Here is a 126,275-nt window from a genome sequence, read left to right on the forward strand (position 1 = left end):
ATTTGGCAAAGCAATTAACTGTTTGTCCTGAATACAAAGTGTTATATTTATAAATCAAAGACAACAAATTATTGAGTACCACTCTTCATGTTTTCAAGCACAGTGGTGGCAGCATCATGTTATGGGTATGCTTCTAATCGTTAAGGACTGGGGAGTTTTTCAGGATAAAAAATAAACAAAATGGAGCTAAGCACAGGGAAAATCCTAGAGGAAAATCTTGTTCAGTCTGCTTTACACCAGACACTGGGAGATAAATTCATCTTTCAGCAGGACAATAACCTAAAACACAAGGACAAATCTACACTGGGGTTGCTTACCAAGAAGACAGTTACAGTTTAGACTTAAATCGTCTTGAAAATATATGGCAAGACCTGAAAATGGTTGTCTAGCAATGATCAACAAACAATTTGAAGGAAAAGATTAATGGGCAAATATTGCACAATCCAGGTGTGGAAAGCTTTTAGAAACTTAACCAGAAAGACTCACAGCTGCAATTGCTGTCAAAGGTGCTTCTACGAAGTATTAACTCAGGGGTGTGAATAGTTATCTAAATGAGATATTTCTGTATTTAATTTTCAAGAAGTTAGAAAAAAATTCTTAAATTTTGTTTTTCACTGTAACACAACTAAATGTGGAATAGGTCAAGGGATATGAAGACCTTCTGAAGGCAGGTGTCTGCATCTGTCTGTCAGTGATATAAGAAGCAGTGTGATGCTTATCTGACATCAATCTATAGAAGAGAAAGGACGGCATTCTTGAGTGTCTGCAAACAGAGGCTGTGCACAAGTCCATACCATCACCATCACAGCCCACACACTATGAAGGCACTGCAGGAATAAAGTTTCTCTTATTACAAGAATGTGGTGACCCATAACAGAAATTGTACTTTTTGGATGTGGCTTTAGTGAATGCAACAGGTTAAAGACATGCTTTGGGTTGGATGTGTCAGTCTGTAGTTCATATACGCATAATTTATGAGCAGAATTACTGCATTACCTCAATTAGCCATGAAATTCCTAGCTTGAAAGCAACTGTTTTTCTGGAAGCTGTGCTGCACCATTTTCACAAAATGTTTCCCCCACGTGGGCCAGCCCCCCAGCAATTTGAGTTCAATTTGAGTTCAACCGCCCCTCTCCATATGAGTAACAGCTAGTAAGACGCATAGCATGCACACACAGCAGAGCGAGAGTGAGAGCAATGACGTGGTGCACATATCTGCTCATATGTTAAGTAGTACTTCATTCTTGGGGATGATTTTTGGCTCGTGAGCACTTCTTTAGGAAGTACTGGCTAAAATGTAAACAAAAGGACTAGAGAATCTCTTTAAGGTGCTTATTACAAACCCAGTGCTTAATTTGATCCGGATCCTACCGGAACAGGATCCATCAACTCTCAGTTTCGAACTGTTTCGTTCCGGAACCTATTTGCCAGGATCCGGTACTTCTTGTGGCATGAAAAATAATTTTCACTGTTTGCAACATGAAAATTGTAATAAAAGTGATCAGAGAGAATTAAAGTTGGCTCCTCTGTACTTATCCTATCCCCCAAAAATAATATAGCCTAATGTGAAAACGTAGATTAAACTTGATTTGGTTTGATTTATTAGGATCTCCATTAGCCAACACCAATGTGGACAACTAGTCTTACTGTGGTCCTACACATAACGAAAAATACATTACAGACAAAAGACTTTACAATTAGTAGTGGCCAGATGGATGCCACCCCTCAGCCCGCTTGGAATTTGCGAAGGCACCTTAAGACTCTCAGACCATGAGAAATAATATTATTTGGTCTGATGAAACAAAGATTGAAATCGTTGGCCTGAATGCCAAGCATCACATCTGGAGGAAACCTGGAAAAATTCCTACGGTGAGGCATGGTAGTGGCAGCATCATGCTGTGGGGATGTTTTCAACGGCAGGAACTGGGAGACTAGTCAGGATCAAGGGAAAGATGAACGGAGCAAACTACAGAGAGATTATTGATGGAAACCTGCTCTTGAGCACTCAGAACCTCAGACTGGGGGCGTAGGTTCACCTTCCAACAGGACAACGACCGACCGTAAGCCACAGCCAAGACAACGCAGGAGTGGCTTCGGGACTAATCGGACTTGAACGCAATTGAACATCTCTGGAGAGACGTGAAATTGCTGTGCAGCGACACTCCCCATCCAACCTGATAGCGCTTGAGAGGATCTGCAGAGAAGAATGGTGCTTCAACAAAGTACTGGGTAAAGGGTCTGCATACTTATGTGAAATATGATATTTCCATTTTTTTTATATACATTTGCAAACATTTCCAAAACCTGTTTTTGCTTTGTCATTATGTGGTATTGTGTGTAGATTGATGAAGGTAAAAAACGATATAATACATTTTAGAATAAGGCTGGGGTCTGAATATTTTCCGAATGCACTGTATGTGTGTCAGCATATACAGCATGTACACAGCATACGTATACATACACACACAGTCACACATTGTTGGAGGAATCATACACAGTAATACATACAAACAAACAAAGTCATAGGCACTTAACCCCCCTGGGGCGGCAGGGTAGCCTAGTGGTTAGAGCGTTGGACTAGTAACTGGAAAGTTGCGAGTTCAAACCCCCGAGCTGACAAGGTACAAATCTGTCGTTCTGCCCCTGAACAGGCAGTTAACCCACTGTTGCGTCATTGAAAATAAGAATTTGTTCTTAACTGACTTGCCTGGTTAAATAAAGGTAAAATAAATAATTGCTCCTGTAAGTTGCTCTGGAGAAGAGCATCTGCTAAATGACTAAAATATAAATGTCAGTGCTGTTTGTAAGTTGACTATGCAAACAATTTGGAATTTCCAACACATTTCTTATAAAAACAAGAAGTTACGCAGTCAGTCTTTCCTCAACGTTTAGCCAAGAGAGACTGGCAGGCATAGTATTTAATTGTAACCCTCTGATTACAATGAAGAGCAAGACCTGCGGCTCTGTTCTGGGCCAGCTGCAGGTCTTTCTTTGCAGCACTTGACCATATGACTGGACAATAATCAAGACAAGACTAAACTAGAGCCTGCAGAACTTGCTTTGTGGAGTGTGGTGTCAAAAAAGCAGAGCATCTCTTTATTACGGACCTCACCCCATCTATACATCCATTTAATCTACAGTATATGTTTTGACTATGACAATACAAGGTAACACCAAGTAATTTAGTCTCTTCAACTTGGTCAACAGCCATACCATTCATTACCAGATTCAGCTGAGGTTTAGAAATTAGGCACTGGTTTGTACCAAATACAAAGTTCTCAGTTTTACAGATGTTCACGACCCATTTATTACTGGCCACCCATTCCAAAACAGCCTACAACTCTTTGTTAACGGTTTCAGTTACTTCATTAGCTGTGGTTTCTGATGCGTATATGGTTGAATCCTCAGCATACATGGACACACATGCTTTGTTTAATACCAGTGGCAGGTCTTCAGTAAAGATGGAAAAGGGTAGAGGGCCTAGAGAGCTTCCCTGGTACACCGTACTTCACATGTTTGACATTAGAGACGCTTCCATTAAAGAAAACCCTCTGAGTTATATTAGATATATAGCTTTGAATCCAATATACATTTTCTCAACAACAGGTTATGGTAAATAATATCAAAAGGCTGCATTGAAATAATCTAACAGTACAGCTCCCATAATTTTATTATTATCAATTTCTTTCAACCAATCATCAGTCATTTGTGTCAGTGCAGTATATGTTGAGTGCATTTTTTTTATATCATTTATCTTGGCTTCATAATACAGTTTCTTCTTTTTTTAGGTTGAGTTTAGTCACATAATTCTCAATTTGCTGTAAGTCAGATGTGCAGCCAGACTTATTAGCCACTCCTTTTGCCCCATCTCTTTCAACCATACAGTTTTTCAATTACTCATCAATCCATGGAGCCTTAACAGTTCTAACAGTTAGTTTCTTAACAGGTGCATGTTTATCAATAATTGGAAGAAGCAATTTCATAAATTCAGCATCTGGATGCTCCTTATTAATCACATCAGAACAACAAATATTTGTAACATCATCCACATAAGAGTCACAGCAAAATCTTGTGTATGAGCTCTTCTACACAATTTTAGGCTCAGCTTATGGAACTTTGGCTTTCCTGGATATTGTCACTATATTGTGATCACTGCATCCAATAAGTACAGATACAGCTTTAGAACAAGGTTTTACAGTATTAGTAAAAATGTGATCAAAACATGTGGATGATCTTGTTCCTGTAGTGTTTGTAAACACCCTGGTAAGTTATCACAGGTTTTCCTAATTGTTAACACACATTTGTTGAAACTACATCTCAGGTACTCAAAACTCTGAACACAAAACAATTTCCTCAAACCCCACAGACATCTTGCAAAACAAAACGCAGCAATCAAAATATTGTACTCCCTGCTGTCTCCCTATTGTACTCCCAAAATTAAACTTTGCATACAAATGAGACAGTCAAATTAATCTAACTTAGTGACAACCGAGATTACAATAATGTGGCATATTCAAAACCTATTTCAGTGTCAGTCACGGTCAGTTCCGTTTAAGATGAGGGAGGACAATTTCTATTACAGTATATTGGATGACTGTCATTCATATTCCATTCACTCAGTTCAATGTAACAGCGGCAGTTTTAGGCTACTAAATGATACAAACATTTTCCCTATACCTATAATGAGGTTGCTACAACCTAGCCTATGAATGAAAGTTCAGGTGCACACAGATCGAGAGAAACATTTGAGGTGACAGAAAGTGACACATGGACAGACAGTGACAAATTCAGTACCGTCTTGCACACTCTTGCCTGCATCTAGCTGATCTCGGATGTATCATTAGTCGAACAGTTGTAAACTATAGTTTCTATTGGACAAATTCAGGTATGTTTATCCCTTTTTCGTTGTGTTTGTTTCTGTTTAAGAAAAGTTTTTCAACAGGCGGAATGAATACACCTCTGACCACGCGTAAACACAGTTCACTTTCATTGCAGCCACATTGTATTATTTCTCGCATCTATGTGCTTTCCTCCTCTCACCTTTATCTTAGTTTGTGGCCTTCAATGCACAACACATGACAAGGTGAAAAAACCTTCCCAAGCCAAACCATATTATAACCGCTGCACACAGCCTACATATTTGTCTCCATATTAGCTAAAGTAACGTCATAATCAACATAGCTAATAGAACTACCGCCTTAGTAAACCCGCTACAATCATGGAGTAATGTTACAGTGTATAGTCAGTAAGCAGTTTAGTAGTTACACCGGCGGGCCCCAGTGGCAATAAATTAGTAAATTAGTAAAACCAAAAGCTTGGAAGAGTTCTAGTGTTGTGTTGGATAGTCATAGCCAGCTAGCTAATATAGCATCCCTCTGTTTGAGCAAAGTGTTTGAGTAGTTTAAACTAGCTAGCTGCATTTACTAGTTAAGTAAGTGAAACTGAAACTGAAAAATTACAATCTCTCCATCTCTCTCTTGCTTCTCCTTAATTTTCTCCTTAGCTGTCCTCCGGGCTACACCATGGTGCTACCGTGGTGCTACCGTGCAGTGTGCTGTTGATGCTACTGTAGACCTTCATTGCAAAACAATTATTTGGTGACGTGAATATATGTAGTTTAGTTTGTTTTTTTTAATGCATTTTTAAAGGGTTTACAATAAACATTTATATGAAATTCACTGAGGATGGGTCTTCCCTTCCTCCTCTGAGGAGCCTCCACTGTTCAGTGGAAAGACTGACAACTTCCAGGGGGCTGGCGACTTCCAGGGGGCTCCCTCCTTGCGGGGGCTGCAGGGGTGTGTGCTAATCGGCAGTAAATATCTATATAGGCTAGCTGCTGTTTGTGCACATTCAACCTTTTAGATTAATGTTAATCATATCCTTATTGTATCCATCAGTCAATAATTGTACACTGGATTAGGTCTACCTAAACTAAGGCGGCCCTGAGTCTTTGGTTAACCGCCATATGTTTCTAAAAGTAACATGGAATATTAACTGCATATCTGAGGGTATATCACAGATATGCTGGGATTATATTAGTATTCCTATGGCGTAATTGTGGGCAAGAGTGCAGTGATTTGAGAGAGCAAAGGTCCTGGTTTTGGGGGCCAGGGGTTCCTCTGTGGTGATTGGTGTGTCTGTGCCAGATTGAGGGCCCCAGACTGGACCTTTGATGTGGCCGGCCCTGAGCATCAGATGACTGGGTAACATCTCCTCTCTGACCCTGACCATAATGGACATTTCTTTTACCCACCGGAAGAAAATTATAGCTCTTAGGAATGTTGTTGTTGTTATATTTCCCTCTCTTCGTCTCTCTCTCTCTTGCTCTCTCTCTCTCTCTCTCTTTCTCTCTCTCTCTGTCTGTCTGTCTCTCTCTCTTTCTCCTCTCTCTTTCCCTTTCTTTCTGTCTCTCACTCTGCATAGAAAATAAAGGAGCACCGGAAGAGATTTTTGCAACATTTGGAAAAAATAGGTCTTACTGAAACCATAATTAGGTGGATGTCGGAGGAGAAGGGTGTGTTAGTTTTCCATGGGGAGATGATGGAGGGAGAAGGATAATCTGGGGGTAGTGTGGATGGATAGGGAAAATACAGACCAGGGGCTAAAATAGCTTTCAGCGCTCGTTCAAGAGAACCCAGGAAAGTCTGGAAATGTCTTTGACAGTTGAACATTCCCCGATACAACAGTATCGTTCCTATGATCGCTATGGCCCATAGCCAACGTCAACTCCTTTTTAACACATCATTCTGAACATCCGCTCTTTCCATGACATAGACTGACTAGGTGAATCCAGGTGAAGGCTATGATCCCTTATTGATGTCACTTGTTAAATCCACTTCAATCAGTGTTGATGAAGGGAAGGAGACAGGTTAAAGAATGATTTTTAAGCCTTGAGACAATTGAGACATGGATTGTGTATGAGTTCCATTCACATGGGGAATGGGCAGGAAAAAATATTTAAGTGCCTTTGAACGGGGTATGATAGTAGGTGCCAGGCTCACCGGTTTGTGCAAAGAATGGCAATGCTGCTGGGTTTTTCACGCTCAACAGTTTCCCGTGTGTATCAAGAATGGTCCACCACATCCAGCCAACTTGACACAACTGTGAGAAGTATTGGAGTCAACATGGACCAGAATCCCTGTGGAACGCTTTCGACACCTTGTAGAGTAAATGCCATGACGAATTGAGGCTGTTCTGAGGGCAAAAGGGGGTGCAACTAAATATTAGGAAGGTATTCCTAATATTTTGTACACTCAGTGGACATTTGACTACAACAATAATCCCTGAGGTAATATTTATGAATGCATAGATGGATCCTAGGAGCGCTTTAACATGTTTGATAATCGGGTTTGATGTGTGTGTTTTATGAGTCATGTCTCAGCCGAGTCAGACGTAGAGTGGGCTACACCTAATACTATAGGCAGGCAGGCAGGCAGGCAGGCAGGCAGGCAGGCAGGCAGGCAGGCAGACAGACAGACAGACAGACAGACAGACAGACAGACAGACAGACAGACAGAAAGAAAGAAAGAAAGAAGGAAAGAAAGAAAGAAAGAAAGAAAGAACTCAGACGGAATGAGTCAACGCACAGCACCTCTTTCTCAGTAGCAATGACCAAGCAAAATGCTTCATATTCCTAGCTGTTCAAAGTGAAAACTAACAGTTGGTACAGAGTGGTGATGTGGCAAAAAAATGTATACAGTTACATATCGGGATATTATTTTGGACCATATATCATATTGTATCGTTTTGACCATATATCATTTTTGCGCTAGTTGGTTGTACCTGTACCATCTTCTTTTTAAACAGAGAGCCATTTTGTTTTCAGCATTTTTATTTGTGTTTTCTCATGGCTCTCTCTTATCTCCCTCTGCAGCAGACATATGGTGAGAAATATATTTAGAAAATTGAATCACAATAAAATTACAGTATCGAATTGCAATACAGATAGAATCAAGAAAATCGCAATAAATATAATATCGGCACCAAAGTATCATGATAATATTATATTTAGAGGTCCCTGGCAATTCCCAGCCCTAGTAAATAGTACGTACATGAAGCAAACTCCAGTTCCATAATAACACCAACCGTAAACCCGTCCACACAGCGGGCAGTGTTTGTGCTCGATGACATCCTCACACATTCCTACACACTGGCACTCACCTCAGACCTGATCTGTGCAATAGGGGGTGAGGTAAAGTACTTCTGGTTGCCTGTGTTCCACTCAAGTATACTCAAGTATACAACATGCAGCAGGCATGCCCTTGTAACTATTATGCCCTGTTTACATTGTGACGTATTTCATTACGTTGTACGTCATCTTCATGCAGAGAGCCTAGTCTCTCGTCAGAGATCACATTTGTTTTGGGAGATTGATAATTATGACCTTTTCATTCAAGACAAGAGAAACATATTATTTCAGTTGATGTAGTTACTTTTTCCTCAACTTGTTTCTATAACTTTTTAGCAAGTCAAGCTAACATACAGAGCAGCTAGCAATACTGTAGCTAGCGACCTTCACCTAATAATTATAATTTAAAGAAAACATACCACAATAAACTAAAATGGGAGGGAACAGTCATGGAGGCTTATTATTTAACATAATTTTAAAATAGTACTCACTTATAGGAATGGGTAATTGTTTGCAAGTTGCTAGCTATACCATAAACCCATCGTCAAAACCTATATATTTTAATCTAGTCCTGTTCTTCAACAGACTCAGCACCTGTCTTGCAATGAAGCCTCCAACCGCAAGGGGAGCGTTGTGATTCCACTACATTGTAGACGGTCCCCATTTAAATGAATGACATGCGACACAATGTAACGGCGTGCTTATGTTTAATGTGAATTAAGCATTTGACTTCCTGGAAGGCAATGGATAGGAGTGCTTATCAAACAACTTTAGGCACTCAAAACAACTCTGAACATTCTGGTTCTTCGACAATGAGTCTGAAAGGTTCCTTGTGAGAGGGTTCGTTGTGAGAGTACATATCTCCATTGCCTTCTAGGAAGTATAATGGTTACTAGGGTATGCCTGCTGCATACTGTCGCACATGAGTGACACACAGGCATCCAGACGTTGATAAATGCAGCTTTCGGGTCTTGGCATCTCCTCTCCTCTACTTATCTGCTGGTGAGGCATGGAGAGGAGAGGAGGACTTCTGGTATCAAAGAAGCAATTAGTGCTCCTCTTACTGTCCCTGCCTGACTGGCCACAGCCTCTCCACCTGCCTCTCCTCTCCTGTGAGGATATGTGTTTGGTTTTTCTCCTCTGGAACAAATGTGCAAATATGTTTGCAACGATTAGCCAATAGCTAGCTACAGTAGCCATGTGGAGGTATGGCGGAAGGAAAGAAATCAAAACTCCCTGAAGGACGTCTATTCCCAAGGATTGCGCCAGGGGGATGACCTCATTGACTTTATTTATGCATTCACATCAAGCCCTGAGCATCATTGCATAAGTGTTTTCCATCTGCCCGGTCCGCCTGCTGCCCAGCTGGGATGGTAAACATGTGGTAGATTTCTAACTACAGTACATGGAAATGCTGCAGAAATAGACAGTGCAACAAAGACAAGAAAAACAAAAACAGCCAAGACAACAACAAAAAACACTTCAAGTCAACATGTTGCTGAAAATGTATCTGTGCATTTTGTTTTGTGAAATATCAACCAATATGAGCATAGGGGCTTTTTACAGATAATAGCTATCTGATATTAGCTTCCCTTATAAGAGAAAGCTTTAAATAGATGTTTATGCATCGCGCCACATAGTGTTTTGGCTTGTTTTACAGAGAAAGGTTTAGTAGAGGCTGTGCAAGCAAAACATGCGAACCTCAAGGGCAGAGTTAAAAGGGAGTCTGGTTTGGCTGTCGTTAGCGTAGCATCTGGTGAATAGCTGAGAGGTTACATTAGCAATGAGGCTAAAGCTCTGTACCCACTAGGGACAGTTTGAAATTTACTGGGGTGGAGGAGGGTTGCCTAACTTTTTTTTTGCTTTGAGGAGGGTTGTGCGTTTTTCCCTGGTTTACATTAGCCCTTTTGCAGGTTTTAATATATAATTTCCTCCAGTCTTGCCAAATTTCCTTATCAGCTTGCATGTGCCTCCCTATATCAAGCTGTTTACTAACTACTACTATACCACAGGTCAATATAGGTTACCAGTCTAACTGTCTATCCTGCCCTCTATCCACCATTCATAGTGACAATAGTGGTACAGTAGGTGGATCGTTTGTCCAGATCTGCAATAGGCTAACTAGCAATCATACCACACATACAATCATTCAAATCTTCTATTTGAATCCACAAGAACATAGAGGAATAGCTGATGTTCATAATGAACATGAAAGAACAGTGAAGACATGAGACACTCAGCTCAGAAAGCTTCCCTATTGATCTCGTTAAGGGACAATGCAATTATCCTACCTAGACTAGCCTACAACACCACAATGCAATGAATAATTACAAGATTGTTTTCATGTGAGTACAAAATTCTACTCTGGGCTGCAGTGAAAATGTCACTTGAATAACGGCGCAAAAGCGGTGTGATTTGAATGTTTCATTCCATTTGGATCAGTTGTTGTGTCTACTCTCGACTGTTTGTAAGGTCTAGAAAGCAGGGGTTGGAACCGATTCAGGAAACAGAACCAAAAAACGGAAAATAACAAAACACTTTGAGGAACAGAATCAGAGCCAGGAACGAAAGTGATCTATACTGTTGCAGAACAGAACCGTTATTTTAAAAGCATGGGAAATGGTTAATAACGTAATTTTATGTTCTGGGAATTTTTTTCAGGCCCACAAAAACGCAACAAGGCGCCTATGCAAAGCCCTCACTCTGTCACTCAGAAATGTATTAAACTCTCTGCCTGCCAGCTGAAAATATTTGCCTGTGTGTGTGTGTGTGTGTGTGTGTGTGTGTGTGTGTGTGTGTGTGTGTGTGTGTGTGTGTGTGTGTGTGTGTGTGTGTGTGTGTGTGTGTGTGTGTGTGTGTGTGTGTGTGTGTGTGTGTGTGTGTGTGATTACGCACCTCAGATTAATGAGTCGGACAGGAGGGATATAATACAGACACCTGACCACTCCCAGATCCCCGTCATTTGCTGGAGAAGGAAACAACAACAAAAAAGATAAGAGTGCTTTCTGAGGATCAAGCGATGAGTGGCTAATCTGCCTTTGACTTCCGTCCTGCTAGCTAACATTCAATCACTGGAAAATAAGTAGGATGAACTGAAAGCACGTATATCCTGCCAACGGGACATAAAAACTGTAATATCTTATGTTTCACCGAGTCGTGGCTGAACGACGACATTAAGAGCATAGAGCTGGCAGGTTATACACTCTATCGGCAGGATAGAACAGCAGCCTCTGGTAAGACACGGGGCGGGGGCCTATGCATATATGTAAACAACAGCTGGTGCACGATATCTAAGGAAGTCTCAAGGTTTTGCTTGACTGAGGTAGAGTATCTCATGATAACCTGTAGACCACACTATCTACCTAGAGAGTTTTCATCTGTATTTTTCGTAGCTGTCTACATACCACCACAGACCGATGCTGGTACTAAAACCGCACTCAATGAGCAGTATATCGCCATAAGCAAACAGGAAAACACTCATCCAGAGGCAGCACTCCTAGAACTTTAATGCAGGGAAACAAAACAGTTTTACCTCATTTCTATCAGCATGTTAAATGTGCAACCAGAGCGAAATAAAATTCTAGACCACCTTTACTCCACACACAATGAGACACGTACAAAGCTCTCCCTCGGCCTCCATTTGGCAAATTTTACCATAATTCTATCCCCCTGATTCCTGATTACAAGCTAAAATTAAAGCAGGAAGCACAAGTGACTCGGTCAATAAAAAAATGTTCAAATGAAGCAGATGCTAAACTATAGGACCGTTTTGATAGCACAGACTGGAATATGTCCCGGGATTCTTCCGATGGCACTGAGGAGTACACCACATCAGTCACTGGCTTTATCAATAAGTGCATCGAGGACGTTGCCTACAGTGGATGTAGTCCCACAGTGACCGTACGTACAGTGGGGCAAAAAAGTATTTAGTCAGCCACCAATTGTGCAAGTTCTCCCACTTAAAAAGATGAGAGAGGCCAGTAATTTTCATCGTAGGTACACTTCAACTATGACAGACAAAATTAGAAAAAAAATCCAGAAAATCACATTGTAGGATTTTTAATGAATTTATTTGCAAATTATGGTGGAAAATAAGTATTTGGTCAATAACAAAAGTTTATCTCAATACTTTGTTATATACCCATTGTTGGCAATGACAGAGGTCAAACGTTTTCTGTAAGTCTTCACAAGGTTTTCACACACTGTTGCTGGTATTTTGGCCCATTCCTCCATGCAGATCTCCTCTAGAGCAGTGCTGTTTTGGGGCTGTTGCTGAGCAACACAGACTTTCAACTCCCTCCAAAGATTTTCTATGGGGTTGAGATCTGGAGACTGGCTAGGCCACTCCAGGACCTTGAAATGCTTCTTACGAAGCCACTCCTTCGTTGCCTGGGCGGTGTGTTTGGGATCATTGTCATGCTGAAAGACCCAGCCACGTTTCAGCTTCAATGCCCTTGCTGATGGAAGGAGGTTTTCACTCAAAATCTCACGATACATGGTCCCATTCATTCTTTCCTTTACACGGATCAGTCGTACTGGTCCCTTTGCAGAAAAACAGTGTTTTGGGGGTGAAAACAGTGATGTTTCCACCCCCATGCTTCACAGTAGGTATGGTGTTCTTTGGATGTAACTCAGCATTCTGTGTCCTCCAAACACGACGAGTTGAGTTTTTACCAAAAAGTTATATTTTGGTTTCATCTGACCATATGACATTCTCCCAATCTTCTTCTGGATCATCCAAATGCTCTCTAGCAAACTTCAGACGGGCCTGGACATGTACTGGCTTAAGCAGGGGGACACGTCTGGCACTGCAGGATTTGAGTCCCTGGCGGCGTAGTGTGTTACTGATGGTAGGCTTTGTTACTTTGGTCCCAGCTCTCTGCATGTCATTCACTAGGTCCCCCCGTGTGGTTCTGTGATTTTTGCTCACTGTTCTTGTGATCATTTTGACCCCACGGGTGAGATCTTGCGTGGAGCCCCAGATCGAGGGAGATTATCAGTGGTCTTGTATGTCTTCCATTTCCTAATAATTGCTCCCACAGTTGATTTCTTCAAACCAAGCTGCTTACCTATTGCAGATTCAGTCTTCCCAGCCTGGTGCAGGTCTACTGGTGTTTCTGGTGTCCTTTGACAGCTCTTTGGTCTTGGCCATAGCGGAGTTTGGAGTGTGACTGTTTGAGGTTGTGGACAGGTGTCTTTTATACTGATAACAGGTTCAAACAGGTGCCATTAATACAGGTAACGAGTGGAGGACAGAGGAGCCTCTTGAAGAAGAAGTTACAGGTCTGTGAGAGCCAGAAATCTTGCTTGTTTGTAGGTGACCAAATACTTATTTTCCGCCATAATTTGCAAATAAATTCATTAAAAAATCATACAAAGTGATTTTCTGGATTTCATTTCCTCATTCTGTCTGTCATAGTTGAAGTGTATCTATGATGAAAATTACAGGCCTCTCTCATCTTTTTAAGTGGGAGAACTTGCACAATCGGTGGCTGACTAAATACTTTTTTGCCCCACTGTAGCTCCATTCTCGTGTATTTTATTTTATTCCATTTGTGTTGCTATTTCATAAAAATTACATATATATATATGTTATTATCGTTTAGAAACTCTGCATCTTTGGGAAGGGCTTGTAAGCAAGCATTTCATGGTAAAGTTTACACCAGTTGTATATTTGGCGCATGTGACAAATACGATTTGATTTGATTTGATATCTTCCTCACTCCTCTCCCTCTTTCCGTGTGGAAGAAGACGCAAGTTAATTACAACCGGAGGGCATGATCCTTCTGTCCTCAGCAGTATGGATTTATCTGTTGTACTCACACCATATCAGGTAGGAAGCAAGCGGAACACAGCAGAGACACATTATACGGAGTACAGGGGAGATAGGCAGAAGGTGGAGGCAGAGTAAAATATCCACTTTAAAGGGGCCATTCAGAGGCAGAACATTCCTAAAAAGGATATATACATGGAACTACTGTTGCAGTTCCCACATTCAACTAATTTGTCTGCCTCCTCATTTTCTCTCCTGCCCTGCGGCCATACTGTATCTCCGTGTTCCTGCCAAACAGTTCACCTGGCACAGGTCCAAGTGCAAGGCTGAATAAAGACCTGGGAGCTAGTGCAATGTGGTGCAAGTGAGAGCTGGTTAAGCAAAGAAGGGGTTTCTCTCTCACAGCCCTGAGGCGCCATCAGCTTGTGGACAGGAACATGGAACTGACTGCAAAGACATTCAAACCCAGCGAAAACAGAACGTCTCAGAATGCAGGTGGACCTGCTGCAAATGGGACACAATAAACCTACAGTACATCTGAGGTCCAAAATCATCAGTCTCTCTCTCGCTCTCGCCTCTCTTCTTCTCTCTCATCCCTTTATTCGATTTGTGATTTTTGAATGTTATTGTGCCAAAATTATGTTTACAGTATATGTATCGTCCCTTGCTATGTTTAGTCAGTTCTCAAGGAAGATTTTGTTTCATAAAACATAAAACAAAGTTTCACAAACGACAATGATAAGATAAAGCTACTTGGCTATTAAAAAGCATAGTCTGTCATGTTCGATACATCTTCTTTGTCGCTGTAGGACCATTTTCAGCCACCTGGTCTAAACAATAGTAATTCGTCATTCCCTATAGAAGGAAGTCATAGATTAACTAATGCACCTTTTGTGAACCACGCTGTAATGTTGACCCAAGGAAATACAGTACTTCTGGATTATATATTACTGACTGGTTGTCAAGCAAATTTTTACTGTGGGATCAAGTGTTTACAGTCAGAACAGGAACTGAATTCCAGCATTCCACAATATTCAATCTTAAATGCAAATACTTCTACCCTTTAGCTTCTTTGTCTCCTTGTAGCTTCCTCAGTGAAGTAGGCTAGTTGTTAGATGTTTGTTTGATGTTTGTTTGTTTCCCCTCACAAAAACATGCATGCACCTCCTGCGGTGGTCCTTACTAGAGGTTATTGATTTTGCGTTTAGCGCCACTCTTTGCATAGTGACTCACAATAAGGCATTGACTAATGAATCAAGGGTTGTAAACCAACACAGTGTCACTTCACAGCTCAGCGCTCAACTTAAATCGTAGATACAATTGCCAGAGGCCATTTAAACTAAATCCATCCCTAATCCTTGACTTTTATTACGTTATACATTTACATCTGAGGCATTTAGTAGACGCTCTTATCCAGAGCGCATTACAGACGCAATGAGGGTTAAGTGCCTTGCTCAAGGGCACATTGGCAGAATTTTCATCTGGGCTTGAGAATTTGAACCAGCAACTTTTCAGTTACTTGCTCAAACCTCTTAACTGCTAGAGTGCCTGCTGTCAAATGGTCATCTAGCACTTCAGGGGCTGTTCACCCTGTGTATATAATGTGTTCGTGATGATGAGAGCCTCCAACTGTGTGTGTGTGTGTGTGCGTGTGTGTGTGTGTGTGTGTGTGTGTGTGTGTGTGTGTGTGTGTGTGTGTGTGTGTGTGTGTGTGTGTGTGTTAGAGAGTTTCAAAATATGTGTCAGAGGAGGAAGCTCAGTAGGTCTATGTGACTACTGAAACGGCCTCCCTCCTTCTGTGTCCTTACAGTGAAAGTTCTCCGTCATTCTTCATGGACATTTCCCATTAAGAGCTCTGGTGGTTCAGTGAAAGTCAAGACACTTAGTCATATCCTTTAACAATAACTTTATATATAGAAGCACTTATAAATGAAAAGGACTTAACAAGAAAAACTTCCAAAAGGACTAATTAGAGGCAGAAAGGAGATGAAGTGCTCCACAAAAAAGCCAGAGATTCATTTATTTTAGCTCACTTTAATCCAATGTTCAGTATAAGTATACAGGTGACTGACGCTTCGACGTCAAGCTGATGTCTTCCTCAGAGTGGGCACTCAGACATGTTTATTACAAATAAATCTGAGTGCCTTCACTCATTCTATATCGTTACATTTCGCATTTATCAGATAGCCCAGTTTCTGGAAAGTGCAGTGTTTCTCACATAGAACTGTTCCAATTTATAGAGATAGGCAATGGCACCACCAGGATGACCCCACCAGGAAGTGAGTGAGTGACTGCTGGGGGTCACTTTTGGTCACCACTGATTTTTAGCCTGACTGTGTGTCATGGTCAAGCTCAGCCAATGGTGTAGGTGGTGACCTGCAGTTCGAAGGTGGGATGTTTTGCATAATTCAAGCTACACCATTTTCTTTCCACAGTGATCAGCCCACTTGTACTATTCATTCATGTACAGCACCAGTCAAAAGTTTGGACACACCTACTCATTCAGGGTTTTCTTTATTTTTTCAATTTTCTACATTGTAGAATAATAGTGAAGACATCAAAACTATGAAATAACACATCTGGAATCATGTAGCAAACAAAAAAAGTGTTAAACAAATCAAAATATATTTGATATTTGAGATTCTTCAAAGTAGCCAACCTTTGTCTTGATGACAGCTTTGCACACTCTTGGCATTCTCTCAACCAGCTTCATTCACCTGGAATGTATTTCGTTTAACAGGTGTGCCTTGTTAAAAGTTCATTTGTGGCATTTATTTTCTTCTTAATGCGTTTGAGCCAATCAGTTGTGTTCTGACAAGGTAGGGGTGGTATACAGAAGATAGTCCTATTTGGTAAAAGACCAGGTCCATATTATGGCAAGAACAGCTCAAATAAGCAAAGAGAAACGACAGTCCATCATTACTTTAAGACATGAAGGTCAGTCAATGCAAAAAGTTCAAGAACTTTGAAAGTTTCTTCAAGTGCAGTTGCAAACACCATCAAGCGCTATGATGAAACTGGCTCTAATGAGGACCGCCACAGGAAAGGAAGACCCAGAGTTACCTCTGCTGCAAAGGATAAGTTCATTAGAGTTAACGGCGCCTCAGATTGCAGCCCAAATTAATGCTTCACAGAGTTCAAGTAACAGACAGATCTCAACATCAACTGTTCAGAGGAGACTGTGTGAATCAGGCCTCCAGGGTCGAATTGCTGCAAAGAAACCACTACTAAACGACCACTACCAATAATAAGATGGCTTGGGCCAAGAAACACGAGCAATTGACATTAAATCGGTGGAAATCTGTCCTTTGTTCTGATGAGTCCAATTTTTAGATTTTTGGTTACAACCGTCGTGTCTTTGTGAGACGCAGAGTAGGTGAACGGATGATCTCTGCATGTGTAGTTCCCACAGTGAAGAATGGAGGAGGAGGTGTGATTGTGTGGGGGTGCTTTGCTGGTGACACTGTGATTTATTTAGAATTCAAGGCACTTAATCAGCATGGCTACCACAGCATTTTGCAGCGATACACCATCCCATCTGATGCGCTTAGTGGGGCTTTCATTTGTTTTCAGCAGGACAATGACCCAAAACACACCTCCTGGCTGTGTAAGGGCTATTTGACTAAGGAGAGTGATGGAGTGCTGCATCAGATGACCTGGCCTCCACAATCAGATGACCTGAACCCAATTGATATGGTTTGGGATGAGTTGGACCGCAGAGTGAAGGAAAAGCAGCCAACAAGTGCTCAGCATATGTGAAAACTCCTTCAAGACTGTTGGAAAAACATTCCTCATGAAGCATGTTGACAGAATGCCAAGAGTGTGCAAAGCTGTCAACAAGAATCTAAAATCTAAAATATATTTTGATTTGTTTAACACTTTTTGGGTTACTACATGATGTGTTATTTCTTAGTTTTGATGTCTTCACTATTATTCTACAATGTAGAAAATAGGAAAAATAAAGAAAAACCCTTGATTGAATAGGTGTGTCCAAACTTTTGACTGGTACTGTACATTCAGAAGTCCACTGATAAGCACATGGCTTGGTCACAGATTCCACATTGTGTGCAGAACACCAGTTTGGATCATTGTTTTACATCAGCAACTAAATAAAAGCATCTGGTGTCCAACAAAAGAAGGGGAAACGTAAAAAAAAAGATTGATCTGTATAATTATCTTCATCGTTAACTGTAATAGGTGTGTAAGATGTGTATAACATCAGTGACACACCTATAGACAGAGGTAGTGTATGAGAGTGGGAGGGCCAAGCTTTCATGGATACGTTGGCCTATGCATGTCAGGTCATCCTCTGTTGCAACGTGTGACTGAAGTTCACCTAGGAGGAGAAGTGTTGTGAAATGGAACGCCAAAGCCATTTTTATGACTTGTAATTACTTTGAACTATTTCACCATTCATTGTATAGACAAATAGATTGCATTGCATGTTTTCTGGCTTGACTTTTGTGCTTAGACTTAGTGTGACCTTTTTATGAGATTTAATAGCTTTGAACTACTTCACCTTTCATTGTATGGAACTGTTCTGTAATGAATAGGGTAATAGAGTGCTCTGCACATTTTCGTCTGGCTAAACATCAAAATACACGACTTTGTGCTTTTTTTCAGTTTAGTGCAGAATTTCCATAGGGGTCACGACTCCAAGTGGGGTTGCCCTGATATGAAAATGTGGTTGTGAGAGAAACTCAGAAAAAATTAATTGAATAGTGAATGGTTCATAGAACCGGGGTTTCATCAGTAACCTCCGGTAGCCGCTAGATGCTGTTGTATTAGACAGAACGGTTTCTGTTTTCTTCCTACAAATGTGGCTCTCTTTTGAACTGTTTAAGCTACACAATATTTTCACTGAAAGATAAGCCTCTCAGGAACACGTATGTGTTTTCTGTTTCCCTCTACAACGCCCACAAGCAACACAGGACTCCTGTGAACAGAGTGGACAAGACCAGGCACTAAGTCAGACTGGGGGAAATAGAACATCATCAATGACAATGTTCTTTTTTTACACAGAAGAGGATACAAAATGATTGCCGGATGATGTTCTGAGCTTCCCAATACCTTTCTGATGCATTTCTGTCACTTCAAACCATACTTCCTTAAGATTGAAATACTGTCAAAGTACTGTCAGACTGATTTGTAATAGACTGTCATAGCCCCAATTAAAAAATGTAACATTGGTCGTTGATTACATACCTTTTTTTACATGGTGGGGTCGCATAAATGTTTTCATATCAAAATGGGGTCACTGGCCAAAAACTTTTGAGAACTCCTAGTTTAGAAACACATGCAGAAGAGTGACGTAGAGATGTCACTCACTGTGTTCAACATTCTTGGATTTCTTCATAAAGAACTATATTTTTCTGTGTGCTATGCTATTTGTAGATGTCATTATGTGGGATATGTAGTCTATTTTTACTCCCCCATTCTTTTTTACCAAAAAACTTTTTCCCCCTCCTCTCAGTGCTTATGAACTTTCATCTCTTGCACACACAACCCTACCCTCTGATTTGAAGAAAATGATCTGTAAATTGCATGCTGGTTTGTGCCTAATCATAACAACTCAAAGTAAAATGGTTACAATGAGAGCCGCTCTTCTTTCCCCCCCTGAGTCAAATGAGAAGCACATGTGTCTATGGAGTTTATTTTGACTTCCCTTAAAGCCGTTACGGCACTAAACCACCATGGCTATTATGGAGAGTGGTCTCGGTGGAGAGGGGACCAAATTATGGAGGCAGGCAGCACATATGTCACACTGGTGGTTAGCCTGCAGCCTCAGAGGGAAACAGATGGAGGGGGGGAGTGATATGGGGAATACTTGAACTACTGAACAGCATTGAAAGTAGCCAAAGTCACTTTTGAGTGTAGATTTGCATATACTGTATTTGATTGGGTGTATTTTTGTGGTGCGTGCACGTGTGTCAGCACAAAATCCCTGATTATGGGTGTTTGAGAAAATGGCTGTGTTTAAGGCTGACATTTCTGCTTAGTTGCCATGTCTCAACGTTTTACCTCAAGCTTAAATGAAAATTCCCCTCAGAGCCATTGCTGACATTACCAATATAAAGTCACAGATCAACTTGCATTACACTTCTACACTTTGACTGAAGTCCCCTCTGAACACTGTCAGGACAGCTCCAGTCCTGAGTGTGCTTGGGGTGAGACAATGACAATGCGGACTCTGATTTCAAACACATGTCTTGCCTTTACAAACCCCTAAACCCCTAAACCTAACCAATATATCATTTTTAGGGGGCTGACGCTGGCTTGCATGATCTTTCCAAGCACTGGTGTTTGCAATCTAGAACCCAGTAAGGGGTTTTAACATGATCAGTAATTCACAAAAGAGGTACAGATGTAGGATCACTCTTTTGCTGCTGAGAATTTTCCTGAAACATGTTGTTTATTCAAGGTTTTAAAAGACTTCTAAAGTTTGCAATATCCACTTTAAAATTTCACTTTAAAACTTGATTTGCCCTAAGGAAAGATGTATCAACCCCTACAGAAAAATTAAATTAATTATAATGTGAATATAATCATTCACATTTCCTGTTGCTACATAATTAGTTTCCTGCTGTAGCAAACTGGCTAAAATTAATATCCTACTTCTACAGTGCCTTCAGAAAGTATTCAGAACCCTTGACTTTTTCCACATTTTTGTACTTTACAGCCTTATTCTAAAATTGATTAAATCGTTTATTGTAAATTACAAAGCAAATAGCTTTTTAGAAATGTTTGCTAATTTCTAGAATAAAAAAAAACTGAAATATTACATTTACGTAAGTATTCAGACTGTTCATCAGACCGTGCTTCGTTCATCTTTGCCTTGATCCTGACTAGTCTCCCAGTCCCTGCCGATGGAAAACATCCCCACAGTATGATGCTGCCACCACCATTCTTCACCGTAGGGATGGTTCCAGGTTTCCTCCAGATGTGACGCTTGGCATTCAGGCCAAAGAGTCCAATCTTGGTTTCATCAGACCAGAGAATCTTGTTTCTCATGGTCTGAGAGTCTTAAGGTGCCTTTTGGCAAACTCCAAGCGGGATGTCATGTGCATTTTACTGAGGAGTGGCTTCCGTCTGGTCACGACCATAAAGGCCTGATTGGTGTAGTGTTGCAGAGATGGTTGTCTTTCTGAAAGGTTCTACCATCTCCACAGAGGAACTCTAGAGCTCTGTCAGAGTGACCATCGGGTTCTTGGTCACCTCCCTGACCAAGGCCCTTCTCCCCCGATTGCTCAGTTTGGCCAGGCGGCCAGCTCTAGGAAGAGTCTTGGTAGTTCCAAACTTCTTCCATTTAAGAATGATGGAGGCCACTGTGTTCTTGGGGACTTTCAATGCTGCAGAATTTTTTTTGTACCGTTCCCCAGATCTGTGCCTCGACACAATGCTGTATCGGAGCTCTACGGACAATTCCTTCCACCTCGTGGCTTGGTTTTTGCTCTGACATGCACTGTAAACTGTGGGACCTTATATAGATAGATGTGGGCCTTTCCATGTCCAATCAACTGAATTTACCACAGGTGGACTCCAATCAAGTTGCAGAAAAATCTCAAGGATGATCAGTGGAAACAGGATGCACTTGAGCTCAATTTTGAATCTCATAGCAAAGGGTCTGAATACTTATGAAAATAAGGTATTTCTGTTTTTTTTTATAAATTTGCAAAAACGTCTAAAAACTTGTTTTTGCTTTGTCATTATAGGGTATTGTGTGGAGATTAGTGAGGTATTTAAAAATATATATATATATTATAGAATAAGAAAAAACAAAATGTGGAAAAAGTCAAGGGGTCTGAATACTTTCCAAAGGCACTGTAGATATAAAATAATCGAACTGATTCATGTTTCTTTCACTGCTACCATGAACATACTTGTAACAAATTAAACTAAATGTTTGTTTTTTTGTCATTGCAAATGGATTTGGAATATTCATCCAAGTCCTGTCCCAAAATGTTTTTTGCTATAGTTAAAAGTAAACTCTAGAGTCACTACAACTTTGTTGGACATGTGATTGCCAACGCAACATTTGTGTAAGTTTGTATTGACTTTCTATTTCATATCTAAATTAATTATAGTAGTTGAATCAGTCACAGACGTTTAAAGCTTATGTATATTAGTTAATTGTTATGGGCAACTGTCACATTGTGGTATTTGTTTTGGCTCCCAATACAAATTAATGATCATCCTGTGCCTGTATAAAAAAGTCCATAGTGAGTGCCAAAACAATCAGCTAACAATGACAGAGATAGAACTGTATGTCCTTGTACTGTTATTCTTTATTTGTTAAATGCATCAATGCTATTTACTTGGTACATACAGAACTTTTACTGCCTTCAAAACACTGTGTGAAACTGTGAGAAAGTTTGACATACTGACACTAATATGGAGAGGCACATAGCTTGCATGTCAAGTTCAAAGAGGGAATTCGTGCCATCAGATGTTATGGCACCACTAGAACTTGGACGCCGTTCAAGGTGGATCTCAGCCAAACCTACTCTATGTGTGTGTGTATTCGGTTTTACTATCCTTGTGGGGACCAGAAGTCCTCTCAAGGATAGTAAAACAAGGATATTTCGGCAGTCCCCACAAGGAAAAAGCTATTTCAGGCTTAGGCATTAGGTTTAGAGTTACAATTAGAGTCAGGGGGAAAATGAGGGTTAGGTTTAGGGTTAGGTTTAGGGATTTGGGGTTGAGGTTGAGGTTAGGGTTAGGAAAAATTGGATTTTGAATGGGAATCAATTGTTTGGTCCCCACAAGGATAGTAAAATTGATGTGTGTGTGTGAGTGTGTATCTGTGTAAGCAGTATAGCCTTGATCAGGGACAAGTGAGTTCACAAGACAGAGAACTTCTAGAACTCTGAGCGGATGACTCATTCCCTATTATTCCCATTACCATGGCAGCGGGCAAACCAGTGTGTTTATCTTGTACATCGTGTAATCACCTGAGCGTCAGTGTATCTGGGAGAGACGTATTACTCAAGCGTCAGATTTTCCAAAATAGTGTGATCGCAGCACAAAACATCCTCCGCAGACATGTCAAAGCATTGTATGTCCGCCTTGGGCCATCACATAACAAACAGCAATAGGGAAATCCGGAACTACACACTGTACACATTTCAAAGTGCAGGTTGACATTTATTGTCATGAATCTTGCCCTGAAGGCAGAACTGAGCGATTTCCGCTAGATTGGCAAGTTGCAAAGTGGCTATATTGTAAAACTTAATGAAAACACTTTTTGGTCTTAATTTAAGATTATTGTTAGGCATTAAGGGTAGCAGTGTGGGTTAAGGTTAGGGTTAAAATCTGATTTTATGACTTTGTGGCTGTGCCCACTAGTGACCAATCTGCAGAGCTGCCTCCAGAACAAGATTCATGACAAAAAAACGTTAACCTGCAATCAAAGGACCCTAGCCGGCTCAGTGTCTGCTTTATAGTAGATAAAATTCGGAGTAATATCCAAGTTGTCAGTACCCGTTGAGTCCATTGGAATGCTTAAAGAATATTACAAATCTCTCCTGATGGATTATATCTATCATTGTACACTTTTGCTCTCATCATGCACACGTGATGAAGTCATAAACCAGGGGGTCTGAAGAGACATCCTTTACTAGGGGGATATTTGATACTCCTGATATTTCCAGGTATACTTTTGATTATATACTCTGTGATTCTTCAGAGACATATCTACACTACACTGTAATCAAAGAAACAATAAGAGTGAAGCTATTTCACTCAAGTACATTTGAGTCTTCCCACTCCTTTCTCAGTAAAGCAAATGCCCCCCAGCCCCCACTTTAGTCTGTGTTTAACCTCAATGTCCTCTCTCCCTCCCTCCCTCCCTCCCTCCCTCCCTCCCTCCCTCCCTCCCTCCCTCCCTCCCTCCCTCCTTCCTTCCTTCCTTCCTTCCTTCCTTCCTTCCTTCCTTCCTTCCTTCCTTCCTTCCCTCCCTCCCTCCCTCCATCCATCCCTCTCTCCCTCCTTCCTTCCCTCCCTCCCTCCCTCCCTCCCTCCCTCCCTCCCTCCCTCTCTCTCTCCCTCCCTCCCTCCCTCCCTCCCTCCCTCCCTCCCTCCCTCCTTCCTTCCTTCCTTCCTTCCTTCCTTCCTTCCTTCCTTCCTTCCTTCCTTCCTTCCTTCCTTCCCTCCCTCCCTCCCTCCCTCCCTCCCTCCCTCCCTCCCTCCCTCCTTCCTTCCTTCCTTCCTTCCTTCCTTCCTTCCTTCCTTCTTTCCTTCCTTCCTTCCTTCCTTCCTTCCCTCCCTCCCTCCCTCCCTCCCTCCCTCCCTCTCTCTCTCTCTCTCTCTCTCTCTCCCTCCCTCCCTCCCTCCCTCCCTCCCTCCCTCCCCAATCTCTCAGGTATCATGCCTATGTGTGTGATAGTGATTTTCTGTCAGACAGTCAGACGCAGCCAGTGTGGGGGCGATACAATTCTCCAGGTAGACTTTGGTGCACCCTCTCTACCTACCCCCCTTGTCCTTCTACCTTCCCCTAATCCTCATCCTTTTGTACCTTTCCCCCATCCTTCCCCCTACTCCTCCCCTTTCCATACCTTCCCCCCTTCCCTCTACCCCTTCCGTACCTTCCCCCTCCCTTTCCTTCCCCACGTCCCTTCTTCCCCCTCCCATTCCCCCTTCTTCTACCTCATACCTCCTCCCCCCTTCCCCTTCCATCCTTCAAACTACCCCCCCCCTCCCCCTCCCACTTCCGCTCCCCCTTGCCCTACTACACCCTCAATGTGAGGAAATATTGTCTGCTGACGACGTCACGCACCCAGCTCATTCACTCACACGCAAGGGCTTCCCTGCAAGAATGAGGGTTGCTAGGCGATGGAGCGCCAGACCATAACAAACACTGGGCTTCTGTGGCGTGTAGCATACCTGTCACTGTGGGAGCTTAGGTCGGATCGCTCGCAATCCGATACTGGCTTACCTGCCTGCTCCTAATTGGCTCATATTAAAGCCCAGCACTTTGGAATGCCAACAGACTTTTTTACAACTCAAGTGCACTCATCCTGGACCCATTACAATGGCATCTATTTTATGATATGTGCTGTTGTCAGGTTGTTGTGGGGTTATATAAATGTAAATATCACTGTATAATTGAGTAAGGTAAATAGGTGTTTGAAGAGAACACTTAGCAAGTTCCATTACAGTAACAATCATTCTGTAATCCGAAGCATTGTGAAATGATTGCGAACGTTTTTCAAATTTATTCAATGTGAGACTTTTGACCAACTTGATTTTCTCTCAGTTTTAACAGGACACAATCCAGAGGAAGGAATATAAGCCACCTGTTCCTGGAAATGGTTGGAAATCTGTAGAAGGGATTCAGCCTGTGTGTGTGTGTGTGTGTGTGCGTGCTGTGTGTGAGTGCGACATGCACGTGTGCGTACTGTTGAGTAGGTTACTTTGTAAATGTAATCTGTTACAGTTACTAGTTAGCTGTCCAAAATTGTTAACAGTAGATAAACTTTTGGATTACCCAAATTCAGTAATGTAATCTGATTACTTTGATTACGTACTGTTACTTTTGGATTACTTTCCCTTAAGAGGCATTAGAAGAAGACAAAAAGGATCCATCAAATGCATTTGGTGTGTCATCATAGAGGTCTCTGACTTGTGGTCAGACTCGCTCAGGTGGACACAAACTTGTGTCTTTTTTCAATTATTAATTGAATGTCATTAAGGTGTCATAATGTATTTTTTCCCCAGTAAACATATTTTATGAATTTAAAAGTAATCCAAGAAGTAATCATCTAGTTTTTCAAAAGCATGTGTAATCTGACTACAATATTTTTGCTGGTAACGAAACCGATTACCGTTTTATGTAATCAGAATACATGTAATTGATTACATGTAATCAGTTACTCCCCAACCCTGCGTGTGCATGTGTGTGTGGGCTCAACCTGTTCTTTGTCGCTCTGTCATACACTTAGGGACTGATAGCGTATGTGTGTGTGATTGAGTACACCTATGCACATGTACATGTCTGTGTGTTTCCAAGTCATAAAACCAATATGACCATCATCTAATTGTTGCTTTATCTCCTGAGCCTGTCCAGTAGATGGTTATTTTCAGAAAGTCACGTGTTATTTCACCAACAATATGCTGTAGGTCATATCCCCCCATAATCCAACAGACTTTGCATTGATTGGGCTAAAGCTGCAGTAATTTCCTCATTAGCACATGAGTTAGGTAGCAGGGCTTAGCACCAGTTTGCTCTGCAGTGATTGATTGGTCCTAAATGAAATGGCCTCTTGAGTCTATTGGACAGCTGAGGAGAGATTAATTGTTAATGACTGAACAAGCAGAAAGGACCATTGTCCTATTTCACATGCCAGTGACAGGAGAAGTATGATGGAATCATAATATGAGAACAATTGTAAGTAAACATACCATAGGCCAAGTCCTAGAGGGGACTGGTTAGCCTATGTGTGAGCATTTAATGCTGTGTTGTAATCAAGAGCTCTTGCTTAAAAAGTTGCTCTATCTCTTGTAATACACTTTCTGTGGAAGTGGAAAGTGCATTACCTAAAGTTTTCAGAGGACCAGGTGGATATGTTGTTTTTAACCACATCACACGTTGTAACCAGCTGATGAAACAGGTCATGTGTAGTTTATGCAGCATTTATGGTGTTGTTCATTTATAGTGTTGTCACAACCTTTCACTGAAACTATAGATCTCATCTAAGGAATGCTCCCTGTTTCAAGTGGTTGCTCTCAATTTTAGAGCGAAACCACAAACATTCTGTTTGTCACTGAATGCATTTTGTGTATTCCAACAAAGAGCCTTGTACATTTGTGAGAATTCAGGACTCGGTCATAGCAATCCATAAAGAATTGACTCAATTAACTAAACAGTTTATATGTGAATATGTATGTATTTTTTCGTTGCTTTGTGACAGGAGATCTGAGAAAGGGAGAGGTGTGATGGAGTGAGTGGATGACAGCACCCCCAATCTCTCCTTCAGCAGTACTGCAGCTCTACTAAGGTAAATCTGTACTGAACAAAAATATAAACACAACATGCAACAATTTCAAAGATTTTGCTGAGTTACAGTTCATGTAAATAAATCAGTCAATTTAAATAATAAATTAGGCCCAAATCTATGGATTCCCCTGGGATCTTGTATTTCAGCTCATGAAACATGGGACCACCACTTTACATTTTGTATTATTATTATTACTATTTTTTACGTTTATTTAACCAGGTAGGAAAGTTGAGAACAAGTTCTCATTTACAACTGCGACCTGGCCAAGATAAAGCAAAGCAGTTTGACACATACAACAACACAGAGTTACACATGGAGTAAAACAAACATACAGTCAATAATACAGTAGAAACAAGTCTATATACGATGTGAGCAAATGAGGTGAGATAAAGGAGGTAAAGGCAAAAAAAAAAGGCCATGGTGGCAAAGTAAATACAATATAGCAAGTAAAACACTGGAATGGTAGATTTGCAGTGGAAGAATGTGCAAAGTAGAAATAAAAATAATGGGGTGCAAAGGAGCAAAATAAATAAATACATAAAATAAAATAAATACAGTAGGGAAAGAGGTAGTAGTTTAGGCTAAATTATAAGTTGGCTATGTACAGGTGCAGTAATCTGTGAGCTGCTCTGACAGCTGGTGCTTAAAGCTGGTGAGGGAGATAAGTGTTTCCAGTTTCAGAGATTTTTGTAGTTCGTTCCAGTCATTGGCATCAGAGAACTGGAAGGGGAGGCGGCCAAAGAAATAATTGGTTTTGGGGGTGACCAGAGAGATATACCTGCTGGAGCGCGTGCTACAGGTGGGTGATGCTATGGTGACCAGCGAGATGAGATAAGGGGGGACTTTACCTAGCAGGGTCTTTAGATGACATGGAGCCAGTGGGTTTGGCGACAAGTATGAAGTGAGGGCCAGCCAACGAGAGCGTACAGGTCGCAATGGTGGGTAGTATATGGGGCTTTGGTGACAAAACGGATGGCACTGTGATAGACTGTATCCAATTTATTGAGTAGGGTATTGGAGGCTATTTTGTAAATGACATCGCCAAAGTCAAGGATTGGTAGGATGGTCAGTTTTACAAGGGTATGTTTGGCAGCATGAGTGAAGGATGCTTTGTTGCGAAATAGGAAGCCAATTCTAGATTTAACTTTGGATTGGAGATGTTTGATGTGGGTCTGGAAGGAGAGTTTACAGTCTAATCAGACACCTAAGTATTTGTAGTTGTCCACGTATTCTAAGTCAGAGCCGTCCAGAGTAGTGATGTTGGACAGGCGGGCAGGTGCAGGCAGCGATCGGTTGAAGAGCATGCATTTAGTTTTACTTGTATTTAAGAGCAATTGGAGGCCACGGAAGGAGAGTTGTATGGCATTGAAGCTTGCCTGGAGGGTTGTTAACACAGTGTCCAAAGAAGGGCCAGAAGTATACAGAATGGTGTTGTCTGCATAGAGGTGGATCAGAGACTCACCAGCAGCAAGAGCGACATCATTGATGTATACAGAGAAGAGAGTCGGTCCAAGAATTGAACCCTGTGGCACCCCCATAGAGACTACCAGAGGTCCGGACAACAGACCCTCCGATTTGACACACTGAACTCTATCAGAGAAGTAGTTGGTGAACCAGGCTAGGCAATAATTTGAGAAACCAAGGCTGTCGAGTCTGCCAATGAGGATGTGGTGATTGACAGAGTCAAAAGCCTTGGCCAGATCTATGAATACGGCTGCACAGTAATGTTTCTTATCGATGGCGGGTAAGATATCATTTAGGACGTTGAGCGTGGCTGAGGTGCACCCATGACCAGCTCTGAAACCAGATTGCATAGCAGAGAGGGTATGGTGAGATTCAAAATGGTTGGTAATCTGTTTGTTGACTTGGCTTTCGAAGACCTTAGAAAGGCAGGTCTGTAGCAGTTTGGGTCAAGAGTGTCCCCCCTTTTGAAGAGGGGGATGACCGCAGCTGCTTTCCAATCTTTGGGAATCTCAGACGACACGAAAGAGAGGTTGAACAAGCTAGTAATAGGGGTGGCAACAATTTCGGCAGATAATTTTAGAAAGAAAGGGTCCAGATTGTCTAGCCCGGCTGATTTGTAGGGGTCCAGATTTTGCAGCTCTTTCAGAACATCAGCTGACTGGATTTGGGAGAAGGAGAAATGGGGAAGGCTTGGGCGAGTAGCTGTGGGGGATGCAGTGCTGTTGACCGGGGTAGGGGTAGCCAGGTGGAAAGCATGGCCAGCCGTAGAAAAATGCTTATTGAAATTCTCAATTATAGTGGATTTATCAGTGGTGACAGTGTTTCCTATCTTCAGTGCAGTGGGCAGCTGGGAGGAGGTGTTCTTATTCTCCATGGACTTTACAGTGTCCCAGAACTTTTTTGAGTTGGTGTTGCAGGAAGCAAATTTCTGCTTGAAAAAGCTAGCCTTGGCTTTTCTAACTGCCTGTGTATAATGGTTTCTAGCTTCCCTGAAAAGCTGCATATCACGGGGGCTGTTCGATGCTAATGCAGAACGTCATAGGATGTTTTTGTGTTGGTTAAGGGCAGTCAGGTCTGGGGAGAACCAAGGGCTATATCTGTTCCTGGTTCTAAATTTCTTGAATGGGGCATGCTTATTTAAGATGGTTAGGAAGGCATTTAAAAAAAATAACCAGGCATCCTCTACTGACGGGATGAGATCAATATCCTTCCAGGATACCCCGGCCTGGTCGATTAGAAAGGCCTGCTCACTGAAGTGTTTCAGGGAGCGTTTGACAGTGATGAGTGGAGGTCGTTTGACCGCTGACCCATTACGGATGCAGGCAATGAGGCAGTGATCGCTGAGATCTTGGTTGAAGACAGCAGAGGTGTATTTAGAGGGCAAGTTGGTTAGGATGATATCTATGAGGGTGCCCGTGTTTACGGCTTTGGGGAGGTACCTGGTAGGTTAATTGATAATTTGTGTGAGATTGAGGGCATCAAGCTTAGATTGTGGGATGGCTGGGGTGTTAAGCATGTTTCAGTTTAGGTCGCCTAGCAACACGTGCTCTGAAGATAGATGGGGGGCAATCAGTTCACATATGGTGTCCAGAGCACAGCTGGGGGCAGAGGGTGGTCTATAGCAGGCGGCAACGGTGAGAGACTTGTTTTTAGAGAGGTGGATTTTTAAAAGTAGAAGTTCAAATTGTTTGGGTACAGACCTGGATAGTAGGACAGAACTCTTGCAGGCTATCTTTGCAGTAGATTGCAACACCGCCCCCTTTGGCAGTTCTATCTTGTCTGAAAATGTTGTAGTTAGGGATGAACATTTCAGAATTTTTGGTGGTCTTCCTAAGCCAGGATTCAGACACAGCTAGAACATCCGGGTTGGCAGAGTGTGCTAAAGCAGTGAATAAAACAAACTGAGGGAGGAGGATTCTAATGTTAACATGCATGAAACCAAGGCTATTACAGTTACAGAAGTCATCAAAAGAGAGCGCCTGGGGAATAGGAGTGGAGTTAGGCACTGCAGGGCCTGGATTCACCTCTACATCACCAGAGGAAAAGAGGAGGAGTAGGATAAGGGTACGGCTAAAAGCAATGAGAATTAGTCGTCTAGAACAGAGAGTAAAAGGAGGTTTCTGGGGGCGATGAAATAGCTTCAAGGTATAATGTACAGACAAAGGTATGGTAGGATGTAAACCTAGGTAAACCTAGGTATTGAGTGATGATGAGAGAGATATTGTCTCTAGAAACATCATTGAAATCAGGAGATGTCATCGCATGTGTGGGTGGTGGAACTAATAGGTTGGATAAGGTATAGTGAGCAGGACTAGAGGCTCTACAGTGAAATAAGCCAATAAACACTAACCAGAACAGCAATGGACAAGGCATATTGACATTAAGGAGAGACATGCTTAGTTGAGTGATCAAAAGGGTCCAGTGAGTAGTGAGGTTGGTTGGGGTCACGGCGATTCAGACAGCTAGCCGGGCCATCGGTAGCAAGCTAGCATAGGATGGAGGTCTGTTTTTAGCCACCTCGTGTGTTTCCGTCGGTAGGATTAGTGGGGTTCCGTGTGGTAGAGGGGATCAATCCAATTCGCAAAAAAAATAGTTATAGTTATAGAGGCCCAAGAAAAAATAAAAAAATTGTCAGATTGCTGTCTTATCGACTGCTATCTGAATAGATCTAACGATTAGCGGACCACAGATGGGCGTTCAGGTAACGTCGCGACGGAGGAGCCAGCTGGATAACTCCCTCGGGCAGATAACATCGGTAGTCCAGTTGTGAAGGCCCGATGGGGCTCCACGTTGGCAGTAAAACGGGTCCGGATAGGTGATTGTAGCCCAGGAGTGGCTGATGGAACTCTTCAGCTGGCTAGCTCCGGAATAATTGATGTTTGCTCCGGGATCGACGTAAGCCGATAGTCACAAGGATAGCAGCTAGCTAGGCGCGAGATCCAGGTATAAATGTCCAGAGCTTGCGGTTGAAATCCGGGGACATGGAGAGAAAAATAGGTCCGGTATGTTCCGGTCCGAGCTGCGCCGTACAAAACTGGCGATAGATTTTCGAGCTAAAGGATAGCTGATGACCACAAACCGTGGTTAGCTGAATACTAACAATTAGCCAGTAAAGAAGCTAAATAGCTTCTGGTTAGCTTCTGGTTAGCTTCAGGTTAGCTTCTGGTTAGCTTCTGGCTAGCTTCTGGTTAGCTTCTGGCTAGCTTCTATGGAGGATTACAGATTTGAGGTAAATAATACTTTTTTATATATATAAATTGGTGAGGCGGGTTGCAGGAGAGTGTTTTGAAGTTGAGTTTATGGAAAAGGTATGCGAAGAAAGTTGTAAATATACAGTGCCTTGCGAAAGTATTCGGCCCCCTTGAACTTTGCGACCTTTTGCCACATTTCAGGCTTCAAACATAAAGATATAAAAATGTATTTTTTTTGTGAAGAATCAACAACAAGTGGGACACAATCATGAAGTGAAACGACATTTATTGGATATTTCTAACTTTTTTAACAAATCAAAAACTGAAAAATTGGGCGTGCAAAATTATTCAGCCCCCTTAAGTTAATACTTTGTAGCGCCACCTTTTGCTGCGATTACAGCTGTAAGTCGCTTGGGGTAGGTCTCTATCAGTTTTGCACATCGAGAGACTGACATTTTTTCCCATTCCTCCTTGCAAAACAGCTCGAGCTCAGTGAGGTTGGATGGAGAGCATTTGTGAACAGCAGTTTTCAGTTCTTTCCACAGATTCTCGATTGGATTCAGGTCTGGACTTTGACTTGGCCATTCTAACACCTGGATATGTTTATTTTTGAACCATTCCATTGTAGATTTTGCTTTACGTTTTGGATCATTGTCTTGTTGGAAGACAAATCTCCGTCCCAGTCTCAGGTCTTTTGCAGACTACATCAGGTTTTCTTTCAGAATGGTCCTGTATTTGACTCCATCCATCTTCCCATCAATTTTAACCATCTTCCCTGTCCCTGCTGAAGAAAAGCAGGCCCAAACCATGATGCTGCCACCACCATGTTTGACAGTGGGGATGGTGTGAGCTGTGTTGCTTTTACGCCTGTCATAGTTGAAGTGTACCTATGATGACAATTACAGGCATCTCTCATCTTTTTAAGTGGGAGAACTTGCACAATTGGTGGCTGACTAAATACTTTTCCCCCCACTGTATGTGCAGATGTGTGCACATTATTTATTTATTTAGTTTAACCTTTATTTAACTAGGCAAGTCAGTTAAGAACAAATTCTTATTTACAAACACGGCCTACAAAAAGGCAAAAGGCCTCCTGCGGGGACAGGACTTTGGATTAAAAAATACAAAATAAATATAGGACAAAACACATATCACAACAAGAGAGACAACACAACACTACATAAAGAGAGACCAGAGACAACAAAATAGCAAGTCAGCAACACATGACAACACAGCATGGTAGCAACACAACATAACAACAACATGGTAGCAACACAACATGGTAGCAGCATAAAACATGGTACAAACATCATTGGGCACAGACAGCAGCACAAAGGGCAAGAAGGTAGAGAGACAACAATACATCACACAAAGCAGCCACAACTGCCAGTAAGAGTGTCCATGATTGAGTCTTTGAATGAAAAGATTTTGAGTGTTTGTTGCAGCTCGTTCCTGTCGCTAGCTGCAGCAAACTGAAAAGACAAGTGACCCAGGGATGTGTGTGCTTTGGGGACCTTCAGCAGATTGTGACTGGCAGAACGGGTGTTGTATGTGGAGGATGAGGGCTGCAGTAGATATCTCAGATAGGGGGGAGTGAGGCCTAAGAGGGTTTTATAAATAAGCATCAACCAGTGGGTCTTGCGATGGGTATGCAGAGACGACCAGTTTACAGAGGAGTAGTGCAGTGATGTGTCCTATAAGGTGCATTGGTGACAAATCTGATGGCCGAATGGTAAAGAACATCTAGCCGCTCAAGAGCACCCTTACCTGCCTATCTATAAATGATGTCTCCGTAATCTAGCATGGGTAGAATGGTCATCTGAATCAGGGTGAGTTTGGCAGCTGGGGTGAAAGAGGAGCGATTACGATAGAGGAAACCAAGTCCAGATTTAACTTTAGCCTGCAGCTTTGATATATTTGACAGTGCACCGTCTAGCCATACTCCCAAGTTCTTGTATGAGGTGACTACCTCAATCTCTAAACACTCAGAGGTAATAATAACACCTGTAGGAGAAGGGACATTATTCTTACCAAACCAACAGGTGTTCAGAACAAGGTTAAGGGCAGAGAAAGCCTGTTGGACACTAAGAAAGCTTTGTTGTAGAGCATTTAACACAAAATCCAGGGAGGGGCCAGCTGAGTATAAGACTGTATTATATGCATATAGATGGATGAGAGAGCTTCCTACTGCCTGAGCTATGTTGTTGATGTAAATTGAGAAGAGCGTAGGGCCTAGGATCGAGCTTTTGGGTACTCCCTTGGTGACAGACAGCAGATTTTCTGACTTTATACACTGCACTCTTTGAGAGAGGTAGTTAGCAAACCAGCCCAAAGACCCCTCAGAGACCCCAATATTCGTTAGCCAGCCCACAAGAATGGAATGGTCTACCGTATCAAAAGCTTTGGCCAAGTCAATAAAAATAGCAGCACAATATTGCTTAGAATCAAGGGCAATGGTGACATCGTTGAGGACCTTTAAGGTTGCAGTGAAACATCCATAACTTGAGCGGAAACCAGATTGCATATATACTATAGACATCAAGAAAGACAGTCAGTTGAATATTGACAAGTTTTCCCAACACTTTTGATAAACAGGGCAAAATAGAAATAGGCCTATAACAGTTAGAATCAGCTTGATCTCCCCCTTTAAATAAAGGATGAACTGTGGCTGCCTTACAAGCAATGGGAACCTCCCCAGAAAGGAGAGACAGGTTACAAAGGTTGGAGATAGGCTTGGCGGTGATAGGGGCAGTAACCTTAAAGAAGAAAGGATCTAAACCATCTGACCCAGATGTTTTTTTGGGGTCACGTTTAAGGAGCTCCTTTAGCACCTTGGACTCAGTGACTGCCTGCAGGGAGAAACTTTGTAGCGGGGCAGAGAAAAAAGAGGGAGAAGAATCAGGGATAGTCGCATTAGAAGGGGTGGGAGATTAGAAAATGTTGGATGGGCAAGGTGGCATGGCTGTCAAATAGGAATCCTGACTTAATGAAGTGGTGATTAAAGAGATTTTTACTTATGAAGTACTTTACACCACTGTTAGGTTGTTCCTTTACTACTAAATGCTACATATTACAAGTATGTACCACAATCAGCATCCCAAAGCTTACGTAAATATTGTTTTGGTCACACTTTTTATTTGAATTGTCTGGATTTTTCATTTGTAGATGCTCTACAGATGGCCATTCTATCAACAATCTGTGGATAAGCAACTGCTTGCTAATGTTCTGGTCAAGGTTAGGTTTAGAATAAGGGTTAGGGCAAGGGTTAAGTTTACGGTTACAGCTAGCTTTAGGGTAAGGGCTAAGTTTAGATCAGCCATATGCTTCTTATCAGTAACAACCACATCATGGACATGGGCAGCTTTAACCATTTTCCAGAACTTCTTGGGGTTAGATGCACAGAGAGAGAACTGCTCCTTAAAGTAATTAACTTTGGCCTTCCGGATAGCCTGAGTGCACTTATTTCTCATTTGCCTGAACAATAGCCAGTCAGCCTGCGTATGCGTGTGCCAAGCCTTTGGCCAAATGCAATTCTTGAGGTGGAGTAACTCTGCAAGATCACGGTCGAACCAGGTGCTGAACCTGTTTTAATGCTCATTTTCTTTATGGGGCCGTGTTTGTTAACAATACCACTGAAAATATCAAAAAAGAAGGTCCAAGCGTCTCCGACAGAGGGGATGAAGCTGATTCTATACCATTTTACAGAGGCCAGTTCATGAAGGAAGGCTTGCTCATTAAAGTTTTTTAGCAAGTGTCTATGACAAATCAGGACAGGTCGTTTCACTGAGCAGCCATTACGAACACAGGCTGTAAAACAGTGATCACTAAGGTCATTACAGAAAACACCAGACTGATACCTATCAGGATTATTTGTGAGGATAACATTGAGGAGAGTAGCCTTTTCAGGGTGTTTGGAGTCATACCTTGTGGGATTGGTAATAATCTGAGAAAGATTTAGGTAGTCCCATTGCTTTAGGACTTGGTCAGGTGGGTTAAGTATGTCCCAGTTTAGCTCACCAAGCAGGACAAATTCAGACTTGGTGTAAGGGGCCAGGAGAGAGCTTTGGGCAGATAGGGTACAGGCCGGTGCTGATGGAGGACGATAGCACCCAGCAACAGTCAACAAAGAGCTATTTGAAAGTGTAATGCTTAAAACCAGCAAATCAAATTGTTTCGGGATAGACTTGGTGGAGACAACCGAGCACTGAAGGTGATGCTTGGTAAAGATTGCCAGTCCCCCACCTTTGGAAGATCTGTCTTGCCAAAAAAGGTTCTAACTCGAAAGGTTAACATCAGTATTCAAAACACTCTTCCTTCACCACGTCTCAGTAATGACCAACACATCTGGATTGGAGCTGTGAACCCACACTTTAAATTCGTCCATTTTAGGTAATAAGCTTCTAGTGTTAACGTGCAGATATCCCAGGCTTTTACAAGAGCAGAAAACAATGAAGCAGAAATCATAGCATTAAGTCAGAATTGGGGCTAGCAACGGTAGATGGGCCAGGGTGTACATGCACATTTCCAGATATCATCGACAGTAATACGATCAAGGCACGGCATAGTACAGGGAGAGACCACATAGTGCTGATTTATGACATCTGATTTTTAAATTGGACCTTTATTTAACTAGGCAAGTCAGTTAAGAAGAAATTCTTATTTCCAATGACTGCCTAGGAACAGTGGGTTAACTGGTCTAGGAACAGTGGGTTAACTGGTCTAGGAACAGTGGGTTAACTGGCCTAGGAACAGTGGGTTAACTGGTCTAGGAACAGTGGGTTAACTGGTCTAGGAACAGTGGGTTAACTGGTCTAGGAACAGTGGGTTAACTGGCCTAGGAACAGTGGGTTAACTGGTCTAGGAACAGTGGGTTAACTGGTCTAGGAACAGTGGGTTAACTGGCCTAGGAACAGTGGGTTAACTGGTCTAGGAACAGTGGGTTAACTGGCCTTGGAACAGTGGGTTAACTGGCCTAGGAACAGTGGGTTAACTGGCCTAGGAACAGTGGGTTAACTGGTCTAGGAACAGTGGGTTAACTGGTCTAGGAACAGTGGGTTAACTGGCCTAGGAACAGTGGGTTAACTGGCCTAGGAACAGTGGGTTAACTGGTATAGGAACAGTGGGTTAACTGGCCTAGGAACAGTGGGTTAACTGGTCTAGGAACAGTGGGTTAACTGGTCTAGGAACAGTGGGTTAACTGGCCTAGGAACAGTGGGTTAACTGGTCTAGGAACAGTGGGTTAACTGGCCTAGGAACAGTGGGTTAACTGGCCTAGGAACAGTGGGTTAACTGGTCTAGGAACAGTGGGTTAACTGGCCTAGGAACAGTGGGTTAACTGGCCTAGGAACAGTGGGTTAACTGGCCTAGGAACAGTGGGTTAACTGGCCTAGGAACAGTGGGTTAACTGGTCTAGGAACAGTGGGTTAACTGGCCTAGGAACAGTGGGTTAACTGGCCTAGGAACAGTGGGTTAACTGGCCTAGGAACAGTGGGTTAACTGGCCTAGGAACAGTGGGTTAACTGGCCTAGGAACAGTGGGTTAACTGGCCTAGGAACAGTGGGTTAACTGGTCTAGGAACAGTGGGTTAACTGGCCTAGGAACAGTGGGTTAACTGGCGTAGGAACAGTGGGTTAACTGCCTTGTTCAGGGGCAGAACGACAGATTTCTACCTTGTCAGCTCGGGGATTCGATCTTGCAACCTTTCGGTTACTAGTTCAACGCTCTAACCACTAGGCTACCTGCCGCCCCGAATGTGCATCAAATGGCAACAAGATCATATTGTATGGCAATTTCATCAGGTAACATGAATACAAAAGCCGGTGAGAGGTGGTTAGAAGAGGATGGGAGGCCAAAAGTCTGTGTAACCTATGGAGAGTCATAGTCCCGAGTGTGGGAACAAACATAGTCTGTCCTACGTTTGGGTAAAGAAAGTTTGTAGTCATCAAAGTATGCAGAAGTCATGAGGCAAATAGCATAATAGGAAAATGCACAAGAAAAACATATATATATAACGACTTGGGGCTAGCCATTGTAAGTTCAGAGTCACTCGCCCCAACAGTGCGTGAGCGCTGGAGGTGAGCGAAAGCTCTGGAGAGAGGGGTGAGTGTGGTGGGGGTACCTGTACCAGACAGGGGGAGGCAGGCCAGGGCAGACGGTGAACTTATCGCCAAGTGGAAGCCAAGCAGCAGCGCAGCAGGCAAAGAGAGTAGGTATCACACCCACTTGGGAGAAGCTTTAATTTCTGAAGGCAGACTTCTTGTAGAAAATGCCAGTGAATGGTCTTTAAACAGCACGAGGGGGCTTCAGAGGACGCTTCAAAGACTCTTCACACTTGTTGGGCCCAAAGTCCTCGACACCTTTTACCTCACACCTTAGTGCTAATTGAATTTGTATCTGGTCTGTTCTTGCAAGCCTGGGAGCCTTAACTCAGCATTCAGTCCCCATAAAATAAAATAATAATAATTGTGATGTACTTTATTTTCTTTTTTTCTTCTTGGCTTTCAAAACAGCGTCAGACCAAACACTACTCACTCAGTTCCAGGTTGGATGGTGTCTTCAGGTCTCTGCTGTTTGTTTGCTAGAGTACCCTCCGTATAGTTTCATCTATCTGTCTTACTTGGCCTCAAATTTCTCTCAGAGAGATGTAATCTCAGACAATTGTATTATTATGAATATAACAAAATCCACAACAGCCTTTTTCAGGCTCACCAACAGATATTTCCTATAAACTTGACATGTTATTCCAGTTTATAGACGGCTGCTTAGTTAGTGGGCAATGATATTGTCAAATACATTTTATTGTCTATAGCCAACAATAAAGTTAAATTACAAAATGGAGATCAATCTTATCACTGTCTAGAAATAGATCTCACACTGCTGTCTCTTACCAAGCATAGTATGTGATAAAAATATATAATTCATCAGATATTTGTTTTGCATCCTCTAATACATCTCTCACAACAACACCAAGAGAGAACAAAGAGATGTGATGTCAGACTCTGTGTCATCACCAGTAGTCCCCTACCCTCTCATCTCTAACCTCGGCATGGGTACATACCCACTTCCTTATTTCACACATTTAATGTGATCTATAGTTCCCCTTGTTGGTATAGATTAGGGGTGTGGTGGTACACAGAAGACCTGCAACGCCCGAATATCACTCAAACAGATACTAACTCTGCAGTTTCAGTCCCCCTCTCCACCCCTCATATCTCAAAAACAGCTTCAACAACGAAAACGATCAACTAGCAGATTATCTTTCAGGCTAAACCAGTTGTCTGATTGAACCACCGCCGTGACACGAGCAGTTCAGATGTCATGTCAGTAGTTGTATGCCAGGCAGCTATTCTACATAGATAAGGACATAAAGACATTATGACAACATGTCACAGTCATATTTTATCAAGATACACTGTGACCTGATTGTAGTCAGAGGTCCAGTGAGTTAGTCACAGTGACTGGCTGTGTTTGGTAAACTGGTGAGGTTACGTCTCTCTCCTATTCCATGGACATGTCTGTCTGTCTGTTACGGTCTGGTCTGGCACAGTAAGCCAGATCTCAGCTACTGATTGGAGCCATGACAGTTGCACAAGAGCAGCCAGAATGTCAACAGAACCATAATAATGGGTAAAATATTAAATTCACTATTTCACTATGGCTGCTGCACCCTGCTCACTGTGACCTAAGCCAAAGCCACCCACACAGAGACTGAACGCCAAGGGAAGGGCCACAGGCCAAAGAAAACAAAGACACTTACTCCCCAGGGACCTTTCCCTTCAGATAAGACTGTTCAAGATGGTGATGTATTTCAAATGAGACCCAAAACAATCTGCAACATTTGTTTTTAAGCTCGATAACCACCTGGCGCTATCTGGGGACATAAAGATAAGGGCAAATCCATAACTACATTGAACGGCATTTAATAAATCATTTATTATATGAATCATATGGTTGCATATGGATAGGGTAAAAAACCTGTCCAGGAAGACTAGGCAAGACACTCCTTAAAGTGGTGGAGTTAGAAGGAAGTAATTTGTCATTGCAAACCCCATTTACATTTGCTCTTACATTGCTGTTGTAGGACAGACTAGTGTGTCCACATTATAGCTGTTGTAGGACAGACTAGTGTGTCCACATTATAGCTGTTGTAGGACAGACTAGTGTCTCCACATTATAGCTGTTGTAGGACAGACTAGTGTCCACATTATAGCTGTTGTAGGACAGACTAGTGTCTCCACATTATAGCTGTTGTAGGACAGACTAGTGTGTCCACATTATAGCTGTTGTAGGACAGACTAGTGTCTCCACATTATAGCTGTTGTAGGACAGACTAGTGTCCACATTATAGCTGTTGTAGGACAGACTAGTGTCTCCACATTATAGCTGTTGTAGGACAGACTAGTGTCTCCACATTATAGCTGTTGTAGGACAGACTAGTGTCTCCACATTATAGCTGTTGTAGGACAGACTAGTGTCTCCACATTATAGCTGTTGTAGGACAGACTAGTGTCCACATTATAGCTGTTGTAGGACAGACTAGTGTGTCTACATTATAGCTGTTGTAGGACAGACTAGTGTGTCTACATTATAGCTGTTGTAGGACAGACTAGTGTCTCCACATTATAGCTGTTGTAGGACAGACTAGTGTCCACATTATAGCTGTTGTAGGACAGACTAGTGTGTCCACATTATAGCTGTTGTAGGACAGACTAGTGTGTCCACATTATAGCTGTTGTAGGACAGACTAGTGTCTCCACATTATAGCTGTTGTAGGACAGACTAGTGTGTCCACATTATAGCTGTTGTAGGACAGACTAGTGTGTCCACATTATAGCTGTTGTAGGACAGACTAGTCTCCACATTATAGCTGTTGTAGGACAGACTAGTGTCTCCACATTATAGCTGTTGTAGGACAGACTAGTGTCTACATTATAGCTGTTGTAGGACAGACTAGTGTCTCCACATTATAGCTGTTGTATGACAGACTAGTGTCTCCACATTATAGCTGTTGTAGGACAGACTAGTGTCCACATTATAGCTGTTGTAGGACAGACTAGTGTCTCCACATTATAGCTGTTGTAGGACAGACTAGTGTCCACATTATAGCTGTTGTAGGACAGACTAGTGTGTCCACATTATAGCTGTTGTAGGACAGACTAGTGTCTCCACATTATAGCTGTTGTAGGACAGACTAGTGTGTCCACATTATAGCTGTTGTAGGACAGACTAGTGTCCACATTATAGCTGTTGTAGGACAGACTAGTGTCCACATTATAGCTGTTGTAGGACAGACTAGTGTCCACATTATAGCTGTTGTAGGACAGACTAGTGTCTCCACATTATAGCTGTTGTAGGACAGACTAGTGTCCACATTATAACTAGTGTAGGACAGACTAGTGTCCACATTATAGCTGTTGTAGGACAGACTAGTGTCCACATTATAGCTGTTGTAGGACAGACTAGTGTCCACATTATAGCTGTTGTAGGACAGACTAGTGTCCACATTATAGCTGTTGTAGGACAGACTAGTGTCTCCACATTATACTGTTGTAGGACAGACTAGTGTCCACATTATAGCTGTTGTAGGACAGACTAGTGTCCACATTATAGCTGTTGTAGGACAGACTAGTGTCCACATTATAGCTGTTGTAGGACAGACTAGTGTGTCCACATTATAGCTGTTGTAGGACAGACTAGTGTGTCCACATTATAGCTGTTGTAGGACAGACTAGTGTGTCCACATTATAGCTGTTGTAGGACAGACTAGTGTGTCCACATTATAGCTGTTGTAGGACAGACTAGTGTGTCCACATTATAGCTGTTGTAGAACAGACTAGTGTCCACATTATAGCTGTTGTAGGACAGACTAGAGTCTCACATTATAGCTGTTGTAGGACAGACTAGTGTCTCCACATTATAGCTGTTGTAGGACAGACTAGTGTGTCCACATTATAGCTGTTGTAGGACAGACTAGTGTGTCCACATTATAGCTGTTGTAGGACGGACTAGTGTCTCCACATTATAGCTGTTGTAGGACAGACTAGTGTGTCCACATTATAGCTGTTGTAGGACAGACTCGTGTGTCTACATTATAGCTGTGGACAGACTATCAGGATCAAAATGGCCACAAAGAGGTTTAATGCAACATGTTGCTATTAATTTATGCCGAAGAGAGTGTTTTTTAAAGAGTCCAGTAAGTGAGGACCTCACTTGTGCCTGTGCATGCTTATACACTCCTCCTTGCTCCTATATAATTCCACATGAACATGCCACATAACAGTGGAATGGAATCCAGATGGACTATTTATTGAATGTTATTACTGGCATTTCAGTATATTACAGTTTCTGTAACTCTTACACCCACTCTCTCCTATAAAGAGTAAATGCCTCAGTCTTAAGTCCTAGTAAATGGAGCATCAGCCTTATTTGGTGATCTGAGCATCAACACACTCCTACATCCATCACTCCATTTGAGAGACAAATCACTGAAATTAGATTCCCAATTCCCCCCCCCCCCCGCTCACTCGCTCCCCCTTTATTTCTGTGTACTGTATGGATCTCCCTTTTTCGCCCCCGTTTTCCATTCTGTTGTACTGTAAAGTATTTACATTTACATAGGGCTGGGCAGTACACTCCCACATTATTCAAGAGTCTCATAAAGAGAAATACGAAGCCAACTGGTGAAGGATTTAATGCAGCACCATGTGCATTACCATTTAACAATAAAGAAACACCTTGAATTGAACATCCACTTTGAAGCTTCCTTTGCAGATCCAGTAGTAGTAGCCTAATTACCACAGGCATACTGGGGAGAGCCACTGAAATAAGGTGATAGTACAGCAGTCTGGAGATGTGTCTGTCTGAGAGCCACCGCCATTCACTCGAAACAAGTGCTCTGCCTTCCTTCTGCTCTGTCTGATAGGTAAACACTGAAGGATTCAGTATTATCAAGCCCGAAACCCAGTCTAATACGAGGTTAAAAATATTTGTTATATGTGAATACATGTTTGATCCCAATGTTTTTGCATGCATTAACAGGATGTATTGTATGGTGATGTTTTTTTATAAGCTTCTTTCATGCATTTATACAATGCAACAATTCAGTGCATTCAATGCACTCAGTCATGAAGTTGTATTTGTTTACTAAAAAACAAAAGCAGCTGGAAGTCATTCTTAACTTCAATATAGAGGCCTTGAGACCAGTAGAGTCCATTGTTTGAAATGCTGCTTACTGTACTTGGATGTGCTGCTTACTGTATATGGAGGTGCACTTGATTACCTCACAAACGAACACACATGGCCTACTACAGGTCTGGGAACACCTGAACACAATGTATGTCCTATTTGTGTGTGTGTTTGTGTGTGTTGGGGAATGAACCTAGCCCCATGAGTCAGGCCCCATGCTTCCCAGTATAATCCCCTCTTTGAATCACTTCCTTCTCAACATTCCAGGGCTTTTCCCCCCAAAATGCTGCTTGTGACTCAGGACGTAACCTCACAGTTGCCCAAGCTGGAGCTGCAGCATTCACACAGTCACAAACCCCCCTCAGACCATGTGTAACATTGGTTTCAATGGCAGACTGGCTGGCCCTGTCCAGCTTTCAACACATAGAGACAGCATCAGACTCTCTATCTCTCTGTGGGTGTGTTGACAGGTAAAACAGCCTGCCACTTCCTGGTCCATGAGAATGCAAGTCAGACCCCTTGTTTGTTTTATCCTTCATACACAGCCAACCATACATACACTGGCAGCCTTTGGTTTATAGGCAATGTTGTTGTGTTTTGTTGTTACATTGTATCAGTGGAAAGGGGGAGGAGACACAAAAATAGATTTATATGTATTTTTTACACACAAACAATTACATCTACTGTGGCCAGAAGCGCATGCTCACGCCTCTGTCCCTGGTGCTTGTATTATTGTTTGCCACATGGCCTTAAACTGAAACAATTAGTTTTTTCTCAGTCACCCAGGCTATTTCATTAACAAGTCATTCGATTTCTCCACTGTGTTAATGATGGCGGATGAAGTGATTTCCAAGTTTTTAATATACATTTTTTCTAGATGAGAAGTGAATCGTCCAGCCCATTGGGTATCTCACTACACCCCCATATGCCACGTCTTGAAATATGCAGACAGACAGATTAAAAGTACATTTCCATTGGAATACTTCTGACAGCCAACTTTCAAGCTCTGCCCATAATTTTTGGACTTCACAGTATTCACAGAAAGCATGGATAATTGGATCATTAAGTTTTACAATTGAGACATGACTCTGCCATTGTGCTTTGGAATTTGTGAATTGTATCTCTTGTATAATAAATACTATAAATTAATTTAAAGTGGATTAAGAATACATTTAACCGTTAACTGTATTTAACAATAGTTATGGTCCAACTTTCCTTCCATCTTGTGCCAACATCAGTTCTTTTTAAGTCTGAGTTCCAATAATAATTAAAACAATTATAAGATATTGTCAGTTGGATATGCTCTCTCCAAGCTTTTGCATATCTTACCTATCACATGAACATCCTTTTCTGACTCCAATAAAATTTTGTGAAATGCAACTTGAGGTGCATGTATTTGAAACTATCTACATTGGTCAGTCCAAAATTACTTTTTAACTCTGACCAATTTAGCTGTGAATTCTACAAAGCTATCCAATGATTGTTCCATAAGGTTGTGTTTTTAGGAAGAGATATTGGTTCTTTAAAATATGTTTCAATTTCTTCCACATTGCTATAGTGCTCTTAACTATGAAGTTAATGTTCTTAGCTTTAACCTTTGAAAATAGACACGTAAATATATTCTAGGGATGAGCGTGCACATCTTCAATATGAATCCATTGTTCCTCTTTAGTGCATTTAATTACAGTGCATTCAGAAAGAATTCAGACCCCTTCCCCTTTTCCACATTTTGTCACGTTACAGCCTTACTGAAATATTTATTAAATTATTTTCTCATCAATCTACACACAATACCCCATAATGACAAAGCAAAAACAGGCTTACACATTTTTGCAAATATATTTAAAAAAAAAACATAAATACCTTATTTGCATAACTATTCAGACCCTTTGCTATGAATACTCAATACTTGAAATTGAGCTCAGGTGCATCCTGTTTCCATTGAGCATCCTTGAGATTTTTCTACAACTTGATTGAGTTGAGTCCACCTGTGGTAAATTCAATTGATTGGACATGATTTGGACAGGCACACACCTGTTTACATAAGAGCCCACTTTGACAGTGAATGTCAGAGCAAAAACCAAGCCATGAGGTCGAGGAATTGTCTGTAGAGCGCCGAGACAGGATTTTGTCGATGCACAGATCTGGGGAAGGGTACCAAAAAATGTCCGCAGCATTGAAGGTCTCCAAGAACACAGTGGCCTCCATCATTCTTAAATGGAAGAAGTTTGGAACCACCAAGACTCTTCCTTTAACTGGCCGCCTAGCCAAACTGAGCAATCGGGGGAGAGGAGCTGGTCAGGGAGGTGACAAAGGACCCGATGGTCACTTTGAGCTCCTCTGTGGAGATGGGAGAACCTTCCAGAGGACAACCATCTCTGCAGCACTCCACCAATCAGGCCTTTATGGTAGTGTCCAGACGGAAGCTACTCCTCAGTAAAATGGACTTGACAGCCAGCTTGGAATTTGCCAAGAGGCACCTAAAGAAAGACTCTCAAACCATGAGAAACAAGATTCTCTGGCCAGATGAAAACAAGATTCAAGTCTTTGGCCTGAATGCCAAGTAACATGTCTGGAGGAAACCTGGCACCATCCCTACGGTGAAGCCTGGTGGTGGCAGCATAATGCTGTGGAGGTGTTTTCAGCAGAAGGGAATGGGAGACGAGTCACGATCGAGGCATAGATGAAGGGAGCAAAGTACAGAGAGATCCTTGATGAATACCTGCTCCAGAGTGCTCAGGACCTCAGACTGGGGCGAAGGTTCACCTTCCAACAAGACAATGACCATAAGCACAAAGCCAAGACAATGCTGGAGTGGCTTCGGGACAAGTCTCTGAATGTCCTTGAGTGGCACAGCCAGAGCCCGGACTTGAACCCGATCTAACATCTCTGGAGAGACCTGAAAATAGCTGTGCAGCAACGCTCCCCATCCAATCTGACAAAGGTTGAGAGGATCTGCAGAGAATGGGAGAAACTCCCCAAATACAGTTGTGCCAAGCTTGTAGCTTCATACCCAAGAAAACTCAAGGCTGTAATTACTGCCAAAGGTGTTTCAACACAGTACTGAGTAAAGGGATTGAACATCTCTGGAGAGATGTTGATATGATGGCGCCGGTGGGTAGGGCCGTCTTATCGGCCCTCAACCAATCATGCCATTATGTTTGTTTGCGTTGTTCGTAACTTGTTTTGTACATAATGTTGCTGCTACCGTCTCCTATTACTAAAAATAGCTTCTAAACATCAGAACTGGGAATTCTCACATCAAACTGGATGAAGAGTTTTTCTTCAATGAGTCGGAACGTGAGGGATATACTGTTGACATCTGACCAGGTCCCGATCCCCGTGATTCGCTGGAGAAGGAAACGTAGATTGAGGCAAAAGATCAGGGTGCCTTGTGAAGACCAGGCGACGAGTGACGAATCTGCCCTTGCCCTCCGTTCTGCTAGCTAACATTCAATAGCTAGAAAATAAATGGGACAAACTAAAAGCATGTATATCCTACAAACGGGACATTAAAAACTGTAATATTTTATGCTTCACCAAGTCGTGGATGAACGACGACATTAAGACCATAGAGTTGGTGGGTTATACACTCTACCGGCAAGACAGAACAGCAGCCTCTGGTAAGACACGGGGTGGGTCCTATGCATTTACGTAAACAACAGTTGGGGCATGATATCTAAGGAAGTCTCAAAGTTTTGCTCGCCTGAGGTGGAGTATCTTCAGAGAAGCTGCAGACCTCACTATTTACCCAGAGTTTATCAGTTTTTTTCGTAGCTGTCTTTATACCACCACAGAGCGAGGTTAGAACTAAAACCGCACTAAATGCGCTGTATTCCGCCATAAGCAAACAGGAAAACGCTCATCCATAGGCGGCGTTTCTAGTGGTCGGTGACTTTAATGCAGGGAACCTTAAAACCTGTTGCGACTCTAGGGGCAGTATTTTCATTTTTGGGAAAAAAACGTTCCCGTTTTAAAACAGGACATTTTGTCAGGACAAGATGCTAGAATAAGCAGATAATTGACAGCTTTGGATAGAAAACACTAACGTTTCCAAAACTGTAAAGATATTGTCTGTGAGTATAACAGAACTGATGTTGCAGGCGAAAGCCTGAGAAAAATCCAATCCGGAAGTACCCCATATTTTGAAAGCGCTGCGTGCCAATGAGTCCCCATTGAGCTGTGAATGTGCTATGAACCAGCTTACGCTTTCTACGTATTCCCCAAGGTGTCTACAGCATTGTGACGTAGTGTTACGCATTTATGTTGAAGAATACCCGTAGGGGGCTACATTGCGCAAGTGGTCACATGATGCTCCCGGAGAAAATTTTGAGTAAAGTACAGAGGTAGCCATTATTCCAATCGCTTCTACTGAGAAACCAATGGATCCACCAATATTATCGAATAGATATTTGAAAAACACCTTGAGGCTGATTCTAAACAAAGTTTGCCATGTTTCTGTCGATATTATGGAGCTAATTTTAAATATTTCTCAGCCAAACGTGAAGAACAAACAGAGCTATGTCGCCTACAAAAATAATCTTTTGGGAAAAAATGAACTACCTGGGAGTCTCGTGAGTGAAAACATCCGAAGTTCATCAAAGGTAAACAATTTAATTTGATTGCTTTTCTGATTTTCGTGACAAGGTTGCCTGCTGCTAGCAGGGCATAATGCTATGCTAGACTATCGATAAACTTACACAAATGCTTGTCTAGCTTTGGCTGTAAAGCATATTTTGAAAATCTGAGATGACAGCGTGATTAACAAAAGGCTAAGCTGTGTTCCAATATTGTGATTTTCATGAATAGGAAGATTTTCTAGGAAGATTTATGTCCGTTGCGTTATGCTAATTAGTGTCAGATGATGACAACGGTCCCGTTCACGGGATGGGGTGTCACTAGAGGTTAAATCAGTTTTACCAAATTTCTATCAACATTTGAAATGTGCAACCAGAGGTAAAAACAACATCACTAACATTGAGTGGCTGCTGCAAACATACTGACTCAACTCCAGCCACTTTAATAACGGAACAATTTATATAAGAAATGTATCACTAGCCACTTTAAACAATGCCACTTTATATAATGTTTACATACCCTACATTACTCATCTAATATGTATATACTGTACTCTACCCTCTACTGTATTTTGCCTATGCCGTTTGGCCATCCCTCATTCAATATTTTTATGTACATATTCTTATTCATTCCTTTACACTTGTGTGTATACTTGTTAAATATTACTGCATGGTCAGAACTAGAAGCACAAGCATTTCGCTACACTCACATTAACATCTGCTAACCATGTGTATGTGACAAATAAAACTTGATTTGAAACTCTAGACCACCTCTGCTCCACACGCAGAGACCCACACGTACTAAGCTCTCCCTCACCCTGCATTTGGCAATTCTGACCATAACTCTATCCTCCTGATTCCTGCTTACGAGCAAAAATTAAAGCAGGAAGCTTTAAAAAAAGTAGTCAGATGAAGTAGATGCTAAACTACAGGACTGTTTTGCTAGCACAGAATGGAATATGTTCGGGGATTCTTCTGATGGCATTGAGGAGTACACAACATCAGTCACTGGCTTTATCAATAAGTGTATTGAGGACGTCGTCCCCACAGTGACTGTACATACATACCCCAACCAGAAGCCATGGGTTACAGGCAACATTCGCACTAAGCTAAAGGGTTGAGCTGCCGCTTTCAAGGTGCGGGACTCTAACCCGTAAGGTTATATGAAAAACTGCTATGCCCTCCGATGAACCATCAAACAGGCAAAGCGTCAATACAGGACTAAGATCGAATCACGCTACATCGGCTCCGGCGCTCGTTGGATGTTGCAGGGCTTGCAAACTATTATAGATTACAAAGGGAAGCACATCCGAGAGCTGCCCAGTGACACGAGCCTACCAGACGAGCTAAATAACTTATGCTCACTTCGAGGCAAGTAACACTGAAACATGCATGAGAGCATCAACAGTTCACAAGGCCAGACAGATTACCAGGACGTGTACTCAGAGCATGCGCTGACCAACTGGCAAGTGTCTTCTCTGACATCTTCAACCTCTCCCTGCCCAAGTCTGTAATACCAACATGTTTCAAGCAGACCGCCATAGTCCCTGTGCCCAAGAACACTAAGGTAACCTGCCTAAATGACTACTGACTCGTAGCACTCACATCTGTAGCCATGAAATGCTTTGAAAAGCTGGTCATGGCTCAGATCAACACCATTATCCAAGAAACGCTAGACCCACTCCAATTTTCAAACCGCACCAACAGATCCACAGATGATACAATCTCTATTTGCACTCCACACTTCCCTTTCCCACCTGGACCCTGATCTCCTTTCCCCCGTGCCATCAAGAAAGTTGACTTTGGTCTGAGAATTCCAGTTTACATATGATCATGCGAGGGTATTTAGCGTTCTTCTGCTTCACGCCGATCTGATGGCATCACTCCAGATCCTCCAGTGATACATCCACGTCAAGCTCCTCTGATATCAGCTTGAATGGTCCCCTTTCCCCCCCATCTTCCGGTAGGGAGAATATTCTCACTATTCTGTCGCTTTTCTAGCTGATCCAGTTCATGTTCTGAAGTTTGAACCTGTTTCCAGAAGGCCAATTTTGTCTTATTTGTCCACACGCCCGCCTTGTATATGCATATCTGAGGAGACATATCCTCGAGACGACACACTTCTGTTGTGTAAAGGGCAGACCAGCTATGCAGAACTGGTCTTTGTATCACCATTATGATCTAAAGCTCATTAACTGTTACAATGGCAGATAGATTTGTTTTAGAGAGCGAGAAAGAGACTCACAGGCCTGCATGCTATTCACACCCCAGTGGTCTGCAGGGAGATACACCATTCTGATCTGGAGCCGGAGCATGAGGAATGCACGCAACACAGCATCTAGACTCACTGACAATTCACTTTCTACTCTCCTCAGAGTTGTGATGTAACACACATGGGCTGTATTGATAGATATCAAATACCTGTTAGCATAAAACTATTCAATTTTGGAATACTATGAAAATGCATCCTTCCTCCCATACTTTCTTGAAATTAATCATTGATCGAACACGTTTGGCTAGGTGAAAGCAGGGGTGTCACTATTTCGCATTCACAGATGCAGTCAAGTCAGATAAGTGATTACTTCAAAGGATGGATGCATTTTTTAAGTATTCAAATGTTGCCTAAACATGCTGCAGACAACAATGCAGTAGAAAGCCTGCAATTAAGTTGAACATAGTTTATTACAAAAGGAAACAGTCAAGCTCTTTTTGATAACTTTTATAGACGTTTGATTTTAAAGATATGGATAATATAGGCAAGTCAATACCACTGCTAAAAGAGGTTTCCTAATTTTAACTGATTAAAGGGTTCCTTGTGTCATAAGTATAACGTAAGCAAAAGTTTGGTTGGATGATGAAGTACAACAAAACCTTCATTTTAAAAGATCAATTGGATGTGACCTAAAGGTGTAAAAAAAAGTGTCAAAATCGCTGACATTTTCTGCATATGCAAAAGCTCTGGCCACAACGATGTTGTGATCAAAATGAATGGACAAGAAAGAGAGAAACCTCAAACACACAACCACTCGGACTGTTGTCTCTTTGATTTGGACATAAACATCAGTTTACAGCAAACAAGACCATAACATTTTTATTTTATGAGGGAGAAAATATCTGATGGTGGTATCACTATAGGGATGTTTTTGCAAATTTGAGGTTTAAAGCTTTTGGCCTAGTTTTTGAGAACTTATTGAAGCAACCACGGCAGTCAATTGTTAACACAAGTCACCTAAAAGATCTGCCAGGAATGTACAATACCATTTAATAGCTAGCTTCGTTCAGAACGGTTTATAAAAATGTTGCCTTCCATTGAGCATGTTGTATTCCACTGAATAATGTGAGGATAAATCAAGAGATGAAAATTACACAAATATAAAAATGTATCAACAGCTAATCAGCAACTTAATACATCCCAATAAACATTTAGGATTTGATTATTCAGAGGTAATGGTGGCCTAAAGGAACTGCAATAAAAACTTGTGGCAAATATTTTATTATAGTTTGACCATTTTAAGTGCTCACTTCGATCTGCACAAATGTACCAATGCACCTTATTCTCATCATAACAGCCATACAGACTGATGTCCGATGATTCCGGACCAGGCAATATATTGAAGAGCTTTTTCAGCCTTGCATCAGGCTATCACTAAGTAATCAGGAAAACCGACAAATGAAGAACGCTGTGTGTAAATTCACATTAAACTTCTTATAACACTTCACTGGTTCGTTGGTCACACTCAACTTGTAACACCTGAAGTTGACCTTTAAAATATATGACCACATTGCAAGCAGGTGATTTAGATGGAAAAGAGGTAAGTAGAGTATCAACAATTGCATTCATTATTTGCAACTGACCTACTATAGAAATATCATACATCTCACTACTTTTAGAGCACAACTGTAACCAAATAAAAACGTATATTTATTTTGAGGAATATAATTTCTGTATTATGGCACTAAACATGAAACAAACTTCAAACTTGAAAAGAAAACAAATGAAGTCAATTGACAACAAATGTCCATGACAAAGGACTAAAAGTAATTACACATCCGTGACCAACAATGTTCCATCCATAGAAATATGGGCCTTTCCCTTTCCTGCTGCAGTTTCTATTGGGTTCGGAGCTGGTAATCTGGAAAAGAAAATGGAAACCAATATCATTAGTGATCTAATCAGTAACATCAATTTAGCACACAGTCATACATGGATATTGATGGATATATAATAAATCCGTTTGGCCATAAAAGCTAATGCTTAGAGAAGCCGTTTTCCTACCCTACCCTTCCACCTTAACCTCAAACACTCACAATGGAAAATAATTCATCAAAATGAATTAGTGTTTCAATATTATTCCTAGAGCCAAACAAAAGAAAACTGGATGTGTCTCTTGGGAGCTGGCTCCACCCACTGTAAAACTAACAGAGGACAAGTATGTATGAGATAACTGATTCAACCAGCAGAACCAGCTCAAGGATAAGTTTCCTTATTTTGGTTCCCTAAGACCAAAGATTGTGTGTAAGTAAGGAGATGTTGAGTTAAGTTTCCCTGGTGCTTTGCTTGGCAGTATGAGTTGTAAACAAACATCTTAAATACACAGATTTACAATGGGAAGCACACAGCTGTGTCGAGTTTGGTTTCTCTGCTCAGGCCAAGTTCTGACTGCTTATCTGTTCAGGAATCTCCGAGTTTTGAGTAGAGGTGAGCATGACATCCACACTCCCCCACACCCCCCCCCCCCCCCCCCCCCATGCACTGGCTTGTGTACTTCTTTATGTTTGTGGACTTTGTGTGTCCTCTTAGACGTCACAACGTGGGAAAGCAAGCAGCATGGGCCGGATTTAACGAGATCAGTACAGTCTGTTAGTAGAAACCTCTCCAAAATCACTCTTTAGCCTAAGAAACAGCATCAATGTATGTAATAACAATTTTTTAAAAACAGTTATGGAAACAGTGTGATGTGTGGAACGTTAGACGTGGAGTGATGAAATGGTTTGCCCCCCAAGCCCAGCGTATCTGGTTTTCATTTGCCTTGAACCGTATCTGCTTTAAGAGCAATTAAGTGCAAAGGTTAAGGTGGAACAGTGTTTATGTGGTTGCTAGGGGAACCAAGGGCACTTGGAACAATAGTGCATGGAGCCCAATAGTATTGTTACGTGACGTGAGTTGACTTTGAAACACACTACTGACATATTTGTAATTTATTTGTGACGGTGGTTGGAGAAATTCTGTGCCAAATTCAGTAGTTATGAAGAGTCTAACACAGACGCCCACAAGTCCCTGCCACACACGCTTTAAATTTCACAACATGTTTACTTCTAGTGAAACTCAACGGTTCGCTTTCTAAATGTTGGGATTCATATTGTTAGTTTGAAATACTTTTTTCATGTGCATAAAACAGAAGACTTTTTGACCGTTTTTTAAACATTTAACAACTAATAAACTTCAAAATACTACTACTCTGTAATATGACATTTCTTAAAAAATATGATTCTTTTAACAGAACTCTTATCCAGTCTTCACATCAGTCTAAATAACAAACACAGATGGATAAACTATTTTTAAATTGTAGCAAGCACAAGCCACGGGCTAGACAATGGTTCTACTGGTTTCCCCCCTTCTTAACCATCAAACACATGCTGATTCCCTATATGGCGTTTGAGAGAGAACATGAAAAGGGGTAGAATAAGACAGCTTAAGTCTAGGACTACTTTGGCTGTGGTAATTGATAGGCTGTGTTTACAGGCCTTTACTGCCCGCTCATGGGAGATCTCTAATTTTGTCCTATGAGCCCCTCTCCCCAAAAACGTACGCACACAGTTTTTCTTGCGGAGATTGCTGACTCAGGCTCCTGGCCATTCGACACTCACACAGGGACACGCAGATGATGTGCCATTCGCACGCTGTCGTCCACAGCAGAGTGCTTGTCGGTGCAGGGGTGAAGCTAAACCACAGACCTGTGACACCACAGCAACCGCCATCAGCATGCCAATCAGAACCTAAGGCCACATCAAGGCCCCCAGGCCACTGCAAATTTGACAAGGATTTTCAATCAGCCTGAAGAAAACACTAGGCTGCCAAAGAGATCAAGGCCTCTAGTTGACTTAGGGCCACTGCTGTACAGTGAAGTGTATCACTTCCCCATAAAATAACACTGCTCCTTTTTAAAAGTGATATGAAAGGTGGATTTGAAGTACTTCGTCTTTCATTGTTTGATAACAGAGTGATATGTCATATAGGCTGGGCATAGGTCAATAATGATTCACTTCTTTCCCTTTGAAGTTGTAAATGTTAATGAATGAGATGAATAAAACCACAGGGTGCCACGCTTAATATTAAGGATGTCTAACTACATTTGCTCTTTCAAATGAATACATCTCAGACTGAATCATGTCAGTTAAGGCTGCATCCCTTTCTTGAACAAAATAAAATAAAATGGTTGTGTGGTAGCAGTCTGCGGTGGACGCTGGCAAGGAAACCGTCTGGAAACGGGTGCCCAGTGTGGCAACAAAAATCCAGAGCTCATCAAGATGATGCAAGTACTCAGATCAGGTGGCGTTGGCTTGTATTCAGTTGGGCCGTTGGGGGTGAATGTGGACTTAAAACTTGGCACTGCCCAGAGATGTCTTGTCTTGTAATTACAAACACCTTCACTGTGATTGCTTGATTGAAATCTATCACCCATACTTAAAAGACTTCAGACTCCAGCCACCCGAGTCATAGACTGTTCTCTCTGCTACCGCACAGCAAGCGGTACCGGAGCGCCAAGTCCAGCTCCAAGAGGCTTCTAAAACAGCTTCTAACCCCAAGCCATAAGACTCCTGAACAGCCAATCAAATGGCAACACGGACTATTTGCATTGCCCCCTCTCCACAACTGCCAATCTCTGTTGTCATCTATGCATAGTCACTTTAATAAACTCTACCTACATGTACATACTACCTCAACTAACCGGTGCCCCCGCACATTGACTCTGTACCGGCACCCCGTTTATCCATATTTTTTTTCAACTGCACTGCCGGTTAAGGGCTCGTAAGTAAGCATTTCACTGTAAGGTCTACTACACCTGTTGTATTCGGCGCATGTGACTACTAAAATTTGATTTGACTTGAGTAATTCAACAGAATTACTTGTTTTATTAAATCTTATCAGAAGCATTTAGAGAAAATTACACTTTCAGTTTCAGCACTGCTGAATTCCCCTACTCACATATGCATGCCTAAATCATTCCTTGGCTAAATGCACTGTCAATAACCCAGTGACGAAAGGTAAACTTTTAAGAGCAAGGGCATGCATGTGTAGTCCCTGTGGGCTGCCTACATTCTTAATCCGCCAACCCTAAACCGGAGGAGTCACCCACGTTTGGCAAAGACCTCTCCGGCCGGCCCTCCCCTCTCGCTACGCTAGCAGGTTCTCACAGTCCTCTGGAACTTCAAAGCTTTTCCCCCTGTGTTTTTCTTCCCTTTTTTTCCACTCTTAAAAAAGAATGATTCTGCACCTCTGGCATTGACACTTAACTGCTTCAGCATATCTTGGTTCTATCCCTTCTCGCAGACAATGGCGGTGGAACTCATCTATTCAGACGGATTGAAACAAAACGGGAGCCGTCTTATTGCCAGGCCTCATTATACTTCCTGGTGAATATGGATCACTGGAGATTAGGCTTGGGCGGTATACCATATACACCTGGCTATTTTGAACTGCTGTCAATGCTTTATTTTTGCGGGGGTTTGAGGTGCCCTAAAGCTCAGGGGGGCATGCTACGCCACTGCTTATAACTTAACTATGTAAGATGTGCCAAATAAAGTATCTCCATCTCAGGGCTCCAGCGATGCATTTGGTTCGCTAACTTGCCAGATCAAGCTTGTTGTTTACAGCAGAGACAATAAATCCCCTCCTGGATAAAGATCTCTGCCTCATAACTTTAGTTTTGTACCACAACATTTTTTTTTTGGGGGGGGGGGGGGGATAAATAGCGGCCCTTGTGTGCACTGCTGGGAATTCTATATACCCTGTTATGGTACAGGAATGGTATGAAGGCAGAGCTCAACATTCAGGGCTGCCCGCTGGCCCAGCAACCTCTGCCGAGCTCACCTGGGCAAGTTAATGAAGCTTTCATATGGCCGCTTGAGCCAGTACATTTTCAAACTCCAAAACAGAAAATAATAATGAATATTTGTATTTATTCCTTAATCTTCAAGACATTGACGCTTCACGTTATTTATTAAATCAGCATTCGGTTTCCAAGCGGAGGAAGCCTTCCCTGTCCTTCTCGAGTGAGCCCCGCCCCAGTAGGCTACGTCCTGGATACACGTGCGGACACATCTCAGCGGAGGCGGGAAGCCCAATTCAGAACATCGGCACTTGGAATCCACACAATCACAGAATAAAAAGTTCTCCACCTGCTTTTCAGTCTATTTTCATATTAGACAACATCGTACACAGCGATGTCATTAGCAAAGAAAGGTTTATGTAGGCCTACACTATTGAACTGCTTGATTGTCAAGTTTATATAATTGTTTAATAACAGATTAATTTCTGAAGCTGTTAAGTAGCTATGTCGTTTATCAGCTGAATATCCATTGTTGGGTGGCAAAAGCACACAACTCCTCACACAGCTGATCGCTGAGTGGAAAATAATATGTTCTAATAAGCCCAGTCACTGCACAACATTTATAACTGCAATCTCAGAAAGACAACAGTTTTGATTGCAATTATTGAAAAGAGCCTGACCACGGCTTTTCAGCGCTGTAGGATTCATTTTTCAACTCCATCTTTACCACAATTGGCAGTGTTTTACAAACGAGGTCTGGCATGACAAAAAAAAAGTACCAGCGGGAAGCGTGTCGGCCAATTGAATGCATAAACGGTAGGCCTATATTCACTGGAAAATGCAAACAATTACACAGTATTTATAAAACACTCAAAATCACATGATTTATTAGTGACATAGGGAGTTTTTTTAGAACATTTAGCAAGCAACAAGGTGATATTTATAGTGTGGCCTAGCTAATGAATAGCGTATTGTGGTTAACAATGCAGAAGAGCAACCCCATTCTTCAGCCATGTAGTCACCATGCTACATCCATCTGACTTCAGGTGATAATGCTTATTGCTATAGTAGCACACCTGCCTGATAATATGGATAATGTACACGCCCTAAAGATATTGCAATATATTATTGGGCTCATTTCAAGAGGAGATTATTACATTTTAAACAGTTTCGTGTGTTAAGGCTATTGTCATCCTTGAGGGGGGGGGGGGGGGGGGGGGTAAATAGTATAAATAGCAGATTTTATGGTTAGCTATAATATATATTTTTTAAAGGGTACTTGCCCAGACTGCAAATGAAACATGAAATCACCCACTATTGGAATTCTGCATGCCACTTGGTACTGGCCCGGCCTGCCACTGACAAATTTACCTGAATGTCATACCCTGGATACTGCCCAACTCTACTGGAGATAGTTTGTCAGTTTAATCTACTTTTATTGTAGTAAAAAGATTGACATGAATTCCATCAGCGAGTCAGTGATTCCAAATAGGCTAGTCTTCAACTGTATCTTCAAGTCACACGCGCAGACAAAAACAGACACAGGACCTGTAGTCTGACCTTGCACAGAGCAGACAAATGACTGCGCGGACCAAAAGACTCAACCCCCCTGATTGACAAAGTATCAAAACAAGCGCCCAGTCAAGTGGAGATGAATGCCTTCCTCTGGTTGATATCGGAGATAATTAAGATTGGCTGGGTTTGCTCTGCTTTATAATTCAGACAGCCATTCGATGGGGTGTAGTACAGCATGACAGCTGGCCAGCGGCCGCCAAGAACAATGCTATTGCCTGGCTACTTCCTTCCTGCCAATCAGAGGTGGGAGGGGCCCTGTCTCAGACCATCTGCACAGATAACCTTATCAGGAAGAGAGGCCTGGAGAGACGGACTGCAGACTGTACTGTAGAACCTCACAACATAATGTACTGTACAATCTACTGGCGTTACAGACCTCTTGCTAGCAGTGAGTCTCCTAGATGTAGTCCATGGCAGGGAGAAAAAAAGGTATCAGAAGCAACATTCAGTGCTGCAATTACTAAAACTATTGAAACCAATAAAAAGGCCAAGACATTTAATGTGAGGGGCAACAGAGCAGGAGAGCCAATGGAACCACGGAGGACCGGAGCAGAGCCACATGGCTGTTCAGATACATGCACAATTCAACACATAGGTTTGATGGTAGTTGACAGGGTGTTTTACATGCAGATGTTTAGTGGGTGGTATGATAATGAGAGATCATTATTTCAGTATAATGGGCTGAGATGAAGTCTTCTTTGAGAAGAGTGTGAATGCTTATTATTATTACTACATGGTGTGGAGAATGTTCAACCTTACCCCCGTTCTGTGTGATGTATCGAACCCATGGCAGAGCCTGGTAGCCACTCTTCTCAATGATCTTCAGGTAGCGCACCTAAAAACAAGACTTTCATCACACAGAGCAAATCGTGTTTCAAGTGAGGAAGGTGGGGGGAGGGGGTTGTAAAGTACACTATAATGAATAGAACAAAATCAGGTTTACTGTATATGACACTGCATTGTTTTTACCAGGATGATTTTATTGTTTATATTCTCTCAAATACTAACTTTAACAATGCCACGTTTCAGGCAACAACCACAAAGGTCAAATATGCCCTGGCTGAAACACAAGTCAATGTCTGCAGATGAGAACTTCTCACATTCCAGAAACAAGCTGGTATGAAGAAGTGGTTAAGAACATTTTCGATATTAAAACAAAAAGTGGGGGACTAGCACTTCCCGGTCCTATGTGAAATTTCATAAATTCTTCAAACTACAACCTATTGAATAAGATCCACCAAGGGAACACATATTGCAAGAATTTACCAAATCCAAATTGAGCCATACCACAAGGGGGCTAACTGTTCAATAAAGCCTTTTATCCACTTCCCTAGAGTCAGATGAACTTGTGGATACCATTTTTATGTCTGCGTGTAGTTTGAAGGAAGTTGCTAACTTGCGTTAGCGCAATTGCCAACTAGCGTTGGCACAATGGCTAGAAGTCTATGGTAACTGCTAGCATGTCAAAATCCAGAAGTATCCCTTTAATATGCTTATCTTCGTGGTGCTCATAATTAATTGAGCTTCATATTCCCCCATTGTTACATGGCCGGGCTCTCATTGAAACGAGGACCACCTTCAGGCATTCAGAGATTCTAACAGAGTGGGGGGGATTAAGTCTTAAATCTTCCCCAAGATAAAACACTTGCAATAACAGCCCAGAGAAATACACTGACAGGCAGATTTGACAATGTGTAAATGGACTCAGCACACCACACCGCAGCCCAGCTCTCTTCACATAAAAACTGAGATTTTTATCAACACCATATGGGGAAGATGATAGTTTTTGCATTTGGGAGTGAAACACTTTACACCAAGGGTACCATCAATCATAACTGGGCCATAATGAAGAAAGCCAGGACATAACAGGCCCTTAAAGGCTCCTCAATGAGCACCTCTAGGTCTGATCTGTCTGGTGGTCCCGATGAAGATGCAACAGGCAAGCAGTCAGCCACCCAAACTAAATATTTGCTCTTCCTCTCAAAAAGGTGTGAACACTGCTAGTACTAGGGCACAACCTACCTCCAAGACACACAATATTGCTTTGTCTCATAACAGGCAACAAAGAAACAATTGATGTAGTTCTGTCCTTGAGCTGTTCTTGTCTATTAATGTTCGGTATTATGTCAAGTTTTGTGTTGACCCCAGGACGAGTAGCTGCTGCTTTCGCAACAGCTAAATGGGGATCCTAATAAAATACCAAAACGGCTACAGAGGGGGCTGCTGCATTCCCCTATGAAAAGGCTATTTCCCATAAACTGGTGCAAAGGCAACCTAGTAGGATACAAACACAATTTACTCCACCGAAGTAAATCTGTCTGCTGACTTGACATTATTCATGTCAGACTAGCGCTGTATTTGGACTGTAAATCTCCTCCCATTTGCGCACAATGCCAATTCCAAGTGTTATTTAAGATCTAAAAGGGTGTTTGAGGCAGATCACACGACCGATACACAATGCAAAATGAATAGGTCTACATGCATATGGGAGGAGTTTCTGAACTGTCTCAGAGCTGTGTGAGTGTGTGTGTGTGTGTGTGTGTGTGTGTGTGTGTATCTGCAGTCTAGACAGTAGAGGCTCTTCTCATTGTGAGAACATGAGGATCTCAGTGCTGGCATGTCAAAGCTAACATCAGTCAGGTCCAGTGGTTGTCATTGGCAGAACAGGAGTGCTAGCAGGTAAAGCAAGCCTACAAGGCCGATTCAGAAAGGCCTGGTGGTTATCACTGACAGTGGCCCTAGCTAACCTCAATTGTGCTACCAGCTCATACATAGACCTACATAACAATAAAGATTATGAATGACGTACAGTACCGGTCAAAAGTTTGGACACTTACTCATTCAAGGGTTTGTCTTTATTTGGACTATTTTCTACATTGGAGAAAAATAGTGAAGACATCAACACTATGAAAAAAAACATATGGAATCATGTAGTAAGCAAATAAGTGTTAAACCAATCAAAATATATTCTATATGAGATTATTCAAAGTAGCCACCCTTTGCCTTGATGACAGCTTTGCACACTCTTGGCCTTATCGATACATTCATACTTTAAATCAGCAAGAATCACCCTAACCTTTAGTCTCATCTTGCCTAAACGTGGTACCATAACTGAGCCTATTCAAAGTTCCCTAATATTTCATAGTTTCTAAAGTTTTAGTCATCAAGAGTCATAGTGAGAAACCGCCAGAGATACAGAAATAGTACCCACAGGGTGAAACAAGGACAAAGCATTATTCTACTTCTGACATCTCCAACATTAGTTGACCTGTCTACAACTCTACATGGCCTGTGGTGAAATTGGTAGCTCCATATTCCTACACTACCAGTTAGTCACAGACAGTAAGAAGGTTGGCTGATGTGATTCTGTAATAAAAACACAGCTAAATCGAGGTGTAGCCTACTATACTCTATGTCTAAGTTGTCTGGAGCCTTACAAATTTAGATGTTTGTTGTTATAAACTACTGTAAGACCAAAGCAGACACGATTTGGCAACATTTTTCACACAGTTGGTAAAAAAAGTTTCAGACAGATTTGGAGCAAGCTAAATATGCCTTATTTCAAGGACACCCTCTTGAAATACAGCATATTTAGCTTGGGGATGAATGTGTCCTCAGTCTTCAAGGATGTCTCTGATGGTACAGAATGTGATGTATATGTATATGTTAATAAGTGCTTTCTCCAGGCTCTGGTAGATCATTCACCATTTCAATAGCTCTTTGCCTCATGCTGATCAAATCAATAGCTTAAATTAATGCTGAAGCTAAAATAGGCACCGAATCTGTCAACCAGGGCCAGAATGACAGATTTTTACCTTGTCAGCTCGGGGATTCATTCCAGCTTCCTTTCGGTTACTGGCCCAACGATCTAACCACTAGGCTACCTGTGCCACCTCAAAACAGGAACGACTGTTTATTTACATCAAATTAAGATCAAATGATCATGTGCTTACAAAACTTACAGCAAAGGCACATCCATCAATCACTTTCTTGGGCACCTAAATATAATATCTATTTTTCAGGATATCTGTCATGATGTCTGTGCCAAACACAATTCTTATTTTCATACACAGTACAAACATGATATGGACTATGATGTATTTATTGTACAATTTATAGTACATGAGAACTTGCAGTTGGTCATGTGTTCTGTTCTGATGGTTGACTGGGTCTATATGGAGTATATCTGAGGGGCTGGTTGGTCACGCCACTGTGTCTGAAGGGAGGGGGAACCTATCTCTAATTATCCCCTTGAGGGGGAAGATGAGCCCTGATGTGGCTCCCCTACCATCAGCAGGTTATAAAGAAAGAATGCAGCCCCTGCCTCTACAGCAGTCCAACCTCTCTGGTGTTAAACTTCCCTTTTCTACCTCAGATGGGGTATGGCTGAGCTTGATGCACATCTGTCTGTATGCCTGGCAAGGCTGGCAGTGGGGTTAAACACCACTTTGATACGCTCTGATATACCACACTGTCTAATTAAGGAGCTGATGTGGTTCCTCTTTCTTTTCTTTTTTTTGCTGGTGCCGCGTGTCGTGTGCGAGAGACATGGGAGCGTGGAGAGAGTGAGCACGCACAGTCACACACACGCTCACACATGTAGCCAGGCATACGCAGAGGCACGCACACATATGCCCACACACCAGGGTTTCCGTTAGGAAAATGTGACGCCGGACACTTGACTGGCAGCATTTTAATTTACAGGACATTTAAGAAATGTACCGGGCCAATATGCATTGGATGAATGACCTGATTAGGGCGTACACCCACAAAGCTCAGAATGACTGAAATCACATGCAGACTACAGTAGGCCTAATTCATTTTAGCAGAACAGGATGCAAGTGTGCGTCCTTAACGAATTCCGATCCCAATTTACTTTTCCTCAGCCAACAAGACGAGAAACGAACAGCAAAATCAAACCTATGTCAATCTACTATCCTCCATAGTAGAAAAGTATACCTATTCTATTGGTCAGCTTGTCGTTCTGTGCAAGAAAGAAATAACTTATGCCAAACAGACTGGGAGTTGTCAGATGATTGATCCCAAACAACCAGTAGGCAGGCCTAAGCTACACCCAAAATCATTTAAAAAGCAAATGAGGCTCATACAGATCAGAGATTTTAGCTTAAAATGTTGATAAACTAAAATAAACGCAATATGAAACAATTAACAATTTTACTGGCGTTAGAGTTAATTTAAGGGAATCAGTCAATTGAAATGAATTACATTTAGCCTTAATCTATGGATTTCCCGTGATAAGTCCAAGCTGCCTAAACGTTCCCTCCATGCTAGAAGAGATCCTTGGTGGCGTGCGGTGGGCTCAGGGGTTCTGCACAATTCAAGAGGACCTGGAACACCAGCGAAGCGGCCTTGGGGTCAGCCAGAGCCAAAAAACACAGTAGCTCAATCAAACTCCCTAAATAGCAGCTTCCAGCGGCATCTCTGATGTCTCCATTGATCTCTTGTTGAGTGAGTTATTTTGAGGAGCTGTGGTTTACAAGCAACTCTTTCCTCAAGGTTCCATTACTGGGGTTAAGTAGGCCAATGTGTTGCTACGTTAACGAGAGCATCTTGGAGTGATGATGAAACCTTTCAGTGACCGTTCTCTGGTAGAACATAACAGGAAGACACTATCAATATCTCCGTCGCTTGATTTCATTACAAAGTCCCTCATTTTCCATTAGTGCCAAAACTTCCTGATTTCCAGAGAAATTCAAGCAAAGTGTAATTTAATCCCCTGCCTCTCAATTATGTGTGGGATGTTATTGAATGTGCTGCGTCCAGTGCAAAACATGATACGGGTCGTTATACCTCAGAAAGCACTAGAGGGATTGACACCCACCATCTCAGATTGGTCTGAATTTGTTTGTTGTTAGAAACAGATACAATTACCATAATTGCAACATTCTGTTGAAATATAATTTGATTTGAGAAATTAAACTAATTGGTTGCACGCAAATTGACCATTTTAATTTATAGGATTCATATCATATTCAATAAATATAGAAACTAACATCTGATTTGGACGATATGAAATTAGTTTGATATGAAATTATCAGAAGCCCCCCATGGACCCACCACACCAATTCTCCCCACACCAACAACAGGTAGTACGGAGGTGCCAGAGTACTGCATCTTCATCCTATGTAAAGTTTTTCCAGTGGATTTGGTGATGTTTTTCTTCACCTGTTCAGAGAAATGAGTCACAACTGTGAGAAGCATTGGAGTCAACATGGGCCAATATCCCTGTGAAATGCTTTCGACACCTTGCCCAGTCCCCGACAAATTTAGGCTGTCCTGAGAACATACAAAGACACGAGGCGAGAGAACCCCCTCTGAGCCAATGAAAAGGCTTTCCTTTGATTCTCTGGGCTACAAAGTCATTTCCCTGGTGGCAGATCTGGAGGTTGATTGGATCTATCAGGGGACCCACAGCTCCCAGAGGGCTGTCAGGGAGAGAATGACATTGACCCACAACAATACAGACCTGCACACTGTACTGTGCACCTAATTGCTCTTCTCTTAACCATCCCATCAACAAGCTTTGACCATTATGTCACAGTATTTGTCAAAACAATGTCTCAATGCAACAATGCAATTTTGAGTGCTAAAAGCAGTGTGTGGATCGTTTTTTTTTTTTTTTTTTTTTTTTTTTTTTTACTTTTGGGGGGCAATTGCCTAATGCTGGCTACACAGCACCTGTGCAGATCTTTCTGGATACAGTGCACACATTCTGCTGTTTCCCAGAAAGAGAGCAACTTGTCAACTCCTAAGCTCTCCAGTGTAGCTTTGTGACAGAGAGACCAACATCTCTGATAGAGACCCACCAGGCAAACTATGGTGATGAAAGGATGTTGTTCTCCCTGTGTTAACTGACAGTGTCATACAGTATGTAGTCAAAATACTACATAAACAGCACCAGTCGCCGAAGCAGCGAACCAAGCACACCAAACCAGACACACCTCAGGTCTCAGCTTGAACAGCCAGACCTCATATGTGTTACAATAGCTCCATCATGTGTTAGAATGATTACCCGTTTCCCACTACTAAAAGCAACAAGACACCCCTGGTGGATAAAATAGGTACTTCAGCGAGGAAGGCATCTTACCTGGATGCCAGAAGTAGTGAAGTAGGGAATCTCAAACTTGACACTGATGGGGGGCTTCCCCTCCTTGTCCTCTGCTTCCACACTAGGCAGACCGAAGTGGGCCCTCATCAGATACTCCTTACCCCCCTGGGACAAGATGAAAGAGCAACAGTTAGGATCATGGTGTTGTTTTTTTTACATACATTTATCCAGGTTAGTTGTGACACTTGAGATCTGTATTTGTGGTTATGATGTTCAGTCACTCAAAGAACCCCACTTTGAAACTATGGCCTACTTTAGCATGCAGGCCAGTGTGTTGTTGTACTAACCGGGAATGACTTAATGGACCAGACGACCTCGCTGTTCTCTGGGATCCACTTGACACTGCCCACCGTGGTCTTGAACTTGGGCGAGTCGGCGTCTGTGGGAACTGGAATGTGAATCTCCACATTGTTGGCTGTGGACCGCCTCTTGAACTGACTCTTAGCCTGAGTGAGTGAGATATATATTGTATTTCAGAAGATCATGCTCATTGTGTTTACGATAGCTTCGTGGTTAACTATTGATTTGATACCTAAGCACACTGTTATCTTAGCTGCTGGGTAACGTAGCAGGGCTGGTGTTTACCTTGATCATGTACTCGATCCTGCTGTGGGAGTGTTTCTCTATCACCGACTCTATCCAGATCAGGGGCTTCACCTGGGGACAACACATTTCTAAGGCTTAAAAACACAACTTCTCAACAATACAACAAAAGGGTCATTTCTGCTTTGACACGTCTTTCTCATATATGAATAAAACAATATGAATACCTTAAAGCTGAAATCTGCATAAGACGGAACAGTGCCACTGTTCACCCCAGCGCATGTATTATTGTTTTTGTTGATGACACCAGATGAGGAGCATCCAGCATCGTAGCAACAACAACAAAAAGTACACTCTGCTGCGAAATACATTTTCTATACCCAAAAATATTGTATACTCAACAAAAAATAAAACGCTACATGCAACGTCACTTATTTTACTGAGTTAAAGTTCATAGGAGGAAATCAGTCAATTGAAATAAATTCATTGGGCCCTAATCTATGGATTTTACATGACTGGGAATAAGCAGATAAGCAGCTGTTGGTCACAGATAAAAATAAATAAAAAATTTAAACGGTATTCGTCACAGTATTTTTGTGCATTCATTGTGTTTTTGTCCGTAGCTTATGCTTGCCCATTCCATGGGGCACTCTGTTCACAACGTTGACTCGGCAAACCGCTCGCCCACACACCACCATACACATGGTATGCAGTTGTGAGGTCGGTGGAACGTACTGCCAAATTCTCTAAAACAACATTGGAGTTGGCTTATGGTAGAGAATTTAACATTCAATTATCTGGCAACAGCTCTGGTAGACATTCCTGCAGTCAGCTTGCCAATTGCATATTCCCTCAAAACTTGGCATTGTGCTGTGTGACAAAACTGCACATTTTAGATTAGCCTTTTGTCCCCAGCACAAGGTGCACCTGTGAAATGATAATGCTGTTTAACCAGATTGTTGATATGCCACACCTGTCGGGTAGATTGATTATCTTGGCAAAGGAGAAATGCTCACTAACAGGGATATAAACAAATGTGCACAAGATTGGAGAAAAAAGCTTTATATGTATGTAAAATATCTAGGATCTTTTATTCAGCTCATGAAACCAACACTTTACATGTTGCGTTTACATTTTTGTTCAGGGTATATTCAGCTGTTTGAAGCTGGTGTACAAAACCAAAAGACACAAAAACGAAACTTCAGAACAGGAAGCATAGAAATAGCACAAAGAAAAGATCTACCGCTTTGTACACTTGCTTTCAACGGGAATGAAAGGTCTAACTCACATCTCTGAATTTGGTCGGTTCCCCAACAAAGTAGCTTTAAATCCCTGCTGAATACGCATTTTTATAAAGCTGCTTTTAATGTATGATTTCAATGTATGACTTTATTTGGCCACCTTTTTTCATTCTCCTTCCTCCTATCTTTGTTTCTTTGTAAGTACTCTATTTTATGATGCGAAGCACTTGTATTGAAAAGCGCTATACAAATAAAGCTATCATGAGGGGTTCAGCCAAGAACTCAGAAAAAATAATTGTTGACCTCCACAAGTCTGGTTCATCCTTGGGAGCAATTTCCAAACGCCTGAAGGTACCACGTTCATCTGTACAAACAGTACGCAAGTATAAACATTATGGGACCACACAGCCGTCATACCGCTCAGGAAGGAGACGCCTTCTGTCTCCTAGGGATGAACGTACTTTGGTGCGAAAAGTGCAAATCAATCCCAGAACAGCAGCAAAAGACCTTGTGAAGATGCTGGAGGAAACAGGTACAAAAGTATCTGTATCAACAGTAAAACTAGGCCTATATCGACATAACCTGAAAGGCTGCTCTGCAAGGAAGAAGCCACTGTTCCAAAGCCGCCATAAAAAAGCCAGACTACGGTTTGCAAATGCACATGGGGAGAAAGATCGTACTTTTTGGAGTAATGTCCTCTGATCTGATGAAACAAAAATAGAACTGTTTGGCCATAATGACCATCGTTATGTTTGGAGGAAAAATGGGGAGGCTTGTAAGTCGAAGAACACCATCCCAACCGTGAAGCACGGGGGTGGCAGCATCATGTTGTGGGGGTGCTTTGCTGCAGGAGGTACTGGTGCACTTCACAAAATGGATGGCGTCATGAGGCAGGAAAATTATGTGGATATATTGAAGCAGCATCTCAAGACATCAGTAAGGAAGTAAGAAACAAGATTATCTGGTCTGATGAAACCAAGATTCAACTCTTTGCCCTGAATGCCAAACGCCACATGACCATGGCAGCATCATGCTGTGGGGACTGGGAGACTAGTCAGGATTGAGGGAATGATGAACGGAGCAAAGTACAGAGAGATCCTTGCGCTCAAGACCTCAGACTGGGGCTAAGGTTCACCTTCCAACAGGACAATGACCCTAAGCACACAGCCAAGACAATACAAGTCTCTGAATGTCCGTGAGTTGCCCAGCCAGAGCCGGGACTTGAACCCGATCAAACATCTCTGGAGAGACCTAAAAATAGCTTTGCAGCGACACTCCCCATCCAACCTGACCGAGCTAGATAGGATCTGCAGAAAAGAAGAAACTCCCCAAATACAGGTGTGCCAAGCCTGTAGTGTCATACCCAAGAAGACACAAAGCTGTAATCCCTGCCAACAGTGCTTCAACAAATTGCTGAGTAAAGGGTCTGAATAAATGTGATATTTCTGGTTTTTATTTGTAATAAATTTGCAAAAATGTCTTAACTTGTTTTTGCTTTGTCATCTTGGGGTATTGTGTGTAGATTGATTAGGGAAAAAAACAATTTAATACATTTTATAATAAGGCTGTAACATGACATGGAAAAAGTCAAGGGTTCTGAATACTTACCCAATATATTTATTTATTAAAGCCCTTTCAATGGAGAAACTCCATTATTAGTCTAAGACTACACTTAATCTTTGTCTGAGAAAACAAACTATAATGACAAGCCCATCTTATGCAATTAAACTGTCCCGTCTCTGATACAGTACATACGTGTGTGTTGAGGCGGTAGGACATGAGCTCAAACTCTCCATCGGGAGGAATGAAAGAAATGGTGCGGTCATTCTCAAAGCGGGACAGACGCACACACTGGTGGAATTTGGTGTCCTCCAGCTCCACTGATTTACTCTTCCCTCCTGTGATCAGCACAGCAATAGAAAAATATGGAGAGTTGGCGAGGGCATTAGAGGATTGGACTTGGTACAAGTACAGTTCTGAGAAAAATGAAAGCTATGTTTAATAGAAATAAATTAGAGGTAAGAGCTGAATCCTAACTTGAGATGTGTGCACAACAACTCTGTCTTGCAAATCATGCATTGATGGCTAAGTGTCTAAAGTTAAGGCTGAGAATCCACACAGAAACAGCTTTGAAATCTACATGCATTTGTCTTTTAACTGAACTGTAACCCATCCAGTGGCAAACAGTGCAGAGGAACTCACGGCCAGTGTTCTCAAAGAGAACTTTGTCGTTGAGCCCCAGACGCAGCTCGGGCATCCCTGACAGGAACACCCGCATCTTGATGGAGCCCACGATCTCACTGCGCAGCACGTTACCATTCGCACTGACCTGCACATACATGAGAAAAGGAGAAGTATCAGACATTTTACAAGAATTGCTCAAATGTGTCTAAGTTCAAACGGTTGATAGTATTTCAATAAAACACTGAATGATTTTGTCATAGACAAAAAATAAACATTGCAAGGCACGACTGTATTAGAGGGAAGGGAGTGTTAGAACATGACATGACAAGGCGCCTCACCAGAAGATTAACAGACTCAATGACGTCCAGGAAGACTTCGTTCTTCCTGTACTTGATGCCTTCTGACCTCCAGGACACTGCGTTGGTGACGGTTGCAGGGGGGCGCGGGCCCCCCGTGTCTAGCTTGTGCCCCTCTTGGGTGATGTACCTAAAAACCAACAGAGACAAACAGGGTGAGAGGATAGGACAACAATGACAGATACCACTCTGTCTGCAGCCATACTGGGTGTTTGGGTGAAATTCTAGATATATGGTACATACACTACTGTAGATCACTACGTATCATGTGTTTAACTTGGAGGAATATGAACATGTTTAATGGAAGCAAAACATGGGTTGGTACAGAGTTCAGGAGACTGATTAAAGGCTGGAGAGGATACTCACTCTTGAAGGATCTTGCTGTCAGTGGTCTGGGGGTAGCCAAAGTCCATCAACTCATCCATCAACTCATAGATGATGACAAAGTTATCTCTGATACTCTCCTCTTCCAACTCCTTAAAATACTCTGAAAAAACCTGAAGAGACAAAGGACTTGAATGAAGTTACCCACCTCACTTCTTATGAAGTTGGTAGCAGTGCTTCATATAATAATTCAAAGACAAGAAATGTGTTATAGCTAACCAGTTAAACATCTGTAATAACCTATGGGTAATAATTGGTCAAATAAGACTACGATTTATCACCCAAAATATGCAACTCACCTGAATAATTTTGTAGAGGAAAGAGAAGACCAATGAGACACAAGCATTTTTCTTAGACGTTGCTACAACTGATTGAAAATATGTTAAGGTGAAGTTGATGTGGGGCTGATAAGTAAAACAAACATGAGCTGGAAAAGGTGGTCAGTTTGAGAAATAACTGAAAGTGGTATTTACTGGAAGTGATCCTTTTGTGAGCTCTAAAGGAGTAGTAGTATATTTGACCTAAGCATTCAAACCAACCATCACTCTCCCTTTTACCAATTTTGGAAAGGCAAAGCAATATTGAGGCAGTAGTTGTAAACACATTTTGTGAAAGGATGAGTGAGTGGCAGTAAGGATACGGTACAGGTTGTTGTGTTTGATCCACATGAAGCGGACACCTCCGTGGGCCAGGATAGGGGATAAGTTACCCTCCTCCTCTCTGTCCATGAGGATGGGCATAAAGTGCTCAATCTCTGACATGTCCACATCTCCTCTGTAGTTACGGCAAACCAGAACCTGAAAAGGTGAAACAAATCAACAGGAAGTTACTCTCACTTTCTCTATCCATCATGTTAGGACATTACATGGCATGCGTCTCCTGACGACATCCTGAACAGGAATCACTGGCAAGTCAAGTGTCCTTGATATGGAACACAAAAATCTACATGGGTCATCATAATTGGACTATGCATTTGAGCCGTCACACACAGCGGACAGTTTTTTTAGGCACACCACCCCGTTCAAATGGTTTGCTCCCATGTACGTTGAGTGATGTGGACGTGGCTTGCTATAAAAAGCAGATAGACAGAGGCATTCAGTTAATGTTCGATTTAATGTTAGAATGGGCAAAGCGACTGATCATGGTATGATCGTCGGTGCCAGGCGTGTTGGACTTTCTACACGCAACAATGTTTAGGATTTACTTAAAATGGTGCAACAAACAAAAAACTTCCAGTCATCAGCAGTCCTGTGGGTGAAAACAGCTCATTGATGAGAGGTTGAAGGAGAATGGCAAGACTCCTGCAAGCTAACAGGCAGGCCACAAACTGTGCCATTATTTGCCTGTACAACAGTGGTGTGCAGAACGGAATCTCGTAACGCACAACTCACACACTAGATTTCTGAAAACTTATACAACACATTTTCCAAAAAGTAGTAGCATTAGTCACGTAAACACAGAATTTGTTCTTAACCGACTTGCCTCGTTAAATAAAAGGTTACATTTAAAAAATAAGAAGTGACTTCCTTTAAATTCTATTATAATCTATGGTTTTATTCCTTCTATAGCAAGCTAGTTTCAAAGCGAATTGTCGTGTAAAGGTGAAGCATTTAGTTTTAATTTAAGGAATGGAAAGCACTTAGTTACTGCGCACTTAGTGGGAGCAGGATTTCTTTCGGGTTAGGGTTAAGAGTTGAGAGTTGTGCAAGACGTGAAAAGTGGCGCTGGTTTGTTTTCATTCCTGTATTGAACACAGATTGCCCCGTCCACAATTTGATCGATTATTAACGTTTAAAAATACCTAAAGTTGTATTACAAAAGTAGTTTGAAATATTTTGGCAAAGTTCATAAGCAACTTTAGAAATATTTTGTTGTGACATTACGTTTCTTGTAAGCTGTTTTTTTCTGGATCAAATGCACTTTATAAATAGACATTTTGGATATATATGGACAGAATTAATCGAACAAAAGGACCAATTGTGATGTTTATGGGACATATTGGAGTGTCAACAAAAGAAGCTCGTCAAAGGTAATGCATGTCTTATATTTTATTTCAGCGTTTTGTGTAGCACCTGCAGGGTTGAAATATGCTAACCCCTTTGTTTACTGCTGGTGCTATCATCAGATAATAGCTTCTTATGCTTTCGCCGAAAAGCATTTTCTGACATGTTGGCTGGATTCACAACGAGTGTAGCTTTAATTGAGTATCTATATGTGTGATTTAATGAAAGTTTGAATTTTATAGTATTTTATTTGAATCTGGCGCTCTGCATTTTCCCTGGCAATTGGCCAGTTGAGACATTTGCGTCCCGCCTATCCCTAACTAGTTTTAACTGCCTTGTTCAGGGGCAGAACGACAGATTTTCCAGCATGTCAGCTCGGGGGATCCAATCTTGCAACCTTACAGTTAACTCATCCAACGCAATAACGACCTGCCTCTCTCTCGTTGCACTCCACAAGGAGACTGCCTTTTACGTGAATGCAGTAAGCCGAGGTAAGTTGCTAGCTAGCATTAAACTTATCTTATAAAAAACAATCAATCATAATCACTAGTTAACTACACATGGTTTATGATATTACTAGATATTATCTAGCGTGTCCTGCGTTGCGTATAATCTGACTGAGTTTACAAGTATCTAAGTATCTGACTGAGCGGCGGTAGGCAGAAGCAGGCGCGTAAACATTCATTCAAACAGCACTTTCGTGCATTTTGCCAGCAGCTCTTCGTTGTGCGTCAAGCATTGCGCTGTTTATGACTTCAAGCCTATCAACTCCCGAGATGAGGCTGGTGTAACCGAAGTGAAATGGCTGGCTAGTTAGCGCGCGCTGTTATCATTGTGTTGCTGGTTCGAGCCCAGGGAGGAGCAAGGAGAGGGATGGAAGCTATACTGTTACACTGGCAATACTAAAGTGCCTATAAGAACATCCAATAGTCAAAGGTTAATGAAATACAAATGGTATAGAGTATTTGTTGCAGGTTGTTCCAGTCACTAGCTGCAGCAAACTGAAAACATGTGGTCCCGAGGCGGTGTCCAAGTTGCGGCCTGTAGAGGATGGCCTGTTCCTGGTACAGGAGTCCATCCGCCACCCTGGTGATTATGTGCTCTGTGTCGGCTACTACAGCCAGGTCATCCACTACCGAGTCATCCACTACCGAGTCATGTACCAGCACAGCAAACTGACCATCGACAACACCCAGTAATTCTACAACCTCATAGACATGATAGAGGTGAGGCAGAGATGGATTTGTTATTTAGTTTGTAGTCATATGCTTGATGTAGTCAATGAGTGCTAGGAAACTAAATAAACTAAATATGTGAATTTGTCAAAATATTTATGACTTCTTCAAATGGGGGGGACTAGATACATGGAGTGCTTTCATTTCTAAAAGGTAAAACAGATATGTATAAAAAATACCCACAAAGGTGACATTCTGTACTATCAAATTGTATTTGTCACATGCTTGGTAAACAACAGGTGTAGACAAACAGTGAAATGCTTACTTACGGGTCCTTTTCCAACAATGCAGATTGAATAACAATAAGGAGTAAAAATAACATGGCTGCGGTTGAAGTCGGAAGTTTACACACACCAAATACATTTAAACTCAGTTTTTCACAATTCCTGACATTTAATCCAAGTAAAAATTCCCTGTCTTTAGGCCAGTTAGGATCACCACTTTATTTTAAGAATGTGAAATGTCAGAATAATAGTAGAGCTTTTTTTTATTTTATCACATTCCCAGTGGGTCAGAAGTTTACATAGACTCAATTAGTATTTGGTAGCATTGCCTTTAAATGGTTTAACTTGGGTCAAACGTTTCGGGTAGGCTTCCACAAGCTTCCTACAATAAGTTGGGTGAATTTTGGCCCATTCCTCCTGACAGAGCTGGTGTAACTGAGTCAGGTTTGTATGCCTACTTGCTCGCACACTCTTTTTCAGTTCTGCCCACAAATGTTCTATAGGACTGAGGTCAAGGCTTTGTGATGGCCACTCCAATACCTGGACTTTGTTGTCCTTAAGCCATTTTGTCACAACTTTGGAAGTATGCTTGGGGTCATTGTCCATTTGGAAGACCCATTTGCGACCACGCTTTGAGTTCCTGACTGATGTCTTTAGATGTTGCTTCAATTTATCCACAATTTTCCTCCTCATGATGCCATCTATTTTGTGAAGTGCATCAGTCCCTCCTGCAGCAAAGCACCCCTACAACATGATGCTGCCACCTCTCTGCTTCACGGTTGGGATGGTGTTTTTCAGCTTGCAAAGCCTTCCCCTTTTTCCAAACAAAACAACAAGGTACGATGTTCATCTGTACAAACAATAATACGCAAGTATAAACAACATGGGACCATGCAGCCGTCATACCACTCAGGAAGGAGTTGTGTTCTGTCTCCTAGAGATAAACGTACTTTAGTGCGAAAAGTGCAAATCAATCCCAGAACAACAGTAAAGGACCTTGTGAAGATGCTGGAGGAAACAAAAGTATCTATATCCACAGTAAAATGAGTCCTATATCGACATAACCTGAAAGGCCGCTCAGCAAGGAAGAAGCCACTGCTCCAAAACCACCATAAAAAAGCCACACATGGGGACAAAGATCGTACTATTTGGAGAAAGGTCCTCTGGTCTGATGAAACAAAAATATAACTTTTTGGCCATAATGACCATTGTTTTGTTTGGCGGCGTGTGTGAAGAAGGCTTTGTTGCAAAATAGGAATTTGAGATGTTTTGGATTGGAGATGTTTAATATGAGTCTGGAAGGAGAGTGTATAGTCTAGCCAGACACCTAGGTATTTGTAGTTGTCCACATATTCTAAGTCAGAACCGTCCAGAGTAGTGATGCTAGTCGGGCGGGGGGGTGCGGGCATCGAACGGTTGAAAAGCATGCATTTGGTTTTACTAGCGTTTAAGAGCAGTTGGAGGCCACAGAAGGAGTATTGTATGGCATTGAAGCTCATTTGGAGGTTAGTTAACACAATGTCCAAAGAAGGGCCAGATGTATACAAAATGGTGTCGTCTGCGTAGAGGTGGATCAGGGAATCACCCGCAGCAAGAGCGACATCGTTGATATATACAGAGAAAAGAGTCCCCCCGAAAATTGAACCCTGTGGTACCCCCATAGAGACTGCCAGAGGTCCAGACAACAAGCCCTCCAATTTGACACACTGAACTCTATCTGAGAAGTAGTTGGTGAACCAAGCGAGGCAGTCATTTGAGAAACAAAGGCTGTTGAGTCTGCCGATAAGAATACGGTGATTGACAGTGTCGAAAGCCTTGGCCAGGTCGATCTAAACTGCTGTGAAATATATTTTCCATAACCAAAAATATTGTACTTTCAGCTGTTTGAAGCTCAGGTACAAAACCGAAAGTAAAATAATGAAAAGTAAAACTTAAGACCATGAAGCATAGAAATAGCACACATAGAACAGATCTACCTAGTCTTACTTGCTTTCACCGAGAATGACTGGTCTATAACTTACTTTTCTATGCGAATTTTGTTGGGTCGCCCAAAAACCAACATATTGCAGCTTTAAACAATTACTTGTCTTAAGGATCTTAGATAATGCCATATATTCCTTTTTTTGATAGCAAAAAAAGGGATTCACAGCAAAAAAAAGGGAAGCATAATGTAAGTTACGAATCTGCAATGTAATGGTAACTAATTGTAGGCTACGAAGACTAGCGACTAACCTTTGCACCATTGAAATTTGATGAATAGTGTGGAAAAAAACGTATAAAACATCAAACGGTACTTTTCATTGATGACCAGCAGATGTAATTTACATTTGAGTCATTTAGCAGACGCTGTGAGTTCATACATTTTAACAACAACAAAAATGTGTACTGGAACCGGCGCGCCTGGCACCGACGATCATCGCTAACGTGCATTGTTATTAAAAGCTCAGAGTATTTAACCGTTTTTCGGCACAATTTGGTAAAAGCCCCAAAGGCTTCAGAAAGCCTCAGTTTCCCATCACTACTTTCCCCATGTCAACATAAAGCTCTCAAATTCAATACTCTATATTTTTCTTATAACGTAAACTAGCTAGCTTTATATTGTAAGTTGTTCATCAAATCGTGCAATGCATTATTAGCTAAACATTTTAAATGTGAAACACTTGTTATTTAGCTAGCTAGCTAGTTGGCTAACGTTAGCTAACCCAAATCTGTCATGTCCTCTTACCTTGCCTTTGAGGTCTAACACGTAAACCGCACTTGCTGACATTTTGCTTCTAGTTCGCCGTAACTTACTACGAGTTGGTGATAAATATATTTATAATATGTAAACAGTACAATATAAAAATATGTAGCGGTACGGTAGCATCCAACTAGGGGTGCTAGGTGTTTTTCGCTACCATTGACCAGGTTTTGTGCACACGTCACTTCACAAGCCAGAAGACACAAAACGTTACATGCTCCACTTCCGGGAAGCTGTCACCGCCTTCTTCTTCTTCTTTGGTGGGGTTTATCGGCGGTTGGCATCCAACGTTATGGTGCATTACCGCCACCTACTCTACTCGAGTGTGAGCCGTTGCTCAAAAAATTACTTGAGTAGTACTTGAGACTATATCTAATGAAGTTCCACCCAATATACTCTTTAAACTAATTTCCTGTATCCCTTTCTCCCTCATACTAGAGCTTAAGCCTCTCTCTATCCCTCTGATCCTAACCACACTGTAGCAATACATGCTCCACGGTCTCTGTTTCCTGGCAATAATCACACTTTCCCGTTGGATGCCTTCATATCACATTTAAAGTCTTATTCAACTGGCTGTGTCCCACCCGTAATCTTTTAAAACTAGCCTCCTCTCTTCTGTCCCTTCCTGCCGTCCTCCCATCCCCGACTTTCCCCCGAACTTGAAATAAATGCCTGCCCTTAGTATCTCTATTCCACTGCTCCTGCCATCTCGCCACCATTACTGTCCATATCAGGCTTTTTGCCTCTGCTTTGCTTACTGAAACTACAACATCCCTACTACTAAGTGCTTGTTTAGCCAGTACATCCAACTGTCTCATTCCCCTCCAGCCCCACATGGTCTGGGACCCAAGTAAATCTTATCTGTATACCCATCTGTCTAATCCTGCAATGGATTTGTAGTACCTCATAAAGTAGGCGTTGTTTGCTACCTGAGCTAAAGGACTGCAGACTCATCAACACTGCACATGAATCAGAGCAAATAACTACTCTGGTTGGCTTGACTTCCTCTACCCACTGCAAGGCTGGGGGTGGCAGGGTAGCCTAGTGGTTAGATTGTTGGACTAGTAACTGAAAGGTTGCAAGTTCAAATCCCCAAGCTGTCCCTGAACAGGCAGTTAAGCCACTGTTCCTAGGCCATCATTGAAAATAAGAATTTGTTCTTAACTGACTTGCCTAGTTAAATAAAGGCCATCAGCTCCGCCGTATATACAGCAAGATTATCTGTAATATGTTTCCTGAGTGCCACCCCACATTCCTGCACTATCTGTGTAAATGGCCACAAAATCCTAATACACAGTATCCAGCTGTCTCTTAAACAAATCAGATGGATCAACACCATCCCTATCTTTCTGTAGTCTCTCCAACACTTCTAGATCAACTACTGGAGGCAGGAGTAGCCATGGTGGATTTATAGGAATAGCTACCGTTGGACTGAACTCCCTTCCATATATCTCCTTCACCTTGGTATTACCCACTGACCCAAAGCTTGTGTTCTGTCCTCACTCATGTTCCCAGCATGCCTGTAAAATCCCTTTTGCAGGATGAGATGTTCCTGTAGGTTGACCCAATAATTAATTCCCAGATGCTGTCTCCTAATCTGCAATGGCATATCCCACCTGTAGCGAAGCCACTGGGGAGGTCAAAAACACCCCACTACATATTCTGAGTTCTTGCCCCTGTATGACATCTAGCCTTTAAACGAGGTCCATATGCTTTACTGCCATAGTCTATTACAGATCGAATCAATGCAACATACATGGTCCTCAGTGAGGAACACCCAGCCCCCCACTCCTTCCCCATCAGACAGCATATCACGTTTAGCACCTTTTACACTTTCCCACCACTCTTTCAATGTGTTCTGCCCAGGTCTAGTGTCAAAGTATACCCCAAGGAACCTGAATTACCCCACCCTCTCAAAGTTTCTTCCATATAACCTCAAGTATACCACATCTTCCTCCTGGTAAAGAACACTGTCTGAGTTTTCTCTACAGAGAACCTGAATCCACACATTAATGCCCACCGCTCTACCTCATCAATTGCTTCCTGTAACTTCATGACTATGAATTTCACATTTCTTCTCCTCTTCCATAAGGGTCCCATCATCTGTAAATAATGACCTCCCAATATCCGTCTGTCCCTGAGTAAACATCATTGATCAAAATTGAGAACAGAGTGACGCTCCCCTGCGGTGTACCGTTATCCACCAGGTAGGTCTGATAGTCTTCCCCACCCTCACCTGGATAGACCTTCCAAACAGGAAATCCTTTATCCAGTTGTAAATTCTTCCTCCTACCACCCATAACATCAAGCTTGGTTAACAACCCCTCTTTCCACATCATATCATATGCCTTCTACACATAAAAAAGACCAGTGGTGGAAAAAGGACCCAATTGTCATACTTGAGTAAAAGCAAAGATACAATAATAGAAAATTACTTAAGTAAAAGTCTAAAATTATTTGGTTTTAAATATACTTAAGTATCAAAAGTAAATGTCAAATTCATCATATTAAGCAAACCAGACGGCATGATTTTCTTGTTTTTTATTTATTTACAGATAGCCAGGGGCACACTCCAACCCTCATCATTTAAAAATGAAGCATTTGTGTTTAGTGAATCCACCAGATCAGATGCAGTAGGGATGACGAGGGATTTTTTTCTTTAAGAGTGTGAATTGTAAAATGTTCTGGTAAGCATTCAAAATGTAACAAGTACTTTTGGGTGTCAGGAAAAATGTATGTAATAGAAAGTACATTATTTTAAAGTGAGTTTAGGAATGCAGTGAATTAAAAGTTGTCAAAAATATGAATAGTAAAGTACAGATAACCTAAAAAACTACTTAAGTAGTGCTTTCAATTATGTTTACTTAAATACTTTACACAACTGAAAAGATCAGTCTCCTTGTTCACCTGAGCCTTCCTGACCTGCTTCTAAGCATAGCACTGGGTCCATAGTTCCCCTACCCTTCCTGAACCCACTCTGACGGGGCAATACTAGCCCACTGCTCTCCAGGAAATAAGTAGCCTCTCCGAAATCAAACACTCCATAATCTTATATACAGTACATGTGTTGTTAAAGCTATTGGCCGATAGCTTGTTGGCCTCATTGGGTCCTTCCCTGGCTTCCGGATTGGAACCACTACTGCCTCCTTCCAGCTGCCTGGTAGTTTCCCCTCCTACCACACTCTGTTGTACAACACAAACACCTTATCCAGTGCCTCATCCCTAAGATGGGCCAACATAACATTGCACACCTCATCTTTCCCAGGTGAAGTTAACCCAGCCTTACCTATTGGGTGGGGTTATATCCTTCCTGTTTGGCCCTGTCCGGGGGTGTCCTCAGATGGGGCCACAGTGTCTCCTGACCCCTCCTGTCTCAGCCTCCAGTATTTATGCTGCAGTAGTTTATGTGTCGGGGGGCTAGGGTCAGTTTGTTATATCTGGAGTACTTCTCCTGTCCTATTCGGTGTCCTGTGTGAATTTAAGTGTGCTCTCTCTTTCTCTCGGAGGAGGACCTGAGCCCTAGGACCATGCCTCAGGACTACCTGACATGATGACTCCTTGCTGTCCCCAGTCCACCTGGCCGTGCTGCTACTCCAGTTTCAACTGTTCTGCCTTATTATTATTGGACCATGCTGGTCATTTATGAACATTTGAACATCTATAATCTCCACCCGGCACAGCCAGAAGAGGACTGGCCACCCCACATAGCCTGGTTCCTCTCTAGGTTTCTTCCTAGGTTTTGGCCTTTCTAGGGAGTTTTTCCTAGCCACCGTGCTTCTACACCTGCATTGCTTGCTGTTTGGGGTTTTAGGCTGGGTTTCTGTACAGCACTTTGAGATATCAGCTGATGTACGAAGGGCTATATAAATAAATTTGATTAGATTTTTTCATCTCTGCCATGGTAAATGGGGCATTCGATGCATCATTTACATCCTCCCTACTATCCAGCACTCCAGGGTTCTCCTCTCTCGTTCTCTCTCTCTCCCTCCCTCCTCTGACAAATTTGCCAAGCTATGCATTTGGACAAACGCTTTGGCAATTATCTCGGCCTTCTCCTCGTCTGTTACTGCCATATCATCTCCACTCGTCAACAATGGATAATCCCACCACCTTGTGACTCCGCTCATCCTCTTAATCATCTCCCACACGTGTCGCTCTTCCAACAGTGTCACAGAACCGACGCCAATATGACCTCTTTGCCTGACAGATAATTCTCCTCACCAGGGCGTGCTTATACCGAATCAGATGTTGGTAGTTATGCATCCTTTTCAGTACTCTAAATGCCCTGTTTCTACTCCACACCATTGTTCCACACTCCTCCATCCACCATGGGACTGCTTTCCTCCTCCACCTCCCTGAACTCTTAGGTATAGCCTCAGTAGCCGCCCCCACTAAAGCTGCTCTCACCCAGTTATTCATACAATCCACATCCCCGCTCTTATCCACCCAAGTCATCACCTGCTAACTCAGCTCCTGAAACGGATCCCACTTCCAAACATTCACCTGCCTACTCCATTCACTAACACCACCTCCCTCCGGCCTACTGCGCATTCTATGGGGTAATGATCTTTCCCTACTGTTGACTCCTCCCATACCTCCCACTTACAGATTCCTGCCATCGCACAAGATAAGAGTGGGGTCCATGGCAGACTTTCTCTGTGGCTACATCAATCCTGGTCCCTCAGCCATCATTCAGGCACACCAGATCTTTCATTTCTATCATATTTTCCATCACTTGGCCATCCAGTAATACATGACTTCACCCTCGGCTGATGAGGTAATCTCAAACCTCTTCCCATGTCAACTATCATAAACTGATGTCTCCCAGCCGCTTTCACTATGAGCTGAATCCTCTGTTTTAGACACTACTTTAGCAGTGCTATTGATAGCTCTTGCTATGAATGTCACCAGCTTTCTCTTATCTTCATTGCCTCACACCCATCATATGTCACACTATGAGCACCCCCACAGCTGCAGCACTTTGGTTGTACACCATCCCCACACTTTCCATACTCATCCTCCCCTCCACACCTCGTTTTCTCTTTACATGCGGTTGCCACATGCCCAAACCTCTGGCAGTTATAACATCTTAAAGGCTTCGGGGCATAAACCCTCACATAATAGCTCATATATCCTATGGTTACTATATTTGGCAGTACCCAGTCCTTGAAGTGTAACAGAATAGATGAGCTATTTACACTAACACCACCCCTTGTTGCTTTGAATCTTTGAACATTTACAATGCCTTCTCAAGTTGACGCTTCTCAGGCACCCCTGTAATCCACTGATTCCCCGCTTAGCCAGGCCAGCTGCTCGACACCACCTTACACTTCCCTATTCACTTCACTCAGAGCTTTTTCCCCCTCTGCACCATGTCCTTACAGAAATCCAACAAGCTCCCATCTCTTAACACTTTAGCATTGACAACTTCCCCGATCAACTCTTGTATCACAACCTTCAGACTCATCACCCCCAACTCCCCCTTCCTCCCTAAACTTCAGAATCACTTTATGCTCCTCCATGCTGCCCTCGCAACCTCTCTCTACCCCGAAACTGCCGCTAGAGTTGGAAACTATGTTCTAGCACCACCTTTTCCAAGACAAAATGTTTCATTCATACATAATTTGGTCCATATTGTTTTCTATTACAAATTTGAATTACCTTGGAGAATACACAGTACTTACTTATGCATGTGGTGGTATAAGAGACCAGGGCACATATACACAAAGTGTTTCAGAATAGGAGTGCTGATCAAGGATCTGTACATATAATCATATGCATTATGATCTAAAGGCCAAAACTGATCTGAGATCAGCACACCTACTCAAACAATTTGGGGCTATAATAATAATAGTAGGATCTCCATGCCTCTACTTCACAAATAGATGGCTCTGCAGTTTGGCCTGTGGAAAATGCCATCTTTACAGCAATTAACTACACAGAGCCAACTGCAACAATCAATATTATGGTGTATGAGTGAATTTCCAAATACAATGAAAGGTAACTCACTTTAATCAAATACACATGATTACAACAGCATTCCTGTATAATCTAGTATAATTCAGCATATGGAACAAATGTATTCACAAAGGGTGTGTTCGTAAAGTCACTCTGGAGTGCCGGAGTGCACTCTGTGCATTTGTAAATTCAGAACTTTGTCTGATTATCTGTTCATGAATTCAGAGCATACACTGGAAGCTCTGGCTGAGGAGTAGGATTGATATGAGTGTTCTGACCTCACACAGCAGTCAAGCACCCAAGCTAACTGGCTAACATTGGCTAGTTACTTTCAGACAAATGAGAGAACACCTCACTGATCATTTTACTCTCCCTAGCAGAGCTGGTTAGACTGTTTTCATGTTATCCAGAGCGTTGGTGAGTAACTGTGCTGCTGGCAACAAACTATCATATTCAACAGTTGCTGAGCATTATCAAATTCATCAGTTATTCTCCGCTCTGGCACACAGACGAGTGCTCTTAAATCTGAGGAGATAGCCAGAGTGAATTTAAGAACTGACCCATATTACATATTAACAAACAAATGACAGCATGTGTCACAATGGGCATAAAATGAATTTCTAAAGCATATTCTAAAATAAGTGATCAAGTAGTCCTCTTTATTTGGTCCAGCTGACTTTAGGAATATCGTAATGTTCTGTCAGGCTGTCCAGGTGACGGTTGAAATCCTGCAACAAAAATACTGTTGTTTATAGTAAATGCCAGTGGTTTGTACAACTCCACTCCAAGCATATTTTCAGAATTACAGTAACTGCATAAAATGTCTTACCTCAACTCTCCTCTTGTGAGTTTTTTCTGCTTTGTTCAAAATCCTCTCCATTTGCTGAAAGAAATTAAAAAGGTGTGGGGGGAATAATGGTAAACTAAGTATTTCATCCCATCACCAACATTGTATCTATTTCAGTGCTTTAACATCAGTTGGACAATACATGTATCTAGAACAATGAGTATTACCCTCTTCTCTTGCATCTTGTCAAATGCAATTTGAGCTGGTGTTCTTTTGTCAATGTATCCACTCTTGGTCTCCTCCTCTTCGTTTCGATTTGTATTAATTTGCTGCTCCAAACGCTTCGTCTCTTTGTCCTTCTTCTTCTTTCTAATAAATAAATAAATAAATAAACAAACATGGTAGGTAACGTTACACCAACTAAAGCTTTGAGGGAAATACTAGATTAGGCCTACATGTCTGATTACTTGCACTTAAAGCTACATGAATTTAAATAGGCTGACACTAGCTACGTATGTAACAATTTACAGTGAACAACCGATGATGTTGCGGTTACCATGTGTGCTTGTAGCGAAGCTAACTTTAGCTGGTTAGCGAATTTAGCTGGTTAATAGGGACAGAGCTAGCTACTCTTTCACGTCCGACCAAGGTGAAAGAGCTACATAGGTTTTAGAGCACACGGACTTATAAGTAATAATAACATGAAATACATACTTTTTACCAGCGGAAACAACTCCAATCCCTTTCAATTTCAGGGAGCCTTTCTGAACGGTGGCGTATTGATCCGACATCTTTGTTGTTGTGGATTCGTCGTCTTCTTCTTCTGTGGATTTATATGGCGGTTGGCAAACAACTTTAAGGCGCATTACCGCCACCAACGAGATTGGAGTGTGGTTCAGAGACAGTGGAGGTCTAAATCGATGGGGGTATTTGTTATGCTCCTCTGGGTAGCAGCTCATGTGGGAGTAGAGGGGGATGAGGAAGTGGGTATTATCGCCAAGCAGGCTCTTAAACATCCTAATGTTGAGATGGAATTGTCAATCAGTAAAGCAGAAGCCAAGGGGTTAACAAGAACAGTGGTTAAAAGTGGCAAGAATTGTGGAACAGAGAGAGAGTAAGGTAAGACACCTGTATAAGATCCAGGAAAAGGTGGGGGCAGGGAAGTCCTCCGGCCGAGAGAGAAGGGAAGGAAAGTGTATTCACAAGGCTGAGACTGGACACACAAGGCTAAATAGTACATTGAAATTGGGGGAGAAACATCCGACTGGGAGGTGTGATCATAGTCAGGAGGAGATGGAGACAGTGGAACATATTCTATTTCAGTGCCAGAAATATGTGAGAGAAAGGGAGTGATTGTTATTGGATTTGAGGAGTAATGGGGTTGAAAGGCCAGGATTAAGTGAACTGCTGGGGAAATCTAAAGGGGATGTAGTATTTCATTATGTATTTCGTTTCCTTAGGGAGAAGGGATGATTGGGTAGGATTTACCCCATCTGTTTCACCCTATACAAGCACTGCAAAACCTCATACAATTACATCCTTTCCGCTCTGAGACACACATGAATTCTGGCCTCACCTCCTCTCCCCTCTCTGCAGCCAATAGTATGGCCAACAACTCCATTGTATAAACAGATAAATTATCCGTTGCTCTTTTCGTCACTGCCCCGTCGTCCCTGTTTTAGGGTTCTTAGATCCATCTGTGAATATATTAAAGTATATCATATATTTAATAGTACAGTATATAATAGTGTAGTATATAATATTAAATGTTCACTTAAATGTTCACTTACAACTGAATCAACTCCTTCCTCAACACCCTCTCAAGCAACCCTAGATCTATCACTGGCTGAGGGAGAAACCAAGGTGGGAAAGCAGTGAGAACCGCAAAGGGGCTGAACTCCCTCCCAAACAAACCCATCTCCCTCGCCATGCAATTGCCTATCCACCCAAAGCTTGTATTCAGATTTAGTTCACCTTTTTTGTAGGATGTGTAACCTTATGTGTTTGTAGATTTACACAATATGTCATGGCCAGCTGTCTTCTTAACTTAAACGGCATCTCTCCCAACTCTACCTGCATTGCTGCCACCGGGGAGGTCCTGAGTGCTCCACAACATATTCTTAGGGCTTTGGCCTGGACAACATCTCACATTTTTTTAAATGTTTGAGCTGCTGATCCATTGATGACCGTAACAACGCTATATATATATACATGTGTATATATATATATATATATATATATACACTGCTCAAAAAAACAAAAACAAAGGGAACACTAAAATAACACATCCTAGATCTGAATCCTAAATACTCTTTTCTTTACATAGTTGAATGTGCTGACAACAAAATCACACAAAAATGATCAATGGAAATCAAATTTATCAACCCATGGAGGTCTGGATTTGTTGTGACACTCAAAATTAAAGTGAAAAACCACACTACAGGCTGATCCAACTTTGATGTAATGTCCTTAAAACAAGTCAAAATGAGGCTCAGTAGTGTGTGTAGCCTCCACGTGCCTGTATGACCTCCCTACAATGCCTGGGCATGCTCCTGGTGAGGTGGCGGATGGTCTCCTGAGGGATCTCCTTCCAGACCTGGACTAAAGCATCCGCCAACTCCTGGACAGTCTGTGGTGCAAAGTGTCATTGGTGGATGGAGCGAGACATGATGTCCCAGATTTGCTCAATTGGATTCAGGTCTGGGGAACGGGCTGGCCAGTCCATAGCATCAATGCCTTCCTCTTGCAGGAACTGCTGACACACTCCAGCCACATGAGGTCTAGCATTGTCTTGCATTAGGAGGAACCCAGGGCCAACCGCACCAGCATATGGTCTCACAAGGGGTCTGAGGATCTCATCTCGGTACCTAATGGCAGTCAGGCTACCTCTGGCGAGCAGATGGAGGGCTGTGCGGCCCCCCCAAAGAAATGCCACCCCACACCATGACTGACCCACCACCAAACCGGTCATGCTGGAGGATGTTGCAGGCAGCAGAACGTTCTCCACAGCGTCTCCAGACTCTGTCACGTCTGTCACATGCTCAGTATGAACCTGCTTTCATCTGTAAAGAGCACAGGGCGCCAGTGGTGAATTTGCCAATCTTGGTGTTCTCTGGCAAATGCCAAACGTCCTGCACGGTGTTGGGCCGTAAGCACAACCCCCACCTGTGGACGTCGGGCCCTCATACCACCCCCATGGAGTCTGTTTCTGACCGTTTGAGCAGACACATGCACATTTGTGGCCTGCTGGAGGTCATTTTGCAGGGCTCTGGCAGTACTCCTCCTGCTCCTCCTTGCACAGAGGCGGAGGTAGCGGTCCTGCTGCTGGGTTGTTGCCCTCCTACGGCCTCCTCCATGTCTCCTGATGTACTGGCCTGTCTCCTGGTAGCACCTCCATGCTCTGGACACTACGCTGACAGACACAGCAAACCTTCTTGCCACAGCTCGCATTGATGTTCCCATCCTGGATGAGCTGCACTACCTGAGCCACTTGTGTGGGTTGTAGACTCCGTCTCATGCTACCACTAGAGTGAAAGCACCGCCAGCATTCAAAAGTGACCAAAACATCAGCCAGGAAGCATAGGAACTGAGAAGTGGTCTGTGGTTACCACCTGCCGAACCACTCCTTTATTGGTGGTGTCTTGCTAATTGCCTATAATTTCCACCTGTTGTCTATTCCATTTGCACAGCAGCATGTGAAATGTATTGTCAATTGGTGTTGCTTCCTAAGTGGACAGTTTGATTTCATAGAAGTGTGATTGACTTGGAGTTACATTGTGTTGTTTAAGTGTTCCCTTTATTTTTTTGAGCAGTGTATATCATTTTCAATGTCATTCTATCTGCCCCCACTCCACTCCTGACAAGCAATCCATCACATTCAATATTTTCTTTCCTTTGACAACTACTCTCTTAATCAACAATGCAGTTCAAGAAATATAGTTAAGAAAATATTTACTAAATAAACTAAAGTTAAAAATGAAATGTTACACAATAAAATAACAACAACGAGATTATACATGGGGTACCGGTACAGAGTCAATGTGCGGGGGTACAGGTTAGTCAAGGTAATATGCTAAAGTGACTATGCATCACAGGAGGCATAGTCACTTTTCAGCAAACTTAAGGATGGTGTTGGAGTCGTGCCTGGACGTGCAGTCATGAGTGAACAGGGAATACAGGAGGGGACTGAGCACGCACCCTTGAGGGGGCCCTGTGTTGAGGATCAGCGTGGCGGATATGTTGTTACCTACCCTTACCACCTGTGGGCGGACTTTCAGGAAGTCCAGGATCCAGCTGCAGAGGGAGGTGTTTAGTCCCAGGGTCCTTAGCTTAGTGATGAGCTTTGAGGGCACTATGGTGTTGAACGCTGAGCTGTAGTCAATGAATAGCATTCTCACATTGGTGTTCCTTTTATGCAGGTGGGAAAGGGCAGTGTGCAAAGCAATAGAGATTGCATTATCTGTGGATCTGTCAGGGCAATATGCAAATTGGAGTGGGTCTAGGGTGTCTGGGATAATGGTGTTGATGTGAGCCATGACCAGCCTTTCAAAGCACTTCAGGGCTACAGATGTGAGTGCTAAGGGTCGGTAGTCATTGGGCAGGTTACCTTAGTGTTCTTGGGCACAGGGACTATGGTGGTCTGCTTAAAACATGTTGGTATTACAGACTCGGACAGGGAGAGGTTGAAAATGTCAGTGAAGACACTCACCAATTGGTCAGCGCATGCTCACAGCACATGTCCTGGTAATCCGTCTGGCCCTGCAGCCTTGTGACTGTTGACCTGTTTAAAGGTCTTACTCACATCGGCCTTTGGAGAACGTGATCACACAGTCTTCTGTAACAGCTGTTGCTCTAATGCATGTTTAAGTGTTACTTGCCTCGAAGCGAGCATAGAAGTAGTTTAGCTCGTCTGGTAGGCTCGTGTCACTGGGCAGCTCCCGGCTGTACTTCCCTTTATAGTCTGTAATGGTTTGCAGCTTCTGGATGAGCATTTTCTTCTTTGCTTATGGCCTTATACAGCTGGTTGAGTGTGGTCTTAGTGTCAGCATCGGTTTGTGGTGGTAAATAGACGGCTACGAATAATATAGATGAGAACTCTCTTGGTAGATAGTGTGGTCTACAGCTTATCATAAGGTACTCCACCTCAGGCGAGCAATACCGTGAGACTTTAATGTTAGACATCGCGCACCAGCTGTTATTAATGACACTTTCCTGGTGGGTACCATTGTCTACCTCATAGCTTTCTGACAGAGCTCCCCACCCTCACTCGTATTGATCGCCCAAAAATCAAATGTATCCAGTTAAAAACCCTTTCCAACCCCCATGTTATAAAGCTTGATATGTAGGCCTTCCTTCCACATCGTATCACGAGCCATCTCTACATCGAAAAAAATGGCTACCACCACCTCTTTATTTGCCTGTGCCTTAAGTATGCCTGACTCGAGACACAATACAGGTTCCATCGTTCCCCCTGCCTTTCCTGAACCCACTTTGATATTGTGACAGTCCTCTACTCTTCAGAAAGTACATCAGTCATTCCGTTATCATCCTTTCCATAATTTTACATGCATGAGATGTCAACTCTATCGGCCTATAGCTTGAAGGACTAGTATGGTCTTTTCCAGGTTTCCGTATTGGCACCACTACCACCTGCTTCCAACTTCCAGGCAGTTCTAGCTAATGCTCTCTTCATCTAGGCCAATGTAAAATGTTTATTCAATGTATCCCCCACCATCTCTCTCTGATCCAGGACCCCCCGGATGTCCTCCAATACTCCCTCTTAGCTGTAATTATGGTATGTTTTCAACATTCTGAAAGCCCTTTTCCTACTCTTCACTGTTTCTCTACACTCATCACTCCACTATTGGACTGCGTTACTCTTTCTCCCCTTTGTACCAATAGGAATCACCTGCCTTGCAGCTCCTACATTTGCTCCTCTTATTGCATCGACTGTTTCTATAGCTGAATTAAGATCTACCTGAGACAACTCCTGTTCACTCAACTCCTGAAACCGAACCCACTCCGCTTTCCCAAATATCCATCTCCTCAATCCATTTCCTACTAATTCTTCCTCCCTTATTCCAACAGTACATATGATAGGATAGTGATCACTGCCCACTGCAGATTCTTCCAAAACCTTCCAACCACATCTGCCTGCCATTGAACTTGAGATCAAAGTAAGATCCAGAGCAGATTCATTTCCAGTTACTGGGTCAATCCTGTTCCCCAGCTGTCATTAAGACTCACAAGCCCTTTCTCATCCAGTAGTTTCTCCAACACTTGTCCATTTACCTAAGTCTGTCACCCTCCCAAGAGTGTACTATGAGTATTAAAATACCCAATCCACATTACCCATCTCCTATCTGGACCTTCTACATTCCCAAGGACCCGCAACTCCAGTCTCTTACACGGGTTGTAAAAGTTCACTATTACCATATTCCCCCCTCCCAACCACACCTCCACCACTACATACTCCTGTTCCACTCCCTCTCCCACACACCTATTAGGGATCCCTCACTTTATAAAGGTAACACACCCCCATCCTCTCCCTGCCACCTTATCTCTACGGACTGCAACATAACCTTGTATTACAAAACCTAGAGTAGGTTTTAGCCATGTCTCCTGGAAACATATAACATCAGGTTTGGCTGGTAACTCCTGAATAAACTGGTTGAACTCTTGCCCATCAGCCATCAAACTTCTGGCATTCCATTGAATGATTAACACCATAATGCAAATGAACCAATACATGATTCCTGGCTGGACTGATTCTCAATCTTATTGAGGTCACCCTGTACATTTTCCCATGAAGGTACTGTGATCCCAAGATACCTCACTGCCTGCTCCACTATGTACTCTCCCCCATTCTGCTCCCTTCATCATGCCCAACCTACATCCCAATTGGCCCCGGAATACCTGCTCTTCTAGGTGCCCCGATTGTTTCTGTGTGAACTACCTTCACTGCTTCTGCATACGAGATGTTAAGCTCACTCCTCACCTGCTGCACTTCCCACCTGTCTTTTCATCACTGAACAACCCCCATATGCTACACTATGGGCACCCCCACAGTTACAGCACTTTAACTGGACCCCATCTCCACAATGCATGTTCTCCCCCACACTTCGCACATCTCCTTTTGCCTTTACACACCACAGCTACACACCCAAACCTTTGACAGTTATAGCAATGCAATGGTTTCGGAACATATGCTCCCACATAGTAACTCATATATCCAATCCTAAGTTTTCCTGGCAATACCAGATCCTCAAAGTTTAGTAGCACTGACAAGCTATCCACCTTCTTCCTTTCTCGTGTAATAATGCCCTTCACCCACTTCCGTCCAGTTTGATCCGGCATGCTACTATCAACCACACGTTTACATACCTGCTTGAGTTTGAGTGCCAACTCATACTGTTTAGCATTGAAACGCACCACCACCAAACTTCCATCACGAAGAACTTTAGCAGACACAAACTCTTCTACTCCAAATCCCTCATCAACGCGATAGGCCTCACCACCGTAAGTCCACCTTGATCCTTAAATTTCACCAACACCTTGAACTCCACTTCTCTCAGTACAACACTGTGAACCGAACCTCCCTCATCATCACTACTCTCCTCTGACAAGACCGGCAAAGGCTCCTCAGGCTTCCTCTTCTTCTTAACCTTTACTCTTACTATACTTCTACTTTTTTCCACTCCATCACTACACTCCATCCCGTCCTCCTTAACTACTAACCCCTCTACCTTTCCATCCATTTCTGATCCAGTCACAGTCCAGTGTTGATCAACCACCTACACCAGATGTCTGTGTCAACCTGTTGTTGTGGATATCTTCCTCTCTTGATGTTATGCAGATGAGTTTAATGATTGGTACTTTGCTTTCGCATAGAGGCACATTGATCGCATGCATTCCTCCAAGCAGGTGGCAGTAACGTGCAATAGAAAATCAGCGACGGCTGATACGCTCGTTTTTCCTTAGAGGAAGAAGTTACCCGGAAGTGGCGATTATGAATGTCAAAGACATGCATGGTGGCCATTTGTGTTATCCCTTACCGCAAGAACGGATGGCAGGGTACGGATTATTCTGCTCTACAATGAGAATTAAATGCTTTGCGACCAATACACCTGTGAGATTTTGTATGAGTAACCTGTTGTATAGAATTCCGACGTGTGGATATGCAAAGAAAGTTGGTAAGTAAATGGCGTCTGTAAAAATCCTTCTCCCCCACAATAAAATGGTGCGGTGGATAATATGTTTACAAGAAAATGTCTCTAGCTAGCTAGTTACCATTAGAAAAGATAACTGGGTGATGAACCCAGGAACAGGTAAATTACAGGCATGATGAGCAATGTTATTTCTTTGATTACAGTATGAATAATTATAGCACCAATATAGTGAGGTAGCTAGCTACTTGCTATGTACCACAGTTCCTGTCATAGCTTCCTGCGTGAATGCATGTGCAATCAAAATAATTATTTCACACCCACCCACTGAATCATAGTATCTGCCTTGCTTTTGCATGTTATCTCTAACTGTGAAGTTTATCTCAAGGCACTGGATCTTTAGAATTTAATCGGAGTGTTTCCTTGCCACTTAGCATTCAGAACAATATCTTGAGCCAATGATGTTAAATATATGCTATTGCATTTCCAGATCAATTAATCGGTTAATAAATGTAACTGTTTGTAAGACTTGTAAAAAAATGATCTATAAATGGAAACAATTTCATATATGTTTCTCAAAAACACTGGGAGAGATGGCTAGAACAAAGCAGAGACTAGAACAAAGCAGAAGTCCAATCTTGTTCATGTTCTCTAACTCATTGTTCCATGTTTTGTAATAAGACCAGTGAAAGCCGTGCTAAAGTATAGAATGAGTCATAACCTGTTTTCATCCCAACTTACTTTCTCTCCCAGCTGCCAAAGGGAAGGGCAAGGGTATGGTGAAAGATGTGCTGAAGGGACCGGAGGTTTGTAAGGACCCTGTGAAGCTCACCTCTCACGCTGTTGGAGTCAACATTTTTAAGCAAGGAGACGACCCTGCACTGAAACCTCCCGAGGAGTACCCAGAGTGGTAAGTGCTCAAATATGGTACTACCTTGAGAAGATGGCTGGAGATCAGTTATGTTTTTCTGGGATATTTTATTAATGCTCAACTTCATGTCCATGAATAGCAGGTTTTGTTTTAAACATATAATGTTATTAATTAATAATTACAAAGCATTTCATATGAACAATTTAAGTGACACCAAGCTGCTACCTCTCTTGCCTCCCAGGCTGTTCCGGTTGCAGCTGGGTCCCCCAAAGAATATCCACGAACTGGAGCCAGATAGCCATGAGTACTGGAAGGTCCTGAGGAAGGAGCACATGTTGCGCTTTAACAGGTTACACAAAGGGAAGAAGCTGTAGGACCCAGAGCCAGTGAAAGAGAGCCCCTCGGTGATCAGCTGCTCTCTGCAGATCTGTGTACACCAGACACTACAGCATAGCTGTAACCTGACCGACTCAATACTGTCAGTCAGTATGTAATCTAATCTTTCTGCTGAAAAGGAATCACCAATCAACTTGAGAACTTGGACTTGTTGTAAGTAAAGTCAAAAAGAAAGACCTGGATTTTTTATTAATCTTAACTTTTGCCTTTTGATTTCTTATCTCAAATGTTACCATCTATGAGCTTCTTTGAAAAATATCACACATAAAATTTTCACATGTTATGTGAGAGTAGGAGTTTTGATTCACATCTTGCAGATGGCATCTGGAATACTCTGTGATCGATGCATGGCGGTGCTAGATACTTTCAGAAAAATGAAGGCCTTGTTTATTCTTGTCATTTATCAGTGAACACCTGAATAAATACCTGTTGAGGTCTATTTATTTCATGCAAGAGTTTGTCTATCGATGGTGAATAAACATCATTCTAAATTCAATGACTGTTTCTGTTTTTATTATTCTTTTTTATTATTTTGATTCATCTGCAACATGTGGTTGTTTGGAGTTTGTTGATCATTCCAAGCTTCTCTGGCTGAGTTCACAATTCTGATATTTCTTCCACTAATTGGTCAAGCACATTAGATCTTTTCTCAACAGCTCTTTTCCAGAGCTGATCTGATGGGTTGGTGTGAATCTATTGGCATAGATAGAGAAGGTGAAAGTAGGCTAAACCTAAGACGAGATTGGCAAAGGCAAATTACTGTAGGCTACTTCTGAGATAGACCGAACTCTCTACTAGTTCAGAAATCTCTGTCTGTTCTTCTGTAAATTATTGAACAACTTATCTAATCGAAAACATCATCGGTAAAGAAGCAGTTTGTATGCTTTGAGATAAACATAGTAGTTTACGTGGACGAAGAAATTAATCTTAGGTTATTCCGTAAGCATCTGAATAGAACGCAAGTAAATGGATGCAATTTAATTTTTTTGGTAAATTCGGATAAATAGGCTACAGCAGTTGGCAGATATTTATTTGTTGTTATAATCTAATGTGTTAATCTTTAGGGGGTAGATCAGCTTTTTTTTTGTATACATGTTATAGCTTTTAGCTAGGCTACGTAAAATCAAACCAGATGTTATTTTTGCATGCTTTGCATACTAATCACTAAGCGTCAGCAAGTGAAAGTTGTGACAATGTGTCTTCTGTAGTGTTCTGCCATCACAGCCACTCAAGGTGTGACTGGCACCCTTGACTCTGGATTACCACTGTTGCAGTCGAATTACCGCTTAAAATTGTTTTAATTTGAGAACTGTGAAAACTAGGATCAATAACCATTATTTACAATTGTTATTTCCCTCCAAACAACAGTATTGTTTAAAGACAGATTAGAGATAGATGACTGGTGACTGGAATGGGACTTTAAGTGAAGGAGCTCAGAACAGGTTAGCTGACATGCTGGACAATGCCAAATGTGGATGGCGACAACTTGCCAATGTTATCACAGCAATTTCGATTCCGCTGCAGGTGAGACTTTGAAATGAAACACTCAATATTAAAAACATTGACTCATAATCATTACAGATTTGATGTTGATATGTAAATCCATACCTCATATTCTTCACAGAAGAATCTTTGTCATCTTTACCCAATGATAACAGTCAACCTGTAACTTTTTAATTTGTGATGTTGTGAAGCTGTGGAAGTCTGAAAGATGGCATAAAGACCCATGGAGAGAATGAGTGTTTCTCCTGACCTGACAGGGGTTTGCCACCATTGATTGACAGTGAGAATGATATGATCAGCTGTTCGTTCCAGATTCTCAGCCCTACAGGCAGCCCCGGCCGCTACCTCCTGGAGAGACTGTCTGAGCGCTCCTTCACCCTGGGCTTCCTGCTGCACTGCTTGAAGACAATGGAGCACCATGACGCTGTCCAGTACCTCACTGCCACAAATAGTCAAAACCTCAACAAATTCCTGACTCTCTTTCTCTGAAATATGTGACATGTAGTCCAGCTCCATTTTGGCAAAACATCAACACTACAGGCATCTTCTCAGTCATCTTACCTGGTGTGTGTGTTTGTGCGTGCGTGTGTAGTGATGGAGCTGATCCAGCTAACAATGCAGCCCAAGGCCCAGCATGCTACAGAGGGAGGCAGGTGGTGCTGGTCTGTAAGGCCAGTGGTCCTACTGCTATTGGCTACCAGTGGTTCAGAGGCAAAGAAGAGGTCAATCCGTTGCATATTGCAGTCATTATATACCCAGTTCCGACATACAGTGAGAAGTGCTTTTGATTTGAGGAAAGCATTTTAGACATGCAACACACAAAACATGAAGAAGATGCTTCCATGCCACTGGGCATTGAGTGAGATAACAGGTTCTGGGTGGAAGCAGTCCAGAGCTGGTCCTTTGCCCTTTAACCCCAACCTACCATGGACACTGCACCTGCAGGTTCAAATATGGAGAAGGCTTCATCTTCTCCCAGTGTGCACATGTCCGCCTGGTACGGTCAGCTAGCTCCAGCGCAGTTAACTCCATGATAAACTGTGATATTAGAACATAATAAGGTAATGTACATGACTGCTTGCTTAGCCAGTACCACTTTCTCCTGATTCGACCCATATCTGGCATGAACTCGGGACATCTGCCAAAATGCGGCGTGGTTCAACTATAACATTGACATTTTGCCAAGTCAGAGATGAGTGGCCGAGCCCGAGACGTATGAGGACAGGAGTGTACACATCAATTCAGGTTACAATCACTGATTCATAAACCCTTTTTGGTGTTTATCAAATGGCACGGTATGGATGCCAGTGTAGCCTAATAGTAACTGAAGTCTGGACACTGACTGTAGCCTCACATGTAGCCTATTATAACGTTAACTCCTGCAGAATTAAGTGTTCCTCACAGTAAAATGATAGACCAAATGTACATTTTGTCTCAGGAACATGAGTGGAGAAATATTATTTCTTTCTTTCAACATCTTGAGAGAATGCGATCGCACGCTTAGGGACCTGTTGTGTAGTCTAAACGTGCAATTTCATTCAGCTATATAAAAGATGAGAGTATTTCATTTTCAACCACATAAAATATGCATCCAAGACGAACTGAAATACTAAAAGAAAGGTGTTGGATCGTTTTCACAGCTTCTCATTTTCTTTAAACCAGTCAAACGGATGTCATTTGGAAATCTCCCTGGTCCCCAAACGTCCTCGCTCCATGAGAGAAGCAGAAATGAAAGAGAAAGCTTTACCGATGTCAACTAGATTGTTGATGATGCATTGAACATTCTATCAATTTCTGACATTATTCTGATGAGCAAGGTTTATTTAATATTCTGGACGAGCATCAAGTAATAAAAAAAGAGAAGCTACATGTACCTAATCACAGACAAGTTGACTAACAAATAGACTACCAAATGTCGGAAATTATAAGCAGAAAAATGTAATATTCCAGCACGGCCTGTCTTTCAGCTGTCCCTGAGTAACATGCGCAGGTAGTCTACATGAGCCTTTTGAAGTGATTGTTTGACAGTCAAATGAAAACATCATGACTGGTTGTGTTTATGCCACATTAAAAGGTAGGCTAATACATTTTAAAGTTAAATTACAAATCTTTACTATTAGGCCCACAGAGATCCTATGAAATTAATAGGGATTCTATATGTAATTCTATGATTAGGCCCATATTATTGTTCAAAAGTTTGGGGTCACTTCGAAATGTCCTTGTTTTTGAAAGCAAAGCAAAAGAATGTGTCCATTAAAATAACATCAAATTGATCAGAAATACAGTGTAGACATTGTTAATGTTATAAATGACTATTTTAGCTGGAAACGGATTATATTTAATGGAATATCAACATAGGCGTACAGAGGCCCATTATCAGCAACCATCACTCCTGTGTTCCAATGGCATGTTGTGTTAGCTAATCCAAGTTTATAATTTTAAAAGTCTAACTGATCATTAGAAAACATTTTTGCAATTATGTTAGCACAGCTGAAAACTGTTGTCATAATTAAAGAAGCAATACAACTGGCCTTCTTTAAACTAGTTGAGTATCAGCATTTATGGGTTCGATTACAGGCTCAAAATGGCCAGAAACAAATACCTTTCTTCTGAAACTCGTCAGTCTATTCTTGTTCTGAGAAATGAAGGCTATTCCATGCGAGAAATTGACAATAAAATGAAGATCTCGTACAATGCTGTGTACTACTCCCTTCACAGAACAGCGCAAACTGGCTCTAACCAGAATAGAAAGAGGAGTGGGAGGCCACGGTGCACAACTGAGCAAGAGGACAAGTACAATAGAGTGTCTAGTTTGAGAAACAGACGCCTCACAAGTCCTCAACTGGCAGCTTCTTTAAATAGTACCCGCAAAACACCAGTCTCAACGTCAACAGTGAAGAGGCGACTCCGGGATGCTGGCCTTCTAGGCAGAGTTTCTCTGTTCAGTGTCTGTGTTCTTTTGCCCATCTTAATCTTTTCTTAATATTGGCCAATTTGAGATATGGCTTTTTCTTTGCAACTCTGCCGCCTAAAAGTACCTCCTTCACTCAAATACACGTATCACAGAATGTGTTATATTAAGGCCTTTGAGGTGAACAAAGACGATGTGTCCAATGGAATCTTCATCAGTTTCCTCAAACAGAGAGTCATGGAGGACGAGAAGGTCACAGTCATGCTGGACAGGGTGGCTAAAGGTATCACTATTACTGATTACATTCAATATATCTTATATAAAAAAATACATATTTCAAAGTATTGTAACATCATGAATACCAATCTTTAAAAATGTCTGTTAATGTAGTTTCTCTGTTTGGTTCATGTATCTGTACAGACAGGGGTCTGTGTGAGATCACGCGAGTGCAGCAGGCTCTAGAGTTAAGCAGTTATCTGTCTGAGCCACGTGCTCTCACTGACCGCATCCAGAGCTCTTGCTGGTCAGAGACCACCTCAGCACGTCGGGCCCTCATACCACAGTGGGCCATAGCAAATAGTGAGACCTTTGGCTTATTCACCATGCATGTTTCAATCAAGGTACATTAGTGGAGTGACCAAATGGGTTTTGAAGCTGGGTCATCTGTGGAAATCAAGATAGCATTATCCCTCTGAGCTAATGCTCTTGGAGCTGCTATGAGTTCAGGTAGAGCTAAGTAAGCACTGCATAATGGCTTCAATAAGCATTGCCTGTCTCTGTCCAGTTCTTCCAGAGAGCCGTAACCTGCAGTTTGACTGTGGCGTGAAGGTGTAGCTGGGCTTCGCAGCAGAGTTCTCCAACATCATGATCATCTACACCAGAATATTGGAGAAGACCAAGGACATTGGGTCCTGCTTTGCCAATCTCACAGACTTCGCTGAGGTTAGCTGCTCCATTGTCAAAACATCTTAATATGTTCAATAGTCTTCCACTGCTGCACAATCTGGCTTGGTGACCCTATTAAACATAGCACAGTAATATGTTTCTGTCATGTAGACATGTAATCTTACTCGTTCCTGTTTCCTATTGTGTTCTTTATGATGGCAGGGTTTGGATATGGATCTGAAGATGGGTAATCAGGAGAACCTCCTAGATGCAGGGAGTTTACTGCCAATGGACATCCTTCTGCCCACAGAGCTTCCAAGCTTCTACACCCGCCTGAAGGGCGTACAGAGACTCAAGGTGAGAGTTCAAATTACACACTGACTCTTGGCGGTTCCACAAAACAGTGGGACCAGTGTTAGTATTGGAAATCCAAATCGGATATCATTGTTACCAGATTTGTCAAAATCAAATAACATTTTATTTTATAGATGCACCAAATACAACAGGTGTAATCTTTACCGTGAAATATGTACTTACGAGCTCTTTCCCAACGATGCAGAGTTAAAAATAAAAACAATCTATTGGAAATGGGAGAGCCCAGCAACCCTGTAGGAACCTTGCTGAAGGTGATTATGAATCCCTTCTCTGTGTAGTCCTGTGGTTTATATGAGCTATGTGACTATCCCTTTTTATGAGCTCTGATGCATCTGTCTTAGTTTGTTCTCATTACAGAAGGAGCTGACATTCACTGTGTACCTTCAGTATCATTATACGAACTTGGATGAGGAGGTCCAAGAAAAGCAAACTGTCATTGTGGGCAAACCACTGGTATCCAAACTAAATCTCCACGAACCTCGGCTTCCCCGCTCCAACTCAGCCTTCTCCTCACTTGACCTTCACTCATTCAGCCATTCCTCCTCCTTCCCAAAGGGCTTTGGGTCAAGCTTCCCTGCCTCAGATACTTCCTGCAATGTCTCAGCCTCCACCTCCTGGTCATATTACTCTGAGCCAGGCGAGTCTGTCACCCCATCTTTCACTGGGAAGATCAATCTACAGGTAGAGGATGACAGTGCAGAGTTGTTTGATTCTGACGCACCTCAGCCTCTCACAACAACCTACCTCATGGTCAAGTAGAGGACCTCACATATTGGTTCAGTAACATGCAAAACTTCCATTCATGTTAGTCGTGTCAATTTGTGGAACGTAAGCGTGCGACCCATTCCGTTTTGTCTACAGACATACACATTAACTTATTGTGCAACTTATTGCTCTACTGTATTTTAGTCAAAGCCACTCCGACATCGCTCATCCTAATATATATTTCTTAATTCCATTATTTTACTTTTAGATTTGTGTATTGTTGTGAATTGTTAAATACTACTGCTCTATTGGGACTAGGAACACAAGCATTTCGCTACAGTACACCCGCAATAACATCTGCTAAATATGTGTCTGTGACCAATCAAATTGGATTTGATTTTCATTTGAACTAGCATTACAACAAATTGATCCTATAACCTGCATTGTTTATATGTTAAAGAGATTAAAAAATAATAATAATTGTAATGGGTGTTTGTGAAAATTGTATGAAAACATAGTGCGTTTTCTATAGTTCAAAGCAGAACCATTACATTTCGGGCATGGTATTATTACATTATTTTCACATTGTGGTATGAAATATTAGTCATTATTAAAAACATAAATAACTTATTAAACCGTGTTTTTGAACATTCAGAATTTCAAATTTCCCTTTAATACTATATAAACAAATAATTTCCTAACAAGGACACTGCCTGGGATGGTGGTTGGAAGAGCGTGCTTGTTTGAAATGGAAAAGTGTTGCGGTAGCTTTTGATAAAGAAGAACATTAAGACGAAGCAGCTGCTTTATAAGCGGGATGCACTGTTGAGCACTAAATCCTGAGGGTTTCATGCTGATTGTATGGAGATTGTGACAGCTGTTTAAATTGCATCCCTTGAGAAGGCAAGAACCAGATGTATGTCAGGAGAAGTGCAGTATTATCATAAGGAAACGTATACTTGGAATACAGAGGAGGAATGGAGGGGGAAAAAGAGAGGCAGAAGAGGTCTAAGAGAGAGAGAGGGAGGAAGAGGGTGAGCTTGAGTCAGTTCCAAATGGTGAAAAAAAGGGAGATGGTTTGTTGTTCTTTAACAAACCATGGTAGAAAGTGTAAGCAGAGTGAGCTGAAGACAGGAGGAGAAATGGAAGTGAATGAGGTCAAAGTATCGAGGTGGTAGGTGTGGTGAAGTTCTTGGAGCCTGAGGGTCAGGATAAAGATGAGTCTGTGATAGTAGAAGTGAAGTTTTTGGAAAAAGTGGACCCCTGCCTTTTGGCTGATCCATTTGTGGTTTCAGGGTGGGTGAAAACAGAGTTGGGTGCTGTGGAATCGGTGAGGGTAACCAGAAGTGGTCTTGTGATAATTGTTTGTGTTTTTGCTGGTCAGAGGGAGAAGGCGCTCTGCATTAATCGAATGGAGGCGAGGAAATGTGAATTGTTTTGCTCTCAAGAAAAGTGTGCCAATGAATGGAGTTTACTGGGGTAGCAGTAAATGTAAAAGTTGACCAACTGAAGGGGAAGATCCCAGGTGTTTGTGATGCTAGTTGTTTGGTGCGACGCAGACAGGTTGGCGTGAGTGGTGAAAGTGAAGAGTCACTGTCTGTTCTTTTGAGTTTTGATGTTGAGTCTTTGCCCGACAAAGTTATGTTAGGATATATAAGTTATCCTGTACAAGCTTTTGTGCCGAATATATTACATTGTTGCAGGTGTCAAGCTTATAGGCTTGTGGCAGCAGTGTGTAGGATGGAGGTTCCTAAGTGTGAGAAGTGTGCAGAAGGCCATGAGACAAAGGAATGTGTATCAATGGGGAAAGTAGTGGTATGTGCTAATTGTAGGGGTGCCCATGGGGCTGGGTATCAGAAATTACCCGTGCGAGAGAGGCCGGTCGAGGTTTCCAGGGTTAGAGTAGTGCAGAAGTTGTCATATGCTGAGGCAGTGAAGAAAGTAGAGGAATATGGGTCAAGGCGGATGGATCCTGAGAGGAGTTGTGTGAGTAGTAGATATGTACCAGTAAAGAGGGATAGACCAATAAGTTATATATGTTTCAGTAAGATTGGATTTTTTGCATTTATAGCGATGGTTATCAACTGTATTGCAGGGATGGAACGTAAGTCGCAGAAAAGGTTGTGGTGGCAGCTGCAGAGAGGTATTTGTGTGTGAAACTTGACATCAGAAGAGTTACAGGGTGTGTTAAGTAGTGATGTCCCATCCTTTCAGGTTCTTGGCATGAGGTAGGATTAAATAGATTTAAATAGTGGAGTATGGTGATGTTATTTTTTGTGAGTGTAGTGTTAGATTGTCGGGTATTTGTTTATCAGGTAAAGTATAAGAGAGTTGTATTCCAGTCTAGTAGGTGGCGGTAATGCAGCATTTATTGGATGCCAACCGCCGTTAAACTTCATCGAAGAGGAAGAACACTGCCACCTACTGTCCTCTGGTACAAACTGTTATGAAAAAACGCATGCGCAGTGGAATGTCCTTTTCAAAGTACGCCATTTTGTAACAGTAGACCGCCTGTTTTCGCGCAAGAGAGCAGCTATTCGGTGATTGCAAACACTTTTTTGTTGCGTTTTCTCAGTGTAATAATGGCTGAAAACTCTTCGGCAGGAGAAGCTGGGGCTGTTGAGATTCCGGAGGGAGCGATTCGCAAATTGTCGGAGTTGAGAGTCATTGACTTAAAAGCCGAATTAAAAAGACGAAATCTGGACACCATTGGCATCAAGAGTACGCTGACTGAGAGGCTGAAAAAGGTAGACATGCTAACTAGTAGATGGATAGCTGCGCTAATGTGCTTGGTATTTTGCCAACTGAGATGACCTTTCGTGATAATTCCACAATTAAGTGGAACCAGTATAATCGAATTAGTTAATATAATTATCAATAGTTAGCTATAACCACTAGTATTAGCTAAATTTGATATTTACTCCAAATGGAAAGTAAACGTTAGTGAACCATGGCCTTGCGTGGCGTTAGCCACATGGTTCCCTTTCCTCGAGTACCCCTACTCCGTATTCTAGAACTAGCACACCCAATTCAACTACCAAACGTCTTGGTGGTTAGTTCTACCATTTTAATCATACGTTCTAGTTTTAGAATACATAAAATACGTTGAATGGAGGAGGGTAACTTACTGAGAGGTTAGGGCGGCGCACAAATGCCCCAGTGTCGTCCGGGTAATGGGATTGTTTGGCCCCGGGGGCATTATAAGTAAGCCGTCATTGTAAATAATATTTTGTAATTAACTGACCTGCCTAGTTAAATAAAATAGAGGTTTGCGAAACACGGCCTAGGCCTGCAGCTAGCTGGTTCGAATCCAGGCTGTATCTAAACCGACCGTGATTGGGAGGCCCATAGTGCTGCACGCGATTGACCCAGCGTTGGCCGGTGTAGGCTGTCATTTTTTCTTAACTGACTTGCCTAGTTAAATAAAGGTAATATAAAGATGTATACATAGCTAGCTAACGTTAAGTAACAATAATTCCACCAGCCAGCACCCTTGTAGCCTATAACTGACCACATAGCCCTGTGTTTGATAGCCAAATTGGCTTAATTCCTGAAACCAGATCTAACATAGTTGGCTAGGTAGCTAGATAACATCATTCATTCATCATGTCATCATCAATTTCTCCACAGGCGATTGAAGAAGAGGGTGGAAATCCAGATGAGATGGAGGTTGTTCTTGATGGAACTCCTAAGAAGGCACTGGCTAAACGGACCTCCAAAGGTATGTTAAAGGAGTGGGAGCAAAGGTCTTAAGTCAACAATAATATCTTGAAGTAAAGATAAAATATATTACAGAGAGACTTAAAATGAGACATTGCTCTTCTGCAGGGAAAAGACAGGAGAACGATGAACCAGAGGACTGCACCATGGAGGAAGATTCGGGTGATGGGCAGGTGTGTATCAACCGTTGAATCACCTGGTTTAATCTAATGTGCTCTACTGTTAGTCTCCCTGGATAACAATCTATTGATGAATTCACTTCCCTTCAAGGATGACATGGAGAACATGCAGGACATGGACATCCTGGATATGAATGTGCTTGATGAAGCTGAGAATGACAACGGTATGCCAGGAGAGGACGAGTATGACACGGATGAAGTCCTGAATGAAGATGAACACGACATCGGCATCTCTGGCTTTACTGGGCCAATGGGCAAAGCCAAACCTGAAGAGGTGAGACACATGCGCAAGAGTTGTGGAACAGTCGTGTCTAATGATGTTTCCAATATTATCTTACTTGTTTGAAATGTTGCACCATGCTGGTGTGTGATTCTTTTTTTTCCTCTTTCTAAAACTAGGATGTACAGCCTAAAGTAGCAGACATGGAAGATAATGATCTCACTTGCCCATCAGCTAAGGAGGTATAGTTGGTCATTTGTTTGTAGTTGGAATGAAAACACACTGAGTGACTGTAAAAAGCCATTTGTGGTTGGTACCGACCAATGTTACACTAGATACATTTTCCCTTTATTTCTTTAGGTTCAAGAGAAGGTTCCGGGTCCCGAAGACTCAAAGGAAGAAATAGGTACCTTTTGAGAAGTGGTTGGAAGTTCATATGAATGCACACTTTCCTTTTGCAGTGTAAACCTTGGAATGCAAGTCCTTTAGATACAAATTATTGCTGTGGTTGGTCAGAGACTGGAAATCCAAAGATAATTGCTGACTGTGTGTTGATGCTTGTTAACTAAAATTGTTAAATACTCACATTTATTCTGTCCATTTTTGACACCCTCCTATTATTAACACAGAACTGGTTAACAATCTGAAGCACAGAGCCAGTAATTAAAGATGTAGTTAGTGAGATGTTGCAAGTGATATGCAGTGTTTTTAGGTTGCCACACAAAGAGCCAGAAGAAAAGAAGACCGAGGCCCATTTGAAACCAACCATTCAAAAGCCTTTTTAGGACTGACTAATATTCTCACTGGACATGAGACTAATGGAATTCTGAATTCGATGTCACTTACCACATTATGGACACTCATGAAGTCAGCAATTGCATGAAGACGGACCTTCCTTGTGCCTCTGCTGATCTTGTGGCTTTCTTCAGATCAGATCTTTTTCTACCTTGCGATCAGGTGTACTGAAATGGTCGACTTGAATGAGGAGTTATACTGCTTGGTCAGTCTCTTTGGTTTTTCCAGTCTCTTGTTACGTGTATATCTGTGTATACATAGTTCAATGACAGCGGAGGGCCACGTCCTTTTCCAGCCTTGCCAGTTCCACGTTAACCATTGCTGTGTTTCAGAAGTAATTAAACTCTGCCATTCTATTCCTGTTAAATCCGTAGAAAATGAGAAAGTAGCCGGGTCTTGTTTATCTGAGCCACTAAATGAAGAGTGCCAGGAGCCACCAACTGAAGATCAAGACACCATCGGGGACACGATCAATGTTGCAGAGGAAGACGATGTGTGCGACACCACTAATGCAGAGGAGGCCATCAATGTAGAGACTGAACTGTCGACCAGCGACAAGGACGTTGCTAAGCTAACTGAACGTCAAATGAAAGATGCTGAGAACACGCAAAATGTCCCGGAAGAGACCGTTGACACTGAAAGTACTCAGGCTGTTAGTGTAAACGAGCAGGGCGAAAGCGCTGTTGATTCTGAAATGGTTTCTAAGGCTGAGGGTGAGGAGGAAGACAAGACTGAAGAGAACGCTGCAGAATCAACGGCAGTGAAAGAGTCCTCTTCTGTTGAGGGCGATGATCAGAAAAAGAGGTTTGTTGTTTTCTGTCTACTAGAACAATGGCTATCTGTTGCATTGGCTCCTTTTTAGCAAGTTTTGGTGCTCTTTTGGAGGCAAAATGGTCTGCGCATTTGTCAAGTTTTCATTTTGTCATTCCCCACCTATACCTCACCTCTTAACCATCATAAAGTAATGTATAGATGCGGTAAAGAGGTCAATGGAACTTGACCAAAACAATGGAAACGCGTGGGGGAAAGATCCCAAATCTCCTCATTGCCCCCCCCCCAGCAAAATTACTCTCCTTTCAGGCTATTTGTGTTTTTTTATACTATTAGGTAAAAATTGGAGTTTAATGCTTGTGTGGATGTCAACCCCAATGAATGTTCATGTCATCTTTTCCAACTGCATTACAGCTTTCACGAACAGGACTTAGCATTTAGCGGTCACTTCTAAACCTGAACATGCACTGCTACTAAATGTAATGTAGCCCAATCAATACAATTGGGCACCGTTCCGGCATCCTTCTAGCCCTCATGGTCTACGTTCCATTGACCTCTTTACTGCATCTATTGGGAGTTTCTTTGGCCGTCTAAGGCAGCCTAGTGACATTGATACCAACCCAAATCACTGATGTTGTTTATGTTGGGGATAATTCCTGTGTGCACAGGGTAAGTATAATTAATCTGGATGAGACCCCCTCCCCCACGTCTTCTAAGTTACAAATATTCATTGTGTGTTCTCTTTGCCTTTAGTTCTGATGAGGAAAAGGGTAGCAAGCCTGACTCAAAAGAGGATAAGGGTAAGTGTGAATATTGTCCCCCTCTATCATTTTGTGATTGGGATGTCCATTGTAGATAATGTGCTCTCACCTGAATGAGGTGCTGAATCAGCTCTTGAGTTGAATGTCCACCTTAGTCATGTTTGTCTGTGTTCCAAAAGCCCCTGCAGGCAATGCTCCAGCTAGTAGTGGCAGAAACCTGTGGGTTAGCGGGCTCTCCTCCACCACCAGAGCGACTGATCTGAAGACTCTGTTCAGCAAGTATGGGAAGGTCAGTATCCTAAAGGAGAAATACCACCATTTTTGGTGTATGTGCATGAATGTACACTGAACAAAAATATGAATGCAACATGTAAAGTGTTGGTCCCATATTTTATTTCAGCTCATCTCTGAACATCTCTGAAATGTTCCCTACGCGCAAAGAAACGTATTTCTCTCAATTTTGTTTACATTTATCCACTTGATGTGGCATATCAAGAAGCTGATTACACAGGTGCACCTTGTGCTGGGGTCAATGAAAGGCCACTCTAAAATGTGCAGCTTTGTCACACAACACAATGCAACAGATGTCTCAGGTTTTGAGGGAGTGTGCAATTGGCATGCTGACTGCAGGAATGTCCACCAGAGCTGTTGCCAGATAATTGAATGTTAATTTCTCTACCATAAGCTGCCTCAATGTCGTTTTGGAGAATTTTGCTCTACATCGACCATCCTAACAACGGCAGTCCGTGTATAACCATGCCAGCCCAGGACCTCTACATCGTCTGATAATAGCCACCCGGACAGCTGATAAAATTATGGGTTTGCACAGCTGAATAATTTCTGCACAAACTATCAGAAACCGTCTCAGGGAAGCTCATCTGCGTGCCCGTCGTCCTCACTGAGGTCTTGACCTGACTGCAGTTTGGTGTTGTAACCGACTTCAGTGTGCAAGTGCTCACCTTCGATGGCCACTGGCACGCTGGAGAAGTGCGTTTCACAGATAAATCCCGGTTTCAACTGTATGGCGTTGTTTGGGCGAGCAGTTTGTTGATGTCTACCTTGTGAACAGAGTGCCCCATTGGGTAGTGGTATGGGTAGGAATAAGCTACGGACAATGAACACAATAAATTTTTATCAATAACAATTTGAATGCAGAGGTACCGTTATGAGATCCTGAGGCCCATTGTCGTGCCATTCATCCGCTGGCATCACCTCATGTTTCAGCATAATAATGCATGGCCCCATGTCACAAGGATCTGTACACAATTCCTGGAATCTGAAAATGTCCCAGTTCTTCCATGGCCTGCATACTCTCCAGGCATGTCACCCATTGAGCATGTTTTGGATGCTCTGGATCAACGTGTACGATCAACCTGGTCTTCCGGTTTCCCCATCAGTCTCCAGAAACTTCGCACAAGAGTGGGACAACTTTCCACTCCACAATCAACAGCCTGGTCTACTCTATGCGGAGATGTCGTGCTGCCTGAGGCAAATGGGCACATCACAGTGACTTGTTTTCTGATCCACTTCCTTCCTTTCATTTGTAAGCATCTGTTGGTCACACAACTTGTCTGTATTCCCAGTAATGTGAAATCCATAGATTAGGGCCTAATGAATTCATTTAAAATTACTGATTTTCATTATGAACTGTAACTGAGTAAAATCTTTGAAATTGTTGCGTTGGTCGGAATAATTGAAGATGTTCTTTTGGCGCCCACACACACACTTTCCCTGCCCAACAATTAGGGTCCTATCATTCTCCGTCCCTCAGGTTGTTGGTGCTAAAGTGGTGACTAATGCCCGGAGCCCCGGTGCTCGCTGCTATGGCTTTGTCACCATGTGTTCCACAGATGAGGCCACCAAGTGCATCAGCCACCTGCACAGGACAGAGCTCCACGGGAGAATGATCTCTGTTGAGAGGGTGAGGGTCATTATCTACCACCGTGCATATCAGTTGCCTTTGAGACTGACCACTGCTGTACACAACAGTAAACCTGTTGTTTCTCAAATTAATGGGTTGCCTTCATTCAGAGAAGGTTTGACCATTCTAATCTGTCACTCTGACCTCTGTTCCAGGCTAAGAATGAGCCTGCTGGGAAGAAACCTGCTGACCAGTCTGGCACCGATGGGAGACACTCCTCAGACTCCAAGTAAAAGCTGAGAACACATCATTACACATTAAGTTATTATGTATGTTATGTCATGTAGTCTGTACAAGGTATGACAGCAATCATGCTTTGGTTTAATTTCCCTGGCAGTGGCTGGTACTGTTTCCAATGCAAAAGTTTTTGCATTTGTCGCACAAATCCCATTCACATCATGGGACTGATATTAGCATTTTTCCCACGCATGTTCAAGTCACCTGACTTTGGTGAGCTTCACAATCAATTTTAAATACATACGGATGATTTGGACGTGTGAGAAATTCGTGCCACAAATGCTAAAATGTTAGCATTTGGAACCGTGCCAGGGAAAATAAACCAAAGCATAGATTTTAGTCATACCATGTCCATAGACTGCTTACAGGGTAAGGAAACCAATGTCACTTTGTAGTTTGGGTGAACTATTCCTTTAACATTTTCTCTATCCAGGTCCGATGCAAACAAGGACGAAAAGGCTGAAGGGGAAGTCGGGAAAGATGGAAAACGCAATGAGAGAACAGTGGTGATGGACAAGTCTAAGGGAGAGCCTGTTGTCAGCGTGAAAGCCAAAAGCAAAGACCGGGTAAGATACCCACATGCTGACCTCTGTGCTCCATCTATTGAACTTTCACCTCAAACTTATTTGAAAACTGGTTACGCTACATGATCTGTTATTCAATCCAGAGCACCAAGAGTCGTGACCGCAAGTCTGCAAGCAAAGAGAAGGATATACTGTCATTTGACCAGATCAAGGAACAACGTGAGCGAGAGAGACAGAGACAGCGGGAAAGGGACATCAGGGAGGTGGAGAGACGCAGACACTCTGGGTGAGGAGTTGCTCTAGTTGCAGGACATTTCACCTGAAGCCAGCTTGTTATAACAGTTGGTAGTATGCTTTGAAAAGGGACTCGTCGTTTAAAGTGGGATCAGCTAAAAATATCTCTGGTCCTTTGTTTGGTCCAGTGAGCGCGACCGCGGCAGTGGTGCAGACGGTCGCACGGAGCGCGAGCGTATCCGCCTGTTCCGGGAGAAGGAGGAGCGTGAACGCCTGCTGCGTAAGAGAAACTGGCTGGAGGTGGAAAAGGAGCGGCTGAACTTTGACCGCTTGGAGCGTGAGTTCCTGGAGCGCGAGCGTCAGCGTGTGGAGTATGAGCGCCGGCGTGAGCAGGAGAGGATCCAGCGGGAGAGGGATGAGCTCCGCAGGCAGCAGGAGCAGCTGCGCTTCGAGCAGGACCGCCGGCCCCTCAAGAGGCCATACGCCGACGTGGACAGCAGGTAGAAATTTTATCCCCCACCCCCCTCTCCATAGCATCAGTACCCCCCGGTTTGAATTACCAGGTCGCTAGATTTTAGTTTATTTTTACAGGGACAGTGCACATTAATCAACGTTTCAGTAAAAGTGACGGTTTTAGCCAACCGGCTAATTTTCACCCGCAGTTCCTGGACAGGTTTTTAGATCGATAGGGCCAAAACCTCAGCGCCTATAGATCTTCAGTATGCATGCCTGTCATGTAAAGGTGTGCGTGGTTTGAGAATACTTTATTGCGACTGACTGACAAAGACCTGCTGCTTGTAGGAAAGACAACTGGCAGGACAACAAGAGGCTGGCTATGGATGACCGCTATGGGGGGCGCTCAGACTTCGGTCGCCAGGAGCGCTACCAAGACTTTGACCACAGGGACCGCAGTCGCTACCAGGACGATTCCGTCATTGACAGGTACAGAGTAGACTAAGGTTATTTGCCGCGAGCTGACACCAGCTGTTATGAAGGTTTATGACATCATTGTCATTGTGTAGCCCTTATGGGGGGGTCAAATATTTTTAGACTGATTCTATAACAGATGCCTATATGTATACTTATGTAAAAAGTAGTATTACTGGTCAACTGCTTGTTGGTGGTGAATTTGTAGTTATATGCCACATGCTTTGATCAATGCTGGATGTTTGTTTAATAATCTGAGCTCTTTCCTGTAGGAGGGACACTTCACGGGCTGTGGTTGCAGACCGGGATAGTGCGGTAAGAGACATGGCCATATGTATGCATTGAGGTTCTTGTAGTACCACCTCTGTTTTTCAGCATTTTCTCCCATTTAGTGGCTTTTTAATCAGGTACACGTTTGTTTTTAATCATGCTTCCCTCTCGGCAGCACTTCTCCGACCGTACCGAGAGGCACGGGAGGGACACTCGTGACACCTGGACCGCTGCAGGAAGTTATGACAAGCGTACTATTAATCCAAGGTCAGCTTGATTTTGGATGGCTTTGACAAGTTTATTTACCTCTCACCAGTTGGAGACCAACGTGTGTTCTGCACTTCTCTGCGTCAACTGTCCGCTGTTTCTTTCAGGGTGGGCCGTGACTGGGACTCAGGACGAAAAATAGATGGGGACCGAACATGGCAAACAGGTCGAGACGGGGGCATCCCAGGCCAAAGTCACATTGGGGCACGGGGAGGAATGGCAGGGTAAGTTGAAATATATAGCATTATTTACTGTTTTCATCACACGCCAGTCAATGTAGGATTAGGAAATGTGGGGCCAGATGGATTCATCTTTTGAGCCAGGTGCAACTTTTATTCCTTCCAGTTAGGACGAAAACCTTTTAGCAATACTGATGCTTAGTGTCTTATCTCACCCACAGTCGTGGTGGAGGCTACATGCCAACGGGGACCTCCCAGTCCCTCTCTGGAGCTCTGAATCGTCAGAACCAGATGATGCAAGGCAGTGGGATGCAGGGTGGCGGGGCATTCGGTCGCCGCTACTGAAGTCTGAACACCCTTGTTCCCAGTCACACGTTTAAGTGTATGCAAGTGAAACCGTCTGCAGCTTGTATATTGCTCACGGAAGCTTCGTGAATTCAGATGTTGCTTTTATAGTCCCTTTGACTTTCTTTCCTCAAACTAAGACACGATTGAACTGAACATCTGAGTTTTAAATGTCTCTGATCAGATCATCCATTGGTTTTTCATTCGGAGTGTCCTTTTTGTTTTCAAATTGATTGGATTTTTTTTATTTTCTATTTTTGGTGTATTTTAAATGATTTGTATGGGTTTGAATTTTGGTAGAAATGCTCAGGAATGCGTCTGCTTAAACCGTTTGCTAAAACCTGTGGGGAACTTACGAACTGCGGAGAAGTACGAACCCATTAATGATCATGATTGTTTCAGACTTAATTTCAGTAACTGTCATTGTCTTTAGTTTTTGTACTTAAACAACTCTTTTTCAGACTTTGTATTGACACTGTAACTTCTTCACAGAACAGAAGTACATGTTCACAATAGGACCCACAACCGTGTCAGATTCAACTGCAGTTGTACTATACCACTGGATGGCACCTGATGGCTATTTTTCTGTGAAATGAAAATGCTGCCTAATAAAATTCTTTTTGCAGTGCAACTGCTAAACAGTTTTTTGATGTCTTTCTCATCATAATAACGATATAATGATTAACATTTACCTGTCAAACTTGATTAACAACAAAAGGATCATGGTAGATGTATAACTCTCCACAAATCCCAATAGAATAGTGGGCTTATAAGAGCTCAGGACTCTTCATGCAACCAGAAAAAGAGAAAGGACACAATCCTTGTGAAATGTGTTTGTGTGTGTATTTCAGGTTATCTGGGCCTTACATTTAGCAGTGGTTAGGTTTAAAATCAGAAATTGTATAAATGGGTGGGGTTTAGCCATAATTATTATTTTTGTGGCTGTGTTAACTAATGATGACCTTTCCAAACGTGTGGTTGTCACTATAGCCACAAAGTCAATTGTGACTAAACTCTGCATAATTCTAAAATGTTTAATTAAAATCTGACTTTAATACTTAACCACTTTAACCTTATGCCTTACCTTGAATTAAGACAAAAGCACATTACATCTTTTTACCATTTAGCCCATTTTGCTGTTGTAATTAGTGACAACCTTTGAGTATTTTGAACTTGCCTGGCAGCCCCAGTTTGCGCTATGCATTCAATATGACGTCTAAGACAGTTGCTTGCAAATGGGATCCACCCAAAGTGATTTCAAGTGGAAGATACAGGTACTTTTTTACAGTTAATCCTTAAATCTGGATTTTGAGTTTTAGGAACCATTTAGGTATAGTATTAAAAAAAATGATTATGGAAAATAGGTTTTTGACCTTAGTGCTATTAGCCCAGCGTCTCCCACACCTTGTCCTGGGAAACCCAAGGATGCATTTTAATTATTTTATTTTTTACCCTAGCACTACACTAATTAAAATAATCAATGCTTGGGTTAATTACTTGAATTGGTGCTAGGGCAAAAACAAAAATATGTATATATTTCGGTCGCCAGGACTGAGTTAGGGAAACCCTGTATTAGCCGATAGAACCGTTTTGAGTAACAGATTCATACAAAGAAAAATGAATGATGGCAGATAGGCGGTGCCAACTTCACACAAGTTCGTGAGTCTTGTGGGGGTCAAAGAGCGAGACGGTATGCCAAACCTTTTGGATGCAACAAGTGAGGAATGATTTTTGGGATGTCTCAGTCTGACAAACATCGCTGTAGCTCAGCCGCCTTCCACCGCAGATGCGGAAGGCTGCCATTGACAGATGCAGTGGATTGAGACACAGCCCATGCAAAAGGGTGCAGCCCACACCCTTTCAAGAAGCTCGAACCAAAGTCTGTGTAAGTGGCCGTTCAAGGGAGCATGCTTTTCCGCAAGAGACCAATGGCGCTGATCTATTGTTTCCCTCCCCGCTCTCTCCACCTGCCCCGAACAGACAAAATTAGCCAGTAAGGTGTCTCGCTTCTGGGGCAGCCCTCCGCGGGGCGGGGCTCAATAAGTAGACCAGCGTGACTGGAAAAAATTAGGGAGGTCAACTCATCCCAAACTATCTCAATTGGGTTGAGGTCAGGTGATTGTGGAGGCCAGGTCATCTGATGCAGCACTCCATCACTCTCCTTCTTGGTCAAATATCCCTAACACAGCCTGGAGGTGTGTTGGGTCATTGTTCTGTTGAAAAACAAATGATAGTCCCACTAAGCGCAAACCAGATGGGATGGTGTATTGCTGCAGAATGCTGTGGTAGCCATGCTGGTTAAGTATGCCTTGAATTCTAAATAAATCACAGATGGTGTCACCAGCAGAGCACCATCACACCTCTTCCTCCATGCTTCACAGTGGGAACCATACATGCGGAGATCATCTGTTCACCTACTCTGCGTCTCACAAAGACACGGCGGTTGGAACCAAAAATCTCAAATTTGGACTCATCAAAAAAAAGACAAATTTCCACTGGTTTAATGTCCATTGCTCGTGTTTCTTGGCCCAAGTAAGTCTCTTCTTCTTGGTGTCCTTTAGTAGTGGTTTCTTTGCAACAATTCGACTATGAAGGCCTGATTCACGCAGTCTCCTCTGAACAGTTGATGTTGAGATGTGTCTGTTACTTGAACTCTGTGAGGTGCAATCTGAGGTGCAATTAATGGAATGAAATGGAATGAGTATCAGACCACTGCAAATCTACCAAGACCTAGCCGTCCCTCTAAACTTTCAGCTCATACAAGGAGAAGACTGATCAGAGATGCAGCCAAGAGGCCCATGATCACTCTGGATGAACTGCAGAGATCTACAGCTGAGGTGGGAGATTCTGTCCATAGGACAACAATCAGTCGTATATTGCACAAATCTGGCCCTTATGGAAGAGTGGCAAGAAGAAAGCCATTTCTTAAAGATATCCATAAAAAGTGTTGTTTAAAGTTTGCCACAAGCCACCTGGGAGACACACCAAACATGTGGAAGAAGGTGCTCTGGCCAGATGAAACCAAAATTGAACTTTTTGGCAACAATGCAAAACGTTATGTTTGGCGTAAAAGCAACACAGCTGAACACACCATCCCCACTGTCAAACATGGTGGTGGCAGCATCATGGTTTGGGCCTGCTTTTCTTCAGCAGGGACAGGGAAGATGGTTAAAATTGATGGGAAGATGGATGGAGCCAAATACAGGATCATTCTGGAAGAAACCTGATGGAGTCTGCAAAAGACCTGAGACTGGGACGGAGATTTGTCTTCCAACAAGACAATGATCCAAAATATAAAGCAAAATCTACAATGGAATGGTTCAAAAATAAACATATCCAGGTGTTAGAATGGCCAAGTCAAAGTCCAGACCTGAATCCAATCGAGAATCTGTGGAAAGAACTGAAAACTGCTGTTCACAAATGCTCTCCATCCAACCTCACTGAGCTCGAGCTGTTTTGCAAGGAGGAATGGGAAAAAATGTCAGTCTCTCGATGTGCAAAACTGATAGAGACATACCCCAAGCGACTTACAGCTGTAATCGCAGCAAAAGGTGGCACTTACAAAGTATTAACTTAAGGGGGCTGAATTTTGCACGCCCAATTTTTCAGTTTTTGATTTGTTAAAAAAGTTTGAAATATCCAATAAATGTCGTTCAACTTCATGATTGTGTCCCACTTGTTGTTGATTCTTCACAAAAAAATACAGTTTTATATCTTTGTTTGAAGCCTGAAATGTGGCAAAAGGTCGCAAAGTTCAAGGGGGCCGAATACTTTCGCAAGGCACTGTACATGATTCCATTTGTGTTATTTCATAGTTTTTATGTCTTCACTATTACCCTACAATGTATAAAATAGTAAAAATAAAGAAAAACTGTTACGGTGCGTGAATGAGGACCCAAAAGCGAATTAACTTAAACAGAGCTTCTTTAATTACCAAACATAGGTAGGCTCAGACGGACCGGCAGATTCCGACAGGACAAGACAAGGTTACAGCAAACATGACGACAGTCTGGTTCAGGCATGAAACACAACAAACAAGAATCCGACAAGGACAGGAACAAAAACAGAGAGAGATATAGGGGACTAATCAGAGGGAAAAGGGGAACAGGTGGGAGAAGGGGTGACGAGGTAGTCAAGAGGAGACAAGGAACAGCTGGGGGAAAGCGGGGGAGAAAAGGTAACCTAACAACGACCAGCAGAGGGAGACAGGGTGAAGGGAAAGGACAGAGACAAGACACAACATGACAGTACATGACAGTACCCCCCCACTCACCGAGCGCCTCCTGGCGCACTCGAGGAGGAAACCTGGCGGCAACGGAGGAAATCCTCGATCAGCGCACGGTCCAGCACGTCCCGAGAGGGAACCCAACTCCTCTCCTCAGGACCGTACCCCTCCCAATCTACGAGGTACTGGTGACCACGGCCCCGAGGACGCATGTCCAAAATTCTACGGACCCTGTAGATGGGTGCGCCCTCGACAAGGATGGGGGGGGGGGGGGGAAGACGAGCGGGGGCGCGAAGGACGGGCTTGATGCAGGAGACATGGAAGACCGGGTGGACGCGACGAAGGTATCGCGGGAGAAGAAGTCGAACTGCGACAGGATTAATGACCCGAGAAATACGGAACGGACCAATGAACCGCGGGGTCAACTTGCGAGAAGCCGTCTTAAGGGGAAGGATCTGAGTGGAGAGCCAAACTCTCTGACCGCGACAATATCTAGGACTCTTAGTTCTACGCTTATTAGCAGCCCTCACAGTCTGCGTCCTATAACGGCAAAGTGCAGACCTGACCCTCTTCCAGGTGCGCTCGCAACGTTGGACAAAAGCCTGAGCGGAGGGGACGCTGGACTCGGCGAACTGAGATGAGAACAGCGGAGGCTGGTACCCGAGGCTACTCTGAAAAGGAGATAGCCCGGTCGCAGACGAAGGAAGCGAGTTGTGGGCGTATTCTGCCCAGGGGAGCTGTTCTGACCAAGACGCAGGGTTGCGAAAAGAAAGACTGCGTAAGATGCGACCAATAGTCTGATTGGCCCGTTCTGCTTGACCGTTAGACTGGGGGTGAAAGCCGGAAGAGAGACTGACGGAAGCCCCAATCAAACGGCAAAACTCCCTCCAAAATTGAGACGTGAATTGCGGACCTCTGTCCGAAACGACGTCTGACGGAAGGCCATGAATTCTGAAAACATTCTCGATGATGATTTGTGCTGTCTCTTTAGCAGAAGGAAGCTTAGCAAGGGGAATGAAATGAGCCGCCTTAGAGAACCTATCGACAACCGTAAGAATAACAGTCTTCCCCGCTGACGAAGGCAGTCCGGTGACAAAATCTAAGGCGATGTGAGACCACGGTCGAGAGGGAATAGGAAGCGGCCTGAGACGGCCGGCAGGAGGAGAGTTACCGGACTTAGTCTGCGCGCAGACCGAACAAGCAGCCACGAAACGACGCGTGTCATGCTCCCGGGTGGGCCACCAAAAACGCTGGCGAATGGAAGCAAGCGTACCCCGAACGCCAGGGTGGCCGGCTAACTTGGCAGAGTGAGCCCACTGAAGAACGGCCAGACGAGTAGGAACGGGAACGAAAAGAAGGTTCCTAGGACAAGCGCGCGGCGACGGAGTGTGAGTGAGCGCTTGTTTTACCTGCCTCTCAATTCCCCAGACAGTCAACCCGACAACACGCCCCTCAGGGAGAATCCCCTCGGGGTCAGTGGAGGCTACTGAAGAACTGAAGAGACGAGACAAAGCATCAGGCTTGGTGTTCTTAGAGCCCGGACGATAAGAAATCACGAACTCGAAACGAGCGAAAAACAGCGCCCAACGCGCCTGACGCGCATTAAGTCGTTTGGCAGAACGGATGTACTCAAGGTTCCTATGGTCAGTCCAAACGACAAAAGGAACGGTCGCCCCCTCCAACCACTGTCGCCATTCGCCTAGGGCTAACCGGATGGCGAGCAGTTCGCGGTTACCCACATCATAGTTACGTTCCGACGGCGACAGGCGATGAGAAAAATACGCGCATGGGTGGACCTTGTCGTCAGAGAGGGAGCGCTGAGAAAGAATGGCTCCCACGCCCACCTCTGACGCGTCAACCTCGACAACGAACTGTCTAGAGACGTCAGGTGTAACAAGGATAGGAGCGGATGTAAAACGATTCTTGAGGAGATCAAAAGCTCCCTGGGCGGAAACGGACCACTTAAAGCACGTCTTGACAGAAGTAAGGGCTGTGAGAGGAGCTGCCACCTGACCGAAATTACGGATGAAACGACGATAGAAGTTCGCGAAGCCGAGAAAGCGCTGCAGCTCGACGCGTGACTTAGGGACGGGCCAATCAATGACAGCTTGGACCTTAGCGGGATCCATCTTAATGCCTTCAGCGGAAATAACAGAACCGAGAAATGTGACGGAGGAGGCATGAAAAGTGCACTTCTCAGCCTTCACAAAAAGACAATTCTCTAAAAGGCGCTGGAGGACACGTCGAACGTGCTGAACATGAATCTGGAGTGACGGTGAAAAAATCAGGATATCGTCAAGGTAAACGAAAACAAAGATGTTCAGCATGTCTCTCAGGACATCATTGACTAATGCCTGAAAGACAGCTGGAGCGTTAGCGAGGCCGAAAGGAAGGACCCGGTATTCAAAGTGCCCTAACGGAGTGTTAAACGCCGTCTTCCACTCGTCCCCCTCCCTGATGCGCACGAGATGGTAAGCGTTACGAAGGTCCAACTTAGTGAAAAACCTGGCTCCCTGCAGGATCTCGAAGGCTGAAGACATAAGAGGAAGCGGATAACGATTCTTCACTGTTATGTCATTCAGCCCTCGATAATCTATGCAGGGGCGCAGAGACCTCTTCTTGACAAAAAAAAACCCCGCTCCGGCGGGAGAGGAGGAGGGGACTATGGTACCGGCGTCAAGAGCTACAGACAAATAATCTTCGAGAGCCTTACGTTCGGGAGCCGACAGAGAGTATAGTCTACCCCGGGGGGGGGTGGTTCCCGGAAGGAGATCAATACTACAATCATACGACCGGTGTGGAGGAAGAGAGGTGGCCCTGGACCGACTGAACACCGTGCGCAGATCGTGATATTCCTCCGGCACCCCTGTCAAATCACCAGGCTCCTCCTGTGAAGAAGAGACAGAGGAAACAGGAGGGATAGCAGACATTAAACATTTCACATGACAAGAGACGTTCCAGGAGAGGATAGAATTACTAGACCAATTAATGGAAGGATTATGACAAACTAGCCAGGGATGGCCCAAAACAACAGGTGTAAAAGGTGAACGAAAAATTTAAAAAGAAATGGTTTCACTATGATTACCAGAAACAGTGAGGGTTAAAGGTAGCGTCTCACGCTGAATCCTGGGGAGAGGACTACCATCCAGGGCGAACAAGGCCGTGGGCTCCTTTAACTGTCTGAGAGGAATGTCATGTTCCCGAGCCCAGGTCTCGTCCATAAAACAGCCCTCCGCCCCAGAGTCTATTAAGGCACTGCAGGAAGCTGACGAACCGGTCCAGCGTAGATGGACCGACAAGGTAGTGCAGGATCTTGAAGGAGAGACAGGAGTAGTAGCGCTCACCAGTAGCCCTCCGCTTACTGACGAGCTCTGGCCTTTTACTGGACATGAAGTGACAAAATGACCAGCGGAACCGCAATAGAGACAGAGGCGGTTGGTGATTCTCCGTTCCCTCTCCTTAGTCGAGATGCGGATACCTCCCAGCTGCATGGGCTCAGCACCCGAGCCGGCAGAGGAAGATGGTAGTGATGCGGAGAGGGGAGCGACGGAGAGCGCGAGCTCCTTTCCACGAGCTCGGTGACGAAGATCAACCCGTCGCTCAATGCGAATAGCGAGTTCAATCAAGGAATCCACGCTGGAAGGAACCTCCCGGGAGAGAATCTCATCCTTTACCTCTGCGCGGAGACCCTCCAGAAGACGAGCGAGCAAGGCCGGCTCGTTCCAGCCACTGGAGACAGCAAGAGTGCGAAACTCAATAGAGTAGTCTGTTATGGATCGATTGCCTTGACATAGGGAAGACAGGACCCTGGAAGCCTCCTCCCCAAAAACAGATCGATCAAAAACCCGTATCATCTCCTCCTTAAAGTCCTGATACTGGTTAGTACACTCAGCCCTTGCCTCCCAGATTGCTGTGCCCCACTCACGAGCCCGTCCAATAAGGAGAGATATGACGTAGGCGACACGAGCAGTGCTCCTGGAGTAAGTGTTGGGCTGGAGAGAAAACACAATATCACACTGGGTGAGGAACGAGCGGCATTCAGTGGGCTCCCCAGAGTAACACGGCGGGTTATTGATTCTGGGCTCCGGAGATTCGAAAGCCCTGGAAGTGGCCGGTGGATCGAGGCGGAGATGGTGAACCTGTTCTGTGAGGTTGGAGACTTGGGTGGCCAGGGTCTCAACGGCATGTCGAGCAGCAGACACTTCCTGCTCGTGTCTGCCTAGCATCGCTCCCTGGATCCCGACGGCTGAGTGGAGAGGATCCGAAGTCGCTGGGTCCATTCTTGGTCGGATTCTTCTGTTACGGTGCGTGAATGAGGACCCAAAAGCGAATTAACTTAAACAGAGCTTCTTTAATTACCAAACATAGGTAGGCTCAGACGGACCGGCAGATTCCGACAGGACAAGACAAGGTTACAGCAAACATGACGACAGTCTGGTTCAGGCATGAAACACAACAAACAAGAATCCGACAAGGACAGGAACAAAAACAGAGAGAGATATAGGGGACTAATCAGAGGGAAAAGGGGAACAGGTGGGAGAAGGGGTGACGAGGTAGTCAAGAGGAGACAAGGAACAGCTGGGGGAAAGCGGGGGAGAAAAGGTAACCTAACAACGACCAGCAGAGGGAGACAGGGTGAAGGGAAAGGACAGAGACAAGACACAACATGACAGTACATGACAAAAACCCTTGAATGAGTCGGTGTTTCCAAACTTTTGACAGGTACTGCATTTCATAGATGACATTCTCATACATTGTGTACAGAGACATAGATCTACCAGCAGGACTGGAAACGTAATTAAATGTCTAAAGATGTTATAAATCTACGGTCTATTGACACTGGTCTCTTAATTGGGTTGTTGTTTTGAACAAGGTGCATGTCTGTGTTGAATCACACCTCAGTCTCAAATTTAGTCAAACTCAAACTACTAAATGGGGAAGCAATCTATGAATTCTATCTGCTCCCTCTCCTAAACCAGCACAGGCTTCCAAACTACAGTACTACCCGTTTACCTCAAATTATAAGTTACATTCTGATATTGTTCAATGAATCTCACACAATTTAATTCCATGATTAGATCTTTGATGGTCCATGATCGTGTTCTTTATTACAGCCTACTGCATTCAAGTGCAATATTCGGCGAAAAATGAGAACATTTTGCAAAAGATGACAAGTTAAATTAATGTCATTTCCACATCTCTGGTCAGAGTTAAGAACACTGCAGACAAAGGGTGACTGCCTGTCTATAATGAAATGTGCCCAACTAGAATCGTAAAGGGTGAAATGTTGTACAGAATGTGCCAGTCGATTTTGATGAAATAAGGTGAAAGCAGATAGCGGGATGGATGATCTTCGACCCATACACTGTACTGTACAAATTGTGTTGCCTTGACCCTACATTTATCCTTTACCAAATTGCAATAAATTGTTCATATTTCTCCTTGGTGAACAATACAGAGATGCCAATACTTAAACAGATACCTACCAGAGAATAAATGTTTTGCTTACTTATGATTTTTTTTAAAGTAGTGTTTTTATATCAGTAACAAAACATCAGTACGTTTCAAAAACGTGGAAGGAATTCTTCTAATTTCTCAATTTGAGCCCAATGCTTATTGTTCCTCTTCTGGAGTTCTCTGATAAGTTCCTCTCTATCCATTGCTCCCCCTCCTTCTTCAGGACAATGGCTATTTCATTCAGAAAGAAGAATGGTAACAGCACCCTCAATGTCTACATGAGACAACTAGATTATGTATATGGCCATTGTTAAGAAACATGGCATGGCCTATACAAGTGGGAAAGTGTCCTTTAAAATGTAATTTTCCTGTCAGGTTACTATCCAACCCTGTTAATGAAAGCTAACTCTGGTTTGTGTGGTGGGACATGTTGTCCAAATCGGCCAGGGCATGGCAGCCACCTGTATTGAGGAAGAGGGCAATTGGATTAATACTGCAGACTCATAATTTTAACAGAAAAATGGAAGGAAATTATATAACTCCACCCTGACTACTTTAGGTCAAGTGTAAGGTAAATAAAGACTAGGGTTGCAAAGGAGGGTATGTTACTGAAAACCTTTGAAGTTTACCAGTAAACTACCATGTGTATTTTTCAAGGATTTTATGTAATCTATCACAAGACATCTAGTGGCCCTTTTGGTACTTCAGATTATCACAGATGACTAACAATCTCTGGCCTTCTGTGTGGCTTTATCATATGTAATATACAGGATATGAAATCATTGAATAATATGATTTTAAAATATAAAAAATAGAATGACAAAGCTGTCTTATCCTAAATTCCTAAATCATTCCTACATTTTAACATTAACATTCATTAATTAGGATATTTTCTCTTGAACCATATGGTCTATCTACTAGAAACTCATGGACAATATAAACACAGATATAATAAATGAATACTATATATGAATTCATTTTTTCAAGTATAAATGACCAAAGTTACTGTAGAATGCCATGGATTTTCTGTTAATGACCAAAATTACTGAAGATTACAGTAAATTACAGATGAATTTGCAACCCTATTCAGGACATAGGCCTACTGTATTAGATTTTTCTCAGGCATGTTTTTCTTAAAACATTCTTGAGTTTTCAAAGACGTTAATCTTATCTTGTTTTAAGGTATTATGACATATGTAATAGGAATTGTGAGTGATATTGATAATAATATTATATTGTAATTATTATTAGTCATAGCTTCACCCAGCTGCAGATACCCTGGAACCCATACATGTCGGGTAACACAAGGACGTGTTAAGGCTTTTCTCCTCTAAGAAAAACACCTGCCATTCAAGGATTCATTATTTAACAAAACACAAAAAATTGAAATAGGCTAGAAATGTCATTTGTACTTTATTTTATATCCCCAGAGGACTATCACATGCTGTTTCTAATATTAAGTAGCTGATCACGGACAGTTCCTAATCAGTAGGGATAGCCCCTGAATGTTTACTTCAAACATCCCACCTAGAAGTCCTTGCCTATCCTCTTGTTTTGGGATGCCTCTAGCATGAATGTCCTTGTGTCTGTTGAAGTGTTGGTCTCTTCGCTGCAGTGCTGCAACTGATGGCCCTTTCCCAAATACCATGCTTGCCTCAAAGAGGGTCTTCTGCACTTAAAATACTTTAATTTCCCAAAGCTTGCAGCAGGGGGTGATGCAATACCACATTTGGATTCTAATTATTTTCCATTGCCATTACCCCCCAAGGTTACATCTAGAATTGATTACACCTGAAGGTCTCATGGAGGATATGACTTTACAAACAGATAATCTTCTCTTAGTGGTGGGAATGTGGGTCTATTGACACACATTATGTCATTCAGGCTTTCTCCGATATGGGTCGTTCCACCAATTGGGTGGAACCTTTTGAGTAGTGTAACTTGGTAGGAAGAAAAACTTGTTTTCACCTCATTTTAACATTCTGTCACAAAGATCACGTTTAACTGAATAAAAAACATATTTTCCTATCTCAAGAGGTGTTTAATCAAATAAAAAATGACTATAGTAAGTGCCTAGTAAGTGCCAAGTAAAGTAACAGGGTTGACGATTTCATCTTAAATCAGCCATAAATCCCCCAGGGGGAATAGAAACTTGTTGTGTGCAACAGGGAGGGGCAATTGAATGCAAGCTTTTCTAGCCTATCTATGGGTAACAGGGTTCACGTGTTATGCTCGACCTACTCAGTTACCCACCACAAAACACCAGAAAATTGCCTAAAAGAGTTTAACCAGCTTTTACACTAGGGTTTGACTATAAGATTTTAAATGTTTCTTCTGAATGTTAAAATTAAAGTTCAGTTCATATAACAGGGTTGATCTTAAAATGAGGGACAGGTTTTTTTTTTTTCTTAAAATGAATCACCAATTGTATTAAAGAAATAATAATCACCAGAAATGACTGTCAAAGCAACAGAATAACTTTACACCTTTGAGAAATGTCTGGGTGATTTAAAATGAGTGAGTTAAAAGTCAGTTAAAATCTTCATAGTAGTTACAGAGTGTGTACATTTCTGGCAGTTCTTTAAAATAAATCTTAGCAGTTCTTTAAAATAAATCTTTAAAAGAAAATCTACAAGGAATAATGGGAGAAAATTCCCAGATCCAGATGTGCAAAGCTGATACAGACATACCCAAATGTGTTACTACAAAGGATTTTCTCAGGGGTGTTAATACTTACAGTATCAGTCAAATGTTTGGACACACCTACTCATTCAAGGGTTTTTCTTTCTTTTGACCATTTTCTACATTGTAGAATAATAGTGAAGACATCAAAACTATGAAAAAACACATCTGGAATCATGTAGCAAACAAAAAAGTGTTAAACAAATCAAAATATATTTGATATTTGAGATTCTTCAAAGTAGCCACCCTTTGCCTTGATGACAGCTTTGCACACTCTTGGCATTCTCTCAACCAGCTTCATGAGGTAGTCACCTGGAATGCAGTTCAATTAACAGGTGTGCCTTGTTAAAAGTGAATTTGTGGAATTTTCTTTCCTTCTTAATGCGTTTGTGCTAATCATTTGTGTTGTGACAAGGTAGGGGTTGTATACAGAAGATTGGTGTATTTGGTAAAATACCAAGTCCATATTATGAAAAGAACAGCTCAAATAAGCAAAGAGAAATGACAGTCCATCATTACTTTAAGACATGAAGGTCAGTCAATCTGGAACATTTCAAGAACTTTGAAAGTTTCTTCAAGTGCAGTTGCAAAAACCATCAAGCGCTATGATGAAACTGGCTCTCATGAGGACCGCCACAGGAAAATATTAATTAGAGTTACCAGCCAAATAAATGCTTCACAGAGTTCAACATAAACTGTTCAGAGGAGACTGTGTGAATCAGGCCTTCATGGTCGCATTGCTGTAAAGAAACCACTACTAAAGGACACCAATAAGAAGAGATTTGCTTGAGCCAAGAAACACAAGCAATGGACATAGACCGGTGTAAATCTGTCCTTTGGTCTGATGAGTCCAAATTTGAGATTTTTGGTTCCGTGTCTTTCTGAGACGCAGAGTAGGTGAACGGATGATCTCGGCATGTGTAGTTCCCACTGAGAAGCATGGAGGAGGATGTATGATGGTGTGGGGGTGCTTTGTTGGTGACACCGTCTGTGATTTATTTAGAATTCAAGGCACACTTAACCAGCATGGCTACCACAGCATTCTGCAGCAATACACCATCCCAGCTGATTTGTGCTTAGTGGGACTATTGTTTGATTTTCAACAGGACAATGACCCAACACACCTCCAGGCTGTGTAAAGGCTATTTGACCAAAAAGGAGAGTGATGGAATCAGATGCATCAGATGACCTGGCCTCCACAATCATCTGACCTCAACCCAATGAGATGGTGTGGGATGAGTTGGACCGCAGAGTGAAGGAAAAACATTCAACAAGTACTCAGCATATGTGGGAACTTCAAGACTGTTGGAAAGGTATTCCAGGTTAAGCTGGTTGAGAGAATGCCAAGAGTGTACAAAGCTGTCATCAAGGCAAAGGGTGGCTACTTTCAAGAATCTAAAATATATTTTGATTTGTTTAACACTTTTTTGGTTACTACATGATTCCATATGTGTTATTTCATAGTTTTGAAGTCTTCATTGGTATTCTACAATGTAGAAAATAGTAAAAATAAAGAAAAACCCTTGAATGAGTAGGTGTGTCAACAATTTTGTCTGTAACTGTATGTAAATGAAATATTTAATTTACATCAATACATTTGCTAAAATTTCTAAACGTGTTTTCACTTTGTCATTATAGGGTATTATGTGTAAAACACAGCAAAATGAATACTTTCTGAATGCACTACATTAATAAGAATGGTTGTCTATTGAGCTATGTCAGTGTCATGGGAACAACAGGCAATTTGTTGAACACATCACAGTGTGGACATTATTTGGTTTAAAGGCATGAAATCGATGGGCTTCTCTGTATTGAATCATTTTATGAAGTGGGTTATGAACGAAAGGGGTTAATAGTTGGATTGGGTAAGTCTAAAGATGAAGGTGGTTTGATAATTCCCATAACCTACGAACCCAGGGAGATCCAAGAAATCTAGGGCATAGTCTTCACTAATCACTCCCGATCCTTTGTCTGGGTCTGAATACCGCTCATTTGCAGGGTCAAATGTCACATCTAATGTTGGCTTGAATTAGTTTCACTAGCAACCAAAAAGGCTCATAAAGTTAGTTTGAACCATTGATACCCGTGGTAAAAACATATTATTCCTATGGGATTAGAACTAAAGGCTCAGTGTGCAGGGACAGAGGAGGAAAGAGAGCTCTGTATCTTGGCTATGCCTAGGGCTGACTATTAAAGACTCTATATCGGACTAGACAGCTGTACATTTACAACTTTAGAGACCTCATGAAATGTTGAGGTCACGTGTGGTTACCTGTGGATGGGATGGGTGTGTGATGTCATATTTCACATCAGGCCGTTCAACCCTGGCCAATCGGTTTAAGGCAGGATGATTTGGGGGAGTCGGTCAGGGAGTGGAACAGCAGCAGGAGAGATAACGGGTATCCTACGAATCAGGTTTGAGAAGTTAACTCAAACTTTGGTCAGTTCGGAGTTCAACACAGGATAACTGGTCATACGAATGTGGCTCACATTTTAGTCAGGTAAATTTCTATGGCAACAAATTCTTCAGAACTACCCTAACTCCGTTTGTCTTGAATGAAGTGTCTTGGACCTGAGTTGATGACCAATGAAATGGGATTCTCTCCCTCTCACAAGAATTGCGGCATCGTCCCCTTCGTTTGAGGAACTGATTAAATATTTTATGAATCACAAATGTTTTTTTGCGTAAAAAAAGAACAAGATGTTAAAGACGGCATTAACGATAAGAAAAAGGAGCACTTTAAAAAGCCTATTTCAAATCAAATCAAATGTATTTATATAGCCTTCTTATATCAGATGATATCTCAAAGTGCTGTACAGAAACCCAGCCTAAAACCCCAAACAGCAAGTAATGCAGGTGTAGAAGCACGGTGGCTAGGAAAAACTCCCTAGAAAGGCCAAAATCTAGGAAGAAACCTAGAGAGGAGTCCTCTTCTGGCTGTGCCGGGTGGAGATTGTAACAGAACATGGCCAAGATGTTCAAATGTTCACAAATGACCAGCATGGTCAAATAATAATAATCACAGTAGTTGTCGAGGGTGCAGCAAGTCAGCACCTCAGGAGTAAATGTCAGTTGGCATTCATAGCCGATCATTCAGAGTATCTCTACCGCTCCTGCTGTCTCTAGAGAGTTGAAAACAGCAGGTCTGGGACAGGTAGCACGTCCGGTGAACAGGTCAGGGTTCCATACCCACAGGCATAACAGTTGAAACTGGAGCAGCAATACGGCCAGGTGGACTGGGGACAGCAAAGAGTCGTCATGCCAGGTAGTCCTGAGGCATGGTCCTAGGGCTCAGGTCCTCTGAGAGAGAGAAAGAAAGAGAGAAAGAGAGAATTAGAGAGAGCTTACTTAAATTCACACAGGACACCGGGTAAGACAGGAGAAGTACTCCAGATATAACAGACTGACCCTAGCCCCCGACACATAAACTACTGCAGCATAAATCTTGGAGGCTGAGACAGGAGGGGTCAGGCGACACTGTGGCCCCATCCGATGATACCCACGGACAGGGCCAAACAGGCAGGAATAACCCCACCCACTTTGCCAAAGCACAGCCCCCACACCACTAGAGGGATATCTTCAACCACCAACTTACCATCCTGAGACAAGGCTGAGTATAGCCCACAAAGATCTCCTCCACGGCACAACCCAGACAGGAAGATCACGTTAGTGACTCAACCCACTCAAGTGACGAACCCCTCCTAGGGACGGCATGGAAGAGCACCTGTAAGCCAGTGACTCTGCCTTAGAGGCAGAGAATCCCGGTGGAGAGAGGGGAACTGGCCAGGCAGAGACAGCAAGGGCTGTCTCACAACATAGCCTGTTGAATTTGCAAGATAACTTTTCCTTCATTTTGATTTCGGCACAATTTTAAATGTGACACTGACTTGCCAATTATGTTTCAGTATTGTCTCAATTAAGAGTTTGGTGTTTGACTAGCCATGTGTGACTTACACACGCAGGCGGTCAAGCAATATTCGCAGTCGTAGTGCGGATGAAACCTAAGCTGGAATGTGAAATTAACTGAAGCTGGTTAGCTTTAGAAAACCCTGAGTAGATCTAGCTTTCTTTGTATGATGCCCCTATATTATATAGCCGTAAAAAGCAAAATATTTACCTGGAGGAGCCCACCTCTAGTCGTGACAGCTGTGTTTCTCTGGAGGTAAACCAGATCAGACAAGAAGTGGAATTAGGGTTTAGGTCTTCATTTCAGTGTCAGACACAGGACATTGTCTGGCTACTATTCTTACTGCCATGATTAGCTCCTCTGTGTCCCTGGCATGAAAAGAGTTATGTCATGTTATGTCATGTTCAGCAGTTGCTCTTCATCTATTACCATTTACAATGACTTTTATTAATTGTGATTTGTAGATCAGTTCGATTCTGTGTCTCCTCTAGGTACGTATATGTAGTGCTTATCTTAGCACTCTTCCAGCTCTCCTTTCATATTGAGGTTATATGTGCATACCTCAGACCAGATGAAGTGCTGGTGTCTGGCTTGTGTCATCACAGTGTGGCAGGAGGAGATGCATTTCTCAGCTGTAGCCAGTTTGTCATGCAGCACTGCAAGGCCTACTGAACAACGTCCAAATGAAAACACATTACAGTAAAATATGATTTAAAGCAAATGTTATCCTGCTGCGTGTAATCTCTTATATAGGAACCTGGCTTTGACCCTTTATGACTGATAGTGCACCATAGTTCTGTCCAGTCATAGGGTTGCCTTTTTCCGTTTGGGATGGGAATGTCTCCATTGAAGTTTCCTGAACTGAAAACTTTCACGTTTGTTAATTGAATGAATGGATTTGCAAGTAAAAGGAGGTCTATGAAAACCACAGATGGTCTTTTTTTGTTTTAGTTTCGTGAAGAATCCCTCAAATGGTTGCATTTATTAGTACTGGTGACATCCATGTGTGCATCCAAAATGGCACCCTATTCCTTATAAACTGGGTGTACAAAATATTAGGAACATCTGCTCTTTCAATGACAGACTGACCAGGTGAATCAAGGTCAAAGTTATGATCCCT

General features: G+C 42.6%; 5 protein-coding genes across 6 annotated transcripts; 3 read left to right on the forward strand and 2 right to left on the reverse strand.

Moving 5' to 3' along the window:
- Positions 1–50,789: 50,789 nt before the first annotated feature.
- LOC110501398 (adaptor related protein complex 1 subunit mu 1) lies at positions 50,790–75,810 on the reverse strand. The gene is made up of 12 exons (XM_021578979.3): positions 74,963–75,810; positions 69,416–69,572; positions 69,075–69,142; positions 68,758–68,888; positions 68,374–68,521; positions 68,054–68,180; positions 67,607–67,749; positions 64,653–64,724; positions 64,355–64,513; positions 64,047–64,172; positions 57,698–57,773; positions 50,790–51,445 (listed from the first exon to the last, which is right to left on the reverse strand). Exons 1-12 carry the CDS (start codon positions 75,002–75,004, stop codon positions 51,423–51,425), a joined length of 1,272 nt encoding a protein of 423 aa, XP_021434654.1. The 5' UTR covers positions 75,005–75,810; the 3' UTR covers positions 50,790–51,422.
- A 5,162-nt stretch (positions 75,811–80,972) lies between these two features.
- On the reverse strand, positions 80,973–82,525 carry fam32a (family with sequence similarity 32 member A). Its single transcript, NM_001165071.2, is given in 4 exon segments — positions 80,973–81,663; positions 81,765–81,818; positions 81,950–82,091; positions 82,437–82,525. Coding segments are annotated over 4 exon segments (342 nt in total). The 5' UTR covers positions 82,514–82,525; the 3' UTR covers positions 80,973–81,594.
- A 7,161-nt stretch (positions 82,526–89,686) lies between these two features.
- Positions 89,687–91,650, forward strand: mrpl54 (mitochondrial ribosomal protein L54). Its single transcript, XM_021579188.3, has 3 exons — positions 89,687–89,914; positions 90,641–90,797; positions 91,000–91,650. Exons 1-3 carry the CDS (start codon positions 89,731–89,733, stop codon positions 91,130–91,132), a joined length of 474 nt encoding a protein of 157 aa, XP_021434863.1. The 5' UTR covers positions 89,687–89,730; the 3' UTR covers positions 91,133–91,650.
- Positions 91,651–92,549: 899 nt separating this feature from the next.
- malt2 (MALT paracaspase 2) lies at positions 92,550–97,637 on the forward strand. Its single transcript, XM_090184180.1, is given in 12 exon segments — positions 92,550–92,647; positions 92,649–92,678; positions 92,939–93,108; positions 93,250–93,297; positions 93,300–93,379; positions 93,529–93,678; positions 95,740–95,851; positions 95,989–96,147; positions 96,353–96,510; positions 96,676–96,810; positions 97,186–97,549; positions 97,552–97,637. Coding segments are annotated over 12 exon segments (1,590 nt in total).
- Positions 97,638–99,976: 2,339 nt separating this feature from the next.
- On the forward strand, positions 99,977–109,522 carry LOC110501592 (scaffold attachment factor B2). 2 transcript variants are annotated; one of them, XM_021579303.3, is made up of 19 exons: positions 99,977–100,280; positions 101,164–101,254; positions 101,362–101,426; positions 101,524–101,706; positions 101,832–101,894; positions 102,013–102,058; positions 102,822–103,251; positions 103,972–104,018; positions 104,159–104,268; positions 105,751–105,900; positions 106,056–106,129; positions 106,571–106,703; positions 106,805–106,947; positions 107,084–107,395; positions 107,697–107,837; positions 108,095–108,137; positions 108,268–108,359; positions 108,467–108,583; positions 108,760–109,522. In XM_021579303.3, exons 1-19 carry the CDS (start codon positions 100,116–100,118, stop codon positions 108,881–108,883), a joined length of 2,529 nt encoding a protein of 842 aa, XP_021434978.3. In that variant the 5' UTR covers positions 99,977–100,115; the 3' UTR covers positions 108,884–109,522. The 2 variants fall into 2 exon arrangements, with proteins under 2 accessions (XP_021434978.3, XP_021435058.3); XM_021579383.3 differs by lacking the exon at positions 107,697–107,837.
- Positions 109,523–126,275: the final 16,753 nt, after the last annotated feature.

Source organism: Oncorhynchus mykiss, chromosome 1 (genome assembly GCF_057628025.1).
Source record: "Oncorhynchus mykiss isolate SJ-2025 chromosome 1, ASM5762802v1, whole genome shotgun sequence".
Classification (NCBI taxonomy): Eukaryota; Metazoa; Chordata; class Actinopteri; order Salmoniformes; family Salmonidae; genus Oncorhynchus; species Oncorhynchus mykiss.

What these genes read in the sequence shown, in the direction of transcription:
- LOC110501398 (XM_021578979.3), bottom strand. Translation starts at nt 75,004, where the DNA reads ATGTCAGCAAGTGCGGTTTACGTGTTAGACCTCAAAGGCAAG. An exon ending in CCTACCGCCTCAACACACAC is followed by an intron (nt 64,725 to 67,606) that starts GTATGTACTGTA and finishes TGTTGTCCCCAG; the next exon opens with GTGAAGCCCCTGATCTGGAT. An exon ending in TCACTACTTCTGGCATCCAG is followed by an intron (nt 57,774 to 64,046) that starts GTAAGATGCCTT and finishes TCTTGTTTTTAG; the next exon opens with GTGCGCTACCTGAAGATCAT.
- mrpl54 (XM_021579188.3), top strand. Translation starts at nt 89,731, where the DNA reads ATGAATGTCAAAGACATGCATGGTGGCCATTTGTGTTATCCCTTACCG. An exon ending in TGGATATGCAAAGAAAGTTG is followed by an intron (nt 89,915 to 90,640) that starts GTAAGTAAATGG and finishes TTTCTCTCCCAG; the next exon opens with CTGCCAAAGGGAAGGGCAAG. An exon ending in CCCGAGGAGTACCCAGAGTG is followed by an intron (nt 90,798 to 90,999) that starts GTAAGTGCTCAA and finishes CTTGCCTCCCAG; the next exon opens with GCTGTTCCGGTTGCAGCTGG.
- LOC110501592 (XM_021579303.3), top strand. Translation starts at nt 100,116, where the DNA reads ATGGCTGAAAACTCTTCGGCAGGAGAAGCTGGGGCTGTTGAGATTCCG. An exon ending in CTTGCCCATCAGCTAAGGAG is followed by an intron (nt 101,895 to 102,012) that starts GTATAGTTGGTC and finishes TTATTTCTTTAG; the next exon opens with GTTCAAGAGAAGGTTCCGGG. An exon ending in GACGATTCCGTCATTGACAG is followed by an intron (nt 107,838 to 108,094) that starts GTACAGAGTAGA and finishes TCTTTCCTGTAG; the next exon opens with GAGGGACACTTCACGGGCTG.